This window comes from Lutra lutra, chromosome 8 (assembly GCF_902655055.1).
Source record: "Lutra lutra chromosome 8, mLutLut1.2, whole genome shotgun sequence".
Lineage (NCBI taxonomy): Eukaryota > Metazoa > Chordata > Mammalia > Carnivora > Mustelidae > Lutra > Lutra lutra.
In genome coordinates this window covers 45074425-45203393 of record NC_062285.1, presented here as the reverse complement: position 1 = coordinate 45203393, position 128969 = coordinate 45074425, and the positions used below count along the sequence as shown (strand labels likewise).

The window sequence follows — 128969 nt, the reverse complement described above, 5'->3', positions numbered from 1 at the left end:
CAGTGTGAGCCACAGAACCGTGTAGTGAATGGAAAGGAGAGCTCAGACACACAGAAGGTCCTCTGACTTGTATGAGAAATGGCCTCGGTTAAGAACACAGACTATCCCCTCATTTAAAGGTAACATTCACTGCTTATTTTTATTAAATTCTCGTATCAGTAATACTGTCGTAGTGGAAGAATATTTAAGGAATTCATTTATTAAAGAGTGTGACAATTCTTAGCTTCCTGATTCATGGGAAAATGTCTAGGAAATCTAAATGAGAGGCAGGGGAAAGGAGTTAATAAATGGTTGGAAATGGCTGAAAGCAGGTGCTCCAAAAACCAGAAGTGGAGGACAGTCACTAGCATCCCAGGCGAGTCAGGGTGTCTCCCTGGTGTCCCCCCAGCTGTGCACTGTCTCCCCACACCACCTCAGACAGCTCGAAGCACACAGACATGTGATGACCCAGCCCTATCCAGCCTGACCCGTAGCAGACTCAAGACAGCCAGAGAGCCCCCGCCTCAGTCTGCGACAGATGGCAGTATTCCAAAATCAGGCAGTGGCTGGTGCAACATAAGAAAGTTGTATCAATGACAAAAACATTCTTATGAACTATTTCATGGTATTGAAAAAAGGTAGTTCCACTTAAACTTTTTACAGTGATAGAAAAATCTCCAAATTGTATTAAATTAGACCAAAGAAAGTGGCTCTTTCAAGAGCGCGCGCGCGCGCACACACACACACACACACACACACACACACACTGACCTGGGATTTCAGGCTGCTGTTCTTCCACCTGAGCAGGAAGCTGGCTCTCACAGGAAGCTGGCCATGTGGACCCACAGGAGTGGGGGGCAGCAGCTCCTGAGCTAGGCAGCAACTAGCCCCATCCCCTTTTAGATCTGAGCTCCTCACCCTTAGTCAGGTGTTCAATTTCTAACCACACGTTGGATTGGTACTTCTCTTTGACTTTCACTTTACTAAAAAAGGCAGAAAGAAAGAAAGATGTCATTAAGCGCTAAGTGCTGGAGACAACTTACAATTGGATCCTATAGAACTGGGGTGTGGGGCTAATTCAGGTAGGATCCTCAGTCAAGCCCAATTTTGTGCTTGAAACATTTCAGATAAAAGAGATTTGACAATTGCATCAGGGTTGTTTAATAGGGTACCAAAATAATGGAGCAAATAACGAGTAATGAACAGACACACACACACATATACACGTATATGTATATATATCTGTTTACACTACTTTAATACATGTATGCACTACTTTCCATCACACACATACACATGTATGTACATATATTTATACACACTACTTTCCATCACACACATACGTGTGTGTACATATACCTGTATACACTACTTTCCATCACACACATACATGTGTATGTACATATACCTGTACACACTACTTTCATCACACACATACACGTGTATGTACATATATCTGTGTATACTACTTTCCATCACACACATACACGTGTATGTACGTATACCTGTACACACTACTTTCCATCACACACATGCATGTGTATGTACGTATACCTGTACACACTGCTTTCTATCACACACATACACTTGTGTATACATGTATCTGTGTACACTACTTTCCATCATGCACATACACATGTATGTACATATATCTGTGTACACACTACTTTCCATCACACACATTAATGTGTATATGCACATACATCTGTCTACACTACTTTCCATCTGACTCCCATGCCTGCTTTTGAACAGAGGTATGAATTGAGACTCCCTGGGCATGAGTTGAAATACCACGTTTATTCTGAAACAAATAAATAGCAGTAACAGATGGTATTGACAGTTCTGAGCCGTCTCCTTCTCATACCGAGACCTGTCTTCTTCCTTTCACCTTTAAGTAAAGGATACTGGTCTTATAACCGAATTGTTTGTAGCGTGTGAAACTTTTAGCTCTCAGTAACTCGCTTCCTCGCCCTGAACCTGACCCAGACGTGATGCGCACAGTCACGTGCAGAAGGCTTTAGGCACAGGGTGGCCCTCGGAGTCATGTCTCTCCTCCCCCTCACCCAGTGACTCTGTCAGAGCAAGTTTATGTAGGAAACAGAGGTCATATGTGTATTTTTACACTGGCTTGAATTTGGGTTTTTTTCCCCTTTTACACTGCATTGTTCCACCATCTCACCTACACTGATGTATTGTGAGCTACGACTCTTGTCTGTTTCTATGATTGTTAACGACTGTCATTCACCTTGTTGGGGTTTAATTCGCCCTATGTTTGTGTTAAGAAGGGAACAGAATTCTCCACTAGCTGGAATGGGGAGAGGCATCTTTTAAAACATACATGTATTGGAGTACACAAGCCAAATTATAAGCTACAGTTAAAAATACGTGGAAACCAGCATCAGTGGACCCTTCAGAAATTAAGGATCTGTGGGAAATAGGCAAGAATTTTTAGCTTCCCTCATTCTATCCTCATTAACAGGTGTTTTTCTGCATAGACAGGGTATTGCTTACAAGAGGACTTAGGTGCTTGTGAATCAGGAACTTTTACAAATAAGAAGGAAAAAACAACAGAAACCTTATTCACAGATGTATGAGTTTCCAGAAGCATTGACAGCATTTTGTGGAGATGCCCAAATCAATGAGAGCCTGTTGAAAGTACCTAACTGCTTTCAAATTTTTCTTAACTTTCCATTTCATAGAAGAAATCTTTTCTTTTCTTTTTTTTTTTTTTAACTGAACTGTATGTCATAGGAAGAGACCGAACATGGCAGTGCACAGCGAGTACTTTGCGACCAGACTTCACGTCCTTCTGAGAATGGTGCAGTGGGGCTTACCAGTATGGAGAGCAGGGAGCTGCCTTGGGGAGCACCTGTCAGGAAGCTTGCTCTCTGTCCAGAGCTGACTCCAGCTGGAGCATGGCCGACTGGCCCAGTGTCTCAAACCGCTCCATCGCCCTGGCATTTTCTACAAAATCAGTTAACTATGCTTTGATCTGTCTTCTATTTAGGATGTTTTAAATCCCATCCAGAAAAATTTAAGAGGTGCTCAGGACTGTTACTTGTCTTGAATAGTAAATAGGAAAGTTACTTTTTACTAAGTTGGGCATAGTATTAAAGATTCCTAAGAACAGCCTCATTTGTATATGTATCAACATGATAGCTGTCCCCCCTGCCCACACCACTGCTGCCACTGGCAAAGAACAGGGCCGATTTCTTAGGAAGAGGATTTTTTGTGGGTTGAGACCCATATATATTGACATAGTTCAGCAACTTCATCATCATGGTCTCCAGCGTCTGTCTTTTCTACCCTGTGTGCCTTGCTGGACTGTGAGTGACGCCCACCCTTGGTCCTGGAGCTGAGTGGGAACTTCTTTTTTTTTTTTTTTTTAAAGATTTCATTTATTTATTTGAGAGAGAGACAGTGAGAGAGAGCATGAGCGAGGAGAAGGTCAGAGGGAGAAGCAGACTCCCCATGGAGCCGGGAGCCCGATGTGGGACTCGATCCTGGAACCCCGGGATCATGACCCGAGCCGAAGACAGTCGTCCAACCAACTGAGCCACCCAGGTGTCCCTGAGTGGGAACTTGTTGAAGACTCCACTCCTTTGGTTATTTCTAAGGTCAAGCCCTGAGTATCCCTTTCATCCCTGATGCTAGAATGTAGAAAGTAAAAGATATGAAATGCTAACGTGGAAAAAGTAAATCAATGTAAATAAGGGTAGAAGCCAAGATACATGACAGTAGGTCACAACATGAGACTACTGAAGGAGGCCTAAAGAACATTTTTTTTAACTACCAGCAAAAAAGAGTAAAAGCCTCGAGATGGTACCAGTGGAAACACAGGAGTAAAGACCTTGAGACGGTACTAGTGCAAACACAGAGCCCTAGATCTTGACAAAGCTCCTAGGAAGTGCGGTGGCAGCCTCAACTTAACACACACTGGGCAGGAGCAACCTACTTCCCGCACTCAGAGTACGCATCTGGTTGGAGGAACCATTTCTTCTCTCAAGCGGAAGACAGATTTATGGACCTGATTAAGAAAGGGCACTATTCCAAACATTTTATTCTTAGAGATTAACTTAGATACTGACACAGGCACTGAAATTCTAGTCTGCCTATCCGTGGAGCAGCCGCCCACCCAGCGGTATGTACAGTGCATACCACTCAGTGTTGTCACAGCGTTAGGCCTCCGTTCCAGAAGGATCACCCGTCACTGGACAGGCCCATCCCGCAGCAGCTGAGGCTGGCACAGGACAGTCTGGGTGTGAAAGAAACGAAAGGCGTTTGTACACGCAGAAGGATGTACCACGCACAGACTGTTCTGAAATTCCTCCAGGCTGCTCTCTGGTGCAAAGCAAACTCTGACTTCAGGAAAGTAGGAAACAAAGGACCCAAGAAGAGTGGCCCAGCCAGTCACTTCCTGTTAAGTCTACAATGCTGTCCATGAGGAATTATCTGCCTCCAACCCCCCAGGTAGTTTAGCGCTAGGACTGGAGCGGACGTGTCAGAGCTCTTGAGCAAACACAGGTGGAGTGCAGCCCTCTCAGCATCTCCCACGGCCCCGTGATTTCCGGACACTGAAGTCCCCACGGATTCCTGCTGCTGCTGCTGCTGCTGCTGCTGGATCCCAGGACATAGGCACCGGAACATAAGCGCCTTCCCTCGAAGTCCTGGAAGAAGCTGTGCCCTACAGAAACCAGCCGCACAATGTAGAATATTTTTCTTGCTAATGAGAGCAAGAGCATCTTGTATCCTTACCATAGAGGAACTGTCAGAGCTGCTCGTGTCACTGAGATTGATGTGCCTGGAGTGTTTATTTCTTCAGATCTGATCTGTAGAGACTTTGTTGGGGTCAACTACGAAGCCCGTATATTACATGTAACTGTACTGGAACTTGTGGGATCTGGCTGCATCTCAAATATTCTTACATGGGACACATGATATGAAAGCCTTTTAGGAGAAAAAAATTCTTTCCTGTGTGTTAATAATCAGAGAAGCAAGCCGGGCACAACACATGACAAATTCTTATGGGAAGTAAAAGGAAAGAAGTGCCCTTGAACAAATCACAACTGAAAGAGGTTAGACGATTCAGACACAAACCAAGATCTCTGCAGGGAAGAAACATAGCAGCAAAAATGGTAAGACCTTAGGCAGCATGGCCCTGAGCACCCGCTGGGTCTGGCTCCAAGGACTTAAGAGCCTAGACGTGGTACAAAACATCTCTGAACTGAAAGCATGAAGTGAGATATTAACGCGCATATGATGGGCGTTGTTATTAGAAACATCCAAAATGTAGACGTTTCTGTATGTCTTCTGAGCTTCGGATGCCTGAACATGGTGGGCACACAGTTTTTACTGCGTATTATTAAATACATCCCAAAAAAGAGTTGGCTTACAGAAATTATAATTAATGTCTGAAGACTTAAGGACTGGGGAAAGTGACCTGAAGAATGTTTAGGAATTATAAATTCAGTTAATTTCCAAATTTGTTAATTTCATGAGGTATTTTAAACCTCGGGTTACCTGCATTTCCAAGCCCCTTTTCCTGGTGCAATTTGTAAGAGAAGCAAATAGAAATGGATCGTAAAAAGAGAAACAGACATTGTAAAGCAGAAACCCTGATTCTCAGCTGAGTACAGACACTGTTTATTAGATGTCTAGGAAGGTGCGCTGAGCTTACAGCTGGCGAGTTGACAGGGCAAGAGCTAGGACCATCGGCCCATGCACCTTCTTGAGGCATCCCACAGGGGCCTCTCACCTTTCATCCTGCAGAAGGAGGGAGTTCTCTCTTTGTTCATAGTGATGTGAACATGCCCAGGGTTTCCCCTCCTGGAGATCTTGCCAGACAAGGGCGTCCTGAAAGCCTGGTTCCCGGCCCTCCGGCCGCCCAAAGGAACCACTGCTGGCAGGCCAACTGCTCTCCCTGGGGGTTCCGAGGCGGGCTCCTGCCCCTGCGGCAGTTACCAGTGACGGCTCAGCCGTGCAGACCGGATGGACACCCATGTGTAATGGTCCAGCCTGGGGGGAAGGAACTCATCCTTCCCTGGGGGGTAGGGTGGGAGAAATTAGGAGGGCACTCAGGAGATGACACTGTGATCCTGGACTGTTTCACACAGCCTCTGAATTATGAATGTTCAGATACGTATGTATATGAAGCTGTCTATCCGGACAGATGGCCATACATGTGAAGATGTGTGTATATGAACGTGTGTATATAAAGGAAAATAGGAATCGCAAGTTCTTTTATAAGTTTTGTTTTACTGTGAGATTTTCTTTGGTAACCTTTAATGCTGACATGATTTCAAACTTGCAGAAAAGTATAAGAGTAAGCAAAGAGCGCCTATAAATTCTTTTTTTTTTTAATTTCTTTTCAGCGTAACAGTATTCATTGTTTTTGCACCACACCCAGTGCTCCATGCAATTCTTTATCAAATTTAACCATTTTAAACACTTTGCCCCATTTTCTTTATCTCTCTTTCTCTCTGCATATGTAATATGGACAAGTCTTTTCTGAACCATCTGAAAATAAGGTGCAGACACTAAATATCAGAATAAGGACGCCGCTGGGGCGCCTGGCTGGCTCAGTTGGTTAAGAGTCTGACTCTTTGGTTTCAGCTCAGGCCATGATCTCAGGGTCACGGGATCAAGCCCCAGGTTGGGCTTGCTGCTCATGGGGAGTCTGCTTCAGGATTCTCTCTCCCTCACCCTCTGCCCCCCACCACTGCTCACTCAGGTGCTCCCTCTGTCTCTAAAATTAATAATCTTAAAAAAAAAAAAAAAAGTCAGGGCACCACCTGCATAACCACTTTACCAGGATAAAAACCTGGAAATTCAGCATTGACACACCATTGATTAAATTACACCATTGACAGAGAGGGGGAAACGACATTTCACCTTCAAAGGAATAGCAGATTTTTTTTTTTTTCACAAAAATTACAAAACTGAGAAAATGCATAATGGAACAGCATCTTTGAAGCGCTTCATGAAAATAGCTGCCAGCTGGCAACCCTACAGCCAGTTCGGGAAAGACTTCCAGCACGGAGGTGGACCTGCCGGCTCCCCGTTGAGTGGGACGACCGCGGCCAGCTCTGCTTGGGGGCGGGGGACGTGGAAGTGCTGAAGAGAGCAGGTCCCAAGACCTCTCATCATAAGGAAGAGACATCTTCCGTCCGTGTGAGGTGACGGGTGCTAACTGACTGACGGTGGCCGCCATCGCCCCCTCCCCGGAAGGCCCTCCTGCTGAATGCCGGAGGCTTGGACGGCGCTCTCCGTCGAGGGCACCTCAGTAAGACTGGGAACCAGGAGGTTAAAATGTCCCCCACACAGACAAAACCGTAGGATGTCCTTCCACAGACCCACACTGAAAGAAATGCCACAAGGAAGTTTTGAGTCACAAGGGAGGGAACTACAGATGGCAGTACGGTAATGGACGCAGGAAGGAAGAACAGCAGGACGGTTACTACGTAGGTGAATCTGAGTAAACACTAAGGAAATGTGAAAACCAGCATGGGCTTTACGCCGCACATGGCATGAGATGAATGGCAGCGCAGGACCGCAGGGGCCAGACAGGGTTAGGGCTTCGAGGTCCCACATGGTCAGTCAATTCTAAAATCCATGCAGATGGGGAATCCAAATGTGAAATGTGAAACAACGGAACGTTTACAAGAAAAGTCATGACATTATTATGATAAACAAGGTAGTGATAGATACTCTGCTGGTGAGAGTTCTCTCCGTGAGCGGTTTCTCCGGAAGAGCCACCCCCAAGCCCTCCTGAGACAAGCGCACAGGAGGCAACTCTCCACACGCCTGACCTGGAGGCTGAGCCCCTGCTGCCCACATTCGCGTCTGAGATGACCAAGAGTGATGGCATCCAGACCCATCTCCTCCTTTCCCACTCGGGAAGCAGAGAGGCGGGAGAAACATCCCACCTCCAGGAGAAACGTCGCCACACAGGAACCCCTGGAAAGCTCTCGCATCAAAAAGCAGACTGCAGACGTCACCAGACTTCCATTCCCTCCCTTGTAACTCATATAAACTGTCTCCTGGGAACAGAATAGTCCAGCCTTGTGGTCTCCCTGAGTTGAAGCTTATCAGATCTACCTCTTCCATGACAAAGGACGGATGGTTACAGGACAAATGGCCAGAAGGCCTGTCCTGCAAAGTGGTGTTTTCCAACAGTGCACTGCACTCCAGGCAGGCTTAGTCCCCTTAACAGAATCCCAGACCATTGTCAGGGGAGATGCAGCCACACTCGGCTACAGACCTGGCCTCTGGCCTCCAGTCCTCAGCACCCCCACAGGCCCTGACACATCTGTTCAGGCTCTCATCCTCTGTGGCCCTGTCCCACCCTACCTATTTGCTTATGTCTGTCCCCTTCCATTTTGTTTGTCCCTGTTCACGCCCTCCAGTCCCTACCACTCCTCCCTATCCCCCCTGCTTCCTTTCCACAGAGTTTTCTGTCCTTCCTTTCTCTTCTAAACAGTTCTTTTCTGTTCCTCTGGTCCCTGCTACTCACCTGCTCATCGATGAAAGAACACTTATTGAGAAAGGTAATAACAAATGTTCACAAGAACATGGAGAAATTGGGACACTCGTACACTGCTGGTGGGAACACACCAGACAACACTTGCTGTAGAAGATGGCCTGGCAGGAGAGGTCTCGGGGAAGACCATGGGGTAGGAGGCCCCAGGAGTCTGTCTCCCAACCTAGATGATAGTTGCACTGGCAGAATCTGTCCAGTGTAACCCATTTGGAAATCTAGTGTCTACTGAAGGCTTTCAACTTCCAGGAGAAGGCTTGGGTAGTAAATTGCATTCAATTTTGAGCAATTTCGGCTCTTAACACAGTAGCAACTACCCATTCCCTACCCCCAGACATGTGGCGGGCAGCTGTGCATGTATTCCTGAAGCAGCACACAGTCTGGGGGACATAGAACTAGCAGAAAGGGCTCCATCCTCCAAATACTGGGGATCTGTGCTGTGACCACTGATTGCTGCTTCTCCTCACAGAGGTGCAAAGAACTCTTGTTTTTCTTCCCCCAGTGTTGCAAACCCTCTCCCCTTGGGCTCAAGAGACCTCCAGCAGATTTCAAGGATCAGTTCCATTTTATTCCCTCTTCATTTTTTGCTTTTCCCCGTCAGGAGCCAGATATTAAAGACTAGGACATTCCAAAAGAAATGCACATACAGGGAAAGTAGAACAAGACAGTGTAGACCGAGGAGAGGCTCAAAGAAGACCAAGAAGATGTTATGTTTATGCTGCAAGCCGATCCTTGGCACAGAGAGGCTACAATTTAAAAAAAAAAAATTTTTTTTAAAATCAAAAATAGCAAACCCTGGGGAGAGAGAAAATTCTAATTTCTAGAGTTACCACATTGTTAAATTCAACTGTCTGGTGCTCAACAACAATAAAACATAGCAGACGTACAAAAACCAGGAAAGTATGCCCCATTCCAAGGGAAACAGTAAGTCAGCAGAGTCTGTTCCTGAAAAGTAGTACCTATTAGACAAGGACTTCAAAATCATGCTCTTACAGCTCTTAAGGTTGCTCAAGAAGCTAAAAGAAGACTTGCATAAAGTCAAGGAAGCTACGTGTGGATGAAATGGAAGCATGGAGGCAGAGACAGAAAACATACAGAGAAACAAGAAAGAAACAGCGGAGCTGAAAAGTATAGTAACTGAGATGGAAAACGCAGGAGAAGCATTGGGAGACAGTGTCAGGCTGGCAGGAAAAGTCTGTGAACTTGAAGACGACACTCGACATTAGGAAGGCTGAGAAACAAAGGAGAAAAGATGGAAGAAAAGCAAGCAGAACCCGGAAGAAATTTGGCACCTTCAAAAGGACTGACACATGTGTCTTGGAAATCTCAGAAACAGGAGAGAAAAGAGGGGCAGAGAGAATACTCGAAGAAATCATGGCTGAAAAATTTAAAATTTGAAGAAACACATGCATATAAACATCAAAGAAGCTCAGTGAACTTCCTAGTAAGATGAACTGAGAGACCCCAAACGAGACACATTATAATCCAACTTTCAAGAGCTGCCAACAAAAAGTCAACACAGGGCAAGGGGTCCTCAAGGCTGCAAGCAGATTTCTCATCAGAAACCTGGAAGGCCAGGAGACCGTGGGCTGATACTCAATGTGAGAACAGGAAAACCATCGTCAAGAAATCCTGTATCTGGTTCAAGTGTTCTTTGTAAGTGAGGGAGAAATCAAGACATTCTGAAAGAAACAACAGCTGGGGGGTTACGACTAGACCTTCCCTACAAAAGAAAAGGTCAGCCGAGTTTTGCAAGGTGCAGTGAAGGGTCAACCAGTAACTCAAAGCCACGTAGAGAAGTAAAGATTTCAATAAAGTCAATGTATGGGCAATTATAAAAGCTGGTGAAGTTCATTGTCCCGGGACACAGGCTCACCAAAAGCCTGGGACCTAATCCCAGGGCTAGAGAACACCTCCCCTCCCCCCGACACCTCACGACCACATTAGTAAAGCCTGTTTCTGGGAGTTCCTTCTATCTAGCGCATCATGCCTGGCTATCTAGAAAAAATCACAAGCCTTACGAAAAGGCAAAACACACAGTTTGAAGAGACAGAGAGGCATCAGAACTGGACTCAGGTATGGCAGGGCCGTTGGAATGATCAGACGGGGGAATTTAAAACAACTCTGATAATATACTTTAATAGAAAAAGTAGACAGTATGCAAGAACATATATGGGCAGTGTAAGCAGAGAGGTGGAAATTCTAAGAAAGTTTAAAAAGAAAAGCCAGAGATCAAAAACATTTTGACAAAACTGGGGCTTGCTTTTAATGGGCTCATTGTAGACTGGACACGGTCGAGGAAAGAATATCTCTGAGTTGGGAATGTGACCATAGCAACTCCAAAACTGAAAATCAAAGGTAGAAAAGACTGAGAAAAAAATACAAAAGAATATGCAAGGACCATGGGACAGCCAAAGAGCTGTGACACACGTGTAATGGGGACATCAGAAGGAGGAGGAAGAGACAAGGGAACAGCAGCAAAATCTGAGGCCATCATGATGGAACCACTCCCCAGATTATCATCAGGCTCCGAAGCGCAGATCAGGAAGCTGGGAAAACAAGTAGGTAAATGTCCAGAACAATGACACTTACACGTATGAGAATGGGGAGGAAATAAAGACTTTCTGAAACAAACGGAAATGGAGGGAATGTGTTGCAAGCAGCCCTGCTGCATGAGAGACGTTAAGGAAGTTTTTCAGGGAGAAGGAAAATGAAATAGGTCAGAATATCAGATCTACATAAAGAAAAGAAGAGCATCAAAGAAGGAATAAGTGAAGGTAAAGTAAAAACTTTTATTCTTCTTATTCTTTTTTTAAGGATTTTATTTATTTGGCAGAGAGGGAGAGAGAGCACAAGCAGGGGAAGCAGCAGGCAGAGGGAGAAGCAGACTCCCTGCCCAGCAGAGAGCCAGACACAGGGCTCCACCCCAGGACCCCGGGATCATGACCTGAGCCGAAGGCACACACTAGATGACTGAGCCACCCAGGCGCCCCTGCTCTTCTGATTCTTAATTGATGTAACAGGTAGCATTTGTTCAAAATAATAACAGCCACTATGCATTTGACTCTGTATTTATGGATGTTTATGGGGGGCATATAGTAGAAATATCTTACCATACAACCCAAGAATCATGCTCCTTGGTATTTACTCAAATTATTTGAAAATTTGTGACACCAAAACCTACCTATGGATGTTCATAGCAGCTTTATTCATAACTACCAAACCTTGGAATCGACCAAGTAAGTGAATGGATAGATAAGCTCTGTTCATCCAGACAATGCAATGTTATTCAGCGCTAAAAAGAAAAGTGCCGTCAAGCTACGAAAAGACAAACAGGAAACTTACATGTGTATCACCAAGCGAAGGAAGCCAGTCTGAAATGGGGATGTACTGTATGATTCCAACCCTATGACATTCCGGAAAACTGTGGAGACAGTAAAAGGATCAGTGGTTGCCAGGAGGGGACGGGGGCACGATAGGCAGAGCCCAGAGAATTTTTAGGGCAGTGAAACTATTCTGCGTGGCACTGCTACTGCAGGGGTAGAACCTGTCAACGCACATTGGTCTGAAGCCGTAGAAGGACTGTGGACGCGGGGTGATTATGACGTGTCACTGTAGGTTCCCCAAATGTGATGACCGTACCACTCTGGTGGGGATGTTTATGGTGGGGGAACACAGGGGCATCTGGGAAATACCTGTATGTTCTTCTCGGTATTCACTGTGAACCTAAAACGGCTCCCCAAAAATAGTTCATTAATTTAAAGAAAACACAACCACAGGGAACACAGACATGAGCAGTCACCTCTGTGGTGATTTCTTGGCTGGTTTTCCCTATCAGGAGTGAGGAGCACGTATTTTAGGTAGGTTAGTCAGTACATTCCTAACCACCTTCCAGTTTCCTCAGGGATTCTAAAAGGTGGCAGAACTTGTGTGTCAACAAGCATGGTTTGGACTGGGAAAACCTCTTACCGCCCCTAGAAATGCAGTTCCAGGATTCAGATCCACATTTAATCAGAGGAGATAACAGGGAACCGAGTGTTAAAACAGGCAGCCGTGTGGGCATCATCAGTGCTGTTGTGCAAACCTGCTGTTGAGAAAGCCAGCCCAGAGGAGTCCCGCAGAGGAGGACGTGATGTCAAACTTGTCCTGCTCCTTGTGGACCCAGAATGTTTGACTCCAGAAACCTTGCACTTAATTCTCATCGAGATATCCAGGAAGGCACGGGACACTCCCACCTCCTTGGCTCCTCACCCTTTTCCACCCAAACGGGATGCACTCTGGGCTCGAGATGGCATTGCCACACACCTGGCACACGTTTGGAATGAAGAAAGAGTGGTTCTTAATTTCTTTCAGTCTGTGACAGTCTGTTTGACAGCTTGAGGTTGCAGAAAACACAGTTGAGTTTCACATTAATTGGACCCAACTCAGTCTGGATTTGCGATGAAGGATTGACTTAAAGGCTCCCATCTGAGAGGGTCTGGGCCTCGCCTTTGTAAGGCCGTTTGTACAAGATGCAGAAGGAGCTGGCTTTCCAAATGAAGAAAATGTGGGGCATGGGGAGGGGAACTGATAGGGACTACAAGGAGATCAGAGCCCCCCCTCGGGCTGCCCGCAGCGCTTCCCTGGTTCCATCACCACTTCTCAGGGCTACTCCCCAGCACGGACAGATGGACAGATCGGGCCAGTTCGCATTCCAGTTAGCTAACACAGGGTGACGCTAGTTTCAGGGGTTCAATCTAGTGACTCAGCACTTCCACACAGCACCCTGCACTGCTCACAGCAAGCACATGCCCGGGTCGTGAGTCGTTTTGAGACAGATGGCCACGCTCCATTTCCAAAGCTGCTTCCTGAAGGAAACCTGCCAGTCACCCATCTCGGTCGGCAGCATGGGCCTGGCTGCCGCGTGGGCACCTGGCAACCTCCCGGCGGGATCTGAGCAGCTCTGCCTTCTCTTCTTCCCTGTCACCAGGGACGGTGACTGCACGTGCCAGGAGGACAGTACCTGTGGGCAGCCCGCACAGCCCATGCTCTTTCCTTCCCTGAGAGCCTCACTCCCCACCCCGAATTGCCTCCCTTGCTTCCTCCGCCGCCTCTGCCCCCCTCAGCGGCCCAGCTCACGTCTCTTCCAGGAGGTGCTCCAGGCAGCGCAAGCTCATTTCCACTTTCCTTGTCTGAAAGCCTTGCAGGACCCGGCGTGGACCCTCTGCTGTGGCTGCTGAGGTGGTTCTGAGTGGCTCCGGGAACAAGCTCCAAAAGCTCCCGGCGCCGTGTCTAAAGCATGCTGGGTGCTCCGAAATGAGCAGTCAGATTGGGTTTTGAAAATAACATAGAACACGAAGCCAAATAAAAGGAAAATGTAAGGTTTTTGGTAGAAATTTTTCATTTCAAACACCAGGTTTTTCCGGACATGATCACACCAGGAGGTGACTGCCCGACGGATGAGGAAAGCAGGCGCAGGGTTTTGGCTTTGGCAACTAGCCCAAGTTCACACAGCAGCACAGGGGCACTTGGGGCTGGACCCCATCCCCGTTAGCCACTCCACGCCTCTGCTGTCCCTGACACGACGCCCACATCTTGGAGGGTAAGGAGGGCCCCATTTAAACATCACTGTCTCTGCTCTAGGCCAGAGGCCAGTGATCATTTCCAGCTCACTGTACCGTCTGTGTCCCCGAAGCACTCCCAGGGCTCCCTGCAGCAGCCCAGCCCAAGGACAGACCCTTGGCCCACCACACACATGTACTCTCTCGTGTTTACCCTTTCAGCAGTTCTAATTCATTGTTCCATTTGACTCCTCTGACCCCAGGTGCTCTCTTCTCATTTTTAACTTTTTAGGAAATCAGATTCCATATTGGGTTTTTTTTTCCCATATTATTTTGTTTTGGAAATTCTATCTCAATTACACTTTGTTCCCTTGGGAAGAACAGAGAGGGTCCACCCTGGAGAAGCAGGTACAGTTCTCAGGAGGTAGAGGGAAGGCGGGGTGGGTGCCAGGCCCATGTCTGGCCCGATTCAGGAGAGGCCCACCCCAGGCAGCACTTCACGCAGAGGAGGAAAATCCCAGGACTGACACCTCGGTGAGGCCCCCGTCAGCCCAGCGCTGTGCCCCGTGCCCCCACCAGCACATTCCCAGGCCACACAGGGCTCCTTAGGAACTTCACGTGGCTCGGTGAACCTTCAGGAGACCTTAGGCCCTCCGAGCATTTTCCAGATGCTTCTCTGATACGGCCCTGGGGCCCTTTGTAAATAACTTACCTTAGGCTCACAATAGCGACATTAAAGGTCACTGATAAAGACTCTCAACTAAAAACCAGTGCAGTCATTTGACCAAGGCTTTACATTCTGCCTGGTGTAGGGAACAGAGAGATTTGTTGAGGATCTGGGACTTCTGGCCCTGGGGCTGCACAGGGCCTCAGACCAGGGTAGCCTCTGCCCCAGGCCCCCAGAGCCGGCCTGTCCATCACACAGCAGCTCTCCTCCGCAGAGGACCAGAGAAGACTCATCGTCCGTGACTGGGCACCCAAAGGCCAGGGACGGGTTAGGGGTCCTGGCTCATGGGACCAGTTTCTTCCTGCTTCTCCATGCCTCGCTGGGTCACAGCGGGACCTCGGGAAAGATCTGCTAATAGAAAAGGCTATTTGGGGCACCTGGGTGGCTCAGTGGGTTAGGCCGCTGCCTTCGGCTCAGGTCATGATCTCGGGGTCCTGGGATCGAGTCCCGCATCGGGCTCTCTACTCGGCAGGAAGCCTGCTTCCCTCTCTCTCTCTCTGCCTGCCTCTCCGTCTACTTGTGATCTCTCTCTGTCAAATAAATAAATTAAAAAAAAAAAAAAAAGAAAAGGCTATTGCATCAGAGCACAAGGTAAACATAACGAAACAAAGCATATCCTCCTAAAACCCAGAGTCTCCTCTTTCATAAGCCGGGTTATCCTGTTCTCCTAACCAGCTGGGAGATGTTCAACAAGTCCCTCTATCCCTCTCCTTCTGGTGCTGAGGAGTTTCATTGGAAAAATGACCGAACTTGAACTCAAAGGCCCTTCATGCCCTGCCGCCTTGGGTGCGCTAGCCTGCTGGCGGCCCAGGAAACAGGCGGGGACAGTACTGTGTGCTGAGTGCTTAGAGCCACCCATGATCTCATTTAACCCCATTTCCCGAGGTAGATACTAATGCCCCCATTACACAGATGAGAGTACAGAGTTTTAGAGGCGGGGCCTAAAGCCGGGCAAGTGGAGTGTGGCTCCAGCCTTGAACCCCATGCTCCAGGCGACTCTGTGCCAAGAGCCGACGGCTATGCTAGACACTGGAGCACCAGCCACGGTGGGACAGCAACTGCCAGGCTCCGGCCACTCTTATCAGCACTCTGCAGGTGCCACCTGGCCTAATTCTCACAACAGCACATTCCCCTTTAACCACTGAGGAAACTGGGGCACAGAGATGTTAAGCAACTCACCCAAGGTCACACAGCCAGTCCATGTAGGAGGAGGACATCCATAAGGAGAGTTATCCAAAACTCGAAAGATGGATAGGATTCTGTCTGTATCCTTACACATTGTTTATCTGTGGTATCCTGAACTGAGACTTACAAAGTGCACCAAGCCTAAAGTAAACTCCTGTGTGAGCAAAATGGAACTCACCATATGCACAATTTAAGAGCACCCCGTTGAAGTTTTTCAGGATTTAGGATCCAAAACAACTTCTTAAAAACACCTTCAGTACTGACACAGCACCTGTGTAAGGCGGTGTGGGAGAAGGTGAAGAGGAATCCCCGTTGTTCAGACATTTACTAGCTAGTCACTGAGTTGTGGTTACTTGTGAGCATAGCGAGAGGAATGCCACAGCTCACGTCTTTGGAGACGTGAAGGCAGACCTTCATCCAGACACGCACACCTCCGTAATTCGGTTTTATTACATGAAACCGAGGAATGCAGAGTTCAAAGAAAGCATGGAACCCAGTGGGCAGCTCCCTGAGAAAGTGGTGTCTGAGCCGCCATCTGAAGCATGCAAATCCCAGACGTTGGCTGGAAGAAGGAGCGTTCCAGGGACAGAGCGTACCTCCCAGGTGCACGAGCCAAGATGCACAGAGGGGAGGAAGGGAACAGCCAGGAGGAATGGGGCTCAGAACACAGGCCTGGCTAAGGATTGGGCTTGGTCTAATGGAGTGGCAGACACTATGGCACATCCCGTCCCACTCCCCTCTCCGCAAAACAGAACCCCAGCTGATTCAGGCAGTGGGCAGAGACCCCTTGATCTCAGTGAGGACAGACCATAGACCCAGAAGATGAATCGTGATTGGTTGGCTAGTTCTAACCCCAATAAAGTATAAAGGGAAGAATGCTAGAGAACTCCTGGGAAAATCCGGCTTCCAGATGAAACCTCAGTGCTCAAGAGAAGAGGACTTTTGCCCTGCCTCTCTCATCCTGATTGCTTGTGACTGCATGGCACCGAGGTCATCTGGAATTGGTGACAATTGTAACAACACAAAGCCACCTTGCTGCAGATGGCTCAATGGGAAAGAGAGTCTGGATCACTGATCAAATCCTGGAACCGCCTCCCCCAAGCTCCCTGTATTGCGGGGTCATCACCCGCCGTCGTGGGAGTCATTGACAGCCAGGCATCCTCTTCCTCACAACTGAATGCAGCTTAAACTGATTTATGTGGGAAGGCATTCATCTCGGGGATGCGCTCTTAAGTCACAGCCCATCCTAGAGCTTAATGACATGAACACCTGCATGTTGTTCTCTCTCATGGTTTGGTGGGTTGACTGCCCATCTTGCAGGATGTTGCAGTCACAGGGAAACTGGGGCTGCGATGTCCTGAAGGCTCACCTGGGCTGGATACCTAAGGCGGCTCACTGGCAGGCTGCTGGCAGGATCTGAGCCGGCCCGGTCTGCTGTCGTGCCCACACTTGGCCTCCTGAGTGTCTTCAGTGTCTCACAGTATGGTGGCTGGTTTCCTGGAGTGAATACTCCAAAAAAGAGTATTCCTAGAGGCGCAGGCATAAACAGCAAAGTTTTTATGAGGCACTTTCAGAAGTCACACAGCATCGTTGGTCAAAAGCAAACAACAGAAAAGCCAAACTCAAGGTGAGACTAGCAGGAGGTATAATTCCGTGCAGTGGCCATCTCTGAAGACAAAATACTGCACCATCACAGCATTTGAAGTGACGGGTGCCATGGTCAGATGATTGCTGGGTTGGAGGAAAACCCAAATAAGGATAAAATGGAGGGACAAGCAAGCTGGATTTAGAATGTCGTGATTAGCTCCCAATATCCATTCCGTCCCTCTGTGGTGTAGCCATGAGTCATCCCTTCTCTGCTCTACACTGACTGAGTCAGGAATGGGCAGACCTAAGCCACTGTGGGCCAGGGAGACTTGGGCAGAGCTTTCAGGATCCCAAGAAAGCTGGTTCCTTGCTGTTAAGAAAAAATACCAGGAAACCCATCTCTCTTCACCCAGACATGAACATGGGATCATTCAGAACTGATTACCATTGACTGAGGTCTTATGGCCAGTAAAGAGTTGAGTAGTGGTCTTCAGATGATCTTGCTATTGGACTTAAAAGAAAGGAATACTGTGGGTGATAGAGCAAAGTTCTCAGAAGAACCGATCTCCAGTGGCTTTGTTGATCCACAGAACTGGAGCTCTCCAGGGACGACGTGAACTGCACTTTAAAAATTGTTCACAAATGATTTGAATGGAGAGCGTCACTGCATAAATTCTGCAAGGCTGCAAGTATACTTAAAGACGTGAGAGCAGGTATCCAGAAGGTTAAGGGATGGGAGTGGAAGTGGGGACCTGGGGCAAAGAGGGAGAAATGAACAGAGGTATGGATTACAAGTGGTCTGTAAACTTAGCAGTCTGGATGAACTTTGACTTAGAGCCACGATACAGCAGTAATGAGTTGAAAGCCCTTAAGAAACTATCTAAAGGGAGAGTTGCAGGAATGGACTCAAGAGTGTGTATGCAGGGGCGTTTGGGGGGCTCTGCTGGGTGTCTGCCTTGGGCTCGGGTCATGATTCCAGGGTCCTGGGATGGATTCCTGCATCAGGAACCCTGCTCAGCGGTGTGTCTGTGCCTCCCTCTGCCTCTGATCTCTCTCATTTTGCTCTCTCTCAGATAAATAAATAAAAGCTTAAAAAAAACTGTGTATACAAAACTACATGTCTGACATGTTGTTGGGTTATGGGAGGATTAAGGCATTTTAGTTAATTTTATTATGCCAACAAATCTTTTTGATTGTAGATCGAAATTGAAATCTCTCCATGGTAATTCACTGGTTCCTACACATAAATCAATAGTAACAGTGACTGACACACAGCACAAACCAGGTTAGGTGAGGAATTATAAAGGACAATGAAAAATACACTTTGGTTTAATTTTGATTTTCCCCAAGTAGCACAGACATTATAGCTTAAGAACTCAACTAAAAGCACAAAGTTTATAACAAAAAAAAAAATCAGTCCTGGCCCCCCCTTCCCCACCCCAGATTCCCAATCCAAAAGCCAACCATTTCTTCTACTTACTTCTTGCGCAGACCTCCCAGGTTTCATCAGCATGCTACCCGCCATCTGTGACGCTTTCAGTTCACTATCACTCGCCACCCGCCACCGCCAAAGGCAAGGATCCCAGGGTCTCGCCTCACTCCGTGCACACACTGCACCAGTTCCCATCTTCTCAGTGTCGTTTGGACCCATTTTTTTAAAGGTCATTCTGCATGTTTTCATGACTACATGACTTTAAATGTGGTTCATTGCTAAACCAAACAGTGATTGATTTCTGTAACGTTTTTCTTCTGGGCAAGCATAATTGCCTTTTCCCCTTCAATTTGCTGGGTGACAGACCCACCCAAGTCCATTCCCCTTCATCCAGCTTGACATGGTCACGTGGTGGGGAGGCCTGCCCCCGGCTGCTGGGGGCGATCTCCTCTCCTCCTTTTCTGAATGAGCTGTCCCACACTGACTTCTTGCTTGTCTGCTCTCATTTGGGAGCTGCATATCACCCAGAAGCGTCTTGAGAAAGCCTGCCTCAGTAGATCAGGGGCACCCCAAGGCAGAGGCCCTTGCCTCTTCTCTCCCGTGTCTGCACTCATTCCCTGGAGCTTCAGAATCTCTTCCAGCCACTAGACCATCAGCCCGTACCATTCGATTCCCGACCTCTCCTCTGGCCGCAGACCCGAACACCCACCTCCCCCTGGCACGTATCCACATGGGGGTCCAGTGCCCACTCCCAAAGCTGCTCTCCTCCCATCTTCCCCTTCTTAGAAGCAGGGACACCAGTCACACAGTGTAGTTCAGGCGGGAGATCTTGGGGCATCCGTGATCCCCTTTCTCTCCCATCTCACAGCAGTAAATCCTATCAGCTCCACCTTCAAACTGTGTCAGGCACGAGAACCCCCAACCTCACCCACCCCTGCTGCCAGGGCCTGAGCAGGAGCCATGCTCATCCCATGCCAGCCACACTCTGGGGCTTGGTGAACCTTCTGAGCATTTCCCCATTATTTCCCTCTGCCTGCATCACTCCCTCACAAAACACTCATGGGTCTCCTTCCCTCGCTTTAGCGTTCTGTCCAAATGGTATGTCTTTGGAGAGGCCTGTCCTGTCCACTCTCCATAATTCCTTATCTCCATCCTTACTGTCCTTTCCCACATAGCATTTCATGACCTTAAGCCACATCTTTAGTTGTATACATTTAGGGCCTGTCTTCTCATGACCCTGTAACCTCCAGGAGGTTGGGATGTCACCTGTCCGGGGTCCTGTGACTCCAGTGCTGAAGGTAGTGCTCAGGAAATACCTGTTGATGAATGCGTGACGTGAATTCTAATTAACATTCCTAGAAAGGATCACTGAAACTCAAGTTGAAACCACTGATCCGACAGGCTGCATGGATACAAGATAGAATTAGTGGGCTGAAATGCTGACAATAGAAATTTTACCACGATGAAGCACAAAAGGACAAAAGTTGGAAATTTTGAAAAAAAAAGTTAATTTACATAAAAGATAAATATATTCATATAAAGAAATAGTAGGGTTTTTGTGTTTGCTTTTTACTGTGGTAAAACACTTACCTGACAAAACTTACTTCTTTAACCACTTTTAAGTGTACGATTCAGGAACATTAATCACCCTTTCATGTGCTTAGTGACTATTTGCATATTTGCTTTGGAAAAATGTCTGTTCCAGTCCTTTGCCCATTATTTACTTGGGTTGTTTCGGTTTTGTTACTGAGTTGCAGTTCTTCATGTATTCTGGATATTAAGCTCGCATCAGATACACAGTTTGCAAATATTAGGTAATTTGGGAGTGGAGAGGGAGAAGCGGGGTCACGCAAGTGGTCAGGTGTCTCCAGGGCTTTCTGAGAAGCCCTAAGCCTAACCCATGGGGACAGCCTAATTCCTGCTTGTGTGGCTAGTTGCTGTGTGATGCAGCTGGAGGTATGATTATTCGGGATGGATGACTTTTGAAATGGATGCTTCTGCAATCTGAGGCTGAGTGTTAGGCACTCATGTTGTAGTATGTACAACCTATATTGTATATATAGGTATATAATATTGGCTATGTGATATATTATACAATATTCTATATAGTATTATACAATAACTATATAATATTATGCAATATTAGTTGAGTGGTCGAATCAGGAAGAGAGGGAGGTTGTCGTGTAATTCAGGATCCCAAGATTAGATCATCCTGGACTATCTTCAGGGGCCTAAATATGATGACAAGTGTCCTTATAGGAAACACAGAGGAAAGACACGTAGAGAAAGAGGAGAAGACCCTGTGAAGGTGGAGGCAGAGACAGGAGCGATGAAGCCACAAGCCAAGGGACCCATGGAGCCACCAGAACTAGAAGGGGGAGCAAGGGAAGTCTCTCTCCTGGAGTCTTCAGAGGGAATGCAGCCCTGCGGACCTCTGGATTTTGAACTTCTGACTTGCAGAACTCTAAGAGACTAAATTCTCTTGTTTTAAGCAACCCAATGTATGGTAATTTGTTATGGCCACCCTAGGAAATGCCTACAGATTTTGGTCCTGGGAAGCCGAGTGCTGCCGTACCAAATGCCCCCCACTGTGGAAGTGGCTTTTGAATTAGGTGATTGGGTGGAAGTTGGGAGTATTTTGAGCTTCACGAGAGATAAAACCTGGACTTTCTGAAGAGACTATTAGGGACTTTAAAGTCCCTATTTTTAGGGACTTTAAAGGCAGCCTGGTGAGGGCTCAGAAGGAAATGAAGAGCATGGGAAAGGAGGTTGTCCTCTCAGAATGCACAGCTCGTCAAAAACAGCATGTTATTCAATATGGATGTGACAGACGTGTGCTGAGGGCTCAGAAGGAGATGAGGAACGTGTTATTGGGGACTGGAGGGAAGGTGATGCTTGCGCTGTGCCGGCAAAGAACTTGGCTGAATTGTGTCCTGCTGTCCTGGGGAAAGTAGAACCTGTCGGTGATGAACTTGAATAATCAGCTGAAATTTCCAAGCAAAGCGTGGAAGGTATGGCAGGTCCCTTCCTGCTGATTGTAGTGAAATGGGAGAAGAAAGAGGTTAAGTTGAAGCAGGTATGGTTAAGCAAAAACAAAATCAGCCTGATGACTCAGGAGAATCTTGGCTTATCCATATGGCAAGGGACGAAAAATGAGTAGCTTCATTGTTGAGGGAGTGCCCGGGACAGACAGAGAGAGACAGACAGATGTGCAGACATCCTGGTCAGAGTGTCCAGGATGTGGCTGGACAACGTTCTGCTGAAGACCCGAGCAGGGAACTGAAGGGTCCACTCAAATACCTCCGCAGAGCCAGGAAAGGACATGTAACAGAGTAGTTAAAGAGCTAAGTGTGCACAGCAATAGGCTGACGCAAGCTCGGGAGGATAGCACAGATCCCGCGGAGATGCCCTTTGCAAGCAGGATCTGAATCCAGAGGCAGTCAGGGACAGTGTGACACGTGACATGAAGTCCAAAAGGTAGGTGTGACAGAGACAACATAAACAGCCAGAAAGAAACCGGGCAAAAATGTTACCTATGAAACGGGAAAAATATGAGATACTCAGCACGTAGAAAGAGCTCCTGTAAATCCGTAAGAAGATGAAAATCACCAAAAGAAAAATGGGCAAAGAATGTAAACTGGTGATTCCTGGAAGTGCTGCACATGCCGAGAGAAGTCGCTAAATGTCAGGGACAACCAGAAGCGTCAAGAGGAGAAGTCAGCGAGGTGTCCTTTAAAGGCCACCAAGCTGGGGAACGTTCCAGAAAGATGGAGTATACCTGCAGGTGAGCCAGAGCTTGGCAGCGCTTCCCGCGGCATGAAGGGCCGCACCGCCCTGGGGCCGCCAGCCCTACTGGCTCAGGAGCAGTGTGTGTGGCGGCCGAGGTCAGTGTGAAGGCAGCCCACACGGGGCTGCGGACCGAGGGGCCGCAGGGGACAGCCCGGTGCGTGCGTGGGGGAGTCCGTGTACTGGAACGGGACGCATGTGGGACGCGGCGCTCCGAGCAGGCCCTGCCCGAGATCAGACACGCGCGGCTGAGGGGCCAGCGCAGGAAGGCATGCGGGGTGATCACGGACACGTCCGGCCGCAGACCACGGCCCGCTGGCTTGAAGCATCTGCTGCTAGCGCCCGCGCACCGCGTCCGCAGTAGTCCGCGAAAGTTCGGGAAGCCGCACCGCATAGGCAGGAGCCCGCGGAGGTGGCGGAAGCCGCACACCGCACTGCTGGAGAACCTCGCCCCGCCAGCGTTGGTCCGAGCAGAAACCTGCAAGTGCTACAGGAGACCCGCTGTTTCTGGGCATTTCTATAATTTTTATTTAGGAAAGTGCCTTCGTGGGTTCCTTCTGTCATGGAGAAGGGAAGAGCAGACCTGCGAGTGCAGGGCAGGCATTTACTGTTAGCCTCCCTCCCGGGAGCCCGGAACCGGTCCTGCACCGCAGGGCCACAGAACATCTGCTCCCGCCTCTCCTGGCTGCCAGGAAGACTCCAAGGCCTACACCCACCGCCTCTGCGAACCAGGCCGCCCACTTTCTTCCAGCGCGCAGGTGCCGGGAGGCGGAGCCCCCCGCTCGCCAGCCCCGCCCCAGGCCTTATGTCACTGGGCTGCGCGGCGCGCCGCGTGACGAAGCTGCGATCCGCCTTCCTGAAGGCAGCGCCAGTAGCTGACCATGGCGACCGCTGCGGAGCACTGGGTTCTGGTGGAGATGGTCCAGGCGCTTTACAAGGTGAGCTTGAGCGCTCGAGCGACTCGCGACCACACCGGGCCCTGCGGGGTGTGACGGGTCCTGGGCGAGGCCGGTTGCTCGCGCCCCGACCCCAGCGTCTCTGGCTGGAGGTGCTCGCGGGGAGACTCCGGCGGAGCGGGAACCGAGGGTCTCCTTCGGCGCTGTGAGGGAAACAGGCCGGGGGCGCAGGGGCGAGGGTGCTCTTGACGCTCCCGAGCGGGCACGGGTGGCGAATAGGGGTGGCGAAGCTGCGGTGGGAGAGCTCGGTCCGTCGGCCTCAGGCAACTGGGGTGCTCGGGAGGTGGAGCAGACGGGAGGACGGAACCCAGTGCGGGAGTTTGCTTCTGTCGGCGCGAGGGGTCCCGGAAGCTGAGGGGAGGGGAATATGAAGTCGTCGCCGTTCTCCCCCGTGTGTCCACTTTCAGTCCGGTAAACGTGCCCTTCCTGCGTGTTCTTGGACGCGGAGCCTCCGCTCGCGTTCCCGAACGGCCGGCCGCTTCAGGTGCGTTGGGCGGCTCGGCAGCAGAACCGCGGACCGAGAGCGAGCGTTCGCCCCACCGGCGTCCGCGGAGCTCCTCCGCCCGGGCCAGGAGGACTTTCCGCACGTTCGTCCCCGCGGGGTCTGTGCGGTGGCCGCCCGCCAGCCACTCGGCTAGAAGTGAAGGGCCCGTAACTTGGGATTGTGTTTACACAGCCTCATGCGCCTGGTGGCTGTGCGGCGGGACGGCGCGGCTTCAGTGCGAGGGAGGGCGCCGGGAACGAACCGCGGAAATTCCCGTGCCAGTGCCCTGAATCCCGGGTTTCCTCGGACAGTTCTGTAAAAGCTGACGTAGCTGCTTGCTGGCGGGGAGACCGCTGTCTTCTCTGCGAGACTTCTCAGAACTATTGAAAAACAGTTGACAGACCAGATGTGATGTACGAGATGGCCAGTACGATCCGCATTATAGTCACAGAGATAAAAGCCACTGACGTGGACGTTTTAAAAAAGTTTAAAAAAAATGAACAATTTCCTGTTCTGTGCTGCTGCTCCCTTTGTGAGGACTGCACAACTGATCAGGAGTGAGGCGTTCTCTTGGATGTAACATTTCCAGGAAAAGAAGCCACATTTGTGATTTTGATTAATCCACTAGACAATCGGTATTTCCGTTTTTCTTACTATTTCTTTGTAGAGCGAGTTGCTTGCCTACTAGAGTACAAGTGCTGAGAAAACCGAATGTTTTGTTTTGTTTTGTTTTTCTTAAAGATTTTATGTATTGTCAGAGAGAGAGCAGGTACAAGCAGGGGGAGCATCAGAGGGAGAAGCAGCCTCCCCACTGAGCAAGGACCCCCTCCTCCCCCCAACCGCCACACACACACACAGGACCGGATCCCGGGACCCTGGGATCATGACCCAGAGCCAAAAGAAGACGCCCAAGTGACTGAGCCACCCAGATGTCCCAAGAAAACAAAAAAAAATATTTAGAGTCCTTATTCTTAAATGAATTATATTCAAGGGAAATCAGTATATTTAAAAATCTTCTTAAACAGAGATTTCCATTCTTGCTCCCAGTTTTGTTACAGTTAGTGTATAGAATTTGAGGAGTCTTACACCCAAAAGAGAAATAATAGTGTGTGGATGTAACATATGTGTGTAGTTAGAAAATTGTATATCGACTTAAAAGTTAACCTATCATATGTTTGAAATGTCCCATAATAAAACTTTTTAACTGAAAAAGAAAAAAAAAATAAATAAAAGTTAACCTATCAGTTTGCAGTTTTCCTGTCTCCACATTCTGGGTTTTTGTTTTTAACTGCGGTGAATCATCTTCACTTTCTTTTTGCCTAATGTTTGCACATAACTTGTATTTACATTTCTAAATACCTCTTTTAAATGGCTTTCCCTGACAGCTTATTGGAGTAGATCACTCTGTAGCTGACTGGGGTTTAGTCACTGTGTGGAATCTTAGTGTGTCTAGTTGTACAAAACACAGAAGGCAGCCCAGCCTTTATCTTAGAAATGTACAGTGGAAAGAAGACCTGGCATGGATGATTTCAGTGAGGTGTCTTTATGCCTGTTGACGTGGAACACACTGTGTACTTTTGGGGAACTGCTGTAAGAAAAAAACCCTGCCATTCCTTTAGGCATTTATAAAGTCTTTTTCTCTCAGCTGTGTTCCAAGAAGGATTTAAAGAGCCTTATCAGGGATACGGAAAATAGAGTAAGATGTGCAAAACGCCAAGAATTGTGGAAACTGAATTTCAGATAACTCTCCTAACTCATCCGTGGTTCACTGGGGTGGAAGAAGGCTAGCAAAGCTGTGAAGTGTTGGTTGCTGTCCTTTCCCACCAGTAGAAACGTACATTATCCGACTGATCTGATAGTTGATATTGTTCCACGTCTTGGGCTTCTACATCCGATTTTATTTTAAGAATTAAATTTCTTTCCTATGGAGGTTTTAAAGCTGTGCTATCAGATTTTTTGTGTGAAGGAGAAATTGCTGACTATTAGAAATGGTGAGAGGAGTGAGTAGAAATAAAAGGAGTTTTGAAAATAAATCTTAAGAAGCAATAGGTTTAAGGTAATGGGAGGCAATATATGAGTGCATCACAATTTATGTGCAGATTTTGTAAGTGTTTACTTCATTTCTTTTTCGGTTTTTGACTCATTCTTAGGCTCCTGCTTACCACCTTATTTTGGAAGGCATTCTAATTCTCTGGATAATCAGACTTCTGTTCTGTAAAACATACAGATTACAAGAATGATCTGATCTTACAGTCAAGGGAAGAAATTAAATCTTTTACTACTCACTGTATGACTGCAGTTGGTACACCCTTCCAAAAAATACTTGTGGTGGCTCACCTATATATGTTAAAATATTTTCTGTCATGTAAACAATCAAGGGAAAGGAAATATCAGGGAAGCAGAACGTGGAGAAGCCAGGGGTAAAGTAGCCACCCAGAGGGGCACCCCGCCACAGAACGCTGCACTGTGTTAGGGAAGCAGCAGATTTAGGGACAGATGGTAGGAGGGAAGCCTGGGCAGCGACAACATTTCAATGATCTACGTGCAGAATGACGTGAGCTGCGCAGGAAGAACAACACTGGTTCTGAAACCTAAACAAAATTTTCCCTGGGTTCTTCATGAAGGAAATTCAGAGTAGGAAACAATCCTCCCACTTCCCCACCCCAAACTGAATTTCTCTGTGGTAAGGGACCCAGCCCAAGCCCAAGCCAGGCAAACCTTAGGAAGCAGAAGTGTCTAGGGGACTGTGGCACTGCCCACGAGGCATCCCGTTCACCTGAAGGATGAGGAGGCTTGTGGAAAAGAAGCTTGTCCTCTCACTTCAGTGGGAGCACCTAGGAATGGCACTCCAGTGCAAGAGGGAAGAGCAGTTCTGACCACACCGTGGTTTCTGTCCCTCGGGCCCTTTCCCTGTCCAGCCCCTGTAGCATTGGGCCAGGATGCTCAGAGAGACCCATGACTGTGAGAAAGGTTTTCCATGAAAATCTCTACAACTCTGGTTCACAAGGCAGCACTGGGTGCAGCATGGAGATGGGGCAGAATTAAGGCAGCAGCGCGGTGATCACTTCCCATGCTGTGCTGACTGGCTGCCGCCCTCCTGATCGTTCATATTCCTTGTAGGACAGTCAGGCAGTGCCCCCCAAAGGACATGAAGCATACGGTTCTTAGGGCAAATATATTTGGGAAACCTGCTTAATGCAGAGCAGGGCATGTCTGATCACATGATTTCACGTAGCCTTTACTAGGCTAGTGGATAGTTGAACCTCTGTTTGGAGAGATGCCCTCACCTTGACCACAGATTCTTCCCTCCCCCACCATTTTGTTCTGACTGCATTGTGGGATTAGCATGCCACGGAGCACTCTGGATAGCATTGCAGTAAGATTGGGCCATCCGGGGCAGAGGTCCTGTCTCAGCTTTTTCCCTTGGCATTTCAGAACTCCTTATGAATGATCAGGTGGCTGGTTTTTGGCTCAGCTTTGTAAGCGGTTCGTCATTCCTGGTATTTTGAATTTTTGTTTATAAAGCTGGCAGTCCACACATACCTATATTTTTTAGAGAATGATTAGACATAACTTTAGAGTCATCCTTTGAAAGCTGAACTTAGCAAGATTTAGTAATCATGGACATCTTACCGTAAAAGCTGTGGAAGAAAAAAAACTGTTTTTAAAGCTTAACTTCTGGCAACATAGATGCAGTGTCCTTCGGTTTTACAGATCTGCAGTCTCTTGAATACAAGGGGATTCTGAGATGCTTCTGACATCTGGCCCCGGGTCACAGGTGGGCAGTGTGCGTGACGTGGCCTCGAGGGCTGCTGTTCAGAAACAGATAAGGAACTTACTGGTTGCTTTTAACGGAAGTGTGGGAACAAAACAGTGATCAGCACCCTGCTGTATTTTGTTTCCTTCTCTCCCATAGGAAAAGGAAGAATTGATTGAAGAGTGGCAGCCAGAACCTCTTGTTCCTCCCATCTCGAAAGACCATCCTGCTCTCAACTACAACGTCGTTTCAGGGTAAAGTGGTTTGCTTCTCAAAGGATGTGTATTTGCTCTCCTGTAGGTATACTCGCCAAAGCATACAGAGGTTTATGTAGTATTTCTAGCAGAAATCAAACAGTGAGAAATCTTGGAAGCTCAGAAACTGTTTTAGTGCCCAATATATGACTCTGTTAAGGATGTACGGACAGTTTTATGGTCCCTAGTTTGGGCATTGCAGTTTGTCCCTTTCTTCCATTAAAAAAACAAAAACCAAAAACCTTGTTTTGTGAAATTATACATGCTCCTGGTAATACTTCAAATAGTGAGACAGAATTGAAATGAAAAGCAGTGCTCCTGCTTTTTCTCATCTTCATTGTTTCTGATTTTAGATCTGTTGTAGGTTACCTTCGTAACCAGATATGAATAGTGTGCTCACATTTCTGCTTAGTGGGGTAGCTATAGACAGCAGCACTTGACTTTGACAGTTCGAGTTCTGAAACTTGACCTTCCTTGTGCTGCCTCTCTCCCCGCTTGTTCCAAGGTCTGATCTGTCTTTGTGTTTAGTTCTTCTGTTGCTTGTCTTTACTTTACCATGTATGCTTTCTTAAATTAAGAAGTATTTTAAGTTTGTAGGAAATATCTGACCCATGTATACCCACCATGCAGGATAAATAGGCATTAACATTTTGCCATCTTTATTTCAAATCTACCTTAAGAAAGAAAGAAAACGTTCCAGTTATAGCTAAGAAACGCCTTCCCATCTACCACTTACTTTTATCACCCACAAAGGACAACCATTTTCATGAAGTTGGTGGATGTCTTTCACTTATATTTAAACCTTTTAAAAAAACAATTTCATTTCTTTAGTTTAGAGAGGGAGAGAGAGAGAGAGAGCGTGGGCTCCCAGGCTACTGGACACCCTGTTGCTTTATTTCTCCCTGGGGCTGGAGCAGGATCCTTCTTAAACAGTATTCCAGCACTAACTGTAGAACTGGGAAACCTAGCCCACTGACTGCTGTTGTCTCTTTCTGTAGTTAATATGTATTTTCAAACTATTTAACTATAAAGCCAAACCTTTTCTGCCCATTCTTGCTTTTGATTTTGATGTTTTTATATTTCCTTCATTTTTGTCTTATTCCAAATTTTTTTCCAAGGTACTTCATTTCATTTAGCTACTTCTTTTTTAATGAGTTTTAAAATCAAATAAAAGTTTGTCATTTATCTGTGTTGGAATTATAGCTCACTTGTTTGTTGTTTTTTTTTTTAAGTACTACAAATTAGCCTGATAATAAAACTAGTGGCTGATTCATAAATACCACTTCCTAATTTTACACTTCAAAAATAATGAGAAGAAGGCGCCTGGGTGGCTGTGTCAGTGAAGCGGCTGACTCTTGATTAAGGCTCAGGTCATGGTTTTAGGGTCATGAGATCAAGCTCTGCATTAGGCTCCGCACTCAGCTCTGAGTCTGCTTGGGATTCTCTCTCTCCCTCTGCCTTTCCCCTGTTCCTGCGTGTGTACTTACACTCTCTCTAGAAATAAATAAATCTGAAATGATTCATCAGTTAGTTTGAGCAGAGAGCTAGGAAACCGGTGTGCAGCCAGGGTAGAGTGACATCAGTTCTGTGTCTCGTGTGGCCCCAGAGTGTTTTGACAGCACATGCCCTGGAACATGAATATCTGCTCAAATCTACTTCTGTCCTCTCTTTCCTCAGACCCCCAGCCACAACATTGTGGTGAATGGAAAGAAATGTGTCATCTTTGCCTCCTTTAATTTCCCGAGATTGTTGGATAACGCTCGGGTTAAGGTAAGTAGGTCTTGTGCATAACCGCAGATTTCTTAGAAAACTGGGCAGGAGAGAAGAGACCAACATAGACCATGGGAAGGGGCTCCCTCTGCTGGCCATTGGCCATCGTTCTTTCTTGGCAGAGCTGTGACCTGGGTTCGACTGAGGGTGGGCAGTCAGGGTGTGTGGTGTGGCTTGGGGGCCCTGACATCCAGGGAGCCCTGTGAGCCAGCTCGGAGGTGGCTGGTCGGAGGTGTGCCTCGGAAATGGCTCTGTGTCCTGGGAGGACAGTGAGCTGTTCGGAGGAAAGACTTCTGCCCAGAAATGCCAAAAATCATAAAGGCCTTGAGTTAACCATGTTTGGATAATCAGACTAATACCACTTTTCCGTGTTTTAAGTTCTGTCCCTACATGTTCGCATGTATCTGCTCTTCATGTCCAGTCAGAATTGCCATGCTTCTAGGAAAGAAAGGGACATAGTTGGCAGCGCGGCGCCCTGGGAGGAGGGCTAAAGAGTAGGAAACGTCAGTTTTGAACCCTGAAGATAAAGCATTAAGACCTGACTTTTCTCCCACAAAGGCGGCAGCTTTGGCGTCTCTGAAGTATGGCGTGGGGACTTGCGGACCTAGAGGATTCTTTTTTTTTTTTTTTTTTTTTTTTTAAAGATTTTATTTATTTATTTGACAGATCACAAGTAGGCAGAGAGAGGGCAGGCAGGCGGTGGGGGGAAGCAGGCTCCCCGCTGAGCAGGGAGCCTGACGTGGGGCTCGATCCCAGGACCCTGAGATCACGACCCGAGCTGAAGGCAGAGGCTTAAACCACTGAGCCACCCAGGTGCCCCGGACCTAGAGGATTCTATGGCACGTTTGGTATGTACCGCTGTCTCCTTCATACTACTCGCCTGTGTCTAACGACGGACTCAGTTTAATTTCAAAACTCCTCGGAAAAGAGATCCGTGATTAACTGTGGCGCTGAGTGGTTGAGTCTGTGTGCGTGAGGGGCCCTGGTCCTCGTGGAGGAAAGGACCTGCTACCCAGGGCCAGCTTGTCAGCCCGGCAGAGCCTGAGCTGCTCTTGTGGGTGCCCCAAGGACCGTGGCATGAGGAGACCCAGTTTGTTTCTGTCGTGCTTGCCTGTTAGAAGGGGATAGGTCCTGCTGCAGATGGCCCTGCTCTTCACAGTCATGCAGGTACCGACTTCTTCCCCGTCTCCTTCCTCCAGTGCCGAACCTACCGTCTTTGTGCTTGTCCGCGAGGGTGCAGCTGAGGGCCGGTGTGAAGGAGCAGGCTGTGCGGCTGCAGTAGCCCTTGAAGCAGGCATGGGGTATTGCACATGGCTCTGCCCACCTTCTGCTAGGGAGCCCAGAACCTGGCTCCAGCCTTGCTGTGAGTGGGCTGGGGGATGGCTCCAGCTGGCAGCCACCTCCTAGGGGAAGGGAGACAGGACAGATGGGGTGGGAGGTGGTGAAGGATTGATGATGTGGCTCTTTCTGGAATGAAGAGGGTCATTGACGACCAGCTGTGTCTTAGGATGAGTGTGGTTCCAAACATGACGAAGTCCCCAACTCAGAGTCCTCAGGGAAAATGTTGTTAAATGATTGTTCACGTGAATATTGTGGGGGACGTAACATTCTGGCCTCCACATGGCAGCATGTGGGGAAAATAGAGCCTGGGAAATCTCTTCTGTCTTTTGTCCGAGTTTCCATGTCTAAGCCTGTGTGTGTGTGTTTCTGTCTTAAACAGTGAAGGTGTTTTTATGGAAGGGAGAACCTTTCTTTATTCCCTAGCTAGCTTAGTATTAAATTATTGGTATTGGAAACAGACAACAGAGTAGGTGTCCCAATATTTTAAGTTGGGGTGGGTCTGAAATATCTTGTGTTCCAGCATCCCACTATTCAGAAGTGGTGTAGAAAGCTCAGAGAGGTTACGTGACTTCCTCACAGTCACACAGCTCATTAATTTCAGCCTTATAACGAGGAGCCAAGTACTCTAATGCCAGCCCTGATGGCAGGACCAAAGACTTACAGAGCGCCGGTCAGTTCGCCTCTTTAGTGCAGACACGGGTTGTCTGCTTGGTTGTTACTGGTAAGGAATTACTTCCTAGATAAGTAGTATTAGAGAGCTAGGCAAGACATTTTTTATGGGTTGTTTGTTGTAATCTGATCAACAAGAATTTCTATAATTTGCTTGCTGGGGATAAAAAAATATTACTTTCTTGAAAGCATTTCTTTCTAGGGAATTTTATTTGCATGTATGACCTTGGCTTCTGCTTGGGAGTTAATTTGAGAAAATAGCAGATTTATTGCTGAATCAAGTCATGAAAAAGAAAGGTTTCAACTCTTTGAAACCAGTTTTCCCAGAGTTGGTAAAAAGCCCAGTCAGCTTTGTGTGTGGCTCCCTCGGATTGAAGTATGCAGTAGCGGCTTGTCGTGTGCTTCCAGATGTGGGATCTTTAGTTCATGGTTTCTTTTCTTTTCTTTTTTTTTCTTTTTTTTCAGATTTTTATTTATTCTTTTGACAGTGAGAGACCGCAAGAGGGGGAACATAAGCAGGGGGAGCGGGAGAGGGAGAATCAGACTTCCCGCCGAGCAGGGAGCCCGATGAGGGGCTCAGTCCCAGGACTCTGGGATCGTGACCTGAACTGAAGGCAGACGCTTAACGACTGAGCCACACAGGTGCCCCAAGTTCATGATTTCTAAGTATTTTTGATTGAATAATTCAGCCCATGATGTGAGCTTCGGAAGGTTCGCAGAGAGTGGAAGTTGTCTCCTCCCCCACCGTTATCGCAGCCAGCCCCCCCACCCCCGCAAAAGGCAGCTACTAAGGAACTACTACTCTGAGTAGTTCCTTATTAATTCCTCCAGGGACGTTTTTTAGCAAATGCAAACTACTTCCCGTACATACCTTTTCCCATTATTTTTACAAAAATGGCAGCATAGCCTGCATGTATTCTGTACCTTGCTATTGGAGTGAGTTTGAAATTTAAATTGGGTTTGGATTTTTAGGGGTCCTAAGCAGACTCCTTGCTGAGCACAGACCCTGACACGGGACTCCGTCTCACAACCCTGAGTTCATGACCTGAGCCGAAATCAGAAGTTGGATACTCAACCAACTGAGCCACCCAGGGCCCCCCCCACCAAAAGTTATTTTTTTAATGTCCTCTTTTTTTTCCCCTGGGAGTAACACATTCAGGCATCCACTTTCAAAGATGAAGAGACTTCTTTGTTTAGCTCTTTTTTCAGCTTTTCAAAAATGAATGTAAATCACTAGTAAAAATCAATTTCTTTATTAAAATGTTTTCCTTTTTATTATTTCATAGTAACGTATTAGATGACATTAGATGATTAATACAGAAGAAAAAAGTCAAATGATGGTTGAGTTAAAATTCGTCTAGTTTCTTGGGCTGAATGTTCTGCCTTTGGCAAGTAGAACTCCTCAAGGTCTCTGGTCATCTCGTCAGGACCATGTGGTTAGGAGTTTTCCAGCTTCTTATTTTATTGTCAGAGCGTGTGTTTGAGAACGGCACGAGAGGAATTTGTCAGGCCCTAGAGAGGACTTTCCTCTAGGGCTCCGGCTGCGCGCTTGGACAATTTCTCTTTTTCAGCTTCTCGGTTTTCCTTGAATATGTTCAGATCTCTTTTACTGGAGGTTATCACTGGTTTCCCAGTATCTGCTTTGCATACACAGTGCCTGCTTGACTCTTTGTTTTTAAACTAGGTCAAAATACACTCAGTGGCAGGATTTCATGGTGAAGGATGGTGGCATTTAATTGTGTTCAGGAGCCATTAGTGAACAAGTAAATTGTTCAGTTTATTTTTCAGAATATATTCTTTCTATTCTTGCTTTAATTCAGAGCAGTCAACTGAGTCATGCCTGTGTGTTTTATTAGGAGGAACATTTGGTCATAACGTTCCTAGACCTGCCACTTCTTTCTACTAACTGGTCACAGGGTTGCTTTTGCAGGATAGGTGGGGATGCTCCTTGTTTGCACAGCTTAGAACGTTTTGGCAAGAATCACATAAGATGCTGCATGGAAAAACGTTTTGGAAAACACTCAGCTCTATATTTATGTTCTAATGAATGCATAAGTGTATTATTTGTACTTTTAAGAAAAGCTGTCCTTGTTTCCAGGGATAGGAAAAAAAATAACAGTATGTAACACAAAATATAGAAGCCTTAAGAAAAAATGTAGTTGGTTGTTTCTAAACTGTTCTGAAGTTGACTATTTTGTAGTCTTTCCTTTGGAAGACAACCAAGAAAGCCGAAATGCCTCTTAGCAGAATAAAAGAGGAGATATATAAAAGGGAAGGCAGGGGGCACCTGGGTGGCTAGTGAGTTTAAGCCACTGCCTTTGGCTCGGGTCATGATCTCAGGGTCCTGGGATCGAGCCCCACATCAGGCTCTCTGCTCAACAGGGAGCCTGCTTCCCCCTGCCTCTCTGCCTACTTGTGAGCTCTCTCTCACTGTCAAATAAATAAATAAATTTAAAAAAAAATAATAAAAGGGAAGGCAGATGGAAAAATTACTATAATATGAGGTTCTTAAATACGTGGGGTTTGGACAACTTAATTAGAAAATGGTGTAACTTTTTTCCTTTTAAAAGAAAGCCTTTTATCCTACAAATATTGATTTACCTGTACAAACACTTAAATGGTGTATTGGTTTTTCCATGTCAGGTGTTACTGTGAGTGTTCCATGGGCATTGACTCATGGTTCTGGTAACAGTTCTTTGAGGCGGGTCTGACTGTTACCTCTTTGACAGAGGAAGAACCTGAGAGGCACGGAGCTGTTTCAGGCCTGCCCTGGTCCACACCCAGTGAGGCGGGGGGCCAGATCTGGAACCCCCTGTGATGACTGCCGTGGCCAGGCCCTGCCTTGGGTGCCAGACATCCTGTACTGGCCTCAAATCCCTTCTGTTAGGTTCTGGTTAGGGAACAGGTGCAAGAAAGGGCATCGAGTGCTGGGAGGGACACAGAGCTTTCTGGGCACCTCCCTCCGTGGCCTCTGTCCTGCTGTGTGTGTTCCTAGCAGTGAATCTGAGGGTGTAGTGCTCTACCTGCACTCTGTGCAAATCCGTGGAACAGTCGGTGGAACGGTTTGTCTGCACAGAAGACCGAAATCAGAAGGAGGAGAGCGCGGCCTGGCGCTTTCCGTGCTTGCTGCCTCCTCTCCCTTGGGCTGAGAGTTTATTCGTTGCACAGAGTAGCTGGCACACATCAGAAGTCAGGCAGCGCAGCGCACCCACCTGTCACAAAACCTGCTCTGCAAGGCTGCCGTCAGCTAAAGCCCAGTGTTTCAGGTACGAGGAGAAAGAGGCCAGTCTTTGTTAGACTTTTGGGAAAGGCAAGAATCGGTAAGTCATTGACTTACTGTAGATTCTTCTTAACCACTTTTTGGCAGTGATGTAAAAGCAATTGTGAGTATGTATGACAGTGGGAATGTTTCTAACATGTAGTTTTCGTCCACTGCGTAGCTAATGCTAAAGCCCTGAAATTAAGCCAAGTTGTTTGACTTTCTCATCGCTCATCAGTGAAAAAATGAGTCATGTAAAGTGGAGTCTACAGAATGACTTAAAATCTTCTTTGTATTTAGCAAAAATAGTTCGAGTCCATAGCAGGTGTTTTGTTTTTGAAATGGAGATACTGGATGAGAGCAGTTCTGGGGCTCATCTGCTAACTAAATCATGGAGATTTGGGGTAGATAGTCCTGATTTAGAGGCCACATTATCATGTGCAGAGGGGGACTTACCCTCATTCTGATCAGAAGTGGGGGTGACGGGGGCTTGCCTGTAGGCATGGTGCAGAGAGCACTCTGAGGAGGAGGCAGGAGCTCCTTGCTCAGTGTTGGGGATGCCCGGTTCTCTAGCACATGGCTGCTCCCCTTGTTCTCATCCGATTTTCCCCGAAACCTTTCACTGGCAGCACGTGGCAGAGGACGGGCCATCAGGGTCAGGGTCATGTTCTGTGTGTTGGTGATGTCACAGGTCTGATGCTCAAGACCTAAGCACCTGTTTGATACCATTTGGATCACATGGGATACAGTCATTGACTTCGTTACTGTAAAGTCCCACACTTAGCTAATGTTGATGTCATCTGTGCAGTGACCGTGACCTCTCGGGAATGGAAGTCAAACCGCACTTCATGTGCTTTTCGTAATAGGCTATGTTGGTGTACATTTTAACTGCCGACAGGAAGAGGCGTGTTTGGTCTTTCATGTACACATGTCTTGGAGGAATTGTGAAAGTGAACTATTTATTCCATTCCAATCAGGTTATAATAAAAGAATGGACTTTTAAAAAATATATATATATATTTTTTTATAAATTATAGGTTTTTTTTTTTTTAAGATTTTATTTATTTGACAGACAGAGATCACAAGTAGATAGAGAGGCAGGCAGAGAGAGGGGAAGGGAAGTAGGCTCCCTGCTTCACAGAGAGCCCGATGTGGGGCTCGATCCCAGGACCCTGGGATCATGACCTGAGCTGAAGGCAGAGGCTTTAACCCGCTGAGCCACCCAGGTGCCCCTTAAAAATATATTTTAAAAAGTGTTAACCACTTAACCACTTAACATGTGGGAAGTCCAGTAATGTTCTCAGTTCATTTGTTAATCAGACGTGCAGTGGCTTTCAGGTAAAGCCAGGTAGTCTGGTAAGCATAGGGTCAGGGAGGGGGACTGGGTTTGTGCCACCTGACAGAGGGGCACGACTGAAAGGCAGGAAGTAGCTGGAAGAGACAAGGGGCCAGGTCACACCTGCGGCCTACCTGCCTGAAGCACCTCTGTCCCTCTACTCTCAAGACACGTGCACCGTGTCTCCTGACCGGAGACTGAATGCGCTTGCTCATGAACGGAGGACGCAGGTGGGAACTCGCCGCCGAGTGGCAGACAGCAGTAGGCGGGTGCCCTGAGCCAAACCCCAGTTCAATGGCAAGAGACCTGCAGTGAGGAGCGGGAAAACTGAGCAGCAATACCCAGCAAGTAAGCTAGAGTTCGCTTCAGGCATCTGCTTCCCTGAACCTTGACAGGGACTGTGGCAGAACTCTGATTGTTGTCCAGGTGTGGGTCCTGCTATAGTGAAAAGAGCTAGAGGAAGTTTTAAAAGTCCTCTTCTCTCCTGGGTAATGCCTTGTTTTAGGACCACTTCGAAGTTTTCAGGTTCAAAGCTCGTCCGTGCACTGTTTATTCTAGTCACCGCAGGGGCATGTAGCCTTCCTGCTGGGGAGTGTAGTCCAGTGCCTGAGACTGGGAAGGTGAGCGGCAGTGAGCAGCCACGATAGGTGGTCCCAGGTTAACGGGCACAGTCCGTTCCTGCTGTTACACCAGCGTTCTTCACAAGCAGCTTTTGTAAATGACTGCATTTCTCTTTGTACCACACATCCGAAGTCCCTATACGCTTATGTGGAGAGTCGGACGGGAGAGCGATTGCCGTGGCGCTGGAGCAGGTGTACACTGCGTGCTGGCGCCACTGTCATCTGCAGGGCGCGGGCTCTTCTATTCATCTTTTCTTTTCCTTTTTTTTTTTTTAAGATTTTATTTATTTATTTGACAGAGAGAGATCACAAGTAGATAAGAGAGGCAGGCAGAGAGAGAGAGGAGGAAGCAGGCTCCCTGCTGAGCAGAGAGCCCGATGCGGGACTCGATCCCAGGACCCTGAGATCATGACCTGAGCCGAAGGCAGCGGCTTAACCCACTGAGCCACCCAGGCGCCCCTTTTCTTTTCCTTTTAAAGTTGGTTTCCAGCTGTCTTAATGTCTGGTGTGGTACCTTCTGCTAAATGGGAAAAGGCTTTAATACCGTGTCACACGTTAGTAAAGCCTCCATGTGGTTGGTTGAGGGAAGTCAAAGCAGGTGAAGTCGCTGGGCCTTGTGTCGCTGAGCTAGCGTGGCAGAGAAGCAAGAGCCAGGATTGGAGCAGCCCCACTAATACCTTGGGGCAGAGGAGTAGCTGATGCCATTCACAGGCTTGGGGAATCGTTTTGGCTGAGAGTCATCTCAGTAGATCTCATATAATTTACAATTCAAAGACGGTTTCATTTTGGTCATAAAGTGACAGTATTGCTAACTAAACTGCTTACGTTATTTTCTTTATTCTGTACTTAAAGAGAAAGAATTAGAAGATGTTTTAACCACTTAACATCTTATTGTAGATGTGCACTTGGATTTGGAAGACCACCTGGCAAAATTCATGAAGACAGAAGAAGCCATCATCTGCTCCTACGGGTTTGCCACCATAGCCAGTACAATCCCCGCTTACTCCAAGAGAGGCGACATTATGTTTGTGTGAGTAACTTTACCTGTGTTGCCAGTCAGAGTTCCTCTGGAGATAATGGTGATCTTCCTGGAGAATTCCTTTGTTAGAGGTTATCTGCCTTAGGTAATACTGACTTTCTGTTTTGTTTTTTTTTTTTAAAGATTTTATTTATTTATTTGACAGAGAGAAATCACAAGTAGGCAGAGAGGCAGGCAGAGAGAGAGGAGGAAGCAGGCTCCCCGCTGAGCAGAAAGCCTGATGTGGGGCTTGAACCCAGGACCTGGGATCATGACCTGAGCCGAAGGCAGCGGCTTAACCCACTGAGCCACCCAGGCGCCCTGACTTTCTGTTTAAAGAGGAATTTCCACGAAGTAATTGGTGCGGCATTGATGAGACCATCACTATAAGGATGCTGAAAGCATCTTTTTTAATTGATTGGTTTTATTTACTGATGTCGGGAAAGCCAAACTTACTTCCCTCTGTAGCTCTGTGGCAGTGTAGTGTCCTTGAAGGTCCATGGTCGCCACCCATGCAGTCGCTCAGCGGAGTCCTCCATTGCCCACCACCCCGCCCCGAGTCCTGCTCTCTGCTGACCTTGCTTCATGGCTTGCTAGGATCATAGAAGCCACGAGCAAATCTGCGCACTCAAGCACACGTGCCCTGGCTGTGTGGCGTCTCCACTTTTGTGAAGAGTAAGAGTGGAGAGCAGTGGGCTGGGGCTGGCCCAGCTGGGCAGCCAGCTGCTCCCACTGTGGTCACCACCCTCTAGCCCAAGCCTCTGCTGTCCTTTGAGTGGATCATTAAGTGACTTTGAATTTTAGGTCTCAGATTTACTTTTGCTTCCTCTTTTCCTTTTTAACACCATAGCCAGAATAATCTTTTTTAAAAATGCTCCTCTGATTATGTCATACTTAAGAGCTTCCATCGTTCCTGAAATAAAGATCCAAGTTCTTATTATAGTCTTCTGCATTCTAGACTACCTTTCCAGGCTCATTTTGTCCCCTTTTCCTTCAGCTGCTGTAGACTCATTGGCCCTATATGCTAGTTTCCTCTCGCTTTTGGGCCTTCGAACACCACTTCGAACACACCAGTCCCTGTGCCTAGAATAGTCTTCCCCCCTCCTTGATCCTGGCTCTTTCTGCTCACCCCACACGGTAGTGCTTCTACAGGGCCACCCTCCCTCACCTCACGGACCAAGCTGAGACCCCTGCCACATGCAGGGAAAGTCTCATAGCCGGAGGGGTTTGGTCTCCTTGGGAACCCAAGATCACACGGGTGCTCACACTGCCTGTCACAGTCCCCTGCTTGTCAGGCCTCCCACGTGCGCGTGTGCACACACACGCACACGGCCCCACTGTCCCCTGCTCGTCCCGCCTCACGCTTGCTGGGCTCTGCTTCTGCGGCACTTCCGTCGGTCCTTCCTAGTTCATTGCCTAGGATCGCATTTCCGCTCAGTTGTGCTCAGAAAACACCAGCTCGGTCGATAAATGAACAGAGACTGGCACTTAGAAGAGGGGTCTGAGCACCAAGGCTCAGAGCCCAGCTTCCCATGGCCCCTGCACCAGCCTCTCGCCTCTCCCCGGTGGGCTCCTGCCGGTGCAGCAAGCTCGGGCACACACCGCAGCGCTTCGTGGGCTTCGTGGGGCCAGGGCTGGGGGTGTGCAGCCCGTCCTGCCCCTCCATCCCCCAGCAGCCCGGAGCGCCAGCATGTGGCTGCGCAGAGCTCGTGTGCATCCTCGTCAGGTCCCGAGTGCGGGATTGCATTTTTTGTGATACCGGCCGGGAGGCCTGGGCTGCGCTCGCTCCCACTTGCTGTGCTCTGACACATCACTTTAAACGTTCCTCCCAGAACTCATCCAGAGGTGGGAGCACTAGAGGTGATGCTGGTGTTTAGTAAATTATTGGATGAATTCATTAGGTCTGGACAGTTACGCGCAGGTCTTAGTCTCTGACTTTCAGTAAATGGTGGGAGAGCTTTGCCAGCAGTAATCTCGGTGGAGTGCTTGCTCACGTGCTAGGTCTGTCCCTGTTCACGACAAATAGTACGGAGATTCTGTGGGCCCTTTGCCCTGTCTCTGCCAGTGCTTGCTTCATAGCTGGCATATGGACACGGATGAAGTCAAGATCCAGAACATTTCCATTGCCACGAGGATCCCTCACGTTGCACCACAAGGATCCCTCACGTTGCCATACCCGTGGTCCTCCCGCCCTGCCTACTCCTTATCCCCTGGCAGCCACCTCCAGTCTCCCTTTTTGTAATGTTGTCATTTCAAGATTGTTAATACAAGTGTGGTCGTACACTAAATAGTGTTTGGGGAGTTGCTTATTCCCTCAGCATTAATTCTCTGGAGGTCCACCCATGTTGTATGGATCGCGAATTCATTCCTTGTGATTACTGAGTTGTACTTCACGGTCCGGAAGCAACACAGTTGGTTGAACCACTCACCGACAGAGGATGTCTGAGCTCTTTCCTGATTGGGGCTAGAACAAAGAAGGCTGCTGTGAGCATTTATACACAGGTTTTCTCTAAAGCTAGGTTTTCATTTCTGTAGGTGTAGGCCAAGGAGTGCGGCTGCTGGGTTACATAGCATTGCATAGTTGTTTAAGAAATTGCCTGTTTTCCAGAGCGGCTGTACCATTTTGCATTCCCATAAGTAGTATTTAAGTAATGTAGTTTCTCGACATCCTCAGAAGCTTTTGGTATTGTCATTTTTTTTTTTAAATTTTAGCCATTCTGATAAGCATATAGAGAGATTTTATTTGTAATTTTAATTTATATTCCCCTGATGGCTAATGATGTTTGCATTTTTGGACTTTGATCTTGACATTAGGCAACTAGTCCATAAAATCCCCTGGGATTCCTTCTTATGTTTTCTGGAGAAATAGTATAAAATTAATGTTAATTCCTTAAATGTTTGGTAGATTTCTCCAGTAAAGCCAACCAGGCCTGGAGATTTATTTTTTGAAAGAATTTTAATTCTGAATTCAATTTCCTTAGTACTTAAAAGGCTGGTCAGATTGTCAGTGTCCTATTGATGAGTTAAGATGGTTTGTGTTTTTCAAGGAATTCGTTCTTCTCAGTTGTGAAACTTAGGTTGTGTTCTTTATAATATTTCCTTTTTCTTCTAAATGTTTGCAGAGCCTGAAGTGATAACACGTTTAATTCCTGTCTGGTATTCTGTCTCCTCTCTCTGTAGTCAGTTTTGCTCCAGTTGTTCAATTTTATTTATCTTTGCAAAGAATCAGCTGGTTGTTTCAGTGATTGTTCTCCATTGTATTTTTGTTCTCAATTCTATCACTTTCTGCTATTGTTTCCTGCCTTCTGCTCTTTGTGGCTTCTTTTTGCTCTTCTTTTTCTAGATTCTTTAGTTGGGAATTTTGATTATTGATTTGAGACTTTTCCTTTTTTCTTATGTGTTAGTGCTGTGCACTACTTATGTGCTCCTCTAGCCTTGTCCCACACACCTTGGTCTGTCTATTTTCATTTAGTTTGGTATATTTTATTTTCGTTTAGGCTCTCTTTGACCCACAAATTATTTAGAAGTGTGTTTAATTTCCAAGTGTTGGGAGATTTTAAATTTGTTGCAGTTTGTGTCATGGCTCATGATGTAGTCTATGTGAGAATATGTTCCCTGGTCACTTAAGGAAGAGTATTTGGCCATTGCTCAGTGATGTGTTTCATAAGTGACACTTAGATCTTCTTAGTTTATGGTGGTGTTGAGGTCTGGACAGTCATTATCAATGGGTCTTGTAACTAACTACCTGATCTGTTAAAAACTTTGTGTACTTTCTCATTTCCCAAGATTCCTACATTGAGTATTTTTTAAGTCATAATAAAAATACTTCATTCTGGAAAGGTTGGGGGAGGCTCGCCTCTCTTCCTGTCCTCCCCCGTGACTCCCAGCAAACCCATGGCATTTGGGTCTGAGTCAAGAGTGGAGTGAAGGTGGTCGAGCCAACTCAGGGGCATGTATTCCGCATGCTGTGAGTGTTATAGCCATGGGTTCTGGCATGTCCCTCGTTAGAAGCTTAGAGGCAGGAAACCTTTGCACAGGAAGATGTTCCCAGTTCTACCCAAGGATCTCAGTATTTTTCAACCTTGCACGCCTGAATCATCTACAAATTCCCCAGGGTGGGTGGCTTATTATTACTGACCTGCCATCAGTGGGGTGCAGGAAGGTTCTGTGTTGTCTGAAGTAGCCCTCCGCCACTGCCTCAGACGTGCCTGGATGAGGTCATGGTTGAGTTTTACTTGACCCGGTAGTTAGGAAGGATTTTATCTGCTGTTTGGTAGATGAAGGAGAACAGGGTTTGTCTTTTCAACTTTTTATTATGGAAAATCTCGGGTATACTCAAAGGAAATACAGTAGTATAAGAAGCCTCGTGCCCTTCTCCCAACCTTTTATCAACATTCTGCCCTTCTTGTATCATCAGAGCCTCTGTCAAACTTCCGCCCCATCTGTGATGATTGCCGTCATCATCGTATCTCTGTTTTAGGCAAACCTGGTAGATGTTGAAGTGAACAAATCCTGGCCATACATTTTGACCAGTGGATAATCCAGGTATCATGGCCCCGTTGTGACTTAAAATGTGCTCATCTCCCCACAAATTTCCCTTGGGCTATCTCAGTCATTCTGGGTTTGGGGAGTTTTGTTTGTGCTTCGGCATTCTCAGAGCACCTAAATTGCGTGTGTGCGTACATGTGTGCGTGCAGTCACCTCATGGATTGAATGAACTGGAAAACATGAGAAAAGACAGCACTATTGTCTCAAAATAACAGGGTATAAAACCTTGAACTTGAAACTCACCTGGACTGTCTATTGGTTTATTTATTCAGATGAATAGATTTTGTCGGGTGGAGTGCTAGGAAGCATCTAACAGATTCTGCATTTGGAGTTACTGAGATTTAAAATGTCTTTTTTCTTTCTTCCTTTTAAAGAATCCTCATATGGCTCAGGTCACTCAACGTTTCATCATCATGGAAGGGCTATATATGAACACTGGGGCTATCTGTCCTCTCCCAGACCTGGTAAGCCACCACGCTCACCGAGCATTGCAGTACTTGGACGGGGGCAGTTTGTTTATGTGCACTTCTCATGTCTAACGCCTGCCCTGCTTGCATAATGGGCTCTGACGTACCCAGGAAGCAGATGAGCATTACGTGCCCACCCTGGTCTTTAAGCAATAATCAAGACTCAGCTTTTTAAAACCTACTGTATTGAGGTGTAATTGACTTATAAGTGTACAGTTTTTTTGTTTAAAGACTTTTATTTACTTTATTTGAGAACAAAAGAAAGCACAAGCCATGGGGAGGGGCAGAGGGGGAGGGTGAAGCAGGGAGCCCAACGTGGGGCTCAGTCCAAGGACCCCGAGATCATGACCTGATCTTAACCAGATGCTTAACCAACCAAGCCACCCAGGTGCCCCAAGACAGCTCCTTTAACAGGAAAAGCAATATACTGTTTTTAGAAAGCATTACTGCTGAGATTTCTCATTCACTGAGGTAAAGCTCACACAAGATAAAATTAGCTGTTTTAGAGAGTACGGTTCTGGCATTTGACACAGGCAACATGTTACGTGACCATCAGCTGTCTAGTTTTCTCCCAGTAGGCCCCTGCCACTAAGCAGTCACTCCCCATTTCCCCCTGCCCGTAGTCCCTAGCAACCACCAGTCCACTTTCTGTCTCTATGGATTCACCCATTCTGGAGATTTCTGATAAACGGGATCATACCATCTATGACCTTTTGTGTCTGGCTTCCTCCACTTACCTGTTTCCTTAGTTCCTCCGGTTTGCAGCATGCACCAGTCCTTCGTTCCCTCGTAGCGCAGAGTCGCAGTCCATTGTATGGACCTGCTTCATGGCTCCTGTGCTGATGGGGGTGGATCGCTGCTGCTCTCTGGCTGCTGGGAGGGCGGATGTGAGCTCGTGTACAAGCACTTGTTTGAATCCCTGTTTTCAGTCCTTTGTGCGTATTCTTGGACGTACAGTTGCTGGATGAAATGGTGATTCTATGCTTAACTTACTGAGCACCTGCCAGACGGTTTTCCCCAGTGGCTGCACCATTTTACACCCCCTGCCCTGCCAGCAGCGGGGCAGGGTGCCGGTTTCCCCACAGCCTCACCGACACTCGGTTGTTGTTTTCGATTTTGCCACATCGGTAGGTGTGAAGCACGTGGTTTTGATTCGCATTTCCCGGAAGATCAATGATGTTGAGCCTCTTTTCTTGTTTTTGTTGGCTATTTGTGTATCTTTGGGGAAGAGACTTCAGAAGTCTTCTGCCCATTTTCAAATTAGGTTTTTAGTCTTTTTATTGTGAAGTTATAAGAGTTCTTTCTATGTTCTGGATACTAGACCCTTACCAGATACATGACTTGCAAGTATGTTCCCCACAGTTCTGTAGGTTGTCTCGTCATTTCTTTGATTCGTGTCCTTTGATGCGCTGGTCTTTAATTTTGATGAAGGCCGGTTTGTCTGGTTTTTTGTTGCTTGTGCTTCTGGTCTCCTAGCTGAGAAATTTGTTGTCAAATCCAGAGTCCTGAAGATACACCTCTATGTTTTCTTCTGAGAGTTTTGTAGTTCTAGCTTTGTTGTAGGGCCCTGATCCATCTTGGTTTTTTGTTTGCTTTTGTTTTTATAGATTTTATTTATTTATTTGAGAGAAAGAGAAAGAGAGCCCAGAGGGAGAGGCAGAAGCCGACTTCCCACAAGCAGGGAGCCCAATGCAGGGCTTGATCCCGGAACCCTGGGATCATGACCTGAGCCAAAGGCAGACGTGTAACCTACTGAGCCCCACAGGCGCCCCATCTGATCCATTTGGACTTAATTTTTGTGTGTGTCCAGTTTCGTTCTTCTCTAGCTTTCAGGACTCTCCTGTCTGTTCCGTTGTCTGTATGTCTAGCCTTTTGCCAGTATCACAGCATCTCAATTCCTTTGCTTTATAGTAAATTTTGAAATCAAGGCATGTGAGTTCTCCAACTTTGAGATTGTTTTTGGTTATTTGCAGTCCCTGGAGATTCCTTTTGAAGTTTAGGATCAGCTTTTCCATTTCTGTAAAAAAAGAAAGTGCCATTGAAATTTGGATAGGGATTGTACTGAATCAGGGTTGTATTAAATCTGTAGATTGCTTTAGGAAGTATTTCCATCTTAATGATATTAAGTCCTTGAATCCATGTGTAAGGGCCTGGTTGGCCAGAGGGAGTCATTTTGTGTTTATATAGTGAACTTAGATTGACCCTATGCAGTAAACTTAGATTGACCCTGCCCCTTCCAGAGGAACTTACTTGCAAAGCCTAGATACAAGGGTGGGTCAGGCCAGTTGAAGACATCCAATCAGTTGGGCGCGCATATATCTACTAGGGTAAATTGAAATTCAATTGGCCACCCGTGTGTTACCTAGCAGGTTTTTTTTTATGTGTGTGGCCGACCTAGCATGACTATGCAGTTTTCTCTCTGTATTGCAATCTCATTGGCCACCTGTGTATAGCCCGGCTAAACTACCTCCATAAAAATTAGTCTGTGAGGCTGGGAGGGGTCGCCTCTTTGCAAGAGACGGCCCTGACCAGTCAGTTCGATTCTCGATGCTTGGCGCAAAATAAAGCTTTGCTTGACCTTCGCTTTGTATCAGTCTTACTCCTTTGATTACGGACCCTAACACGTGAACACAGAAATATTTCCATTTATTTAGATCTACTTTAGTTTCTTTCAGTAGTGTTTGTTTTTTTCACTATCAGATCTGACATCTCTTTGGTTAAATTTATTCCTAAGTATTTTATTCTTTTTGATGCTGTTATAAATTGACTTGTTTTAGGGATTAACTGCTAGTTTATAGAAATACAACTGATTTTATAGTTTTTTTTTATTTTTTATTTCCTTGTTATTATTTTTTTAAGACTTTATTTTTAATGTATTCGCTATACCCAGCATGGGTCTCAAACTCACAATAGTTGGATTCTGCCAACTGAGCCAGCCAGGCATTCCTGGATTTTGTGTTTCGATCTTGTGTCATGGAATATTCTGTATGTAAGCTCCTGTAATCTATGAGTAGAGATAGTTACCTTTTCCTTTCCATTTTGGATGTCTTTTATTTTATTTTTCTTGTCAGACTGTTCCGGCTAGAACCTCCCACACAGTGTTGACCAGGAGTGGTGAGAGGGGGAAGCTTTTCAGGCTACGTCCACTGACTATGATATTAGCTGCGTGTTTTCCGTAAATGCCATTTATCGGGTTGAGGAAGTTCCCCCTCGTCCTAATGTGTTGTGTGTTTATACCATGACAGGTTTGGATTCTGTCAGGTGCTTTTTCTGCATCAGTTGATGAGTCGAACATGTGGTTTTCCTTCATCCTATTAACAGAGTCGAGATTATCCTACTGTTTTTGCATTCAGCCAGTGAAACTGGAATCTGAGTCCGTCAGTTGAATGGGGATTCAGAATAAGGGTTTCATATCTTGTTTTTAAAGTTTTTCACTATTTCTTGAGGAAATCTAAATACATCTTTAAATATCCTGGAAGAGATGTATCCGTTTTCCTTTTCCTGTTTTCACGCCAAAGGCTGATAGAAGCATATCGGGGTGACAGTGGCCAAAAGATAGCAGCATTGTGTGGTTAGCACTGCAGCAGTGGGAGAGCAGTACCGATGGACAGATAATGCAACCAAGCCGTGAAACGAAATACAAAGTGTAAGGGACAGGTCAGGTACATATTAGCATTGAGTATGTAAAGATGACAAGATACAGATTAGGGTTTGACTTCGGGATTTCTGTTTTGTTTCACTGGTCTGTGTGTTTGTGCACCAGTATTGTCATAATACTATTAAAAACTTACTAAAACATGATTTTTAGAAAATTTCTCACTCATAAAACATTCCATACATATTAATGGATGGAAACGGTATTGAAAAGATAGAATTTTCCCCAGATTAGCTTATCTATTGTTAATAAAAATCCACCAAAATTTTAGTGGTTGATAATTACTATACTTTAATTCCCCTGGGAAACTGATCACATTCATAGATTTTTGGAGTAAATCAGGTAAACATTGGAGGGGGGAGAAAGCTGGATGCAAGCATTCATGTGTTCAGCTTCCCGCTGTGTTAACAAAAAAGTAACATGAATAATAAGAAAACCTACAGATAAATATACAAATATAAAAATACTTTGACTGCTTATTTTCAATCTACAAACCCATTTCAAATATTATGGAAATATTAAAAGATATAATTTTCTCATTACGTTCTTTTGCCTCGAAGCCTTTTAAGTTTGTGTTTTTGAGAACGCTGTGCATTGAAAGTGACCTACGTGTGCTGGGTGTCCTGATACAAGGGTGGTGTTTTCCATTCAATGCCTGTTACTCGAAGGTTCACTTCAGCCCAGAGGAGCCACTGACATGTTCTGCTGCTTCTGACAGGCTCTGCCTCTCCCATCACTGGGCTTACCTGCCCCCCTCTGTGCGGCCAACAGTTGATGGGACCACTGGGGATCTGTGTTCTGGGATCCTGGCTTCTCAACTGGTCCCACTGGGAGAGCCCTGGAGACCACATCATCTGCCCACAGAGTCCTACCACGGCCCAGGGTAGTAACAGGGAAGATCAAGGGCAGTGAGAACGCTTAGCACTGCTTCCCCTGGGCTCCCTGCCGCCCTCGCTGGGAGCAGCACCCCACCTCAGCTCCTGGCTACCCACTCCCAGGACGCAGTGGTGGCTGCTACAAACTAGGGTTATGAGAGCCTTCTGCCCACATGTGACATACATGTAATCTTACTGAGGCAGTGACGGGCCAGGGAAGAAAACAGTATCTGTTAAGTAGCTCTAATGCAGAGTTCCTGACTGTCTTATAGCGTCCGTGCATAAATCTTTGATTCTTCATGGACTTCCACTCTTTCCATTCAAAATCGAGGGGACAGTGATGCCCTGGCTAGCCCCCACCATGGAGTAGTGAAGGGGTACTTGTGATTTATAGACAGAGAGAAAGCACAGAAATCCCAAGGCTGATGATTTGTGGAACCAGGCCAGGTAGGAAGAAAGCAGTAAAAGAAGGAATGAAAACAGAAAGGTGAGGTGTCCTTTTGTTTCAGATAGTAACAGATGTATGAGGAGTCTGAAAGGTGGCCAGGAGCTGGGGTCCAGGGCCCAGTGGACACCACAGACCCCTGAGCCTCACCAGAATGCACAAATCTCAGTTCCATGTCTGTAATAGACACCTGCTCTGGATATGTAGTTTCCTTCCCTGCAAACAGTGCCTTTGCTAAATCTACTATCCTTGGACTTATGGAATGCTTTACCCATTGGCGTGGTGTCCCACACCATGTTGATCCTGGTCAAGGAATGTGTTTCATAGCAGATGAAGGGCAACAGTGAACCCATGATGGTAGAACTCATGGTTGTACCATGCTTTCCACCATCCGAAGCAACTGACTTGCTAGAATGACAAAATGGCCTTTTGAAGACTCAGTTACAGAGCTGGCTGGGTGGCAATCACTTGTAGGCAAAATTTGTCCTGGGACAACGTTCTTTAGGAGGCTGGGTATGCTCTGAATCAATGTGTCCGTATGTGATGCTCTTTCTCCCATAGTCAGGATTCACGGGTCCAGAAAGCTAGGGCTAGAAATGGAGGGACACCTGTATTACCCTAGTGATGTCACTAGGAAATCTTTGCTCCTTGTTTCTATGACCTCACGCCCTGCAGATCTAGAGACCCTCATTCAAAGGGAAGAATGCTACCACCAGGAGACATACTGTGATTCCATTAAAGTGGAACTTAAGATGGCTACTCTGCCACCTTGGGCTCCTCATGCCTTTGAATAAACACATAAAGATGAGAGGTAAGGTGTTTAATGATCCTGACTATGCAGAAAGATGAGACTGTTAATCCACCATAGAGGAAATGGAGGGCATGTCTTCAGTACGAGAGATTCCTTAGAACCACCAAGCCGTGGGATGAAAGTCAATGAAAAACGACAACTGCCCAGTCCAGGCAGGACTACTGGTAGTCCAGAAAACTCAGGAATGAAGGGTTTGGTCACTCTACCAGAAAAAGAATCATGACCAGATGAGGTGCTTGTTCACAACAAATGTAATGTAAAATGAGCAGCCAAAGTAGCAGGTAGGAAACCAGCTATGACTATGTGACCAGTTACAGAAATAAGGACTCTAATTCTTTTTTTCATAAGATTTTGTTCGTTTCTTTGTTCAGAGTGCAAGTGGGGGGTGGGACAGAGGCAGAGGGAGAGAGAGAATCTCCAGCGGATTCCATGCTGAGCACAGAGCCCCATGTGGGGCTCAATCCCATGACCCTGACATCATGACCTGGGCCAAAACCAAGAGTCAGATTCTTGACCAACTCAGCCACCTGGGCATTCCAGGACTCTAATTCTTATGAGTATTTCTTCCTTATTTTGTTATGAGTATTTTTGTGTTGGTCCATCTGTTTTCTTCCTTCTCTTGGTCTCTTATCAGAGAACATATGACATATGGAGTTTGCACCATAGTATTGAAGTTACAGGTATCAGGGAGAAGAAGGAACATCTCCAAGGACTTTGTATCCTCTGCTAGGGAATGTATTAGTGCATTCTAAGTTGTACGTAAGATAGTTGCGTCATGATAGACAGAAGTATAACCTTGTTATTGTGTTTTTTGGACATTAAGCGTGACTTAAAGAGATGTGTACAGGTCATAAATTGAGAAGGGTTAATTGTGATGGCTAATTATATGTGACAAATTGTGTAGGCCAGAGGACCCAGATAGTTGATCAAATACATGTCTGGGTGTAACAGCAAAGGTGTTTTTTTATATGTGATTTTCACTTAAATTTTGAAAAAAGCAGATTATGCTCCATAATGTGGGTGGGCCTCATCTAATCGGTTGAAGGCCTTAAAAGAAAAGATTGAGGTCCCGCAAGTGTGAAGGAGTTCTGCCTCCAGGCAGGATTCAGACTCAAATTGCCACATCAGCTTGGTCTGCCACCAATCTGCAGAATTCACACATGCCAACTTTCACAGTCAGCAAATTCCTTTAAAATAAATCTCTCTCTTTCTGTGTCTGTCTCTGCCTCTCTCTTTTTCTCTCTCAGTAAACACACACACACATTCTAGAACCCTACTACGGAAAGTACTTCACATTTGTAATTAAGAAAATATGAATAAAGAATGGAAGATGGGCATCATATTTACTCAGAAATTATTGGCATGTGCCTTGGTTATTAATTATAAAAATTCTAACAGAAGTCTCTAGTAAATTCTTAACAATCACCTTTAAAGAAAGTATAGTAAAGGACTAGGCTATATACCAAAACCCAGAAAAACAAAACAAAACAAAAATGAAAATCCAGTAACTGCATGAAGTAGTTAGTAGGCAAAGTGATTAATCAAATAAGAAACATACACAACTGCAACTGAGAAGGGACATATAACCAGACATCAACAAAACATGAGCATGGGATTTGTTTCTCCTGGAGGCAATGGAGCCAGGATGCTGGGTTTCTCCAAACTCTGAGCAAGCCAGTCTGGGTTTGATCCTCCGGCAGAGAGCTACCCGCCAAAGAGCTTAGCTGTGGTTTTCTTTCTTTCGGGGAATTGCTGATAGATCATCTGTCACACACTCAGCATAAGCCTGAGCATAAAGAAGAGCAGCGTCAGCCACAATTATGATTCTAAAGAATGACTCTCACCCCCAAGCTAGTGCAGTATCCTCTCACTGAGAAGAGCCTGGTTAGGAAGCTCGGAAGCCAGGCGACTCGTGTTGGATTTCACACCGGGTCCAGGGCGCATGGCTCTGGGGTCAGCTGTTCCCGGGACGGATTGGGAGATCTGACTAGCTCCCTGATCAGCGTAAGAAGTGGGTCAGATTGAGCAGGGTGGAGATGCATAACAAAGAAATAAACATGGACACTGGTGGCTGGCTGATACTCAACCTGGATGCTCAGTGGGTTAAGGGCCTGACTACTGATTTCAGCTCAGGTCAGGATCTCAGGGTTAGCTGGGCTAACCAGCACTTAGCAGGGAGTTGGCTGCAGATTCTCTCTCTCTCTCTCTCTCTCTCTCTCTCTGCTCCTCCCCCCTCTTGTGCTTTCTATCACTCTCTCCCAAATATATAAGTCTTTTTTTTTTTTTTTAAAGAATGATAAGAAAGGCTGCAGAGTTAAACAAAGTGAAAGGCCAGTGAGTCATCATGACATCTCAGATTTCAAAATGATAATGAAGAAAGTGGAGAACAACCCATCCTCCAAAACATGCCAAACTCAGCCCAGCGGGGGGGGGGGGGGGAATCTGTTGCCTTTAAAAAAATGTTCCCTTGGAAAGTATTTCCAAGGACATCTCTTACCCACTCATTGGGTTTCTTCTGAATATTTATGGCACAGGTATGGAATGAATGCTGTTACATAGAGCATGAACATGATAACAGGCAGGAGCAATGAACCTGTCATCAGAGAATGTTTTGGTAAGGCAATGTCTGGTGCTTCAGGATTTCTGGGCAACAGGGCTGGATGTCACTTTGGCTGTGACCGTGATGGTGTCTGTGGGGTGCTGTCTGCTAATGGACACAGTTCAGGGGCCAAGCCATGGACAATGGCTTATCTTCCTAGGTCTGTTTAGAGAGAGGGCGAGAGCTCAGAATTGTTAAGTAAATTGTACATTTTATTAAAGCAATAATCTTTGAAGAGTTTAAATACTATTTTCCATTTTGGGTGTTATGTACCACCTGAAGGGACAGTCAGCACTTAGCATCGTGGGAAACCTTGGGGTGACCCATGGGTTTATGCTGTTGAATAAAGCTGCAAGATCCTCTAGGAGCTTCAGTGAAGCACACATTTGCTCAAAATAATTTTTTAAGTGAAACTGTATTAGGAACCAGTTTCAGTCCCTTTCTGACTCACATTGCCCATTTTTAAAAAGGGGTAGAGGCAATGTAGCCACAGCACGGATTTATCCATTTCCACACCAGCCCTGAGAAAACTCACACTCTGCGTTCTGTGTTCTTCAGAGAAGGACGAGCACCACTGTGATCCACAAAGCGTGACCACACAGCATTCCCATACTTTAACGTAATCACAAACTTTCATGTAACGCAGGTGGAAACACACGTGACCAGCCAGTCGGGCAAGTGACTGTAGCTGGGGTCACTGGGACCAGGGAGTTAGTCAAGTCTGCCCACCGAAGTGCATTTTATTTTATTTTATTTTATTTTTTAAAGATTTTATTTATTTATTTGACAGAGAGAAATCACAAGTAGGCAGAGAGGCAGGCAGAGAGAGAGGAGGAAGCAGGCTCCCTGCTGAGCAGAAAGCCCGATGTGGGGCTTGAACCCAGGACCTGGGATCATGACCTGAGCCGAAGGCAGCGGCTTAACCCACTGAGCCACCCAGGCGCCCCACGGAAGTGCATTTTAAAGGAAACTTGCTGTAATGGGGTGTAAACATCAGCAGAGAGAGGAGCCCTGGCGACTTCCTACTCCTGCCCCCTACAAATACCAGTGACTGTCTCACTGTCAAGGAAGAGCCATGCATCATTTGTTTTCTCGTAAATGACAGAATCAGAATCTACAACTGCCTTGGTATAATAGAACAGGTCTTATCAACTTGACATTCAGCATGATCCAGAGTCCTAGTAAAGCCTGCTTCAGGTTCACTTGAACTTGCTTGGACTTCTGAGGATCCAAGAAGCTAATTAGTACCGTTTCATAAAAATTTCCTAATGGGGGGTCAGGGCTCAGATGGTTAAGTGTCTGCCTTTGTCTGATCTTCAGATCCTGGGACCCAGCCCTGTGTTGGGATTCCAGTTCACTGGGAAGTCTGTTTCTCCCTCCCCCTCTGCCTGTCCCCACTGTTTGTACTCTCTGTTTCTCTCTCTCTCACACACACTCTGTCTCTGTCTCTCTCTCTGTCTCTCTCTCAATTGAATAAATAAAATCTTTAAAAAAAAAAATCTCCCAACATCATATCTAGGGAGGGACTGTCACTTCCTTGTCAATTAAAGACGACAATAACCCAAATTGTTGAAACTTTTGTGCATATCCCGCTTTGATCCTGGGATAATTTGGTAGGTTGTCTTCATCTGTTGATGGTTTCCTTTTCTGTGCGCCATACTTTTCGGTGCTCCGAGAACATGCACGTAAGCCCATTTTTAAAATTCAGTAGCTCCTCCTGGAATATTCTGGAGTGGATGACCACCACTCACACCTCACCAGCCCATATGAGAGCACCTGTGATCCTGCTCCTTCCCCAGCATCATTTTTTAGCTTAGCCAATCTGATGATTGAAATGCATTTTCATATCCTCCAATGTGTTCAGTTTGCTCTGTCGATGGAAGACTCAGGTAGGAGGCAAAGTGGTTGCAACTTAACTAATCCTAGCAAGCTAAAAAGCTAGAGATCATATGCAGCAGAAGTATCCTCTGTGTAGTAAAAGGGACCACAAAAATCCTTCAGGTCTCACTGAACTGGCTTTATTTACCAAAATATTTATATTGGAACTTAAACTCCTTCTCTAGATACTAACATAAATATTAAGAAGGTTTCACTGTAAGCCTGGGAGAAATACAGAACCATTTGGAAGTTCTTATCCATTTCAGGGAATGTTCTATAATCTGGGTCTTGTGTCTGTCCTGTCCAGAGTTTGGGCAGGTCCTCAGCTGACCTTCCTGGATTTGAATAAATGACACAGAGGCACAAATGTGCTCAGTGCTACAACCTGGGCTATTGAGTGAACACTCCCAGGTAAAAGAGTTCTCAAACCTTGGCATTCATCACAGAAAAGGCAGTGTTCTATCATTGGAGATTTTATAATGTATCAGATGAAGCACAAGAAAGAAGAAAACAGCAGTGGAATCCATCTCTGTGAGCATCAGTGTCATTATGAGGCATGTAATAGTGCACTTCGGATGTCTGCCCAGCATAAATACATGGAAACATTGTGCTTTTCTTACAAAAAGATACATATTACACATAAATATATAGATCAGTGTTTATAACTAAACAAGCAAAATGCTCCAAACCTGAAAGCCCCATCTAAATTTCTTCAAAAGCTGCTATATCTCAAATGTTTACTTTTCCCCATGTTTTATTTATGAAAAGCTCCCTTTTCTCCGTCACTTGGCAAGCTCAGGGCTTGATAGCCTGAAAGTCCCTGGCCTAAATTCAAATACATTTTCACCACCTCTTCTTTGCTTTAATAAAATCCATCCACAAGTGTGAGGCCTGGTCTGATCTGTTTTCTGTCAAGTCACAGTCACCTTGCTCCATGAGCCTGGGTGGTGGGCCAGCCAGTCCCAGGTCCTACTGCCTGGCACAGTCAGAATGCAGCCCTCTAACATCCACAACCCAATACCTTCATTTACTCTGAAAACCTCTAGCCAGGAGGAAGCAAGTGCCATCCGCTAAGAATCACAGGTCTGCATTTTGTTCTTTTAGGTTTGGGAACCATCAGAAAGTGATCTTAGTTGGACTCAGCTTGTCATAAACAGGGCAGTGGGGAGGTTTCAAAACGGAAAGTCACACAGGGAACTTTACAGTCTTGGCAACAAAGACCCCTGCTGGGCACAAAGCATCTTACAATCGGTTTTTTTCCTCCCTTCCTGTTGTCCGTTTTATTTTTGTTATGTCTAATTTTATTTCCAAAGCGGTTCTTTACATTTTCGTGTATCTTAGTGTTTAAAAGCTACAAGCTGACATTTATGAATTATATAGAAGATGTAAGGAATAAGGAAAAGAAACCCGTACGCATCCCAACCTTTCTAAGAAATGCAGTATCATCCATATCTTTGGAGTCATGTGTACATCCCTCCCCCTGTCCATCAGTCCTGTTCACTATTCTCTTGTGTTTTCTTTATATTTTTACCAAAGTAAATGCATCGCTAAATCGTATTTGATTTTGTATAGTTTTGAAACTAGAGTAAACACAACCATCCTGCACAATTTTTCTGCAAGTCGCTTTTATTTCTTCCTCAGCATGTCTACGTACTTTACACTTACGGTGTTTTGCTGTAGTTCACTGTAACTTGAGCATGATACTGCAGAACACATACCTTCCACTCGATGGGACTGGGTTGGTTCCCGTTTTTTATTACTACAAAATGGCAGATTTTCTCTAGCTCTAGCATCAGAGTCACTCTCAAAAGGCCTGCTCTCTTCAGTCTGGACCAGATCATGGTGAAGCATTTTCCAAAGCGATGGCTCTAACTCACAGCCCCACTACAGTCAGAGCCCATGGGCACAGGCATGACATCATCACACAAGGCAGCTTTCCATGATGTCAGCAAAACACTCCATACCCAAGACATTCGCAGAACTGAAGCTGGTTTCTAGACACCAATGTGAATGTTGAGAAACTTGGGCTCTCAGGTAGCAGTTTGCTGCAAGGCTGGGAGAAATGTGGACTCATTTGGAAGTTCTTACCTATTTAAAGGAGTGTTTTCAGAAAGGAGAAATGGGGAGGAAGACAGAATATTTGTAGAAATAATAGCTGAAATCTTATCAAATTTTATGGAAACCCTTAATTATAGAGTCAGTATTTACCTGCAGTAAAATAAAAACAAGCAGATCTGCTCTTAGATACATCACAGTCACACCATGGAAAAACAAGGGAGAAATTTTGAAATTGCAAGAAAAAAATGTTCCTTCATATACAGAGAACCACATTAGATTAACCACTGACTTCCAATCAGAACCAGTGGGGGATAGGCCCTGAAATGACACTAGTAAAAAAGCTGAAAGATAAAAACTTGTCCAGGTGCCTGGGTGGCTCATTCTGTTCGGCATCTGACTCTTCATTTCAGCTCAGGTCATGATCTCAGGGTCCTGGGATCAAGCCCTATGTCAGGCACCCTGCTCAGTGGGGGGGGGGGGTCTCCTTCCCTATCGCTCTGCTCCTCCCCCTGCTCGTGCATACACACACACACACACACTCTCTCTCTCTCTCTCTCTCAAATAAATAAATCTTTTAAAAAAAAATGGTCAACCCAGAATTCCATACCTAGCAAATCTGTCTTTCAAAAATGAAGGCAAAGATATTCCCAGATACACAAACTTACAAGAATTACTAAAGGAAATATTTGAGCCAAAAAAAAGCAAAAACAAAATAAAATGAAAACTTGATTCCAAGATTTGAAAATGCTGGATTTGTTAAGGAATTTGCATGAGCATGTGCATGTGTGCCTATACAGAATGTCGTGAAAGTGTTTCTGCAGTTTACTCTCTGCTCATCTCAGAAGGAAAAACACTACAAAGGACCGAAAAACATACCTGGGAGGATTAACTATTTCACTTTGTTCTGTACTTCCTTAGCTTTGTAAATTTTGAATAATCATTAATTTTCTAAGTCCCTCTAGCTGAAGTTAGTGAAGATTAATTGAAATAAAACATCTTAAGATGTCTTCAAAATGCACATGGCTAAAGAAGCACAAAAGAAATTGGAGTTTCTTTTGTACTAGAATAATGCAAGGCAAGAACATACTATGTGGGGAGACTGGAGCTGGAGACAGAGGACAAAAGTTCCTGGGAATTAACCAAAATTCCAAGGACAACTCCAGATTTTTAAAAGCTATGAAGCTGGGGCGCCTGGGTGGCTCAGTGGGTTAAGCCGCTGCCTTCGGCTCAGGTCATGATCCCAGGTCCTGGGTTCGAGCCCCACATCGGGCTTTCTGCTCAGCGGGGAGCCTGCTTCCTCCTCTCTCTCTGCCTGCCTCTCTGCCTACTTGTGATTTCTCTCTGTCAAATAAATAAATAAAATCTTTAAAAAAAAAAAATAAAATAAAATAAAAGCTATGAAGCTGATGGGGCACGACTGGAGATCTCAAGAGGAACAGGTATTCTCTGAGCTCCACGCAGGATTAAAGGCCAATTGACAAAGCTCTGTCTATAACACAGTGAACAGGTAGGAGTGTCAGGCCTGGGAGGGTGGAGGGATGACGGAGCTACAGGGCTGGTGGTGGAGAGGGGATGTGATCCAGCTACTTATGTCCCTTAACTGCCCTCAAGGGCCCTTTGTGACCAGAACACAGCTCTGTGATGTGGGCCTGGGGCTTGTGTCTGCACCTCCACACCCAGGGCTCAGTTGCCTGAGAGCAGCAGTGTGATTGGTAACTAACTCTCAGGGCTCAGTTACCTGAGGGCAGCAGAGCGATCAGACACTAATGCTTTACGGAGGAAAGAGATGGGGAATTATCTCTTTCCTCAGAAATTCTTTATGGATGTTTAGCTGAGCTCCAGACCCACTTCCTGGGCAAATTAATGCCATCCTTGCCTTCATATGTGGACTGGGGCACTTATTTTACTTTCCTATTTGCAGCCTGATGCGTCCTTATCACCACGCAAGAAATACAGGAAGAGCAGGAAGGTAAGGAACCTTTGGCCCAGACACAGCAGAGTGTGATTCTACCTTCTTTTCTATTATTCTTTCCACTTTTCTGAGTCAATGGAGAGACTCATGAGATGGGAAAGAATAGAACGTGTATTCTCGGGAGAGAGTAGACCACCATCCATCCAGAACAAGCCAGACTGGGCAGGGGTTAGAGGGACATGAGGATTTCTCCCTGAAGATCTTGGGCCGGAGTCCAGGTTTGGTGGGGGGGTCCAGGACAGCATCCCAAACACAGTGACCGGGGGCTGAGGACTGGAGGTTAAGAGCTGCCCCTCTAGCGGAGGTCAGGCCCCTGAGCACTGGGTCTCCTGCTATTGGGGCGGGGGTTCCAGCCTCCCCGTGTTCTCTTATCTCAGTACCTAGGGGAGCCACGGAGAAGGAGCAAGAAAAGGAAGAAAAACCAGACTCTGGAAGGTGAGCATTCGTCACTCACCCCGGTGAGCCCCAGTTATACTGAATCCCGCTCCTAGGGCTCAGCCCCACTGTCTCCAGGACACCAGGACCTGAGCCCCTCCCTCAGCAAACAGAGCACTGAGTGAGAGGTGGGGGGCTCCCGGGAGGAAGAGGGGAACCTGGAGGCTTTCCAGATTCTGGGCCAGAACAAAGCCCACGGGGGCCCCAGGTCCTGGACTTGGGGCGGGACCTCCCACTCCCATTGTGGACAAATTTTTTGTTCAACTCTGCTCACATTCCTCTGTGAGGCCACGTGGTCCTTCCTTGCCCAGCAAGGTCATGAACAAGGAAGCACTTTGGAAAAGACAAAGAGATCCCCATCATGAATCCTGTAATCACCGTGCGGGCACATGGCCTTGGAGAGTGCTGTTTGGAGCTCCCGAGTCCAATCCCCTAAAGGTCTCCCCTAAAGGGACATTCTACCCAGCTTCCTGTAAGACCCTTGGGCCCTGCCTTCCTCTGTGACCCGGTCTCCTGTTTCCAGTTTTCAGAGAGTTCCTGCAAGATTTGGAAGAGGTTCAGGACCTGTTCTCCCTTCTGCAAAGGTAAAGAATTTGTCCCCTTCTCCCCTGGGTGGACCTCCCCGAGTCTATGGTATGACCCCCGGGCTCCAGGGAATGGCCTCTGGGGCTGTTCATGGGGGCTGGGAGGAGCTGTGGCAACAGACTGTGACCAAAGCCCGGGGCTGAGCAACAGCAGGAGCATTGTGACATGGGTGTGGGGGGTTTAGGACTGTGGGGACCGCTCCTGGGCCCGGCTGCTACAGCAGCAGCTCACACCTCCTGTCTCCTGCAGCCACCTGGCGAGGCTCTCTGACCAGGGGGGCTTTCACCAGTTCTTACCGCAAGCAGCACCTGGACAGGTGTGCTGAGGACTGCCAGTTGGAGCTCGTCAGCCATGCAGGGAGCCTGTGGAAGATACTGCTCCTGCCATGGCCCCATCACCTGCCCATGCTCCACCGACGGGACCCTCTTGGCCTCCTGCCTCCACCCTGCCAGCAGGACCAATGACCTCCTCAATTTCTGTTGGTTCACACTCCTCCCTGAGTACTTCCTGGCTAGCAGAGACTTTCCTCCTCCCGGATGGCTTTTGACACTAGCCACTTGCTCTTCCCCCTTCCCCGCCATGTCTCCGTCCTTCAGAGGCCTCCCCTTGGCCTCTTGACAGCCTCCTTGGCCCCAGAGCGGCCAGACTTTCCTTTGACTCTCCCTCAGTGTGACTCAAGGGCAGCCCCTCCATGCTGTATCCCACAGAGCTTGGCTCTGCACACGTCTTGGTCAGCTGACAGGACAGCTTCTCCTGTCCCAGCCAATTCGGGCCTGAGCTGCTCACGCTGCCCCATTTTGGTCCTGTCCTGGTGGCAGGCGGCTGCCAAAGCCTGGAGCCTGTGCACCTCAACACAGAGTCCCATCAAGGGCCTCTGTACCATGGCCCACCAGAAGCCTTGTTCTGGGGACACCCCACACACAGACAGGGAGAGACTAGATTGCCCCCCTCATCAACCCAGACGTCCAGAAGCCTCTCGAGATACTCATCGCCAAGAGAACAGACTGAAGTTTTGGAAGGAGAAGGAAAAGAAGGAAAGGTCAAACTATCAGCTGACCTCTTTTGGGAGAATGTTCACGTCCCCAGGTGATGGGCAGGACACCATGGGCTGCCCGTCCTTCTGGAGCATGAGAGGCAAAGCAAAACAGCTGCTTGGTCCTGAGAAGCCCCCACATCCCAAGATTCCAGGGGACAATTTGGAGCAGAAATGCAACCAGCTCTTCTGGGGTCTCCCCTTTCTGCACAGTGAGTCCCTGGTGGCCACTGTCAGGGTGACCGATACCCAACTGGAGTTCCCATCCATCATATTCAATGAGCTCTCTCATACCTTGCTGCTCCAGATTCAGGCCATTGTGGTTCCCCACCTCTCACTGACACAGGACGTACATGACACTTTGGCCCCGCCCCAACTCTTGACTCTGAGCTTGTCCCTGTCCCAGTCCCTGCGTCTGGCTAGGTCCCAGCCTCTTCCCCCCCCCCCTGCCCATCAGCCCCAGCCACTCCCTCTGGACCAGGCCCAGCTCTGGTCTCTAGCTCAGTCCCATCCCAGGCCTGGCTTGCACCCTCTATCCCAGTGGGACCACCTTCTCTGCCACTGGAGATGGGTACCTATGAGGTGTCTTGCCCTGTATCCCAGAAGACACAGTCTTACATGTCAACTGCCATTCAAAACCTGGAATGTCACTTTCTGAAGAAGCAACTAGAAAGCAGCAAGGTACCCGCTGTGTTGAAAAAATCTCAGGAAGTCTTCAGCCCAGGTCCTCCAGACCTTCCCCAGGGTGGCCATGCCCCTGAAGGCTAAGGGTCTGTCTCTGTCCTTCCTGGGGACTTGATGGACTCTGCACTCTGGGTGAAACTGGAGTGGCACCTTTGGAACAGGTTCATGAAGCAAGAAATGGGCCCGGCCCGCAGGATCCAGCTATCCCTGAAGACACAGCCTCACCACAAGTTCCAGAAGGTGCCTCAGGCACACGGCTGGCACAGTCCCACGTCCGAGTCTGAGTCTACGGATGGAAGCTCCCAGGCCGCACAGAAGACTGGGTCCAAGTAGCCAGGAAGGACCGTGCCAGGAAAAAGCCTGGGCAAGGATTCAAGGTCCCGTGCAGGGAGGATCCGGAAAGATCTACACAGGGGTGCAACGATCTCTCCAGGGAAGGCTCCAGGAATAAATCCTGAGGAGTCAGACACAGACCTGAAGCCCTCCACAAGCAGTGCAGACGAGAATCGCCCAGAGAAGGATCGGAGAGCCCATTTCAGGAAGCTGGGGCAGTTCAGAGAGGGTTGGATCCCTTTGGATGTTCATCCTTCCCAGCTCGCTGCCCACCGCTCCTTGGACCTTCCTGGAAAGCCAAGCCGTCACGGGAAACCTGGAAAGCCAGCCCTTTCCAAGGGTTGGGAACCCTGCATGACCACCTCCCACGATTTTTCCATCCTCAGTCCATATACTCAGTGAATGCTAGAAGCACATATCATAAGGCTTGGGGGTGAAGCACCGGTGGGGCCTCCCCCTCAAGGTTCTCAAGCCTATAAACCTCTTCAAGTTGAAGAAGGGCTTCCTCCTCTCCCGGTCCTTCCCTCCCTGCTCATCTACCTGTGTATCCAAGGCCGGCATGGGGCCTAAGTTCGTGGGAAATCCTTCTCAGCCCTATCAAGAAGAGGTGATGAAGAGTCTTATCCCACCTGGTGGGGGGGGGTCCCTCGGTGCTCCCCAGCCTAAGTGTGAGGAAATCTATCAGGCTCTGGAAGGGACCTGACCTGGTGGTAGCCCTCCCGACTGGACAGGGGGCCAGGCCACCTTCTTGGACCTTCACATACAGCTTTGTGGGCAGAATCTGGCACAGTGAGACTGTCTCAAGGACTCTTATGAACAGCACCTTGGCGTCAAGTCCAAGTCCACAACAGCTACAAAGGAGCCAGGGAGGGCTAATAGGGGTCGGGTCTAATGGGACATGACAGTGCTAGAGCTCAACTTAGCATCCCATGATTTGAGTGCCAAAGAGCCCGGGGAGGCTGGGGAGGTCGAGGAGGCCCTTGCCTGGAGAGTCACCTTAGAACTCCGTGTGCTGGCCAACAACCAAGGCCTCCATGGTGAGCTGAGAAGATCAGGGTCTTCATGGAAAAGCGACAGCCCCCTGCAACCTACAAAGTTGGTCACCTGAGACCCAGAAGAGCTTGAGGCACGGCACAGGGGATCAGAGCCCCAGAAGTTGATAGGGTCAGAGAATTGGCCTCATGACGCCACCCCAACGTACTCCTTCAAGACTGTGAAACTAGGGTCCTCCTTCAGGACTGTACCACTGAGAATCTCCTTCAAGACTGTCAGTCCAGCGTGTTCCTCGCTGCCAACGTCTTGGCTTCTCAGGAATCTCTGGCTTCCAGAGTGGGTCCAATGAAGATGCATTTATTTCCCAGGTGCTGCATGACCAAAGATCCTATAGCCAGAGCCCCACAGGCAGCCAGGACCCCTGGGACTGTGGCATCTATGTAAGAGCCTGAGCAGGTCATGTGTACTCCCCCCCCCCCCCCCCACACACACACATCCAGGCGAGGGGAGAGAGAGCTTCAGGAGGTCCCCCTTGAGAGAGCCTGCCAAAGAGTTGTCAGAACTGAAGGTCCTCCAGATCAGTGAGGTGAGACATCCCATCCAGAGCAAGGAGTCAGCAGAGGCCTCGGGAAGCAAGGTCTGTGAGATCTTGCTGAAGAAGGAGGAGGTTCCTCCAGAAAACTACTTCAGGAGAAGGATAAACACTTGCTACAGTGGTTCTTTCCCAGTAGAGGCAAAAGACTGGAAGATTCCCTTCAAAAGGGCAAGCCTTCATCATCCCAGGGCTGGGGACAAGTCCTGTGCAGGTCGACCATGGACAGCGCTTCTGCTGAGGCTCAGGTGGTCGTGACTGCTGTGGGGCGGGTCCTAGAGGAGAAAATGGTGCCTCACCAGGGGCTCAGGACCCCGGTGTTCAGCTGGTGCAAAAACAATCTCCAGGCTTTGGCAGACCCCAATGTCTGCTACCACAGGGTCCTCTCCTACCAAGAGAAGAGGAGAGTGATGAGGGAGACAGCCAGTCCACAGGGCACCCCCAGGAGCCGCAGCTATGCCAACAAGACCGAGTGGATCGGGTGGCCCTTCACCACCAATGTGTCGGGGTACCCAGGCAGACCCTGCCAGTACGGGTCCCTGGTGCTGGGCCCTTCAGGCTGCACCTAGCAGCCCCACGGCCCCAGGCACTGCCTCCTTCAAAGATACATCTCATTCGGCCAGCCACTGTGTGCTTCTCACACCTTTCCTGGGAGGACAACTTTTCTCCAAGGAAAAATGCAAACGATGCAGAGAAAAACTTTTTTTTCTCACATTAGCACCTTCTCTATGGGCTAATGGCTTCTGCGTGCCACAATTATTTTGCTTCCTCAAAATATATGTTTTGTTTTGTTTTTTTCTCATGAGTGTTGCTGGTCTCTGTTTGTGCCCTGCTGCAGTGGGAGGGAAGGATCAGGGTCTGCTCTCCCCGAGGGCCTGCTTTGACTTCCAGAACAAATGGGGCCTTGGAGGAGGGGTGACCTAGGGGTCCACCTCCGCCCCCTTCCTCGCTCTCTTTTGCTTTCCATGACAAGGTGAATAAGACCCAGACCAGGACCTTCCTCTGCCCATCCTCTCCTGCTTTCCCTCCACCTGGAACTTGTGTGGCTGTAGAGAGGGTCTGCCGAGGCAGAAATCCCGCTCAGTCTCCAGGAAGATGGAGACCTAGGTCAGAGTGGGGCCCGCAGTTGGGAGGCACAAGGCTGCCCGCCCCCCCAGTCTCCTGTGGGGAGTAGAGGACCGCTACACCAGGAGCCTTCTCTCCCCAGGGAATCCCATCTTAGCTCCATGCAGTCCGTCTTCTCACACTCGGAGCAGCAAGGGACGAGCTTGCACCCGGCTCTGAGGGTGTGTGGGGGGTGCCACAGAGACCCCCAGGGACCAGCCTGCCCAGCCCCAGGGCACTAATGGGGCCTGCTCCCCAGCACCCCCTTCCCCTTCTGGGGGATTGAGGGTGGGTGGCTCTGGGTGGAGGGACCCTGCACTTACTGTGGGAGTCCAGGAAGGAGGCCAAGTGACAGGGTTTGCTCATGCCTGGTGTGATGACTGAGGACCCTTGGTGTCCCACTGCCACCCAAGGACCCAGAGGGGAGAAGTTAGAGGCCCTAGGGCTGTCCCCACAGGGTCTTGGCCCCACTCCAGGTGCCAAGCCCAGGGGTAGGGTGTTGGGGGTAAGTGGGGTAGGGGTTGTACGGAAGCCTCCTGAGCTCCCACACGGATGGCCAGGTGCCCAGAGGCCGCAAGGCCTTCAGGCAGATAAATCAACTTCTACACAATTTAATAAACTTGTAGGACTGAGGGCCCGGGACGGACTTGTGGTTTCTGCTCTTTACGTACACATGTGGCCCAAGGATGGTTCCCAGGGGACTGGTGGGGACTCAGGCCAAGGGACTGGCCTGGTTCCCGCTTTTGGTTACCCCAGAGTCCGGAGGGGCAGGAGACCCTCGGATGGGGCTTGTCCCACCCCCAGCTGGAAGGGACATGTCCAGAAGGAGGGTGGAGTCTAGGATTGCTGCCCTGCTGCATGTTCCGCTCCCAGCCCAACATCATCCTCTGGGACCCCCCATACATTGCTCTGATGGGAGACCCACACAGAGACCCCACACAGCGACCTTTGACAGAGACCATGTGCAGAGACATCTGACAGAGTCCCACACAGAGACGGTGCACAGAGACCTCTGACAGAGACCCACACAGAGACTCCACAGAGACCCCTCAGCACGACCCTACGCAGAGATCTCCACAAGAGATCACAGGGGCAGGGGCTAAGTTTCTGCTTATCACGTTACCATTACTTACTATCATCCACTTTGTAGACAGCAAGGCTTTCTCAGAAACATCCAGAGACCAAGCCCATCCCGTAGTGAGAGACGCCTGGCAGCTGTTGCTGTTGGGCTGTGACAAACACCATGGCAGGGGCCATGAACGCCCCGGAGCGAACGGGGAGTGGGGAGGATGCCCTGAGGGCAGGAATCCTGCACTGCTGATTCCTACGAGGAGGATCTCCTCCAGAAGCTTGTGTGCACACCACTACGGACCACGCTTCCCCCTCTGACGGAGGAGCTTTGCTACACATCCTCACAATCCATTTCTGATGGTGTTTCACCACTTATGTAACTGAAGACCATCGGTTTCTAAAATTTAGTGAAATTTATGTTAACTAAAAATTTTGTTTCTTAGACTCTATCTTTTGGGGGGGAGGGGAGAAGGGGGAGGAAGGGAGAAGGACAAGCCGACTCCCCATTGAGCGGTGAGCCCAGGCTGCCAGATCTCAGGACCTGAGATCATGACCTGAGTTGAAACCGAGAGAAGGTGCCTTAATCGACTGAGCCAGCCGAGTGCCCCTGACATTTTTGAACTAACTTTCGAAGTACGCAAGAGGAGAAAATACGTTACCGAAGTATTCACAAAATGATAATGATGGTGATGTTCTGTGCTTGTGGAAGGTTTCCTCCGCATGAAACCCTGAGTCAGGACATTGGCCTAGAGCACCTTGCTCACAACCCTAATCCCCTCCCCTAACCTCACCCTTAAAGCCTCCTCTACCCATGCCCAATAACTGCTCCCCTAACCCGTCCTCTAACCCCTTCTCTAACAACTCCCCTAACTGCTCCCCTAACAGCTCCCACCTTCGCAGGAATCAATCCATGTAAGTGATGAAGACCAGGAAAGTTTGTTGCTGTTGTCTGCTTTGTAAAGCAAGGTTGCTTGTTGCCACTTCTCTTCTGGATTATTTCACAGACATTAGACAAAGCTTTAGAAGAAAGTTCTCCTTCATCTAGGAGATTGAATCCTCCCACATTTAATCACAAACCTTTCCTATAAACATTTCAGAAATACCAATGTAATATATATTTTCTACAAATGAATAGAAGCAAAGATTTATCTCATTCATGTAAGTGCTAAGAAAGAAAGATAGCGAATTAGTGATTGAAGCTGCACACCTGAGGCTTAAGCAGACCAACAGAGACCTGCAACAGATCAACTATAGAGAAGGACGATACAAATAAACGAGGACAACTTTGCAATCACGGGGCAAACTATGATGTGGAATTTGAAAAATCCTAGAAATGGTCACTGTCTTTCAAGACATCCCTTCTATTCTTTCCCACAGAGTCCGAGGGGCTGGAGAGGCCTCGAACTTTTGATTTACCATAAGTCGTAAAAGATTTTCAATCTAGAGAAGTCCCTTTCTGAAATGGAACTACCCTTTTGTGGCATTCTTTTAAGTCACTTTCTCTCCTTCATTTATTCATCCAAACGTATTTGTCAAACAGCCAGGGTTGGCATGGAGCCTGGAAGAGGACCCCCACATCAGCCTCTGCTGGTTTGAACCAGACAGACATCTGAAGAAAAGGGGCTCATCTGTGCTGAGATCTGTTTCCAGGACACTAGACGTGATTTTTTTCATAAGCAGGATCTCAACAAATCCATGTCATGACCCTGTGTGTTAAGGTTAATCAGGCTGTTTTTTATGGAAACAAGGAAAAACAGAGGTTGAGGTCGGGAAAGTTTCTTGGCCAAGGGGTCATCCCCCGAGAGGCCTGCTCCTAAGACTGAGCGTGGGAGGTTTTATCTATACATACTCCTCGGTTTTCCTACCAAATAGGACTGCTGAGTGATGGAAACACTCAGTAGGAATTCTCAGGGGAAACACCAAGAAAGAAACATCGAGACTAGGGTGCTGAGTGACTGTCTTTAGTCAATCCTTCATCTGTCTCATGCCTTCAACTACCCCGTCAGCATGTGGAGGGTTTGGACGGATGGGCTCAGAAGCCCTACAAACTGACTAAAAGAAAGACCCCATGACAAGATTTCACCAATGCCCAGGAGTTTAAAGGACAGCAGAGAGAGCCAAGATTCCCCATCAGAAGAAGCCAGGGACATCTGGAGGAGAAAGGTACAGCTTAGCCCCTCACAGGCCTGCTTTGCATGGAAAGGAAGGCAGAAAATTCTGGCACTCCTTCCTGTAAGCATGGAAAGACCATCCTTCCTTCATTCAAAACATACCACCCGAAAAATAAACAAACAAAATACGAGAAAAGGCTGAGCCAGGGGAAGTGGTTTCTACCCCAACTATTCCTAAGTTAGTATTATGGTCTTACCTCACTTTTATTGTTTAACTGTCTCTGCTCTGAGTACACTTCAGAGAAAATTCTTTTAATTTTTTTTTTAAGATTTTATTTATTTATTTGACAGGCAGAGATCACAAGTCTGCAGGCAAAGAGAGACTGGGAAGTAGGCTCCCTGCTGAGTAGAGAGCCCGATGCGGGGCTCGATACCAGGACCCTGAGATCAGGGCCTGAGCCAAAGGCAGAGGCTTAACCCACTGAGCCACCCAGTTGCCCTCAGAGAAAATTCTTATGTGAGCATTCAAGTGAAGATATAAAAATGTTCTGTACTGTGATCAAGTGGGCATTTTAGCGTTTTATAATTCCACTTCTAACATAGGAAATGCTCCATGCCTCCCAAGATAAGCTTGTTAGGGGTCAGACAGATTCATGAGTGTGTGCAGTCTCTATTATGTTCCTGTCCTGGGCTATTTTTCTTCTAAATGTTTATAGCTGCTTAAGCAGTGATTTAGATAAAAATATTTTGACTACTTATTTTCATCTACAAACCCCCTTCAAATATTGTGGAAATATTAAAAGATATAATTTTCTCATTATGTTCTTTTTTTTTTTTAAGATTTTATTTTTATTTATTTGACAGATCACAAGCAGACAGAGAGGCAGGCAGAGAGAGAGAGAGGGAAGCAGGCTCCCTGCCGAGCAGAGAGCCCGATGTGGGACTCGATCCCAGGACCCTGAGATCATGACCTGAGCTGAAGGCAGTGGCTTAACCCACTGAGCCACCCAGGCGCCCCTCTCATTACGTTCTTTTGCCTCAAAGCCTTTTAAGTTTGTGTTTTTGAGAACTCTGTGCATTGAAAGTGACCTACGTGTGCTGGGTGTCCTGATACAAGGGTGGTGTTTTCCATTCAATGCCTGTTACTCGAAGGTTCACTTCAGCTCAGAGGAGCCACTGACATGTTCTGCTGCTTCTGCGCGGGCTCTGCCTGTCCCATCACTGGGCTTACCTACCCCCCTCTGTGTGGCCAACAGTTTACGGGACCGCTGGGGATCTGTGTTCTGGGATCCTGGCTTCTCAACTGGTCCCACTGGGAGAGCCCTGGAGACCACATCATCTGCCCACAGAGTCCTACCACGGCCCAGGGTAGTAACAGGGAAGATCAAGGGCAGTGAGAACGCTTAGCACTGCTTCCCCTGGGCTCCCTGCCGCCCTCGCCTGGGGCAGCACCCCACCTCAGCTCCTGGCTACCCACTCCCAGGACGCAGTGGTGGCTGCTACAAACTAGGGTTATGAGAGCCTTCTGCCCACATGTGACATACATGTAATCTTACTGAGGCAGTGACGGGCCAGGGAAGAAAACAGTATCTGTTAAGTAGCTCTAATGCAGAGTTCCTGACTGTCCTATAGCGTCCGTGCATAAATCTTTGATTCTTCATGGACTTCCACTCTTTCCATGCAAAATCGAGGGGACAGTGATGCCCTGGCTAGCCCCCACCAGGGAGGAGGGAAGGGGTACTTGTGATTTATAGAGAGAAAGCACAGAAATCCCAAGGCTAATGATTTGTGGAACCAGGCCAGGTAGGAAGAAAGCAGTAAAAGAAGGAACAAAAACAGAATGGTGCAGTGTCCTTTTCTTTAAAACAGTAAGAGATGCACCAAGGAGTCTGAATGGTGGCCAGGAGCTGAGGTCCAGGGCCCTGAGGACACCACAGACCCCTCAGCCTCATCAGAATGCACAAATCTCAGTTCCACGTCACCATTAATGGACAGAAATGTTTCCTCTCTGTCAGTTTCAGGTGATGAAAGACTATTTATATAATTTGGAACTGTCTCCGGCAGAACCAGAGTCTTGGTTCTCTTACCTGAGAAGGAAAATAAAGTTGAAAATGAGAATAAAGGGTGAAGACTGATCGTAAATTGTTAGCACGTCCTCTCTTCCTGATGAGTCAACATCGCCAGGCAGAGGCTGTGAGCCCCCTCCTGGGCCCACCAGGGTGGTCAGGCTGGCTCTTGTCACAAGGTCCCCATCTTGCCCTCCCCTGTCTGTGACCCAGGGACTCCAAACATAACAGTGAAATCCCCTCAAGGCTTTGTGGCTATCCCAACCTGGAATACAGGGACCTGCCCAGGGGTTCTCAGTGTTTTAGGTCTGCACCTGCTGGATATGGTCACCTCCTGGGCCCGCCTGCCATGCTGCCACCAGCAAGGAGTGCCAGTTGTGCCTCCTGCCCTAGCACCTGTGAGCATAACAAATCGGGTCATTTCTTAGCTTTCCTGCACATGACTTCCACAATCAATCTGGAATGTTCCTTAAAGACCCCACAAGGAGGACTAACCTCCCCCACTCACAACACAGTGGTATTGGCAGAAAACAGAATCTTCATTACAAATACACGTGGTCTGGAAAAGCTAAGTGACTTACTAAACCAGACTTGTAGAAGGTGCCCTGCATCCTAGATGCCTGATGAATTCAGAGAGCCCTTCTCCTACACAGAGGATCACAATAGCTCAGTTCCTCTCCACCCCATATCCTTGCTACTCTGCTCATGACTGGCCCTGTTCTCATGACCATCAGCCGTGGCTTATGATTAGTCAAATACGATTGTGTAAAATACACTAGAAGGAGGACCTTGCATGAGTAATGATTGATACAGAAGAAGTCATACTTCTGCCACAGTCTCTTAAAACACTACGAAACTTCTTAAAACATGAATCAGAAGATGTCAGGACATTTAGCACAGGAGGCTATGCAGCTCCGTCTGAGCGGGCCAGTCCCTCAAATCACTCATGATCTATAACTGATTTTTTTAAAAAGATTTTATTTATTTATTTGACATACAGAGATTACAAGTAGGCAGAGAGGGAGGCAGAGAGAGAGAGAGGAGGAAGCAGGCTCCCTGCTGAGCAGAGAGCCCCATGTGGGGCTCGATCCCAGGACCCTGGGATCATGACCTGAGCCCAAGGCAGAGGCTTTAACCCACTGAGCCACCCAGGTGCCCCTCTATAACTGATTTTAAGAAGCCTGGGTGGCTCAGTGGGTTGGGCCGCTGCCTTCGGCTCAGGTCATGATCTCGGAGTCCTGGGGTCGAGCCTCGCATCGGGCTCTCTGCTCGGCAGGGAGCCTGCTTCCTCCTCTCTCTGCCTGCCTCTCTGCCTGCTTGTGATCTCTCTGTCAAATAAATAAATAAAATCTTAAAAAAAAAAAAGACAGTGTGTTCTAAGTAAACGTAATTTAATGTATATAATATTAGAATGGTTTTTACAAAAAGGACAATCAGAGTTCCTGATACTATCTTTTTATGATTACAAAAAGAGTTCGTTTGACCTTTGCTCAGTATTTATTCAAGTGTGATTTTTAAGCCTCATTTTACTAAATGAGATGAAGCATAAAGCTATGGGATATTATAGCATGAGCAAGTCAGAAGTCCTGAATGCAGCTGAAAGTCTAACCCATGCAGAGAGAATCTAAGGGCAGGAGACCCAGAACAATGTGCTTGTGGATATTGTCACCATAGGCTTATGTCATACACGACTTTTCAATCTTACAATGAATGGGTTTTGTGAACTCAAAATTATTCTGCAGAAGCTGTCATAGCTGTCCTTGCTTGCCCTTCATCATCACTCTGGTGACTGGACACTAGGAATCCTGTAAAATATTTTACATCAGCCCTGCCCACCCACCAGTGACAGAACTACGACATGCTCCATATACGGAGAATCATGTAAAGAGATTATTTTCTATGATATAACAGCTGCTTTCACCTGAAAATACAGTAAATACTTTCCTTACAAAATTACAATGACTGATGGGGGAGAAAACACACCGGACACTGAGTGCAATGGGTCAGAGCCAGGCTGTCAGGGCTGCACAGGCTGGGACTACAGGCCAGGAACCAGCACCACCAGATCAGGACCCCAGAGCCCAGGGTCCGCAGTGAAATGCAGTAGGTGTGTTCGTCGGAAGTCAGGGAGTGCTCCCTGGAGGAGGAGGCAGTGGATGCGGGGGTTTTCATAGCATGGAGTTTAGACGGAGGCCACCAGAGCAGGGATGATTGGGGCAGGGCACACTTGCAGGGAAGAAACCGAGCTGGAAGAAGGCCTCAGGGAGCTGGCAGGCCTCCCCCAGGACACGGGAGGACGTTTAGGACACGGGCTGACCAGGGGACAATCCTGCAAACTGGTTCAGGATGCCAGACTGTGAGGAGTCCTGAGTGTCCAAGCCAGGAAGGGCGACGCGGTCCCCAGGTAAGGGGCACCCAGGGAGGCTTCGGGGTGCAGACCCGCATCTGCTCCAGTGGGACAACCCTGCAGGGCCTGGAGTGGGGTAGGGGAGTGGGGCTACTGCGAACCTGGGCTGGGAATCTATCTTTACAGACTATCTGAAATGGAGCGAATTAGTCATCAGGTCTGAGTAAAATGGAGTAAGACCAGTTCTTGGAAGGTCGCAAGGTGATTTGCCTCCTGGTGCCCAGCCTGGCTTTTGTTGTTGGGTTTCCCTTCTTTTCCAACCAGCTGCAGTGAAGTCAGTGACTGACAGAGTTCCAGTGACTAGCTGGGCCTGGGTGGGGGCCACAGGAAGCAGGGTCCCCATCTTCTCACGTGGATGTGGCTCACCCAAGGCTCCCTGAGGGGAGGGCCAGGACCCTGAGAGACTTGCATGGATCCCGAGTCATTGAGCCTCCACAGCCTGAGGTCAGAGAGAGGACTGTCCCTCCTTCCTCTGGAGGGGTTGCCCTGGAGAGGACCCTGAGAGGGGGCCTGCGGACCTGTCCCTTCTTTGTCAGTGGCCTCCCTGCTGCATTTGTTGAGGTCCCTGGGCTTTGATGATGTGCCCCAGAGAAGTGGTCATTTAGAGAGTCCTGGAGATGGCACTGCTATACCCCCAGGTGACCATCACATCCAACTGGCCCTCAGGAAACATCTGACAGGAAACGAAAAGTGCGGATGCCTGAAAATGGGCTGGAGGAGTTAAGGGCGGAGGGGTTTTCAGAGCCAGCGACAGAGGCACACAGGGCGCGGTCGGAGATCAGCAGGGACAGGTGAGGAGCATCCCAGGTGTGGGTTCCAGCTCTCCGTCAGTGTCACACACTGCCCACAAACCTCCCCTGAGGAGGGAAGGCTGCTTTGGTCGCCGGCATGTTATTATAGTAACTGTCATGGCCTGACCACCAGTGGGACGGTCCCTGGTACCCGGGAGCCTTGGCAGTGCCCTTTCATGCCATGAGTGTCCAGACACGTAGTGTTTCCAGCAGCATCTGGAGAGACGGATACCAGCCCTTAGTGCAGGAAGCACATCTGTGTGCAAGGAGGAGCCTCTCCACTCACACAGGGTCACTCAGTTTAAGGTCCTCTTAGGCATCACACATATCAGGTTGGCAGGGTAAAGACTTCTTTTTCCAGCAGTGACTGGAACCCACTCACACTGTGTTTTCATTTTAAAAATATGGAAACTGGGAGACGAAAATAACAACACGAACATTTATGCACCAGCACATTTTGAAATAGACTGGATAATTTAAAAACTTACTTAAAATTTCAGGAGAGTGATGTCAGCAAGATGACACACAAGAAAACTCCAGGCCTGTTCACTCCACAGAAATACCAAATACACAGCTAGAGACTGACTAAATAACATATGGGAACTGTGGGAACAGCAAAAGAGCGACAGCAACCAAATGAGTGCCCGGTCAAGAATGAGCCACATGTGGCAGGGCAGGAAATTCTGTGACCGTGCTGGGCAGAACAGCTTGACCAGAGTAGTCGCCACAAGCTAGTCCCCTCTGCAAAGCAGAGAGAGCAGAGTGGACTAATCTGTGACCCTTTGATTTCTAACCTGACTAGGGGATACCTGAGGGACTGGTCTTGGGACACCCAAGACAGAGTTCAGACAACCAAAAGTGGCTCACAGCTCAGAAGGGGGGAAATCACTGGAAGCAGCAGGTATGACTTGTGAAAACCATCCTAAAGGTAAATACAGACACAGACATCCGGGGCAAGTGATTACTGACTGAGGAATACAATAGAACAGCTAACATCCCTAAAATGAGCAAGGGTGTGAGCCTTACAGAAAGGAAGACATTAAAAGCAGCCATACCAATGGGAGACCTGGGAAGAGAGCACATGCACAGATGTAGGGACAAGACAGGCATGAGAAAAGTGCATGCCAGGCTGATTAGCAAGGGACTCCCGTGCATGAAGCCAGCATGCAAAGCTTGGGAGATGGAGCTGTTTTATATCCAGTTTTCAATAAAAGATCACAAGCCATACAAAGAAGAAGTAAAATGTGGCTCATTCATAGGAACAAAATACATCTCCAGAAACCATCCTTAAAGAAACATTGTCTTTGGACCTACTAGAGAAAGGCTTTAAAACAATTGCCTTAAATATGCTCTAAAGGCTAAAGGAAAACATAGACAAAAGAAATAAAGGAAATCAAGAAAATAAATGAGCAAAATGAGAATATCTACAAAGGAATTATTAGAAACAATCAATTGGAGGGGTGCCTGGGTGGCTCAGTGGGTTAACGCCTCTGCCTTTGGCTCAGGTCATGATCCCAGGGTCCTGAGATCGAGCCCTGCATAAGGCTCTCTGCTCAGCAGGGAGCCTGCTTCCCCCCCTCTCTCTGCCTATCTCTCTGCCTACTTGTGATCTCGGTCTGTCAAATAAATAAAATCTTTTTTTAAAAAAAGAAACAATCAAATGGAAATTTTGGAGATGAAAAATACAAAACTGAATTGAAAAAAAATCATTTGAGGGGTTCAATAGCAGAGTCAAACAGAAAGAAATGCTCAGCGAATTTGAATACAGGTTCTTGGAAACTACTGAGACTGAAGAGTAAAATGAGAAAAAAAGGAAGAACAGTGAACACAGCCTGAGAGACTTATGAATGGAGAATATCAAGCTGACCAATATAGACATTATGGGACATGCAGGGGAGAAATGACAGAGAAAATGGCAGAGAAGTTACTGCGAGAAATAATGGCCACGCATTTCACAAGTCTGAGAAGTGTCATGGATATAGCAATATAAGCTTAAGAAATGCCAAGTATAAAAACAAAAAGACCCACACCAAAAGAAGAGTGACTCATCACATACAGGGCAGCCTCTGTAACCTATCAGTGAGTTCCTCAGGCACAAAGGCAGGTCAGGGAGAATTCAACATTAGGCAAATGTCCTGCAAAAGAGAGGGAGAAAGACATTTCCAGATCAACAACAGAAACTGAGAATGTCCATTAACACTAGACCTGCCATTCAAGAAATGCTAAGGAGAGTCTATCAAGTTGGAATTAAAGATGCTAGGTGGCAACTCAAAGCCATATGAAAATATCACATTCTCCAGGAAAGACAAGATATGGACATGGACGAATATAAAAAGCTAGCAAAGTATTATTGTAATTTTTAATTGTTACTCCTTTCCACTTTTATTGAGAAATTACTGACATACATAACTCCACTTTTTATTCTTCTACAAGATTCACAACAAATAGCCATGAATATATATTTAAGTATATATAATAATTATAAGTCTATATTACTAAGTACAAAATATATAAAAATGTAATTTGTGACATCAATAAGGTAAAGTGTGGGTGAATAAATAAATAAATACTACATACATACATAATGTGTGGGTAGAAGAGCTAAAAGAAGGGGTTTTGTATGCAATAAAATTAAATATCAGGTAAAAACAGGTTATTATAACTTTAAGATATTACATGTAATCCCCATAGAAATAACCAAGAAAATATTTATAAAATTTACAGAAAAGGAAATAAAAATTTAATCAAAATGTATAAATCAAAATGAGTAAAAAAATTAAATACAAAAGAAGACAATACAGGAGGAACAAAACATTTAAAACATAAAGACAACAAATAACAAAATGCCAATAGTAGGTCACCCTACCAGTAACCACTTTAAATGTAAGTGAATTAAGTTCCCCAATCAAAAGAGCTGTATTGGCGGAATGATACCAAAAAACTAAAACAAAACAAAACAAAACAAAAAACCCAGGATCCAACGTTATTCTATCTATAACATACTCATTTTAGATGTAAGGACACAAACATAGATTTGGAAGTAAAAAGTATAAAAAACGATGTTCCATGCAATTAGTAACCAAAAGACCAGGGTTGGTATCAGACAAATAAGACTAATATCAGACAAAGGAGCCTATGGCAAGAAGTGTTTCAAGCATTGAAGGACATTATAAAATGATAAGACCTCACCTCAATTCACCAAGAAGATATAAGAATTATAAATAAATGTGCAACCAACATCAGAGTACCTACATATCAAACTGACAGAACTGAAGGGAGAAATAGATTGATCTAGAATAAAAGAAGGAGACTTCAATACCACATTTTCAATAACAAACAGAATAATCAGACAGAAGATCAGTAAAAATTAGGAGATGTGAACAAGACTATAAGCCAATTTGTCACAACAGAGATTTACAAAATACTCCATCCAACAACAGTAGAATACACAGTAGATTGTAGAATACATTTTCTTGAAAATACATGGAACATTCTCCAGTATAGACCAGATGTTAGCCCATAAAACAAGTCTTAAAAATTTTAGAAAGATGGGGATCAGGAAAAATATCTTTTCAGATCAAAATGAAATGAAACCAGAAAGGTTTCAGAAGGGAAATTGGAAAATCTACAAATATGTGGAAATTGAACAACATTACCTTAAACAAGTGAGTCAAGGAATAAATCACAAAGGAAATGTTAAAATTTATTGAGACAAATGGGAATGAAACCACAACCTAGCAAAACTTATGGGATATAGCAAAAGAAGTGCTAATAGGGAAATTTATAACTTTCAATGCTTACATTGAAAAAGAAGAAATATCTCAAAATCAGCAACCTAACTTTACACCAAAAGGAGCTAGGGAAAAAAGAAGAACAAATTAAATCAAAAGCTAGCATAATGAAGAAAATAATAAAGATTAGCAAAATAGAGATATCAAAATAGAGAATAAAAATAAGATAAAACAAGATAAGCAAAATAGAGAATAGAAACAGAGAAAATCCACAAAACCAAGAGTTGAGTCTTCAAACATCAAAACTTGACAAGCCGTTAGCAACGATGACTAATTAAAAAAAGAGAGAATACTCAAACAGCTAAAGGCAAGAGAGAATACTCAAAGAGCTAAAGGCAACAATGAAAGCTGGTCGTTACGACAGATTTTATAGATAGGGAAGGATTATAAGAGAATACTGAGAACACTGTATAGTAACAAATTGAATAACTGAGATGAAATGGATTAATTCCTAGAAATATGAAACTTCACCAAGACTAACCCAAAAAGAAATAGAAAATATGAACAGATCCATAACAAGTAAGGCTACAGAATCAGTCATCAGGTCCCCTTACAAAGAAAAATATCGGACTTGATGGCCTCACTGGTGATTTCTACCAAATATTTAAAGAAGAACCAACACCAATCCTCTTAAACATTTCCAGAAGTATGAAGAGGAGAGAGAACTCCCTGACTCATTCAATGAGGCCAGCATTACTCCATAATCCAGAGATACTACAAGAAAAGACAACTACCAACCAACATCCCCGATTAAGACCAGTGCAAGAATCGTCAACAAAATACTAGCAAACTGAATTTGGTGGCATATGAAAAGGATTATGCACAATTACCAAGTGGGATTAATTCCTGGAATGCAAGAATGATTCAATATACAAGAAACAATCAGTGTCATAGGTCACATTACGAAAGGAAGGGTAAGTCACATGATCATCTCAACTGTTAAAGAAAAAGCACTTGACCACATTCAGCACGTTTTCATGATAAAAGCACTCAACAGACTAGGAATAGAAGAAACTATGTCAACATAATAAGAGCCATAGATGAAAAACTCACAGTGAGCATCATACCCCACAGGGAAAGGTTACAAGCTTTTCCTCTAAGATCAGGAACAATTCTGGGATGCCAGATTTTGTCACTTCTACTAAACATAATACTAGCAGTACAAGCCAGAACCATTAGGCATGAAAGTGATCCAAATTGGAAATAAATAAGTAAAATTATCTCTTTGCAGATAGCATGATCTTATATGTAGAAAACCCTGAAGAATCCAGGAAAACAACAACACTTTTAGAACTAATCAATGATAGGTGACCAAAATCAACATACAAAAATCTGCTACAATTCAATACCCCAGCAATGAATAATTTAAAAAGGAAAGTAAGAAAACAATTTCATTTATAACAGCATCCTAAAGAATAAAATACATTGGAATAATCTTAGCCAAGAGGTAGTAGAATTGTACACTGGAAACTATGAAATGCTGCTGAAAGAAATGAAAGAATATACTTATAACTGGAAGGCTACACCATGTTCATGTTTTGGAAAATGTGTTATTTTTAAGATGTTAATGCTTTGCAAAGGGTCTACAAATAATTTTCAACATGGGTGCCAGGATTACTCAACAGGGAAAGGACAGTTTTCCCAACAACCGAGACTAGGAAAATTGGATAATAGTATGCAAAGGAATAAAAATGTACCTTCACCTTATACCATATGCAAAAATTAACTCAATGTGACCTAGGGCTATAAAAACTCTTAGGGAAGAAAAACAGGACAAAAGCTTTATCACACTAAATTTGGTGATGATTTCTTGGATAGGACACTAAAAGCACAGACAACATAAGATAAAATAGATAAATTCAAATACATCAAAATTTAAAACTTTTGTGCATCAAAGAATGCCATCAGCAGAGTGAAATGGCAAACCATGAATGACAGAAAATATCTGCAAATCATCTATCTGATTCGGGGTTCATATCCGGAATATATAAAGAATTTTGTACATCCCAACAACAAAAAAATCAAACACCTTGATTTTAAAATGCACAAAGTACTTCAATAGACATTTATCAAAGAAAATATACAAATGCCCAATGAGCACAGGAAACAATACTCAATATCAGAAGTCATTAGGGAAAGGCAAATCAAAACTACAGTGAGACACCACTTCAAACCCTTTGGCTTTTTTTAAAATGGGAAATAAGATGTGTTGATGAGGGTGAGTTGGAGTCACTGTGCGCTGGTGGAAATGTAACACAGCGAAGCAGACAGCTCCTCAAAGACTTAAAAATAGAATTATCATAGAATCCAGGAATTGCCCTTGCTGGTATACACCCAAAAGAACTGAAAGCAAGGTCTCAAAGAGATATTTGTTCACCCAAATTCACTTTATTCACTACAGCCAAAAGGTGGGAAAGTCCACAGATCCCTCTGGAGATGAGCAGAACTGGAATATACATGCCATAGAACATTCTTCAGAATTTGATACACGCCCAAGCACAGATGGACCTGGAGGACAATATGCTACATGAGATCCACCCATCATGGAAGGACAAAAATGGTACGATGCCACTTAGATGAGGTACCCGGATGAGTCAAATTCATGGAGACAGAAAATGGAACTGTGGTTGCTGGGGTCTGGAGAAAGGCAGGGATGGGGAATTAGTATCTAGAGGGTAGTGAGTTTCAGTTCAGGAAGATGGCAAGGATTCTGGAGAGAACACAATGTGTATATGGTAATGCAGTTGACCCCTCTACTTTAAAATGGTTAAAGTTAACTTCTATGTTATGTCTGTTTTACCACAATAAGAAATATTTTTTTTTTAAAAAAGTGTGCTTTCATTAACGAATGAGACCCAGCCTGATTTGTGATCCAGTGAGAAATCCAATTCCTGCACATACACTCCCTGGGGTGATGGGGAACCCCATCCACCCCAGCCCCCCAGTGCAGATCTCCTGGTCACGGTGTGCGTAGGCCACTGTGCCCACCCCAAACATCAGGGCAGTGACATGGGACCCACCTGCCATCATGCCTCGTTTGGAGTCACAGAGTTACAGGACGCTTGGCACTAGTTCTCACCTGGCCTCACACAGTGGGAATATACCCACTACCAACTTCACACAGTGAGGGCCTCAAAATGCCCACTCTGGTGTTTTGTTTTGTTTTGTTTTTTAAGATTTTATTTATTTATTTGAGAGAGAGAGAATGCATGTGCATACACTGAGAGAGAGTACATGAGCAGGGACAGGAGAGAGTGAGAAGCAGCCTCCCCACTGAGCAGTGAGCCCAAGATGGGGCTAGATCCCAGGACCCTGGGATCATGACCTGAGTTGAAGGCAGACGCTTCACTGCTTGTGCCCCCCAGGCACTCAGAATGACCAGTCTCTTAACCTAGGTGTAGCCGCCACCAACACCTTTTATCTTCAGGGTAATGAACTCTGACTCATTAATCCACATAGAGCAGTGAAACACAGGAAGTTACAATCCATGACTCCATCAGGATAAAAGCAAAGGCTCCCCCTCCCAACACCTTATGATTTACACGGGGGCAGAGCATACAGCTGAGCAGCCAGGTCTGACTGAATCTGCCCCCTGCCCCAAGAATGGTTAGCAGCCTCCCAGAAGGTTGTCTGTGAGCCTGTACCGACTCGGCTTCTTGGGGACCACAAACCAGGAGTGGGATCATCTTCAGAGGCTGCCCAATACGCTAAGCAGGACCGAGGTAACAAAATCCACCTTCAGCAATCTAAAATGTCTAATAATAATAATAATAATAATAATAATAATAATAAAAGTATAACTTGGAGGTCACAATGCTAAAATCAGGGGTAGCAAACAGAAAGCAAAACCGAAGCATGTTCAGCCACAAAGTGTGAAGGAGAAACTTAAAATGAGAGTTGAAAATGACACGGAATTGCTGAATGGAGAGCCTTGGCTCTGGGGTGCTGTCAAGCCCCCTGCCCAGGGAGCTGGGGGGAGGCTGGCAGCCAAGTGGCAGGCGTCTGAGGCCCTGCACGTGGTGATGGAGCCAGGAACTTCCAGCTGCCTCTCCCCTGCATCCCCTTTCCTAATCTCTCGATTCTTCTGATTCATTCTCAGCCCACAGTGGTTCCTCAGGACCAGGCTCCAGGTTTGGAGTGATCCAGAGAACAAGGGCTTGAGAGGAGGATTTCCTATGACAGTGGCTTCAGAGAGAAAGGACATGAAAGCCAGAAAGGTGGAGAGAGAAGTGAGCTCAGAGATACTGTTTCCAGACAAGGGCCACAGAAAACCAGAGACTTCTAGGATGGCCATCTTCACTGCCTTGCATTTCCCTGAACTAAGATGCCCCAAGATGCTGAGCAAGTACCCAGCCCGGGATGAGGAAGGCGATGCATTTCCCCAATGCTGAGCAGCTCTCTTTGCTGGGGCCCAAACCGGGAGGGAACCGCCATGCCTGCTCTGCATCTCACTCCCACTGGAGAGAAATCATCAGCAGAGGACTGTAGAGGAACTTTGAACAAGATGCCAGAGCTCTAGGAACCAAGCCCAGCTCTAGGAATCAGCCAAACCACATAATTCTGGAATGCCACAGAGGGTCCCGAGGGCAGCAAGTGCCCAGACATCTCCTGACCATGGTCCTTGGGTGCACCTTCACCTGCAAAACCCAAGACTTGGGGGACCCAGATCTACCTCAACTCACCAAGGGGACGGCCATCCTCTCGTGCTTCCTCCCCCTGTTCTGTCAGGCTTTCTTCTGCATGTGCTGGGAAGTGATCTCAAAGCAGGTAACAAGAACAAGGACAAAAAGGAAAATAAAGGACTATGTTGATCATATCTAACACTATTCCAGGGTAGCCCTGAAACTGACCATTGTGTAACTTGAAGCTTCAGTTTCTCATTCTACAACATGAAGATACTTCCTGAACAAGATGTAATGACATAAAGCACCTGGAATGCTTGAAACCACGTCTGGCTCATAGTAAACACTCACTAAATGTCAGACGCCAGTCCTCTGGCATCACCTTGGCTCCACCCCCGCTTCCCTCTCTGGGTCCCACTGCACGTTGCACTTAAGGTGCTGTTTGCTCATCTTCTCATGTTTTTCAAATGCATTTTTTTCAATTCCCTATCAATTCCAGATTATGTTCTTCCTCCCTTATAAAAAATGCTCACAACAGACAAAATGAAAAAGTCTCTCTCCTCCTGACCAATAATTATCGCTTGACTACAGCCGTCTTTGTCCTTCCTGGCCATTGTCTCGTTGGGATGTGTTGAAATCCCAGCTCTGGGACCTGTGAATGTGACCTTGTTTGTTATCTGGTATTTGGAATAGTCAAGTTAAAATGAGGTTACTGGGATGGTCCCCAGTCCAGTACAACTGGGAGGTTTATAAGAGAGATGAGAGCAGAGGGGAGACAACAAGAAGACACATGGAAGATGCCACGTGATGACCAATGTAGACATCGCAGTGATCCGTCTACAAGCCAGGGCCCCAAGAATCATGAACAGCATCAAACTTTTAGAAGGACATGGAAGGTTATCCCCTAGACTCTTGGGGGGAGCATGGCCCTGAAAACAGATTGAGTTTGTACTTCTAGCCTCCAGAGAGAAGAATGAAAGAATACATTTCTGTTGTGTTGAGCCCGAGGTACTTAGTAACAGTACCTAGGATAACTTACAGGGATAGACTTAATTCCTCCCCACCTCAAGGTGCTCCCCAAGGAGTGTCTGAGAGGCAGGTTTTCCAAGAGAGCCAGGAGATCACTGTGTGCCTCCTTAATAATTGATTAACAGATTTGTTTAATTTAAGGGTAGAAAATCTTTGACAAGGTGATGAATGCATTGAGCCTTTCACTTGTTATTATTTGGGGGTATACAGAAAAAAGCACTACCACATTAACTTCGCCTTCTGTTTTGAGACACTTTGCTGCTAACCCTCAAGTTTCCTCCCAGGAAGTAGGAGCTTGTCCTGGATCTGAATCTTCCCTCAGTGGGAACTTCTGATAATAAAGCTCTTGCTGCAGAATGCCCCCAGCTCCCTGGGGGTCTCTTTCCGTGGTCCTGAAAATTTTCTCTTCTTCTTTTAAAAAAGAAGGCTATTGAATCGTACAGTGATCAAAGCTCTGAAAGGAAGATAAGCCACTTGGGTTGAATGATTAAGACCATTAAAAAATACACAATAGAAGAGAGGATCAAATCCAAATAAAGTGGCTTTGCCTAATGCACATCAAATGGGGAGGATTTTAAACTTCTCTCTCTTGGTCACAGATGTGACTCGAGGCAACAATGTTCGGAGACATCTGCTGCCTGCCCTTCTCCTTTCTTGCTCACTGCTCCTCCTGGAAAAGGGGTCTGACCTTGGACTCTTTTTCAAAACTGGGCTCTTTTGATTGTTTTAACTGATTTCTCCTCAAGAGCATGAAGAAAAAGATTATGCCAATAAGAAAGTAAAAAGAGTTCTGAGCACAGCACAGCATCACAGGGACTATGACTGGCAGGAGATCTGGTGTCTCAGGTGTGGAGCTCAGCTAGTGGACAGGAATAGGACAGACGGACATGCTCATCTCCATACACACAGGCCTCTGTACCATAATTCCAGAGGCAGCTTGCCCTTTCCTATGTAAGATGAAAGTCACCTAAAGAATTCTTCCTTCAATTGGAATAGTATTTGTTATTATCTGTATCATCAAAAAGCCTATATTAGGAATATAGTCACAGTGGAGATGACTTAACATTCTGTTTACATGAAGGACACTCAAGTCTAAATCCTCATTTCAGCTGACAATCTCAAATAAATAGCAAGCATATTTTTATTTTTTTATGTGTAATAAAAACAGCATGAATGATATCCTTGTAGCCATTAGCCTGTAGATCTTAGAATCAGCACAATTTATGTCAAGGGTGTAATCTGGGGAGAAAGGCCAACACAGAGCACCATGAAAGAGAGAACTCAGTAATTGGATGTTTCCAAATGCCATCAGGGAGAGACTGGCATCATGGAAATCATGGTCATCCAGGAAAATAGCCAGGAATGACACCGTTTTGGAAGCCATTCACCCGAAAGAGAAGATTTGGCTTCATGAATATGGGGTCAGCTCATCATGCCTTCTTAAGAACCACAGAGATGCAATGGGTCCTACTGCTTTAGAGAACAAGAGCACAGATCTTGGTGGGATCCACGTAGAGTGAGCAGAAGCAAACCTGGACTGGGTCTGGGGGAGGCAGCCTCTCAGCTCTCAGGGTTGCTATTCTGATACACCCTGTGAATGGCCTCCATTAACCACAGCCAGGGTCTTGCACTCCTGGCATACCCAGCAAGGATGTGTGGGGCCGCTCAGGGTCCATGGGGATTGACCGTCTTTACAAAGCTCAAGGGTAAGAGAACCAGAGAAACCCACTCTGTAGATGAGAAGTTAGAACCCCTGTGTGCTGTTGGTGGGAACGCAAAATGGTGCAGCCCTTGAGGAAAAGAGTTTGGAGCTTCCTCAAAAACTTAAAATAGAATCACCATATCCAGCAATTATACTTCCAGGGATATGTCCAAAAAACTTCAAAGCAGGCTCTCCAAGAGACAGGTGCACACCCATGTTCAATGCAGTATTATTCACATTAGCCAAGAGGTAGAAGCTACTCAAGGGGCCACTGATGGATGAAGGGATATCTCAGTCCATTCAGGCTGGTAGAACAAAACACTGGGTACCTTCTAAATGACAGAAAATTACCACTCACAGTTCTGGAGGCTGGAAGTATGATGCTGGTGTGCGAACATGACCAGTGAGGACCCTTTTGTGGGCCACGCACGTTCACTATGTCCTCACAGGGCAGAAGGGGGTAGGCATGTGTCTGAGCCTCTTTGATAAGGCACCGTCCTTTTCTAGAGGATTCCACTCCCATGACCTAAGCACCTCCCAAAGGTCCCACGTGCTAATACTGTCATCACCTTTGGGGGTTTGGCTTAGAGCGGTGGGACACAAACATTCAGATCATCGCAACAGATAAAGAAAAGATGGTGTATCAAGACAATGAAAAATTATGCAGCCATTACAAGAAAAAGGTCCTGTCCCGTGTTACAAGGTGGATGAACCTCAAAGACCTTATGCTGAGTGAAGTAAGCCAGCCACAGCTGGACTCATGCTATAGGATTCCACTTACACGAAGCACCTGAAACAGTCAGAGTCCTAGACACAGTCAATAAAATGTGGTTTCTGAGGGCTGGGGAGAGGAGGAAGGGGAACTTCATGTTCAGTGTGTTCAGACCTTCCATTTTACAAGATGAGAAATTTCTAGAGATATGTTGCTTGACAACATGAATATACTTAACATATTAACTTAATATAATTATCTTCCGTAATTATACTTAACTAAACACCTAAATCCCGTTAAAATAATAAATTTAATGTTACTTGCTTTTTACTACAGTATAAATTAACTGTTTTGTATATTCTTTTCTAAATCCTTTCAAACCCAGTATTTAATTGAATAGCAATATATACATGTAGCTTAAAAATAACAATTATTGTGTATTTTTCGCCCCCAGCCCCTTCTGCAGATTGAGAAAGGCTATTACTAATCTGTTGTGTGTCTTTCCAGAATTACTGTGTGTGCACACAAGCATGCATATGTGCACGTTCATCTCGGGGACTTCAGATGGGGGTACAGTGTGCGTATCGCTTTTCCTCACTTTAAAATACTGTTTCCTAAAGCTCGTTATCAATAAATAGATTCATCTCCCTCTTTTCAAAGGAAGGCATTCTACGCAATACTACACTGTAGCATGCTTTATCTCTGTGCTCACCAGCAGCAGAGAAACAGACCATGACTGTGAGGAAGTGAGCACTGTCCTCACAGGCGTATTCTGTGCAGCTCACGTGTCCTTGTGGGATTCATTCCCAGGAGTGGAGTTTCTACTCAGTGTAGACTGTGCAGTGAAGGGATTTAAGGTGTTGCTCCTTCTGGACTGTCATCTTCAGAGCTACACAACAGGTGTCTGGGACCCCCTTTACCTAATTTTATGGAAACTGTCCTCCAAGGTTTGTGAGAGTGAACTTTTCATTCATTTATAAAACTCTCTCTTTCATTTTGTTTACAGCCTATTTCTATCTTTACCCAATTTTTTTCAAGAATATTTGAGAAAGAGAGCTGAACATGGAGAGCAACAGGCAGAACAGGAAGAGCAGGCAAAGGGAGAAGCAGGCTCCTGCTGATCAAGGAACCCAGTGTGGGACTCAATCCCAGGACCCTCAGGTCATGACCTGAGCTGAAGGAAGGCGCTTAACCAACTGAGCCACCCAGGCATCCCTATCTTTATCCATTTTTTTAAAATCATACCCATTTATTTACAAGAATGTTTTTTAAATGAAGAAAACTTGCTCTTTTTCATATATATTTAAATTTTCCCCAATTTATGTTTGGTGTCTTCTCACAGCAATTTTTTTCCGCACATCATTTTTAAATTAATCTGATTTATCAATCTTTTTTTTTTTCTGTAACATCTGGGTTTCCCATATTCCTTAGCATGTTCTTTCCAATAATCCATACAAAACATTTTCTAATTGCATCTAGCCCTTTTTCTGTGGCTTATTTATTTTAAATTGTATCTATTTAAGGTATAAAATAGGGATACAACTTTATTTATTTTTTTCCAGGTTGTCCCATTATCATTTATTGAATAATCCATTTTTTTGTCACTAATTTGAAATGCCACATTTATTTTTTGCTAATTCTGTAAATATATTTATTAACGAACCCTATTATGTTTCTTCACCAATCTTTGCATCAATATGCTAATATAAGCAATATTAATATTAAGTAGTTTCAAACAGCTACATTTAAGCTTTGTAAAGCTTAACTAACTTTTAAGCTTAACAAACTTAACTTTGTACTAACTTAATAGGAATAATTCCCTTTAATACTATTCTTTTTACCAATTGCCGTGGCTACTTCTGCATGCAAACATTTGAAAATGAAAGTTAGAAAGACCTCATTTTAGGGGTTCCTGGGTGGCTCAGTGGTTAAGTATCTGCCTTCAGCTCATGTCATGATCCCAGGGTCCTGGGATCAAGGCCCACATCAGGCTCCCTGCTGGATGGGAAGCCTGCTCTCCCTCTCCTAATCCCCCTGCTTGTGTTCCCTCTATCACTGTCTCTCTCAGTGAAGGAAGGAAGAGAAAGAAAGACAGACTTCATTTTATTTTATTTCAGGGTTAGTTAAGGATGAGCATAAATCATACATCATTGCATTACCACGTCTTGATACCCAAGGACAAGTATTAATCTCACTTTTCTCTGATGCCCCTTAACGGTGTTTTAAGTATTTTTTGGAGTATTTCTTGTCAATTTTATTGTTTGTGATTCTATTATAAATGAAGTCCCTGGTTCCTTTATCATTTAACTAATTACTTATAGGTACAAAGAGAAATTAATTAATATTGGAAATTACTTTCATGAGAAGATACATCGCTGAGTTATTTTATTTTTTTAAATTATTTCCCAGGAGATTTTCTATGGTTCTCCAAGAACATATAATGATAATTTATCTTCATTTCTAATTTTTATGCCTCTTGTATTATTTTCCTCTCTATCTGAATGCACTTCATAACTTGAAAACATAAGTTTAGAGGCATAGAAAGGAGGGCTTAACACGTTCATCTTTTTCTTTTAAAGATTTTATTTATTTATTTGACAGACGGAGATCATAAGTAGGCAGAGAGGCAGGCAGAGAGAGAGAGGAATGGAAGCAGGCTCCCTGCTGAGCAGGAAGCCCAATGCTGGGCTGGATCCCTGGACCCTGGGATCATGACCTGAGCCAAAGGCAGAGGCTTTAATCCAGAGCCACCCAGGTGCCCCATCACGTTCATCCTCTTTTTGTTTTTTTATTTTTTAAAATTTTTTAATTTTTTATTTCTTTTTGGCGTAACAGTATTCATTGTTTTTGCACCACACCCAGTGCTCCATTCAATCCGTGCCCTCTCTAATACCCACCACCTGATTCCCCCAACCTCCCACCCCCCACCCCTTCAAAACCCTCAGATTGTTTTTCAGAGTCCATAGTCTCTCATGGTTCACCTCCCCTTCCAATTTCCTCTCCATCTCCCCTTGTCCTCCATGCTATATGTTATGCTCCACAAATAAGTGAAACCATATGATAATTGAGTCTCTCTGCTTGACTTATTTCACTCAGCATAATCTCTTCCAGTCCCGTCCGTGTTGCTACAAAAGTTGGGTATTCATCCTTTCTGATGGAGGCATAATACTCCATAGTGTATATGGACCACATCTTCCTTATCCATTCGTCCATTGAAGGGCATCTTGGTTCTTTCCACAGTTTCATGACCATGGCCATTGCTGCTATATACATTGGGGTACAGATGGCCCTTCTTTTCACTATATCTGTATCTTTGGGGTAAATACCCAGTAGTGCGGTGGCAGGGTCATAGGGAAGCTCTATGTTTAATTTCTTGAGGAATCTCCACATGTTCTCCAAAGTGGCTGCACCAACTTGCATTCCCACCAACAGTGGAAGAGAGTTCTCCTATCTCCACATCCCCTCCAACACATGTTGTTTCCTGTCTTGCTAATTTAGGCCATTCTAACTGGTGTTAGGTGGTATCTCAATGTGGTTTTAATTTGAATCTCCCTGATGGCTAGTGATGATGAACATTTTTTCATGTGTCTGATAACCATTTGTATGTCTTCATTGGAGAAGTGTCTGTTCATAACTTCTGCCCTATTTTGATATGATTGTCTGTTTTGTGTGTGTTGAGTTTCAGGAGTTCTTTATAGATCCTGGATATCAATCTTTTGTCTGTACTGTCATTTGCAAATATCTTCTCCCATTCCGTGGGTTGCCTCTTTGTTTTGTTGACTGTTTCCTTTGCTGTGCAGAAGCTTTTGATCTTGATGAAGTCCCAATAGTTCATTTTCGCTTTTGTTTCCTTTGCCTTTGGAAACAGATCTTGAAAGAAGTTGCTGTGGCTGATATCGAAGAGGTTACTGCCTATGTTCCCCTCTAGGATTCTGATGGATTCCTGTCTCATGTTGAGGTCTCTTATCCATTTTGAGTTTATCTTTGTGTACAGTGTAAGAGAATGGTCGAGTTTCATTCTTCTACCTATAGCTGTCCAGTTTTCCCAGCACCATTTATTGAAGAGACTTTTTTCCACTGTATATTTTTTCCTGTTTTGTCAAAGATTATTTGACCGTAGAGTTGAGAGTCCGTATCTGGGCCCTCTACTCTGTTCCACTGGTCTATGTGTCTGTTTTTATTCCAGTACCATGCTGTCTTGGTGATCACAGCTTTGTAGTAAAGCTTGAAATCAGGTAACGTGATGGCCCCAGTTTTATTTTTGTTTTTCAACATTTCCTTAGCGATGCGGGGTCTCTTCTGATTCCATACAAATTTTTGGATTATTTGCTCCACCTCTTTGAAAAATGCCAGTGGTATTTTGATCAGAATGGCATTAAAAGTATAGAGTGCTCTAGGCAGTATAGACATTTTAACAATGTTTATTCTTCCGATCCAAGAGCATGGAATGGTCTTCCATCTTTTTGTGTCTTCTTCAATAACTTTCATGAGTGTTCTGTAGTTCCTCGAGTACAGATCCTTTACCTCTTTGGTTAGGTTGATTCCCAGGTATCTTATGGTTCTTGGTGCTATATTAATGGAATCAATTCTCTAATTTCCCTTTCTGTATTTTCATTGTTAGTGTATAAGAAAGCCACTGATTTCTGTACATTGACTTTGTATCCTGCCACGTTACTGAATTGCTGTATGAGTTCTAGTAGTTTGGGGGTGGAGTCTTTTGGGTTTTCCATATAAAGAATCATGTCATCTGTGAAGAGAGAGAGTTTGACTTCTTCATTGCCAATTTGGATACCTTTTATTTCTCTTTGTTGTCTGATTGCTGTTGCTAGGACTTCTAATACTATGTTGAACAAGAGTGGTGAGAGTGGGCATCTTTGTCATGTTCTTGATCTCAACAGGAAGGCTGCAAGCTTTTTCCCATTGAGGATGATATTTGCTGTGGGTTTTTCATAGATAGATTTGATGAAGTTCAGGAATGTTCCCTCTATCTCTATACTTTGAAGCGTTTTAATCAGGAACGGATCCTGGACTTTGTCAAAAGCTTTCTCTGCGTCAATTGAGAGGACCATGTGGTTCTTCTCTCTTCTCGTATTGATTTGTTCTAACACATTGATTGTTTTGTGAATGTTGAACTATCCTTGTAACCCAGGGATGAATCCCACCTGGTCATGGTGGATAATCTTTTTAATGTGCTGTTGGATCCTGTTTGCTAGGATCTTGTTGAGAATCTTAGCATCCATATTCATCAGTGATATTGGTCTGAAATTCTCCTTTTTGGTAGGGTCTTTGCCTGGTTTGGGGATCAGGGTGATGCTGGCTTCATAAAAAGGGTCTGGAAGTTTTCCTTCTGCTTCAATTTTTTGAAACAGCTTCAGGAGAAGAGGTGTTATTTCTTCTTTGAAAGTTTGGTAGAATTCCCCAGGGAATCCATCAGGTCCTGGGCTCTTGTTTTTTGGGAGGTTTTTGATCAGTGCATCAATCTCGTTACTAGATATCGGTCTGTCCGGGTTGTTAATTTCTTCCTGGTTCAATTTTGGGAGTTTATAGTTTCCAGGAATGCATCCATTTAATCTAGGTTACTTAGCTCAATGGCATATAACTGTTGATAATAACTTCTGAAGATTGTTTCTATTTCCTTGGTGTTAGTTGTGATCTCTCCCTTTTCATTCATAATTTTATTAATTTGGGCTTTCTCTCTTTTCTTTTGGATTAGTGTGGCCAATGGTTTATCAATCTTATTGATTCTTTCAAAAAACCAGTTTCCAGTTGAATAGAGGTTTATTTGCTTCCTTTATATTTTGTTGGGCCTAAAAGTTGCAGTATTATGCTTGCAAAATTCGAGCCAAAGATCTCTATCATGCAGTATTTTGAATTGGCATTATAAGATTGGACACAAGCTATTAGATGTGACCTTCTTGTTAGCCAGGACTTCTTGAATTTAATTCTATTCAGGAATCTCAGCTATTGTCTTAATGCATCTTTAAATAGAATTACCAGAATGGCTTGGCACACCTCTACTTGAAACATGACTTATCTAATTGCTCCTACTTAATTAAGCAGTACATATTACAGCAGATTTCAAGTCAATTTTAAATTAAGTAAGAGCTAGTAAAACAAGTACTAACATACATTGGATTAACTTGTGTGTTGTTTTGGTTTTATTTCATTTCCTTGTTTTTCCTTTGAGGAATTACTTATCTATTTTTTTTTTCCTCAAAGAAAAGCAGGAAACTAAAAACATGTTAAACGAAGATTATCCATATTGTAAGATGTGGACTTTGGATGAAAAAGGATTTATAAATAATCTTTCTTTTTGAAATATTTGTAATAATTCAGGTCATTCCTCATGGTCAGTTGTATCATCTGGATAAACAAATTTCCAATTTTTCATATTTTGTACTTATGGAATATTATATAATGCGATGCAGTCCACTTTATGGGATGAAACATGAATTTAAATCAGTGACTATGGCTTATAATGCACCTTCATTTCTTCTACAGAAATAATGTACACGTTTCAAGAGTTGAGCCTTATTGACTCTACATGGACACATCTTTTTGGAAGAGGAGTAGTGAGTCTGATGAATAGAATAAAGGTTTAGAAATGGATTTTGGCTAATACACACATATATTATGAAAATGATTTTATTCTATTCTCTAAAACATTATGTATGAGTCTTTTCCCTGGAAATACTTCCTATGTGAGTCAGGTTTCTTCACATATATGCTAATAGATAATGTTCAGTGTGTTACAAACCTAATTCAGTTAATATTTTTTTAGTTTACTTTCCAGTTACCTCACTTCAATTTTTATAGATTATAAGATATAAAAACACATGAAACTCAGCATTTTGCCTTGTGTGGACTGTCCATGCATGAGCACTACCAATTTTAAACTATGGTGCCTGTTCCAACGTGTCCAAGAAAAAATAAAGCCTGCACTTATATGCAGAAATTCCTCCATCCCTTCCAGAAAGTAAATAATTGATCACTATGCATACATAATAAGAAAGCTTTTTAAAATGGGCCTTTGAAATTCGGTGGTCTGTACAAATATTTGTAGGGTAATACATTTGATGAATACGACTAGAGTTTATGGTGCCAGAGGGGTGGTTTGTGGTCAGGTGGTTGAATGTCTTCCTTATAACGTTTGGGTGAAGTCACACCTGTGAAACTTATGTGGGAGACATGTCCAGCATGTATGTCCTCTCCAGTGACATTACTGCCAGAGGTTATCTTAGTCTCTTAAATTCAAACAGGTAATTGATTGATGCTCCCAAACCATTTATGTGTGGCTCTTCAAGTTTACATCAAGTCCCCCAGGACCTAAGGTTTAATCCCAACATGTGCATGTGTGTGTGAGTGTGTGTCCTATACAGCCGAAGAGTACACTGAAATGTAGTTTTCACTTGATATGGAGATGAATGGGAGATTATAAAAGGGTACAGATCACCTCAAAACACCTGCTGGTTTTAAACCTAAGGTTTAATCCCAACACGCGTGTGTGCGTGCATGCATGTGTGTGTCCTATACAGTTGAAGAGTACACTGAAATGTGGTTTTCACTTGATACAGAGATGAACGGGAGACTATAAAAGGGTACAGATCACCTTGAAACACTTTCTTTCTAAACATCCTTATTAGAAGTTAGGTTCCCGGGAGGAGGAGTCAAGATGGCGGAGAAGTAGCAGGCTGAGACTACTTCGGGTAGCGGGAGATCAGCTAAATAGCTTATCTAAAGATTGCAAACACCTACAAATCCAACGGGAGATTGAAGAGAAGAAGAACAGCAATTCCAGAAACAGAAAATCAATCACTTTCTGCAAGGTAGGACTGGCGGAGAAGTGAATCCAAAGCGACGGGAAGATAGACCGCGGGGGGAGGGGCCGGCTCCCGGCGAGCGGCAGAGCAATGGAGCAAAATCAGGACTTTTAAAAGTCTGTTCCGCTGAGGGACATCGCTCCAGAGGCTTAACTGGGGTGAAGCCCAGGCCGGGTAAGCGCGGCCTCAGGTCCCGCAGGGTCGCAGAAGGATCGGGGGTGTCTCAGTGTCGCAGAGCTTACCGGTATTAGAACCGGGAAGCCGGCTGCAGAGACAGAGCCGAGGAGTGACTCTCAGCTCAGGGTTGCCTTGAACCGGTCGCAGGCTCGGTCAGCTCGGATCGCGGCCGGAGGCCAGGGTGACGGGAGTCATTTGGCGCTGTTCTCTGAGGGCGCACTGAGGAGTGGGGCCCCGGGCTCTCGGCTCCTCCGGGCCGGAGACCGGGAGGCCGCCATCTTCATTCCCGTCCTCCGGACTCTACGGAAAGCGCTCAGGGAACAAAAGCTCCTGAAAGCGAACCCGAGCGGATGACTCAGCGCGGCCCCGGGTAAGGGCGGTGCAACTCCGCCTGGGGCAAAGACGCTTGAGAATCACTACAACGGGCCCCTCCCCCAGAAGATCTACGGGAAACCCAGCCAGGACCAAGTTCACCTACCAAGGAGAACGGCGGAATTCCAGAGGAGAAGAAAGCAAAGCACGGAACTCATGGCTTTCTCCCCATGATTTTTTAGCCTTGCAGTTAATTTAATTTTTTTTTCTTTTTCAATTTTTTTTTCTTTTTCTCTTCTTCTGCTAAATTTTTTTTAACTTTTACCGTTTTCTTTTTTTAACGTTTTTTAAATAGTTTATCTAATATATATATATTTTTTCCTCTTTTTATATTTTTTCTTTATCGGCTTTCTTTTTTTTAATAGTTTTTTTTTTCTTTCTTTCTGAACCCCTTTTTATCCCCTTTCTCCCCCCTCACAATTCGGGATCTCTTCTGATTTGGCTAAAGCATATTTTCCTGGGGTTGTTGCCACCCTTTTAGTATTTTACTTGCTCCTTCATAAACTCTTCTCTGGACAAAATGACAAGGCGGAAAAATTCACAACAAAAAAAAGAACAAGAGGCAATACCAATGGCTAGGGACCTAATCAATACAGACATTGGTAATATGTCAGATATAGAGTTCAGAATGATGATTCTCAAGGTTCTAGCCGGGCTTGAAAAAGGCATGGAAGATATTAAAGCAACCCTCTCGGGAGATATAAAAGCCCTTTCTGGAGAAATAAAAGAACTAAAATCTAACCAAGTTGAAATAAAAAAAGCTATTAATGAGGTGCAATCAAAAATGGAGGCTCTCACTGCTAGGATAAATGAGGCAGAAGAAAGAATTAGTGATATAGAAGACCAAATGACAGAGAATAAAGAAGCTGAACAAAAGAGGGACAAACAGCTACTGGACCACGAGGGGAGAATTCGAGAGATAAGTGACACCATAAGACGAAACAACATTAGAATAATTGGGATTCCAGAAGAAGAGGAAACAGAGAGGGGAGCAGAAGGTATATTGGAGAGAATTATTGGAGAGAATTTCCCCAATATGGCAAAGGGAACAAGCATCAAAATTCAAGAGGTTCAGAGAACCCCCCTCAAAATCAATAAGAATAGGTCCACACCCCGGCACCTAATAGTAAAATTTACAAGTCTTAGTGACAAAGAAAAGATCCTGAAAGCAGCCCGGGAAAAGAAGACTGTAACGTACAATGGTAAAAATTTAGATTTTTAGATTTAGATTGGCAGCAGACTTATCCACAGAGACCTGGCAGGCCAGAAAGAGCTGTCATGATATATTCAGAGCACTAAACGAGAAAAACATGCAGCCAAGAATACTATATCCAGCTAGGCTATCATTGAAAATAGAAGGAGAGATTAAAAGCTTCCAGGACAAACAAAAACTGAAAGAATTTGCAAATACCAAACCAGCTCTACAGGAAATATTGAAAGGGGTCCTCTAAGCAAAGAGAGACACTAAAAGTAGTAGATCAGAAAGAAACAGAGACAATATACAATAACAGTCACCTTACAGGCAATACAATGGCACTAAATTCATATCTCTCAATACTTACCCTGAATGTTAATGGGCTAAATGCCCCAATCAAAAGACACAGGGTATCAGAATGGATAAAAAAACAAAACCCATCTATATGTTGCCTACAAGAAACTCATCTTAAACCCGAAGACACCTCCAGGTTTAAAGTGAGGGGGTGGAAAAGAATTTACCATGCTAATGGACATCAGAAGAAAGCAGGAGTGGCAATCCTTATAGCAGATCAATTAGATTTTAAGCCAAAGACTATAATAAGAGATGAGGAAGGACACTATATCATACTCAAAGGAACTGTCCAACAAGAAGATCTAACAATTTTAAATATCTATGCCCCTAACGTGGGAGCAGCCAACTATATAAACCAATTAATAACAAAATCAAAGAAACACATAGACAAGAATACAATAATAGTAGGGGATTTTAACACTCCCCTCACTGAAATGGACAGATCATCCAAGCAAAAGATCAACAAGGAAATCAAGGCCTTAAATGACACACTGGACCAGATGGACATCACAGATATATTCAGAACATTTCATCCCAAAGCAACAGAATACACATTCTTCTCTAGTGCACATGGAACATTCTCCAGAATAGATCACATTCTTGGTCCTAAATCAAGTCTCAACCGGTATCAAAAGATTGGGATCATTCCCTGCATATTTTCAGACCACAATGCTCTGAAGCTAGAACTCAATCACAAGAGGAAATTTGGAAAGAACCCCAATACATGGAGACTAAACAGCATCCTTCTAAAGAATGAATGGGTCAACCAGGAAATCAAAGAAGAATTGAAAAAATTTATGGAAACAAATGATAATGAAAACACAACAGTTCAGAATCTGTGGGACACAACAAAGGCAGTCCTGAGAGGAAAATATATAGCGGTACAAGCCTTTCTCAAGAAACAAGAAAGGTCTCAGGTACACAACCTAACCCTACACCTAAAGGAGCTGGAGAAAGAACAAGAAAGAAACCCTAAACCCAGCAGGAGAAGAGAAATCATAAAGATCAGAGCAGAAATCAATGAAATAGAAACCAAAAAAACAATAGAACAAATCAACGAAACTAGGAGCTGGTTCTTTGAAAGAATTAATAAGATTGATAAACCCCTGGCCAGACTTATCAAAAAGAAAAGAGAGAGGACCCAAATAAATAAAATCATGAATGAAAGAGGAGAGATCACAACGAACACCAAAGAAATACAGACAATTATAAGAACATACTATGAGCAACTCTACGCCAACAAATTTGACAATCTGGAAGAAATGGATGCATTCCTAGAGACATATAAACTACCACAACTGAACCAGGAAGAAATAGAAAGCCTGAACAGACCCATAACCAGTAAGGAGATTGAAACAGTCATCAAAAATCTCCAAACAAACAAAAGCCCAGGGCCAGACGGCTTCCCGGGTGAATTCTACCAAACATTTAAAGAAGAACTAATTCCTATTCTCCTGAAACTGTTCCAAAAAATAGCAATAGAAGGAAAACTTCCAAACTCATTTTATGAGGCCAGCATCACCTTGATCCCAAAACCAGACAAGGATCCCAACAAAAAAGAGAACTACAGACCAATATCCTTGATGAACACAGATGCAAAAATTCTCGCCAAAATACTAGCCAATAGGATTCAACAGTACGTTAAAAGGATTATTCACCACGACCAAGTGGGATTTATTCCAGGGCTGCAAGGCTGGTTCAACATCCGCAAATCAATCAATGTGATACAACACCTTAATAAAAGAAAGAACAAGAACCATATGATACTCTCCATAGATGCTGAAAAAGCATTTGACAAAGTACAGCATCCCTTCCTGATCAAAACTCTTCAAAGTGTAGGGATAGACGGCACATACCTCAATATTATCAAAGCCATCTATGAAAAACCCACCACAAATATCATTCTCAATGGAGAAAAACTGAAAGCTTTTCCGCTAAGGTCAGGAACACGGCAGGGATGTCCGTTATCACCACTGCTATTCAACATAGTACTAGAAGTCCTAGCCTCAGCAATCAGACAACAAAAGGAAATTAAAGGCATCCAAATCGGCAAAGAAGAAGTCAAACTATCACTCTTCGCGGATGATATGATACTATATGTGGAAAACCCAAAAGACTCCACTCCAAAACTGCTAGAACTTGTACAGGAATTCAGTAAAGTGTCAGGATATAAAATCAATGCACAGAAATCAGTTGCATTTCTCTACACCAACAACAAGACAGAAGAAAGAGAAATTAAGGAGTCCATCCCATTTACAATTGCACCCAAAACTATAAGATACCTAGGAATAAACCTAACCAAAGAGACTAAGAATCTATACAGAGAAAACTATAAAGTACTCATGAAAGAAATTGAGGAAGACACAAAGAAATGGAAAAATGTTCCATGCTCCTGGATTGGAAGAATAAATATTGTGAAAATGTCTATGCTACCTAAAGCAATCTACACATTTAATGCAATTCCTATCAAAGTACCATCCATTTTTTTCAAAGAAATGGAACAAATAATCCTACAATTTATATGGAACCAGAAAAGACCTCGAATAGCCAAAGGAATATTGAAAAAGAAAGCCAAAGTTGGTGGCATCACAATTCCGGACTTCAAGCTCTATTACAAAGCTGTCATCATCAAGACAGCATGGTACTGGCACAAAAACAGACACATAGATCAATGGAACAGAATAGAGAGCCCAGAAATGGACCCTCAACTCTATGGTCAACTCATCTTCGACAAAGCAGGAAAGAATGTCCAATGGAACAAAGACAGCCTCTTCAATAAATGGTGTTGGGAAAATTGGACAGCCACATGCAGAAAAATGAAATTGGATCATTTCCTTACACCACACACGAAAATAGACTCCAAATGGATGAGGATCTCAATGTGAGAAAGGAATCCATCAAAATCCTTGAGGAGAACACAGGCAGCAACCTCTTCGACGTCAGCCGCAGCAACATCTTCCTAGGAACATCACCAAAGGCAAGGGAAGCAAGGGCAAAAATGAACTTTTGGGATTTTATCAAGATCAAAAGCTTTTGCACAGCAAAGGAAACAGTGAACAAAACCAAAAGACAACTGACAGAATGGGAGAAGATATTTGCAAATGACATATCAGATAAAGGGCTAGTGTCCAAAATCTATAAAGAACTTAGCAAACTCAACAGCCAAAGAACAAATAATCCAATCAAGAAATGGGCAGAGGACATGAACAGACATTTCTGCAAAGAAGACATCCAGATGGCCAACAGACACATGAAAAAGTGCTCCATATCACTCGGCATCAGGGAAATACAAATCAAAACCACCATGAGATATCACCTCACACCAGTCAGAATGGCTAAAATTAACAAGTCAGGAAATGACAGATGCTGGCGAGGATGCGGAGAAAGGGGAACCCTCCTACACTGTTGGTGGGAATGCAAGCTGGTGCAACCACTCTGGAAAACAGCATGGAGGTTCCTCAAAATGTTGAAAATAGAACTACCCTATGACCCAGCAATTGCACTGCTGGGTATTTACCCTAAAGATACAAACATAGTGATCCGAAGGGGCACGTGCACCCGAATGTTTATAGCAGCAATGTCTACAATAGCCAAACTATGGAAAGAACCTAGATGTCCATCAACAGACGAATGGATAAAGAAGATGTGGTATATATACACAATGGAATACTATGCAGCCATCAAAAGAAATGAAATCTTGCCATTTGCGACGACGTGGATGGAACTAGAGGGTATCATGCTTAGCGAAATAAGTCAATCGGAGAAAGACAACTATCATATGATCTCCCTGATATGAGGGAGAGGAGATGCAACATGGGGGGTTGAGGGGGTAGGAGAAGAGTAAATGAAACAAGATGGGATTGGGAGGGAGACAAACCATAAGTGACTCTTAATCTCACAAAACAAACTGAGGGTTGATGGGGGGAGGGGGTTGGGAGAGGGGGTGGCGTTATGGATATCGGGGAGGGTATGTGCTATGGTGAGTGTTGTGAAGTGTGTAAACCTGGCGATTCGCAGACCTGTACCCCTGGGGATAAAAATATATGTTTATAAAGCTGTAAAAAAAAAAAAAAGAAAGAAAGGATGAATCCCCAAGTTTTGTAGCAACATGGACGGGACTGGAAGAGATTATGCTGAGTGAAATAAGTCAAGCAGAGAGAGTCAATTATCATATGGTTTCACTTATTTGTGGAGCATAACAAATAGCATGGAGGACAAGGGGAGATGGAGAGGAGAAGGGAGTTGAGGGAAATTGGAAGGGGAGGTGAACCATGAGAGACTATGGACTCTGAAAAACGATCTGAGAATTTTGAAAGGGTGGGGGGTGGGAGGTTGGGGGCACCAGGTGGTGGGTATTGTAGAGGGCACGGATTGCATGGAGCACTGGGTGTGGTGCAAAAATAATGAATACTGTTATGCACAAAAAATAAAAAAATTAAAAAAAAAAAAAAAAGAAGTTAGGTTCCCAGATGCCTGGGTGGCTCAGTGGGTTAAAGGCCTCTGCCTTAGGCTCAGGTCATGATCTCAGCGTCTTGGGATCAAGCCCCGCATCGGGCTCTCTGCTCTGCAGGGAGCCTGCTTTCTCCTCTCTCTGCCTGCCTCTCTGCCTACTTGTGATCTCTCTCTCTGTCAAATAAATAAATAAAATCTTTAAAAAAAAAAAAGAAGTTAGGTTACCATGTGATATTTAAAAATCATCAGCAAGTAATAATATTATCAGTTTTTGATCTTAAACTCTTTTATAAGATAACTTCCATATAAAAGAATCATGCTATTTCAATTTCACTCATGTCAGAGTGCATTGTCCCCAATACAGTGCAAATTGCCAGAGTCATGCCACAGAATTAAACAGCCAGATACAACAATTGGGAGAATTCATTTTCCAAACATTCTTCCTCTCTCTGTGACTCTCACATTTCTCTTTCTGATGTCTCATTTCTCTTCTTGGCAAGCCCTCCACATAACACAAACCTTATTTTGTGAATCCCTGTAATCTGGACGTGCATCTCTTCTTTCATTCTTCCCAGTACTTCTGAGCACAGAGCCACCATTGTGACTGGCTAATGGCAGTGTTGGGTGTTTGTACCATGCTCTTTTGCATTCCCTTCTTTGGAGTGGCGTTCAGCTGAGCTGGTAGCTCCATCAGGAGGTTGTGTTCTTCTGCCTGTGTGTGTTGAGCGAGTGGGGGGTTACTGTAGTTGTTTTTATTCTAAAATAAATGCTCAAAACTTCAGCCCAAATTAACATTGTATACAGTTTCCATGGCGTTAACAATGACACTTAAAAATTGTGTTGAAATCATCCATGGTCTGGAAGGAAAATGTTTTAAAGGTCTCTTGCCCTGTGATTCTCCTAACCTTCACTGAAATCAGTAAAACATTGACGTTCACTCTGGAGTTTTATACTTTTAAACAGTATTGACTTTTTGGTAAGGATGTTAAGACGTTGGAGCATGCACTTAAATGCTACTGGTTTAACTTTATGATACAAATCTTTATTTCACCAGCTTTATTGAGATATGATTCATATACCACACAGTGCACCTGCTTGAAGTGCACAATTCAGTAGTTTCTAGTATATTCACAGAGAGGGCAATCATCCCCACAGTTAATTTCAGGACTTTTTCATCACCTCAAAAAGGAATACCGTACCCTTGGGAGATGACCCCACATCTCCCCAAGCCCCTGAGACTAAGTCACTACTAATTCACTTTGTTCAAATCTCAGAAATGTTCATGAGTCAACACTTTCATATAAATCTCCCACTCTCTCTGCCAGTACTATTTCAATTTAAGAACTTTATTTTTGAGTGTTTTGGGGTTTCTAGAAACACTGAGCAGAATGTATAGAGTTCCCATACACTCCCCTCATCCTCACAATGCCTCCATCCCCTTTTTCCTATTTTTAACATGTTGTATGAGTGGTACATTTGTTACAGTTGATGGGCCAATACTGAAACATTGTTGTTAATTAAAATTTACATTAGGGCTCACTCTTTGTGTTGTACATTCTAGGGGCCTTGACAAATGCATGACGTCATGTATCCACCATCATAGTCTCCTACAGAGTGTCTCTGCCCTAAAAATTCCTGCAACCCCCTATTCATCATTCCTTCCCTGGTCCTTAGCTCCTGGCACCCACTGATCTTTTTACTATCTTCATGGTTTTGCTTTTTCCACAATGCCATATGGTTGGAAAAATACAGCATATAGCCTTTTCAGACAGGCTTCTTACACTTACCAATATACTTCTAGGGTTCCGCTATGTTTTGTTTTGTTTTGCTTGATAGCTCTTTTTTTTTTTTTATTGAGGAATACTATTCTGTTGTCTGTATATTGCCTTGGCTTATCCATTCATCTACTGAGGGTAAATGTGAAGGAGTGTGATTGCTGATCATATGACTGGAGTAAGTTTAATCTTGTTAGAGTTTGCCAGCCTGTCTTCCAAAGTGGCCATACCATTTTGCAGGCCCACTGGTCTGTGGTTTTCTAGCAGTGTTTAATTTAGTGAAATCCAAATTATCAATTTTTCCCTTCAAGAAGTGTGTTTTTTGTGTTGTTTCTAAAAATCATTGCCCAGCCCTGTATGACCTAGATTTTTCTCCTCTGTTAAATAGCTTTGTGTTTTACACTTAGGTCTGTGATCCTTTTCAAGTTAATTTTTTGTGAGAGGCAGCCTTGCCTCTGCTCCTCTGTCAAAGATCAGTTGATTGTATTTGTGTGGACCTGTTTCTGGACTCTCTGTTCAGCTCCATTGATCTCATCATCCATTCTTTTACCAATACCACACGGTCTTAGTTACTGTAATTTTAGAGTGCATGTTGACATTGGGTGGTGGCAGTCCTCCAACTTTGCTCTTCTCTTTGAATATAGTGCTAGTTCTCCCAGTTTTTTATGAACTTTGGAATACGTTTGTCAATATCCAGAAAATAACTTGCTGGGGTTTTGATCTGGATTCATTGGATCAATAGACCAAGTTAGGGAGAAGTGACATCTTAACAGTTTTTGATCTTCCTATAAAAGGGAGACAAAATATTTCTCCATTTATTTAAATGTCCTTTTGATTGTGTCAATCTTATATCTATCTTGTTAGGTTTATACCTAAATATTTCATTCTTTTGGTGCTAATGTAAATGATGTGTTTTTAATTTAAAACCCAAGTGTACATTGGTGGTATATTAGAAAGCAATCAACTTTTATATATGAAAATATAACCTGCAATCTTGCCATAATTGTTTTTTGTTACCAGAATTTTTTGTTGATTGTCTCAGATGCTCTGCATAGATGATCATGTTATCTGGAAAAAAAGACAGTGTATTTCTTCTTTTCCAATCTATATATTTTTTATGTCTTTGTCCACATCTACTGATATGATCATTCAGTTTCTCTTCTTTAGCCTGTTGAAATGGCGAATTTCACTCATCAATTTGCTAACATTGAACCAGTCTTTCATACCTGGAATAAATCCCTCTTGGTCCTGGTATATTTGATTTGCTAATATTTTATTGAAGACTTTAGTTTCTATACCCATGAAGGATATTTGTCTGAATGTTTCCTTTTTAAATAATATTATATATATTTTTTATTTTAGGATAATGTCAACCTCGTATAATACATTTACAAATATTCATTTTGGTTCTATTTTTTTGGAAGAGATTTTATTGAATAAGCATAATTTTATCTTTTAAAATGTTTGGTAGAATTCACCAATGAACCCATTTGGCCCTAGTGTTTTCTGTTTGGTAGATTATTAATGACTAATTCAAATTCTTCAGTAGACCTAGGCCTTTTCAGATTGTCTCTCTTCGTGTGAGTTTTGGTGCCAGAACAAATGCATATGTATGCAAAAAAAAAAAAATCTATACAAAAACTTCATACTTTTCACCTGGTTGAAAGATAAATTCCTAGAAGGGGAAATAGCCAGACATGTGGTTTTATACTGGATCATGGGCTGTGGCCAATGGTTTAGCTGGATGGTAAAGGACCTGAAAGGCACAGGATTGGAAAACTGGTCGTAAGGAAATATGGGGAAGAGGAATACAGATAGGCTTCTCTGAATGGGTCAGAAATGTGAAGGTATTTGTGTTCATGTGAATTATCAGCAAAGGGTAACCTCCGCAAACGAGGACTTTGATACTCAAGTACATGAGATGAACCATTCTGTGGATATGAGTCAGCCTGTCTCCCCAGCCACCCTTGTCATTGCCCAAGGACCTTATTGACAGAGTGCCCATGGCAGCACGATGGAGATTATGCCTGCACTCAGCAATGTGAACTTCCATTCACTAAGGCCAACCTGGCCATGCTCACCACGGAGTGCTTAATCTTCCAGCAGTGGAGTCCAGCACATCTCCAATATGTACCATTCCCCCGGGTGATAAGCCAGCTGGTCGGTACCATTGATAACACTGGATAGCTTCCATATGGAGGGGCAGCATTGTGTGCTTACTGAAATAGACACTTGCTCAGGATACAGATTTGTCTTCCCCACATGAACACTTCCGCCAAAACTGTTATCTCTGGACTTATAGAATGCCTTATCCATTGGCATGGTATTCCACACAGCACTGCTCCTGATCAAGAAACCCATATCACAGCACACCAAGTGTGGCAATGGGCCCACAGTGGTGGAAGTCATGATCTTCCCATGTTCCCCACCAACCTGAAGCAGTTGGCTTAGTAGAACAATGAAACTTGAAAACTCAGTTACAGTGCTGCCTGGGCAGCTATAACTTGCAGGCAAAGCTCGTCCTGGGCCAGGGTTCTCCAGGGCGCCATACATGACCTGAGTCAGTATCTGATATGTGGTGCTGCTTCCTCCACAGCCAAGGCTTATAGGTGTAGGAATCAAGGGGTCAAAATGGAAGTAGGACCATTGTGACCCCCACGAGCCTTTAGTGTTCCCATAACCTTATGCCCTGCTGGTCTTAGCTCCAAAGAGATGAATGCTTCCACTGGGAGACACAACAACTCCATTTAAACATGAGTTAACACTGCCATTCGGCCACTGTGGGCTCCTCATGCCTCTGATTCAAGAGTCAGGGAAGACAGTTTTATTGGCCCTGACCACCCAGGGGACTATTTGCAGACTACAAGTTCCGCATTAGAGGTGAGGAGGTGTGTATCTACAATACAGGGGGTCCGTTAAGGCAGCACTTGCAAAACCTAATGCTCTGGGATTAGGTTCAATAGAAAACTTACAACAACCCAATCCAGGGAGGACTGCCAGTGACCCAGATCATTCAGGAATGAAGCTGCGGGTCACCCCATCAGATAAAGAACCAAAACTGGCTGAGGTGCCTGCTCAAGGTAAAGGGAATACAGAATGGGTAGGGGAAGAAGGCACCAATGCCAGCTACAATCATGTGACCAGGTACAGAAATGAGGACTACAATTGTCTGGGGGTATTTACTCTATTTTTGTTATGAATGTGTGTGTGTGTACATCTGTGTGTGTATGTGTGTGTGGGTGTGGGCTTTTTTTTACTCTCTTATTATCACATAACATTAAGATGTATTGATTTTATGTCCTAGTACATAAACATTGATTTTATATTAAGTTATATTACTCAAGGACTTTACCTCCTTTTCTGAGGATGGGGTTGATGCATTTTCTGTTGAGTATCAGATTGTTATATCATGTTAGAGTCAGGTAGAATTATGACCTTCTTATTGTCTATGTTGGAGGTTAAATACAGTTTAAGGAGATTCATGTGTCATGTAGACCTGGGGTTTGTTATTTGTGATGGCTAATTTTAGGTGCCCACCTGATTGGTCACACAGTGCCCAGATCAAACATTATTTCTGGGTGTATCTGTGAGTGTGTTCCAGATGAAATTAGTATTAAAATTGATGGACTCAGGAAAATTGATTGTTCTCCCCAGTGTGAGTGGACCTCACCTAATCTGTTGAGGGCATGAATCGAATAAGAGGCGGAGAAAGGAAGAATTTGCCCTGGCTTTTCACCATTGAGCCGGGACACCTCATCTCATCTCCTGATCCTTGGACTAGAGTCTACATGACTGGTTCTCCTGGTCCCCAAGTCCTGGGTGTGGGACTGAGTCATCCCAGCTTTCTTGGGTCTCTTAGCTTGCAGGCAGCAGATTCTGGGATTCCTTAGCCTCCATTGTGGTGTGAGTCAATTCCCCATTACATGCATGCACACGTGCACACACACACACACCTGTGGTGTGAGTCAACTCCTCGTTAATGCATGCACGTGTGCGCACACACACATGCACACCCCTGTGGTGTTAGTCAATTCCCCGTTAATGGATGCACGTGCACACACACACACACACACCATGCAAGTTCTTCTTCTTTGGAGAACCCAGACTAATATGACATGTAACCACCATCATAATCATACAGCATAGTTTCTGCTCCAAAATCCCCTGTGTTCTACCCACTCATTCCCCTCTCCTCCCAAACCTCGGATAGCCACTGATCTCTTTACTGTATTTCTAGTGTTGTCTTCCAAAGTGTCACAGAGTTGGAATCACACCGCATGTAGCCCTTTTAGATTGTCTTCTTTTACTTGGGAATATGCATTTAAGGTTCTTGCATATCTTTTCATGGCTGGACAGGACATTGCTTTTTATCACTAAATAATATTACATTATAGGAGTATTAGCATGGTTCCTTTGCCAACCCACTTAGGAAGGACATGTTGATTGCTTCCAATTTGTGGGAAATTATGAAAAAAAGTTCTACACGCATTCATGTGTAAGCATTTGTGTGTATATAGGTTTTCAACTCATTGGAGTATATACCACAAAGTTTGATTGACAGATTGCATGTTAAGCGTCTATTTAGTTTTTTTGAGAAACTGCCAAACTGTCTTCTGAAGTGCTATACTATTTTGTGTTCCCTCCAGCAGTAACTAGAGTTCCTGGGGTTCCCTATCCTCACCAACATTTGATGTCATCACTGTTCTGGATTTGGGGCATTTTACCAGGTGCATTATGGTATTTTATTGTTGTTTGAAGTTATAATTCCCTAACCATGTATGACATTGAGCATCTTTGCATATGCTTACCTGATGTACTTGTATCTTCATTGTTGCTGTGTCTACTAAGATTTTTTGCCCATTTTAAAATCAGGTTGTTCGATTTTTTTTTCAGTGTTGATCCTTAAGAGTTCCTTGCATATTTTATATGAGTCTTTTATAAGATGTGCTTTACAAAATATTTTCTCCCTCTCTTTGGTCTGTCTTCTCATTCTTTTGGCATTCATTTCTTTTCTAAATCTCTAAAATTTTTATTTGTGAGTTTCTTTGGGATAAGATCCCTTGCTTTTTGTTCAAGTTCACGGATTTTTTTTTCTGTAATAGTCTGCAGTTAATCTCATCCTGTGTACTTTTTATCTGAGCTTTTTTTTTTTTGTTTTAATCTCTAGAAAATTGATTTGCATCTTTTATATACCTTCCCTGCCTCTAATTCTGGAAAATATGGACTATAGCTATAATGTCTGTTTTAATTTACTTGTTTAAAAATGCTTTAATCTCTCCATTTCTGGATCAGTGTTAATGGATGGTTATTTTTCCTTCTCATTGTGGTTCAATTGTCCTGCTTCTTGGCATGCCCAATAATGTCTAATGGATGCCAGTCATTGTAATTTTCACTTTTTTGAGGCTGAATATTTTAGTATTTCTATAAATGTTCTTGAATTTGGTTCTAGGATGTAGTTAAATTACTTGAAAATAATTTTATCCTTTTGGATCTTGCTTTCAAGGTTTTTTGGGTGGAGGTCTGACAATGTGTAGTTTATGTTGCTGCTTTCCCCACTTTTCAGAACTGAGAACTATTCTGAGTACTCATGTATTGAAGTTTTCCCATGCTGGCTGGAGAGACTGGGCATTTTTCTCTGCCCTGTGTGAGTCCCAGGGATATATATTTTTTAATTTGAGAGAGAGAGAGTACATGAACTGGGGGAGTGTGAGAGGGAGGGAGAATTCCAAGAAGACTCCGCACTGACTCTGGAGGCCTAGCAGGCATCTCAGGACTGCGAGATCATGACCCGAGTTGAAACCAAGAGTCAGATGCTCAATGGATTTGGCCACCCAGGTGCCACCCTTCTGATGCTTGGAGGTGGTTCTTTCCCCTGCCTTGGGAAATGTTCTTACAGGAGTATGCTGGTCCTAAACTTCCAGACCTAGTTTCCACTCACCTCTGCCGCTTTCCATCCCTGTCCTTACTCTGCCACATTCACACTGGGGTTTGTCCAGTTTGTAGAACAAGCCTGGCTCTTTGCACCAGCTTTTATTCCTTCTATCTACAATGTGCTCCCTCCACCAGACTTGACTGTTTCCAACTGGCATCCAGCACTGAGCTCCAATATTGCCTTTTCTTATGCAAATGTGATGATCTAATTTTCTCTCAAATGCTGTTTCTTTTTTTTTTTTAAGATTTTATTTATTTATTTGACAGACAGAGATCACAAGTAGGTGGGGGGGGGGGGTGGGAAGCAGGCTCCCTGCTGAGCAGAGAGCACAACGTGGCGCTCAATCCCAGGACTCTGGGATCATGACCTGAGCTGAAGGCAGAGGCTTTAACCCACTGAGCCACCTAGGTGCCCTCAAATGCTGTTCTTACCTTCAAATCATTTTGTGGTTTAAAATAACCAGTTTGTGTATTTTGTGGTTTTTTTTTTTTTTTAAGGTGCTGTCCTAAGCTGTCCTACCCAGCAGTTGATAATCACATGGGGACAGAAGCTCTAAGTTCTTGTTTGGCACTGGACTCCTTGTGTCTTTTGTTGACAGAACACTTGGTTAATATCTGTCTGATGTGGATCTTTGGCTTGATCACTGATTAGAAGTCTGCATCTCTCAACTATCGCCATGGTGTAAGCCTTCAACTGTCTCATTTGTGATATCAATGTATTAGCTGTCCACAGGAATGTTTGTTATACGTTTATTATTCACTTTCTGCAAACTGGTGCCCTAGGTCTGCGTTCAGTAGTGATATTGAAGTGACAGTCCAGCTTCATATATGTCAGAGCCTTCAGGTTTTCCACTCATCAGTTACAGAATTTTAAATGCCATGGAAATAAATTTGCTAGAGGCAGAACTATATGTTTCCCAAAGATATTTTGATATTAAACACCAATAATATATTTTTCTATTTTTCCTGATTCCAAAAAAAAAGTCACAGTTCTATATGGCTTCATTAAAAAAACCTCCAGATCTTGAATCACTACATTGTACACCCAAAACTAATAGAATGTCGTATGTTAACTACCAGGATTTAAAATAAAAACTTTAAAATCTTCCAAATCAATGAAAAACAAACTTTTCATTGAAATTTTAAAATTTAAGAAGATATTTTCTGAGTTAATTATCTTATTGCTCTGAACAAAATATCTTCTTATCACTGTATTTCATTTTGGCTCAGAATGTATACTAGCAATTGGCTTTTTGTAGGCATCTGAGAAATCACATTGGTTTAAAATATCTATTATTCTTATTACTAAAATTTAACTGCAAATAGGTTAGGAGACTATGGCTGTAACCTTAGATATAACACAATTTAATTAGTGGGAAAATACTTTGCAAATACTGAGTAAGCCACTTGGACCAGCTCTTCTAGCTCTGGACTCCACTTATTTCTTTTCCTAAAGAAAGAGGGAAAATCCTTAAAGCAAAAATTTATTAATTTTTTTCCACAATGCTGAAGAACACAGTTTCAGAATTATTTTGACTTTAGGGATTGTTCTTTTCATAGGCAACAATGATGCCTTTTACTGGTTTTACTGGTATCGAAGAGGCATTGGAATTCCTCATTAGACCGTCCTCCCTCAGATGGGAAATGCAGCAGTGACGTCTGTCTGCAGCGCCCACTGCTCATCTAGTGACAGAGAGAGCAAGAGAGAGCATAGGCATGGAGGAGAGGGAGAAGCAGGGTCCCCCCTGAGCAGGGAGCCAGACATGGGGCTCGATCCCAGGACCCCGAGATCATGACCTGAGCAGAAGGCAGACGTTTAACCAAATGAGCCACCCATGCGCCCTGAAACTGTAAAATCTTGAGCTGGTATATGTTACTAGTTAATATAATGTTTTCCAAATTTATTTACAGTTTCAAGAGTTTGACCTGTCTCTTGTAAAAGTCTATAAGGATGGGATACCTTCCTCTTCCTCTGCCTGCCCCTCCCCCTGCTTCTGTGCTACACATGTGCTTTCTCTCTCTCTGTCATGTAAATAAATAAAATCTTTAAAAGACAAAAATTCTGTAAGGACTTTGAGAAGGACTTCACACAACTCCTTCCCATCCATGTCTTTGAGTGTATTTTGTTTGGCTAGGCCAGCACCAGTATGCCACAGGCCGCCTTCCTGCTCCTAACCAGGGTCTAGAGTCACCAGGTTATGCTAACTGTCCGGCCTTGAAATCGTTTGAGTGTGCAAATGAGACTTGCTTCAATCTCCTTCCGTGACAGAGGAAGAACTTAAAGCCTGACTATGTCAGAGATTTGCTGAAGGTGAGGGGACCACTTTGCAACTTTCATGGGTGTCGTAGTTTATTATGGAAGCTGTTGACAAGTTCATAAACCCAGCACCTTCAAGCAGCCAAAATTGGTGGTCCTACGGTTTTGGAGGTCAGATCTCTGATGTGAAACCAGGCGTCGGTGGGGCCGCGTCCCTTTAAGAGACTCCAGGGGAGAAGTGACCATCTTCCTTTTCCAGCTGCTGGAGGATGCCCACCTGGCTTGGCTTGTGGTCACATTCTCCACATTCAAAGCTTCTCTGGTCACATCTCCTCCCTCTCTCTCTCACGCCTGCTCCGTCCTCAGAGGACCCTGGAGATCACACTGGGTACTCCAGGATCATCCCCAAACCCTTAATGTGCAAAGTTCTTTTTGTCCACATGGAGTCACATGGACACAGGGTCTGGGGAGGAGGGTGGGGGCAATGCTGGGGCCGTTATTTTCACTACCTGAGTGAGCATATTTGCACCATGGACTATTTCCTCCATTAGAAAGTATTAAAAGTTCTATCATATGACTGTATTAGTATAAAAATCTAGTTGTTTAATATAGTCATTATTATCTTTATATTCATTTTTTTCCTCATAATTTTAAAAGAAATTCAAGTCCAGCCTTTTTGTCAGCTGTACCTCATGGATTAGTAGGTCCTGGATGAAAAGGCTAAAAATGTGACTTGAGCATTGGACTTCCAATTCCTTCCTCTTCATACTCTATTTCCTAGATCTGGCTTGGCATTTCAGATGGAACTGTGCAGTTCTTTGAGAGCTGCTTTGGAATGCGTTACCACCAATGGCTTTTTTCGACTTGGTAAAGAGTTTAGCTGGTGACAGGGCATTTTGGCTGATACCTGCTGTCATTGAGGCTGTCCTTAGACAAGATCCAGCATCCTCTTACCCAAGGAAGACAGTCCTCACACCCACACAGGTCTTTCCTCACCAGAAAACACTCTTCCAGAGAGGTGCGCTAATCCATTTCCTGCCTCCCATGCTCTTCTACACATTCTGGCTTCTGCCAAGACCCAGGAGGAAATTACATTTTCCTCTGAAATGAAATTTCACCTTCTCCAAATTGCTGACTTCCTCGCTGGCCCACGGCATGAGCCAGGAGTCTGCCAGTTTATTATATGATGTCTCCAGGGAGCACTCTCCCAGCTAAGGAACCATGATGAGATGGCCCCAGGCCTCCAGCTACACTGTGTTTCCTGAGTTCCCTGATTTAATAACCAGCCTCCAAGGGCATGAGCTGCACTCCCCATGGCAGGAGAGTCCGTACTTCCTCACCCTCACGCCAGGTACAGCCTTCTCTAGCTTGTCTTGACCCAGTTTGCGGCTCCAACTAGAGGTCCATCAGTGACTCTTCTAGAGCAGCTGGCTAGTTCCACACCCAGCCATTTCCCTTGGTTGCTGGGCTCTCTGCTCTAGCCCCAGGCCAGGGGCCAGGCAGCTTGGGACAGCCCCTCTGCCCTACAGCCTAATGACATGGTTCAAACTAGCCAATCCTATGCCTGCCTACCCTGCCTTGCCTGTTTCATCCCACAGAAACCCCAAGAAAGGTCCTTGTCCACATTTTCCCTTCATCCCCTCTGCCTCTCCACCTTAGTCTCCTGACTCCCACGTGGCCCTCGGTGGTGCAGACCCCCTCCTGTGGGGACCTCGGAGTATAATAAACTCTTTTTGCTGTGGAAGTCATCTTCTGATCTGTTGGCCTCACTGTGAAGATACATACATGTCTCCACACCAAACACCCACTGAAATAATGAGAGTTTTCATAATCCCAATGGTTATGTACATACACAAGACCTGAATCTGACAATGGGATGCGAGAGTTGAAGGAGAAAAAGATGAACATGTGTAGTAAACCCTTCTGATTGCAGAGATGATGAAAGTGTGTTTAAAAAAGAATAAACAAGATCTGGTTCACAGTCCATCTGGGAAGGCAGAGAAATGCTCCCTTTATGCAATATGAGTCACAGAAAGCCTGTGGTAAGGCCGGTCTTATTAATCCTCACCTCGAACACACAAATCGAGGGCTGTTATCTCCTTATTAGAGATTTAGAAATGGAGGTTTGAGAAATGTAAGTAGTTTCTTAAAGTCGCATAGTAAGTAAGTCGTGTAGCCAGATACTCAGCCAAGTCTGACTCACTGCTGCCATTAAAAATGAAACAGTATATGTCTAGGTTTCTGCAAACATTTTTGCAAAATAGGAGTTGGGAATGGAAGCCAAAATTCGCAGTCGCAAGATGAACATGGAAAAAAAGTAAAAAGTCCTTAAGAAGATGCCAGAATTGGAAACTCATCTAAAGAGAGAAGAAATTGTAAAGTGTGCTGGGTTTGGTAGGAGCAAAGGCGATCTCCTCATCCTCACAGAAAAGTCAAGGGCTCTGGTCCCTTTGAAGCATGTTTACTTTTTCTGTGAACGATGAAAACCTCTAAAATGTAAGGCCAAGGGTAGGAAACCTGCTGTTAAGAAGTGTCTAGTTTTCTGTCTTGTCCTGCCAGTTTCAAACAATTCAGGCTTTGACCTTGTCATTTCCACCCTCAGGACACTGTACATAAAATGTGCAACTGTCATGATCTCGTTTGATTCTTTTCCATTAAAACTCCTGTCTATAGCCACTAATTCTTTGATCAAAGGCTTTGCAGCACAGGGAAAATACTTTGAAAATTTCATGTCATTATTTGTAGCCCACTAATTTCAGTTCTTTTCTGTCTTACTTTTATAGAAATTACAGATTTACTGATCCTGCCCTGTGCTATATCATATACTATGTTCCTGAATCTAGTTTTTGTCACGGTGTCTTGTTTGACGTGAGGTCATTCCTCTCAATTGGTTAACAATTATCCAAAGTCCTGAAGTTTCAGATTTGTCCATTTTTGCCCAGTAAACTCCTCTTACGTGCAGTTTAATTTCTTGTCAGTATTATTTCAGGTCAATTATTTCTATCAATTATAAAAATTTCCATATTTATTATTGCCATTTAAAATATTATCCAAATAAATTATCATCAAACTGGATGGCTTAGATGGCTAAACCTCTGCCTTCAGCCCAGGTCATGATCTCCGAGTTAAAAAAAAAAACAAAAACAAAACTATTCAGTTAAGTAAGTATAATATTGATTTTGTCTTGGATTTAGTAGAAGTACTTGCACTATATTTTTGAGACTCTAAGAAATGTCTATAAGTCAGAGATAATTAAATCAGAAACAAAAAATTCTAAGCCCTAGAGAGCATACTGACCAACTTTCTTCCCACCCTCCTTCTTTTTTCCTTCCTTTCTTTCTTGATTTCTTTCTTTCCTTAAGTGTCCCCTTGACTATGTATTCTCACTATGAAACCAATGAACAAATATTGGTGTATTTGTGTAGACTGTGAGAGAGGCATTATGACAAATAGAGGATGGAAGCTTTGTAATTCAAAAGGTTGGGGTTAAATGCTAGTTCTATCATTGAGTAGGTTCCTGACTTTAAAAACAAAAAACATTTTATTTGTTTACTTTGAGAAAGAGAGAGAGCTTGCACCTACAAGTGCAAGAGAGTGGAAGGAGGGGCAGAGGGAGAGGGAGCATCTCAACTGGCTCCCTGATGAGCACAGACCCCAATGTGCTTGATCCCATGACCCTGAGATCATGATTTGACCTGAGCACAAAGCAAGGGCCAGACACTTAACCAACCGAACCGAATGTGCCACCTGGGTACCTGACTTTGACACACTTGTCTAGTCACACCCAGTTTCAGTTTCTTCACTTGTAAAGTAAAATTAACAAAACCCCTTTCTCAGAATTGCATGGCGATTGAGTGGGCTGCCGAGTACACAGTTAAGCTCAAAGTTACTGGGACATACTTAATAGTCAGTACATGGTAGCCATTCATGACTTCACTTTCTTTTCTTTTTTCTTTCTTTCTTTCTTTCTTTCTTTCTTTCTTTCTTTCTTTTTTTTTTTTGAATGAGAAAAGCCTAAATATGGATGTGAGAGTCCAACCCTGCATTTAATTTTTTCTAGTTATTTTTTTTTTTCCTGTGCCCTACATCCAAGTAGGTCTTCTGACAAGATGACAAGATTTAGGACTAAAACACATGCTGAGGGGGAGTTTTGCCTCCACACTGCTCAGATCCCTTAGCCAATTAGCAGCATAAATATGGTCATTTACTTAACACTCCCTTTCTCCAGTGGGTGACTCAATACCCTTTATATGTGTATCTATCTGTACGATTGAGGCGAGATGGGGGAACCAGGGACTGACATTTGTATCAGGTGCTGTACTCAACACTTTCTTGTTTTTCCTCTCTCAATTCTCAGAACACCTGTCTGATGGAACTATTACTCATTTAATTTTACTTAGCAAGAAATGAATGACTTGAACATCTTCCCAAAGACAATGTACCCAGGAAGAAGTGAACTGCATTATTTATTTATTTATTATTTTTTTTAGTGAATTAATTTTTTTAAATTAATTTTATTTTTTATAAACATATAATATATTTTTATCCCCAGGGGTACAGGTCTGTGAATCACCAGGTTTACACACTTCACAGCACTCACCATAGCATCTATAAAGAACTTAGCAAACTCAACACCCAAAGAACAAATAATCCAATCAAGAAATGGGCAGAGGACATGAACAGACATTTCTGCAAAGAAGACATCCAGATGGCCAATAGACACATGAAAAAGTGCTCCATATCACTCGGCATCAGGGAAATACAAATCAAAACCACCATGAGATATCACCTCACACCAGTCAGAATGGCTAAAATTAACAAGTCAGGAAATGACAGATGCTGGCGAGGATGCGGAGAAAGGGGAACCCTCCTACACTGTTGGTGGGAATGCAAGCTGGTGCAACCACTCTGGAAAACAGCATGGAGGTTCCTCAAAATGTTGAAAATAGAACTACCCTATGACCCAGCAATTGCACTGCTGGGTATTTACCCTAAAGATACAAACGTAGTGATCCGAAGGGGCACGTGCACCCGAATGTTTATAGCAGCAATGTCTACAATAGCCAAACTATGGAAAGAACCTAGATGTCCATCAACAGACGAATGGATAAAGAAGAAGTGGTATATATACACAATGGAATACTATGCAGCCATCAAAAGAAATGAACTGCATTTTGAATCCCCATTTGATTCTATGTTCTTCCCACCATACCAGGTTACCATGGACATAACAATAACATCTTCATGGTCAAATGAAATGATTGTTATGATTACTGTTCAAAGATCACCTATAAAAGATATACTATTTGCCTCCATTACAGATATTCTTGATTCTATGTGTTGCTTTTAAAATCAGTGTTTCTCTTTCACAATCTACAAACTGCAGGCTCATGGGGCAGAATCCAAATCTTTCACTCAGTTTTCATGCCATGTTATTCTCGCTGATTCCCACATAGCCAGCTCTCCCACTGGCCAGCATCAGGGGAAAAACTGAGCTCTTCCCCCCATCATGATAAGTGTACCAAAAATGAGCTTCTCACAGAAAGAAATTACAAAGTTTTCAGGGAAAGTAGGCAAGGTTCCCCATCTCCTGTGATAGAAGAGAAATAGCTTGGGGTATTTAATCCTTTTGGTCAGTGTTTATCAGGAGGGTCAGAAGTTAAACACAAAGACTAGAGTTCTCACATTATTTTAGCTAAATTGGTAGACTCTATTGATTTTTAAAAATGTATAGCAGATCGACTTGGTGAGGATAAATATGACTCAAAAAATTGATTTTAGTTGATTCATAGCAAATCCCTTATTTTCTGAAACAATTTTAAGGCAGTGGACCTTTTTTTTTTTTTTTTTTTTTTTTTTAATATTGATGCCGAATTACAAAAGGACTAAAAAGGTGGTGAAATGTCGTGCTGTTTAATCTGGGTAACATAGGAAAGAGACTAGTCAATGAACTTCAGGATACTTGTACTTGCATAAATCCAGATGACAGGCCAACATGCCACACCCTTCTTGACATACACGTTCCCTTGTTGGTGTGTTTACAAATGTAACCATTCTTAGTTCCAGCACTCTCATGCGTCTGGACTCCCAGCTTCTTCTTCTGCATCTCCTCTGTACTGGACTTATTTCTCTTCTGAGCTTTTCCCCATGGAGGTTGATGTCTATGACTTTCCAGCTGACAGCCTCTTTGCTTTATGATTTTGCCTTCTCATCCAAAGGTCCTGCTTTCAGAACCATATTCATAGGAGTAAAATACACTCACAAATTTAATAACAAACCTTACTCATCAGGAACAGTCTTCTAACATGCATGCATTTATAACCTCTGAATACAGTAGTAAGAGTTCTTCAGTGTGGTGGTTCCATTTGTATTTATATTTTAAATGGTTTGATGAAGTAGGAAGGAAGTTAGGAAGGAAAAGTTAGGAAGAAAAAGAACATTTCAGTGTTCTGGCTCCTTTTTAGCTGCCTTAAAGATTTTTTTTTCACTGTTTTTTTTTTTTTTTAAGTCTATTTGTTGAGTAAACTCTATATCCAGTGTAGGGCTTGAACTCACAACTCTGAAATCAAGAGTTGCACGGTCTTCCAACCGAGCCAGCCAGGTGCCTCACTTTGTCATTGATTTTTAACAGTTTTACTAAAAAAGACCAAGGTTTGGTGTTGTTTTTTTGTTTTGTTGTTTTGGTTTCGGCTCACCAAATACCTCTGTGTTAATATTTTTCCATCAGTTCTGGAAAATCCTTGGCCAGTATTTCTTTAAACGCTGTGAATTTTGCTTCTGCTTTATTCTGTTTCTTCTCTCCTGTTGAGATTCCAATTACACATCCCGTAGAAATTTTGAGCATGTTCTACATGTCTCTTATGATTTTATTTTCCCCCATGCTTATTTTCTTTCCTACTTATTTTGGATATTTTCTATTGATTTATCTTCAGGTGCAACAATCCTGACCAATCTGCTCTTACATTCATCTATTGATATCATAATTTAAGATACTGTATTGTTTCAGTTCTAGAATGCTTATTTGATTTTCATACATTCCAATCCTCTGATAAAACCCTCCATTTTCCATCTTCTCCAACTGACTCTTGAATACATCAATCAGTTATTTAAAAGCCCTTGTCTGTCACTGCTAATAGCTAGGTCATCTGTGATTCTGTTCCTATCATCCCTTGTCTCTCTTGGTTACCAGCTCTGTCATCTTGCCTCTTTGCGTGGCTGCACCCTAAGAGTGTGCCAGGTACATCCTTAGAGGAACCAATGATGTTCCTCACTATTGGAGGGGTTCTTCTATGTCAGAGGATGTGTGGGGCTGATTCCCCACATCGAGTTTTGGGAAAACACAAAAATAAAGTCTGCTGCCAACCCAGAAAACATTTCCACATTTTTTTTTTTAAAGCAAGAGAACAGTTTTGTTATCAAATAAGCATTAAACTAAAATTGCAAAACCATTAGACAATCCGCTAAAGATGCTGCAAAGTAGAGTAGAGTCCCACCCTTTCCCACAGCCAGGGACACTCAGTCCATTGCATCCTTGTACATTGTCCTAACTATCAAAAAGAAAATTAGAACTTGTGGTGTCTTTTTCACAAACAGGAAGTTACCACTTGGAGCTAAGGGTTGAAACTTGAACCCCCTGAAATAGAAAGATGGGGTGTCATACTCCTTGGTGTTTGTATTTTGAAGAAATACCTCCAAGATCTTTGAGAAAGACATTCTTGGGATGCCAAGAGTCTGATTTAGCATTTGCACATCTCATAGAGGCACGTGGAGCACTTACAACTTCAAATTTCCTAAACAAAATGATAGAGATATTAGGAGGACAGAGTTATCCTTCCCTTCTGCACCAGGGAACATCTTACATTTCCTTTTTTTTTTTTTTTTTTTTTTTTGTCTTCAGATGGATATTTAGTCTTACACCAGTCAGAGTTACACTCATTCAGAACCGGGTGGCAGTTTGGGTAAATTTTAGTGAGATTCAGTGTACCTTCAGTTCCCCTCTAGTCCTTTCAGTTAAGAATCCATCATGGATTTGGTTGGGTTGAGAAGATCCACTTCCTTTTTTCAGCTTCTGTTGAGCCAAACAGACAACAGCTTCAAAATCTCACAAATGTCTTCAGTGAAGAAACCACTGTGTGCTTCAGGCACCCCACCCATCCACATCCCTAAATTTTTTTTAAAAGATTTTATTTATTTATTTAACAGACAGAGATCACAAGTAGGCAGAGAAGCAGGCAGAAAGAGAGGAGGAAGCAGGCTCCCTGCCAAGCAGAGAGCCCGATGCGGGGCTCAATCCCAGGACCCTGGGAACATGACCCAAGCTGAAGGCAGAGGCTTTAACCCACTGAGCCACCCAGGTGCCCCACATCTCTAAATTTGTTACTTTAATCTCATGCAAACGCCCCTAGCAGAGGTCTCCCTCCAAATGCAGCAGAAACCCTCAGGCCAGGGGCAAGTGTAGACCCTCAGTGTCTACTCACTCCTCCCTGTAGAGTTCTCATCTCAGGCACATACTGCCACAGGTCTTTCTTTCCTGGAGACCCTGAGGCTACAGGAGATCTTACTCTTCTTTTCAGAAGCTTTGGCATTGCCGGCTCCTTCCACACAAAATTTAGCAGATGTCTTCTGAGGAAAACCACCCCGTGTCTCACGTTCTGGAAAGCTCCCATGGTCTGACTCTGGATGAATGACAGAGCTCTGCTGGTTTTTCTTGTCTCCAGAGGTAGTTGTTGGCCTTGTCCAACCCCTGTTCCTCAGCCAGTGCCCAGAGCTGGCAGACATGCCCAGGAAGGGGAAAACAGCCGGCTCTTGGGGTGCCTAGAATGGCCATCCCCTGTTAGGAATGGCATTTCAGCCAGCCTTTGTGGCTCCCACAACCCCCAGTGCCATTCCCAATACAATTTCTGCGGTCATGCCTTTGTTGTAAGAGGGACGGTTCTGTGCCTACAGGGATGGGCGGGAGGGCAGAAGCTCCCCCCACCCCGACCACTCTCTGAGGCTTTGCTTCTGGGATGAAACCCTGAGCCTGTGCTCTTATTAAAATAAATAGATAAGTAAGGGTATTCACATTTCTCCACAGTTTGTAGCAACCAATTTTCAAAAGCACAAATTACCCCTAAGTCCTCCCTTTTTTTATTTTAAATGTCCACGTACCTTTGTGTTTTGTTTCTCTTTCTTGACCTCTGATATTTTTTCTCAAATGACAGAACCTCCATCCCAGGCACAGAGACATCATTTCACCAGTCTGCCCACGTTGGCGTCATCTCAGCTTTTTGGTCTGAGATGTTACTGGTTATAAATTATTAAGTTATTAGTATTTTCCAATGAGGCATGAAGAAAGCAGAATTGTTTTTTATTTAAATCTTATTTATTTATTTGAGATAGAGGTAGAGCGAGCAAGTGGGGGTGGGGCAGAGGGTGAGGGAGAGAGAAAATCTCAAGCAGACGCCACACTGAGCACAGAGCCCAACGTGGGGCTCAACCTCACCACCCTGAGATAATTACCTGAGCGGAAACCAGAGTCGGATGCTTAACCCACTGAGCCTCCCAGGCCCCAAAGCAGGATTGCTTTCTTTTGTAGCAAAAGAGACAAATGATTTTATGTGAGTGATAACTCCTTACTTTATCTGGCTTGTTACATTTGCATTCTTAATTTACAGGGAATGTGCATTCAGTGCATGGCATATAATGGCTTAGAAAGTTTAATATTTGATTAATGAGTTAGCATCATATGGACAGATTGAATGAAGAACAGATCCCAAGTCACAAACACATACTGAAGTAAAAAGAAAATAATAGCAACCCACGGAATGGGAGAAGATATTTGCAAATGACAGTACAGACAAAAGGTTGATAACCAGGATCTATAAAGAACTCCTGAAACTCAACACACACAAAACAGACAATCATATCAAAAAATGGGCAGAAGATATGAACAGACACTTCTCTAATGAAGACATACAAATGGCTATCAGACACATGAAAAAATGTTCATCATCACTAGCCATCAGGGAGATTCAAATTAAAACCACATTGAGATACCACCTTACACCAGTTAGAATGGCCTAAATTAGCAAGACAGGAAACAACATGTGTTGGAGGGGATGTGGAGAAAGGGGAACCCTTTTACACTGTTGGTGGGAATGCAAGTTGGTGCAGCCACTTTGGAGAACAGTGTGGAGATTCTTCAAGAAATTAAACATAGAGCTTCCCTATGACCCTGCAATTGCACTACTGGGTATTTATCCCAAAGATACAGATGTAGTGAAAAGAAGGGCCATCTGTACCCCAATGTTTATAGCAGCAATGGCCACGGTAGCCAAACTGTGGAAAGAACCAAGATGCCCTTCAATGGACGAATGGATAAGGAAGATGTGGTCCATATACACTATGGAGGATTATGCCTCCACCAGGAAGGATGAATACCCAACTTTCATAACAACATGGATGGGACTGGAAGAGATTATGCTGAGTGAAATAAGTCAAGCAGAGAGAGTCAATTATCATATGGTTTCACTTATTTGTGGAGCATAACATATAGCATGGAGGACAAGGGGAGATGGAGAGGAGAAGGGAGTTGAAATTGGAAGGGGAGGTGAACCATGAGAGACTATGGACTCTGAAAAGCAATCTGAGGGTTTTGAAGAGGTGGGGGGTGGGGGGTTGGGGGAGCCAGGTGGTGGGTATTAAGGAGGGCATGAAGCACTGGGTGTGGTGCAAAAACAATGAATACTGTTATGCTGAAAAGAAATAAGAAAATATATAAAAAAAGAAAATAATACATGGTGCATAAGTCAGAAGTCAATTTTGGGTGAACCCATCCCCTTTTGAATTCATTTATTGATTGATTTGGCCACTGATATGTCAAGATTGATCATTCTTAGAGTAATCACTCCAAGGACCACTGACCAGGGGCTGCTCAGAATCCTATTTGGTGAAGAAAGTGATTAATAGCCACTTGTAGATGGATTTGAAAGATGACAGACATTATCTTTATAAAGTGCTGGACAATTAAAAATCAGATTCTTTGAGGGGGAGACAGCAGGGTGTTAACAGCAAAATATGAGATTCTCACCGCTCTGACCATCTCTATTAACGTGAGGGCAAAAATCATAGGGCTAAAAATAGTTCATGTTTCATGGATCATAGACATCTGTTGGTAAACCACAGCTCAACTGAAAAGCAAGCATCCTAAATAACAGAAATTGGGATCAATAATACCAATATCTTGCTGTCTATACCATAATGACTATTCTTATGCTTTGAGGTATAAAAAAATTAGGATTCTTTATATTTACTGCAAGAAAGATCGTAAACCTTGAGCAAAGGGGAGCACGAAGTCTCTCGTGTTCATTACTTGAACCTGTGGCAGGTGGGAGGCCACCTGCCAGCTGATGGAATGGTTCCTGGTTGGAACCAGTGAGCCAGCCGCAGGGCGCAAGTGAACCGAGTCGAGTTTTCACTGCAGCAAGCGCGCAGGAGGCGGGCTGTGTCCCCACGGACTAGTTCCCTTACCCTCTGTGCTCTCTGTGTGAAACCAGCACCCCCACCATCTGCTGTTCCTGGACCAGAACTGCCTGAGGGCCTGGCACCTGCACGGGGCGGGTGATGGGGTGGTCCCACCACCGGCAGTCTCTCCCCACCGACAAGTAAGGCGTTTTCAGGTCAGGACATGAATATTGACTCAGGAAAACCTACCAGGTGGGATCTGGAATCCGAAGATGGGGTCCAAGTTTCAGTCCTGTAGTTGGCCAACGCTAGTACCTTGGCCATGGTGGAATCCACTGAATGGGACTGGGAGTCAGAAGACCTGGGGATCCTCTCTCAGGCCCACCCCACATCTCTGGGTATCAGCCGACTTACACTTGGTTATGGTGGGCTGAGCCCAGGCAGCCTCACTCCTTCCCTCCTTGCCTTCTTCGAAGCACAGATGCTCACAGACACCCACCCAGACAACACGGGGGGAGTTCCCTCTCTGGCCAACAGAAGGGGAAAGAACCACTATATGCAAGAACATGGGAGACCCAGAGACCAGCAGAGGGGGCTTCTCTGGACTTCCAGTGCTGGGAGCAGAGGCAAGACAGGCACTGGTTAGCAAGGGGACTCAGAGTGTCAGAAATGGTGAGCGGTGGGGAGAAACATAGAGGAGAGGGGAGAGAGTGCCCAGGAGAAGGCTGCTATCTCCTGCCAAGGAAGTCCCCTTGACAAGGGGATGCTCAAGCTGAGGTCCTGGGTGATGGGAGAGGCATCCGCTCACACATCTGGGAAGCCTGCTCCAGGCAAAGGGAGAGCAGGTTCAAAGGCCTAAAGGCAGGGCATGTCAGCTATGTGTGAGGAGCAGCAGCTGGTGGTGGCTGAAGAGTAAGACTGGGGAAGATGAGATCTGAGTGGGGCTAGGTCATGCTGGACCTTGCAGGCCCCTGGGCAACTCTGGCCTTTACTCCGAGTGGATGGGGCACCATGGGAGGGTTTGAGCCGAGGAACTGTGAGAACATGGAGAACATGTATTAGGCCTTTGTCCCTGTGTCCTGGCACAGAACTCAGAAGACCCTTGGAATCATCAGAGTAATGAGAGTAGTTTCTGATTTCCAGTGACATGGCTGGTGGCTCCAGGTTGGAGGCTGACGGCCAGGGGACCACCCATGTGGTTAGAAGGCTGGAATTTTCTGCCCCCCCTTCCTGACTTCCTGGGAGAGGAGAGGGGCTAGAGGTTGAGTCAATCACCCATGACCAATGAATAAATCAACTGTGCCTATGTTATAAAACCTCACTGAAAATTCCAAAAAGACCTTGTGGGTTGGTGAAGGCATGGAGGTGCTGGATGTTAGTGTCCCCCAAGAGAGCATGGCAGTCCTCTGTCCCTCTCCACATGGCTCACCCCGTGCCTGTCGTCCACCTGGCTGTCCTGGAGTTGGAGCCTTTATAATAAACCAACAGTAGTGAGCAGAGCCCTTTCCTGAGTTCTGCCAGCCATTCTAGCAAATTCTCAAACCCGAGGAGCAGGTCCTGGAATGCCCAGGCTAGAGCTGGTCCAGCAGAAGTGCAAGTGGCCCAGGACTTGCAACTGGTTTCTGAAGTGGCGGACAGTCTTGTGGGACTGGGGGGTCTGCCCCAGCTCGGAGTTTGTTCACTTCAGAATGGATCTGAATTTTTCCACACCCAGCTGGTGTCAGAGCATGGGCCCCTGGTGCACAAAACGCCCATGACCTTTGGTGTCCAAGGCGTTGCTAGTGAAAACAGCTTGGGGAAGATGCTCTGACAGCTGGGAAGGGATCCCCAGGGGTGGTTGCATTCCAGCTGTAGCGTCCGCAGTGGCCCAGTCATCTGATCGGGATGGGGGAGGGGAGGACGGCAGCCTGCCAGCTGCTGGGACACCAGGTCTCTGAACACTGCTCAGTCCATGCTTTATTTCAAACACGTTGATTGTCTTGTGCTCTTCCAGGTCTTACAAGCCCTCCCGTCCAGGCAGCCATGAGGCATGTGCACTGAGAGTGATAAGGGGTCTTTGTGGAGAATGAGGACAGGCAGGGAGAGGAGATCCGGCCACCAGGGGGACAGGCGAGGACAAGGCAGCGGAGCCTATAATGCAGAATGTGCTCTTGAGATTATCAAGAGATTGTCAGGAAGCAATCCGGTATTACAGAACAATTTCAGTGAGCCAGTCACTGTGTTGTCTGTATGGCCAAGGGCCAAGAGCCGTTGGACTTCATCGTCTAGATAATAGGGAGCCAGGGGAGGCTTTCAGATTGAAAGGAGACATGGCAGAACCGTGGCTCACACATCTCCTGGTGCAATTTGGTAAGGACCAGGGTGCGGTGGGATGTGCGTAAGAGACAAAAGGCAGGACCACCAGAGGAGAGAGGGCAAATGTAGCCTGGGGATCAAATGAAGGGACAAGGAGGCTGGGCCAGCAGCCTCAGCAAGGAACGCTGGAGGAGAAAGAGATGTCATTTGGGTCACAGATTCCAGGGAGTGGATGCCACACCCAGGATATGGAACCAGACCGTGTGTCTAGTTTAGGCAAGAAACAGGCTTTTTCATTTTCAAAATCAAACATCCAGTCTTAGGATTTACTCATTTAATGTAGAGTATCTTGTGGAGAAATGTGCTAGCATTTCCACTTTATATTTAATTTGTAGTATCTCAGCTCACTAGAACTTTCCATCCAAAGACTTCTCATGCCTTCATTAAATTACACCAGAATAAATGAGTTGAGGACTTAGATCGTTTTCCCAGTTCAAGGTCCTATATGCAGTCATCCTCTGTTGTCTTACATTATTGCTTTTTTACCTATGTCACTTCTTCAACATTTCATATCTCATTACCCTGTATCTACACTTGACTCAAGAAAATCTAACCAGAGCTAACTTGTGGGACAGCTTGTGACAACCTGAGGAGTCGAGGAACATTTTTTTTTAATGGCAGGTGTTCCAGAAGGGAGAAGCATGGCAGAGCCCAACTGATTCGATCACTTCTAGGTCTGATTTTTCTGTGTCTTTATGCTCTGAGCACTTTTCTTCCCTTCACAAAGGAGATTTCAACCTTCACATTTTGCTAATGCTCCCACTGCATGAGTAGGGAGTGATTTTGCCACCTCTCCTCTCTCCTCTCTCTCTCTCTCCCTGTTTCTCTCTTTCCCTCAGGCTTTCCAGGACTATTTGATTTTTAACTCGGGGGTTAGAAAGCAAATAGGGTCAAGTCACATTTCCCTATATCTTCCTTCCTTCAAAGACTGCTGGTGACCAGGAAGGCTAGTTGGGAAAGTGGGGTGCACGGGGATACATAAACTCCTTTACTGGTCTCATTTTGTGAGTTAATAAATGTTACCAGTATCCGGGGTTGTAAATCCAGTTTCTGTCCTAGTCCTGAAACAGTGAACGCTGTCCAGAAGTCCTTTAGCAGGGGAGTGAGTTCACAAACCATGCTACATCCATACAACGGAACACGACCCATTTACAGCAGGAACACCTAACCCAGGCAAAAATGTGGATGACTCGGCAATGCATTTCACCATGAAGAAGCCCGGCCCAAAACGCTCTCCAGTCTCTGAGTCCATCTGTAACATCCTGGAAAGGGGAAGCAGAAGGTATGGAACACAGATCCACTACCGTCAGGGCTTGTTGGTGCCCAGAGGGTTCCATGACAGAAGCAAAGCACCATGGGAGTTTTGCAACGAAGGACATGGCTTTGCTGGTGGGTATGTGACTGTGCACCTTGGTCAAAACCCACGGAGCGCACACCATAACGGGTGCCGTTAACTAAAGCTCACTCTTCACGGATACCTGTTAACGGGGAAAATCAGCCAAGAGGTGCGTTAAACCACCAGCTTTAGCCAAGGACCTTAGCTCTCTCCTAAATGAAAAACATAAACACTCCGGCTCCTTGGGAGAATGAGGTCCTTACCTTCCATTCTGGAGAATTCCATCCCTCCACAAATTCCACTTGTGCAGGAAGGAAAGCACCCCAGCACGAAGCCAGCACTAAGCTCCCCGCTCATAAATTTGGGGAAGACCCCCTGGAATCATTCCATTCACCTCCTGCTTCCAGGTTTGCACCTTTGTCTCGTCCCTAAATAACGTCCGTTCCAGAGAAGAATCGGGAAACTTTCTCTAGGGTGGGATATGTAGTTTTCACCCTCGGGATCAGCACATATCTGAGTAATGAGAGAACGGAAATGGGGCCAGCCTGTGCAGGAGATTCTGTCTCTGCTTTTGGGAAGCAGCCCTTCACAAAGCTCAAGACAGCAAGAGGGTGTTTCTCTGATGGAATCACTCCTGAAATGTCAGGGTTCTGCTCGAGCCTTCATCTATCATCTCCATGCCAGCCCACCCTGAGGAAAACCACAGGGACCTCCAGTGTCTGTGGGAGTCAATCTGAAAATCACTGACTGAGGGGAAATGTGGAGAAGCAAGAGGGGATGGAGGAAGGAGGTGGGAGAACCTGTTCTGTGCATGGTCAAGGCAGTGGCCATTGATATGCATAAGCAGTTGTGTCACTCCCTATGTAAATGGGGTCACATGATTCCCTGCATTTCACTACACTTTTTGCCCTGCCCCTATTTTGGTGACTCTCCTTGTCTAACACTCCCAGCACACCAGGAAGGTCTACAATATTGGGCGTCATGTAGAAGAACTTCCATGTTCCAGGTCTTTGCTAGCTGTTCTGACTTCATGCATCCACTGACACTGGGTTCCTAGGATGCCCTCCTGTGCTTGTCTGTTCCTCAAGCTCACATTCACACTGCAGCTCCTGGGCTTCTGCTGGGGCCCTCACTTGCCCTCAGGCATCCACACTTGTAACTGTCTGAAATCCTACTTAACAGACCAGTTTTAATGGGAGTAATGAGTGGACTCAGCCAGGGGAGTCTTAAATCCTTTGGACCTGGTCTTCTTATAAAATCCTTTCAAACTCGGGCGCCTGGGTGGCTCAGTGGGTTAAGCCGCTGCCTTCGGCTCAGGTCATGATCTCAGGGTCCTGGGATCGAGTCCCACATCGGGCTCTCTACTCAGCAAGAAGCCTGCTTCCCTCTCTCTCTCTCTGCCTGCCTCTCCGTCTACTTGTGATCTCTCTCTGTCAAATAAATAAATAAAATCTTTAAAAAAAAATCCTTTCAAACTCTTGTTTAGGAATTAAAAAGCAGAGATCAAGAGTATTTAACAATTGCATACAAGTCTGAGATAAGTGGGCCCCTTTCCTCCCCACTGTGGGTCCCTTAGGTGACCTTGCAAACCAGGCTGGACCCCAGAGGCCGGCATTGAAATGGCCTTGTCTGAAGTCGGGAGCGCTCCAAGGCTTGGACCAGGGCAGAAAGTTGATCAGGCCATGTTATAGGGCAAAATGTTGTTTGTTTACTTGTCGAGCAATGCTTTAGATGGACTGAAGAGACTCACAATAAGGACAGGAGTGAATGTTACCTCAGGAGGCTTTGAATAGAAGAATGTGGGCAGAGGCTGCCTGAGTGCTGAAGAAATGGATTTCACTCGGATTTTTAAGGAATGGATTAGTGAGGAAACAGCACACAGATGTTGTGACCGGATGTCACCTGAAGAACATTCTCATACATCGGAGATCTGCACCCCGCGCAGTGCCCAGGGACACCCCGTGCAGCGCCCAGGGACAGCATAAAGCAGAGATACACTTACAGCATCTTTGAAGTAAAATTGTTTCAAGGTTGCTGGAAGTGCCTCTTTACCTGTGGGTTTGCCTTGTGTCCAGGGTGCTCTGCATCCAAGATCCCTTTCTGTGTGTGGTCTTGTAGGACCCCCACTTTGTTCTTTAACTGTTAGTTTTAATTAGAGTTTAATTTAATTTTTTTGCCTTGTTTTTATTGAAAGATTATTATGTAGTCAAATTTGTTGGTCATAAATATATATTCCACACCACATTGCTATGAAAAATTATTCCTTCCAGTTTATTATATCATCTGTAAAGTGTTTGTGGGTTTTTAAATTTTTTTATTTTTTTATTTTATTTTTCTATTTTTTTATTTTTGAAATTTTTTTAAAAGATTTTATTTATTTATTTGATAGACAGATCACAAGTAGACAGAGAGGCAGGCAGAGAGGACGGGGGCGGGGAAGCAGGCTCCCGCTGAGCAGAAAGCCTGATGTGGAGCCCGATCCCAGGACCCTGGGATCATGACCTGAGCTGAAGGCAGAGGCTTTAACCCACTGAGCCACCCAGGCACCCCTAAATTTTTATTTTGAAGTGAATTTTACTTTTTATTTAGTTTGGCAGAAAAGTTGCAAAGAGCACGGAGTTCCCATAGAGCTTTCACCCAGTTTCCCCATAACGTTACCTAACATAATCATTGTACATTTACCAATTCTAAGAAATTAACATTGACACATTATTATCATCCAAGCTGAAGACTTGACTGGAATTTAACTGCTTTTTCCCCTGGTGTCCCACAATTCCAGATGGTATGTAGTCGCTGTGTTTCCTCAGGTCTTCTCCGAAGAGACAGCAACTCAATATGTCCTTGCTGGTCCCAATGTTTTGAAGAGCCTAGGTCAATTTTTCCATAAAGTGCCCTGGGGTTTGGGTGTGTTCAGGGTCCTCCCATGATCAGATGGGGTTTCTGGGAAGATCTGGAGAGGCATAGATTTTTGGAAGGATGCCACAGAGTTGATGAGCCTGAGTCCATCCATTAGCTCGGTCACATGACTTATTACTGGTGACATGAACTTTCAACACTTGAATGTTTCTTCACCAGAGTTACTATTTTTCCCTTTCTGTTCACTATTTATTAGAAATGAGTCATTAATTCTACCCCACACTCAGCAGAAGGGAAATCAAGCTTCACCTCCTGGAAAGAGGAATATCAAATAATTTATGGACATATGTTAAAACCAACATAGTAATTAATCAATATTTGGCATTTGTCCATGGATATTGCCAGCAGCAATATCGGTGTGATGTGCTAATGGTGATTTTATATTCCCCTCATTTGGTCTGCAATCATTAGTAAGGGTGATTTTCTCCTTCTTCCATGTTTATTAATTCAGCTGTTGGAGAGAGAGTTGGACTGCAAATAGACTAAAGATCAAAAGAAGAAAGAAGAGAATATAAAACTAACCTAGGGATAGGGAAAACTTCAGAAACACAGAAAAAAACATTCAAGACAATTAAGCATTTCTAATCAACAATAAACACCCACAGAGTAAGAGAGAATTCAACACACAGGGTACCACATACATAAAACAGACTCTATATCTTTGAGACATATCTAAAATACAATAAATCAAAGTCTACCATATCCCCAAATTCTTTTTTTTTAAGATTTTACTTATTTATCTGACAGAGAGGAAGAGAGATCTTGAGCACAAGCAGGAGGAGGGTCAGAAGAAGAGGGAGAAGCAGGCTCCCTACTGACCAGGGACTCCAATGTGGGGCTTGATCCCAGGACTCTGGGATCATGACCTGAGCTGAAGGAAGGCACTTCACTGACTGAGCCCCCCACGCATCCTATATCCAAAAATTCTTACAAATGAGCTATGAGGATGACAGGAACAACAAAACTAAGGGGTCCCAATTTTTAAAAATCCACAAAAGACACAGATGGGCAATTTCCAGAGAAGAACACTAAAAATCCATTCAGTGAAAAGATGCTCAATCCACGAGTAAGCCAGGAAATGTATGTCAAAATAATGAGATACACTTCACATCCATCAGTGACAAATAAGGGGGTCATAATAATATGTGTTGGCCAAGGTGGGAGGAAACAGCCTTTCGAGCCCTTCTTTGGGAGTGTAAATCACAGAACATTCTGGAAAGGAGTCCAGGGAGCATTCAGTGACACAAAGTATGTGTTCCGTGACCAGTTATCTCATTCCTGGGCCTCTATCTGAGAGCTACTCTTAAATTCGTCCATAGGGAGACACAGAAGTGGGCTCGGTGTGTTGTGGCAGGGAATTAGAAATAACTTAGTTTCTATTGTTGGTGAACTGATGAGACAGATGCAGTTGGTGCTTGCTACGGAACTTGCGGCAGGGGAAAAGCCCCAGGTGGGAAAAAGGACCGACAGCAACATAAGTAGCCCAGAGCGCACAAGGAAAGGAGAAGGCAGAGAACGAGATTTCTGGCACAGAACTGTTCACATGGAGGAAAAGCACATGCTCAGAGCCTCCACGTTGTACCTGGCTGCAGCATCTTTAGTGACACACACAAACATACTAAGAGGAGTGTTTTGTGGAGAAGGGAACAGAAACGTGGGGATAAGGGTGGGGAATACTGTGAGGACGGTGTTTGTGGATCCCTGGTTTTATTAACCTCTGAACAGAGGAAGGTGACTAACTTACTCCAAGTAACAGATTTTTTTTTAAATTAAGAAGCAATAATTTGGACATGCCCTACGGCCCAGGAGAGACTGGTGCGTAAGCAGAATGAGGTAAAAATAAGAGCTCCCACAGTTACTATGTTCAGGACACTGATAAACAAAAATGTGGTCTATCCCCACAACGGACTACTATTTGGCTGTAAAAAACAGTAAAATACATGCTCCAGTGTGGATGGCTCGCAAACATGTCGTGACCAGCACAAGAAGGCGGACACAAAGGGTCACACATTATATGTTTCTATTTATAGGAAATAGTTAAAATTGGTGAATCCACAGAGACAGGAAGCAGGTCCATGCTTGCCAGGGGGAGATAGGGGAGAGAGAAAAGGGAAAACTGCCTAACGGTTTGGGATCTCCTTTGGGGGCAGCAAATTATTTTGGTTCCACACAAAGGTAACTGTTGCACAAGACTGTGACTGAACTAAATCCCAGTAAATCGTAGACTTTAAAATGGTAAATTATATGTTATCTGAACTCTACTTCAATGAAAGTGTGATTTTCATGTTTACCACGGAGAAGACCAGATGACTTCTCTCTGAAGGGACAGAGTCTTGTCAAAATCACAGTTTACTAAATAATTAGTCTCAGTCCTGAAAACTGAGGCAAGAGCACCTATCAGACTGATTGTTTGGAGCAGAAGAACCAGAGTATATCTCAAGTCTTTATAATCCATAGTTTGGCCAGGAAGCAAATAATGGATTTTAATAATGCTTTAGACGTGCATTACTTCATTAATAATTAACAATGTTTAATATTTCTTTGTGGTATAGGTATATGTGGTTATTATGCATAATATATTAAATATATTTCTGCATTAAATGTATATTATGCATATCATTAAATTACAATAATATTGTATATTTATGTAATCATATATTACCAATGTGAGTGTATATAAACTTACATGATGTAGATAATTATATACATTATACATCCTATATCATGTGTATTCTAGTTCTGTGTTTGTGGGGGGGGGGTGTAGAGAGAGATGTGCACCACTTGTATATGATAGGGAAAGTTGCCAGAAGTGGAGTTCGGTATCTTACCCTGAAGACTTACTGAGGTTTCATTAAGGGTCTTTCTCCTTAGCCCAGGAACAGTTTAATGGATAGCCATTAAAATGTTTTAAGAAGGGCGCTGGGATGGCTCATTGGTTAAGTGTCTGCCTTCTGCTCAGGTCATGATCCTGGAGTTCTG

At 44.8% G+C, this 128969-nt stretch overlaps 1 protein-coding gene and 1 long non-coding RNA gene across 10 annotated transcripts; one reads left to right on the top strand and one right to left on the bottom strand.

Annotated features, from left to right (window-relative positions):
* Positions 1–23592: 23592 nt before the first annotated feature.
* Positions 23593–66885, top strand: LOC125106212 (serine palmitoyltransferase 1-like). Of its 9 annotated transcripts, none has more exons than XM_047739941.1 (9): positions 23593–23710; positions 28129–28223; positions 29901–29993; positions 38116–38248; positions 43159–43248; positions 57494–57541; positions 57922–57979; positions 58503–58563; positions 58814–60360. In XM_047739941.1, exon 9 carries the CDS (start codon positions 59101–59103, stop codon positions 60253–60255), a length of 1155 nt encoding a protein of 384 aa, XP_047595897.1. In that variant the 5' UTR covers positions 23593–23710; positions 28129–28223; positions 29901–29993; positions 38116–38248; positions 43159–43248; positions 57494–57541; positions 57922–57979; positions 58503–58563; positions 58814–59100; the 3' UTR covers positions 60256–60360. The 9 variants fall into 8 exon arrangements, 8 of the variants coding, with proteins under 8 accessions (XP_047595897.1, XP_047595898.1, XP_047595904.1 ...); XM_047739948.1 differs by lacking the exons at positions 28129–28223; positions 43159–43248 and adding exons at positions 30552–30603; positions 30824–30841 and having other exon boundaries at positions 23619–23710; XM_047739944.1 differs by lacking the exons at positions 28129–28223; positions 43159–43248; positions 57494–57541; ... (1 more) ...; positions 58503–58563; positions 58814–60360 and adding exons at positions 30552–30592; positions 30813–30841; positions 46266–46270; positions 58669–58673; positions 66559–66885 and having other exon boundaries at positions 23619–23710.
* LOC125106215 (uncharacterized) lies at positions 55571–56645 on the bottom strand. The gene is made up of 3 exons (XR_007129274.1): positions 56483–56645; positions 56445–56448; positions 55571–55602 (listed from the first exon to the last, which is right to left on the bottom strand). It is a non-coding gene; the product is annotated as an uncharacterized LOC125106215 (long non-coding RNA).
* Positions 66886–128969: the final 62084 nt, after the last annotated feature.

Excerpts from the sequence above, each read along its gene's own strand:
- LOC125106212 (XM_047739941.1), top strand. The coding sequence starts at position 59,101 with ATGGCTTTTGACACTAGCCACTTGCTCTTCCCCCTTCCCCGCCATGTC.